The sequence below is a fragment of the Carex rostrata genome, chromosome 24, assembly GCF_964058835.1.
Source record: "Carex rostrata chromosome 24, lpCarRost1.2, whole genome shotgun sequence".
Lineage (NCBI taxonomy): Eukaryota > Viridiplantae > Streptophyta > Magnoliopsida > Poales > Cyperaceae > Carex > Carex rostrata.
The window spans coordinates 1,186,091-1,330,269 of NC_135941.1; the positions used below are offsets into that span (position 1 = coordinate 1,186,091).

At 32.8% G+C, this 144,179-nt stretch overlaps 7 protein-coding genes, 3 long non-coding RNA genes and 1 pseudogene across 11 annotated transcripts; 6 read left to right on the plus strand and 5 right to left on the minus strand.

Annotated features, from left to right (window-relative positions):
* Positions 1–16,984: 16,984 nt before the first annotated feature.
* Positions 16,985–20,413, plus strand: ANN5 (annexin 5). Its single transcript, XM_078325470.1, has 6 exons — positions 16,985–17,188; positions 17,842–17,987; positions 18,079–18,297; positions 18,729–18,944; positions 19,250–19,339; positions 19,956–20,413. The coding sequence occupies exons 1-6, from the start codon at positions 17,113–17,115 to the stop codon at positions 20,157–20,159; spliced, it is 951 nt and encodes a 316-aa protein (XP_078181596.1). The 5' UTR covers positions 16,985–17,112; the 3' UTR covers positions 20,160–20,413.
* A 29,232-nt stretch (positions 20,414–49,645) lies between these two features.
* LOC144575853 (uncharacterized) lies at positions 49,646–53,110 on the plus strand. The gene is made up of 3 exons (XR_013518540.1): positions 49,646–49,917; positions 51,642–51,750; positions 52,903–53,110. It is a non-coding gene; the product is annotated as an uncharacterized LOC144575853 (long non-coding RNA).
* A 6,427-nt stretch (positions 53,111–59,537) lies between these two features.
* LOC144575858 (uncharacterized) lies at positions 59,538–63,002 on the plus strand. Its single transcript, XR_013518541.1, has 3 exons — positions 59,538–59,809; positions 61,534–61,642; positions 62,795–63,002. It is a non-coding gene; the product is annotated as an uncharacterized LOC144575858 (long non-coding RNA).
* Positions 63,003–82,862: 19,860 nt separating this feature from the next.
* Positions 82,863–84,460, plus strand: LOC144575669 (CST complex subunit TEN1-like). 2 transcript variants are annotated; one of them, XM_078325883.1, is made up of 4 exons: positions 82,863–82,907; positions 83,042–83,157; positions 83,415–83,571; positions 84,178–84,460. In XM_078325883.1, exons 2-4 carry the CDS (start codon positions 83,054–83,056, stop codon positions 84,310–84,312), a joined length of 396 nt encoding a protein of 131 aa, XP_078182009.1. In that variant the 5' UTR covers positions 82,863–82,907; positions 83,042–83,053; the 3' UTR covers positions 84,313–84,460. The 2 variants fall into 2 exon arrangements, with proteins under 2 accessions (XP_078182009.1, XP_078182010.1); XM_078325884.1 differs by having other exon boundaries at positions 82,869–82,907; positions 83,048–83,157.
* Positions 84,461–92,623: 8,163 nt separating this feature from the next.
* On the minus strand, positions 92,624–107,005 carry LOC144575934 (uncharacterized). The gene is made up of 16 exons (XM_078326190.1): positions 106,713–107,005; positions 106,482–106,625; positions 106,257–106,334; positions 106,037–106,162; positions 105,858–105,947; positions 105,675–105,773; positions 104,851–104,907; positions 104,646–104,720; positions 104,272–104,346; positions 104,061–104,165; positions 103,879–103,968; positions 103,701–103,796; positions 103,494–103,580; positions 93,764–93,790; positions 93,600–93,656; positions 92,624–92,815 (listed from the first exon to the last, which is right to left on the minus strand). The coding sequence occupies exons 1-16, from the start codon at positions 106,824–106,826 to the stop codon at positions 92,684–92,686; spliced, it is 1,452 nt and encodes a 483-aa protein (XP_078182316.1). The 5' UTR covers positions 106,827–107,005; the 3' UTR covers positions 92,624–92,683.
* On the minus strand, positions 93,971–94,562 carry LOC144575936 (uncharacterized). The gene is made up of 3 exons (XR_013518566.1): positions 94,487–94,562; positions 94,305–94,394; positions 93,971–94,218 (listed from the first exon to the last, which is right to left on the minus strand). It is a non-coding gene; the product is annotated as an uncharacterized LOC144575936 (long non-coding RNA).
* On the minus strand, positions 95,077–96,204 carry LOC144575935 (uncharacterized). The gene is made up of 4 exons (XM_078326191.1): positions 95,829–96,204; positions 95,609–95,734; positions 95,438–95,527; positions 95,077–95,352 (listed from the first exon to the last, which is right to left on the minus strand). Exons 1-4 carry the CDS (start codon positions 95,910–95,912, stop codon positions 95,227–95,229), a joined length of 426 nt encoding a protein of 141 aa, XP_078182317.1. The 5' UTR covers positions 95,913–96,204; the 3' UTR covers positions 95,077–95,226.
* A 4,928-nt stretch (positions 107,006–111,933) lies between the features above and the next one.
* On the minus strand, positions 111,934–113,275 carry LOC144575725 (uncharacterized). The gene is made up of 2 exons (XM_078325963.1): positions 113,041–113,275; positions 111,934–112,585 (listed from the first exon to the last, which is right to left on the minus strand). Exons 1-2 carry the CDS (start codon positions 113,218–113,220, stop codon positions 111,977–111,979), a joined length of 789 nt encoding a protein of 262 aa, XP_078182089.1. The 5' UTR covers positions 113,221–113,275; the 3' UTR covers positions 111,934–111,976.
* Positions 113,276–116,456: 3,181 nt separating this feature from the next.
* Positions 116,457–119,961, plus strand: LOC144575592 (uncharacterized). The gene is made up of 13 exons (XM_078325788.1): positions 116,457–116,579; positions 116,667–116,765; positions 117,596–117,652; positions 117,782–117,853; positions 117,990–118,076; positions 118,173–118,250; positions 118,358–118,462; positions 118,555–118,644; positions 118,728–118,823; positions 118,993–119,079; positions 119,167–119,357; positions 119,454–119,522; positions 119,642–119,961. Exons 1-11 carry the CDS (start codon positions 116,484–116,486, stop codon positions 119,281–119,283), a joined length of 984 nt encoding a protein of 327 aa, XP_078181914.1. The 5' UTR covers positions 116,457–116,483; the 3' UTR covers positions 119,284–119,357; positions 119,454–119,522; positions 119,642–119,961.
* Positions 119,962–126,213: 6,252 nt separating this feature from the next.
* Positions 126,214–127,614, plus strand: LOC144576007 (uncharacterized). Its single transcript, XM_078326278.1, has 4 exons — positions 126,214–126,292; positions 126,593–127,014; positions 127,371–127,426; positions 127,530–127,614. The coding sequence occupies exons 1-4, from the start codon at positions 126,214–126,216 to the stop codon at positions 127,612–127,614; spliced, it is 642 nt and encodes a 213-aa protein (XP_078182404.1).
* Positions 127,615–138,508: 10,894 nt separating this feature from the next.
* LOC144576008 (expansin-A7 pseudogene) lies at positions 138,509–139,532 on the minus strand (annotated as a pseudogene).
* Positions 139,533–144,179: the final 4,647 nt, after the last annotated feature.

A 144,179-nucleotide genomic window follows, 5' to 3' on the forward strand; every position in this document is an offset into this window, starting at 1 on the left:
CGTCATGTTTGTTTATAATGATATTTCCATGTGGGAACAAATTGGGCCATGATCCCCTCTTTCAATTCTAAAAATAATGAATAAGTTGTCTTTTAGACCATATATTTGGGCTTTGAATGCACCCAATATCAATATCTCTAGTCCACGGTTTATTTCCTTTTTAGCACTTATTATTTTTAGGCCCCAATTTCAATCAAATACCATTTCGCCCGAGTTTTTTAAAAATACCCAAAGTTATTAATATTTTATTATAAATAACCAGAAGTTTGAAAAAATTATATTTTTACTCAAACCGTAAGGAAATCTTACGGTTTGGAATTTTTTTTTTTTTTTTTAATTTTTTTTGCCAAACCGTAAGATTTCCTTACGGTTTGGAATTTTTTTTTTTTTACTTTTTTTTTTTTGAAAACAGAATTTTTTTATTTTTTGTATTAAAATATTAGAAATATTGAATATATTTCTTTGAAAATAGATAGAATACAATATAATTTGATTTATTAGAAATACTGCAACAAATAACCCGGATCAATATTTTTCAGATCGGATTTTTCGCGGCTGTAAGAAAAATTAATATATTTCTTTATGTGTTATTGGAAAAAAATAAAAATAATTAGATTCTGAGTTATTGATCCCGGTTCAAAAGTCATTTCTAGGTAATCCAGAAAATATTGTGACCTTTCTACTACATTTAATTTATCAAAAGTTGTATCTATTTTGAGAATTCTTTTTGAAAAACAATAATTAAATAAATTAAAGTTTTTGATTTTTTTCAAAAATAGATACAACTTTTTATAAATTAAATGTACTAGAAGGATCACAATATTTTCTGAATTACCTAGAAGTGACTTTTGAACCGGGATCAATAACTCAGAATCTAATTATTTTTATTTTTTTCCAATAACACATAAAGAAATATATTAATTTTTCTTACAGCCGCGAAAAATCCGATCTGAAAAATATTGATCCGGGTTATTTGTTGCAGTCTTTCTAATAAATCAAATTATATTGTATTCTATCTATTTTCAAAGAAATATATTCAATATTTCTAATATTTTAATACAAAAAATAAAAAAATTCTGTTTTCAAAAAAAAAAAAGTAAAAAAAAAAAAATTCCATACCGTAAGGAAATCTTACGGTTTGGAAAAAAAAATTAAAAAAAAAAAAAAAATTCCAAACCGTAAGGAAATCTTACGGTTTGAATTTTTAATTCAAACCGTAAAATTTCCTTACGGTTTGGATAAAAATATAATTTTTTCAAACTTCTGATTATTTATAATAAAATATTAATAACTTTGGGTATTTTTAAAAAACTCGGCCATTTCGCTCTCTGCCATTCTCAATCGGCTGTTATTCCATTGGAATAGAATAACATGACGCTGTTATTCAAATGACAACCATTCATTTTTATTATTCTCGCCTTTTAAGCACAGCCCATCTATAAAAGTGGCTTGCCAGTTGCCAACACAACCTCACTAAATCACATATGAAAAACAACTTTCTCCTGCACTCAAATTAATGAAAATGACTTCTTATCTTTTTTTTGTACCTTTAAAGATAGTTACTGCAAAAACACCCCTTCAAAACAATCATATTAACCTTTTGGAATTATAACATCAAAATTTCGTTCATCCTGAGATTGGAATACTAATATTAACTTTTAAGCTAGCAATACTAATGTAGAGTGATTAAAAAATTATAACCTTGAAAAATGGAATATTATAGTTTATTATCTTTTCAGTAAAAAAAAATTATTTATAAAGAAAAATATATTTGTCAGTATCTAAGCTAACAAATATAATAAAAGCATATTCTTTTATCCATCACTTTGCCGGAAAAAAAAAACATATTTGTTAGTTCATATCTAAGCTATTCTACACATGCTAGGTCTTCTCTGGGCAGTTCATATCTAGATGGTTGCTACACGTGCATGGCTTAAAGCGATGGAAGGAGTAGGGACAAGAGTGGTCAGTGTAGGGGCCAGGCAAAGGGAGGCCGGGGCATGGGCGGCGACCTTACTTCTGAACAACCAAGTGAGATCAATAAAAGAAACTATCCTGCCCGCAATTAGGGTTGCATAACCTATTAGGATGATATCAAGTTGGCGGGTAAGTATGAGCTCTGTGATTATGCTAGTAAGTGTCATAACACAACTGAGTCAAAAAAGGGTCTTAGGATATACTAGATTAGTATAATGTCTCAGCTCTGACAATGTTGTAACTGCAGCAGTGGCCATAGTTACCAATGCAAGAAAATAAGAATCGTTGGTATCTGTTAAAAGTTGAAATGTTGAAAATAGATTTTAGTTTCCTCCAATATTTATAAAATATTTATTTAAAACTTCTTGTAATTTATTAAGTAAGAATTATGTTTTATGCATAACTTTAATTTGTACTTTCATTTAAACCAATTTAATTTATAATGCAAGCCTCACATTTTAAGTATGATTAAAGTATTAAGGTCATAAGATTTCCCTTTCATTCACAAATCTTTCATGAATACTAGCTAACTACAAATCTCTAGCTTAATAATTCATGTTATCATTTATTCGATTTGAAGCATTCGTAACAATATAAATTAATTTATTTATTTGCAACGGAAAATAAGGCAACATCATTCTTTTTTCATATCCAATGAAAAATTAAGCTATGTATCAGAAAAAAATTAATGATTTTAAATAACCTTGAAAAAATATACTTTCGACTACTAATTAAAGTAATAATAAAGTATCAATAACTAAAATAAAGTCATTAAACCTCAACCGAACACCCAAATCAACTCAAAACCTAAAAGAAAAACTTAATTTTTTTTTCTTCAAAAATACAGAGTGTTAAAATGACACTTATATGACTAATTTGGTTCTTGTTAATTATATTGTTTATTCTAAAAATGCGACACTTATTTTACTCCAAAAATATGACCAAATGACGACAGTGCAAAATGCAGCATAAGGAGATCATGACATTAATGATTTTTATTAGGGAGTCTTAAACTATTCTGGTAGTATTCAGTTGATGGTGAATGAGTGAAATAGTGGAAGAATGTTGATAAATGAGCCAATTCTATTTCTTGAAAAATGATAATTTCTTAGAGAAATAGATAATTAGCTCATAAAGGAATAAAGAAAAAAACAAAATGTAAAAAACAAATATTTGACTGCAAAAGTTCAAATTCAATTCCATTTTTTTGAAATTTTTAATTCTACTCATTTTTTTTCTTGTTCAACGTAAATAAAATCTCTTTTTCTACTCAATTCATCTATTCCACTCTTGCCAAACAGAATATTTCCTATGTTCTCATCGATAGCATAAAACAAAATTTTCATCCATACTATCTTTTTCAACAAATTTCGATTTGTACCTGATAGCTGAATTTTACAGCAGTTGAAATAATTGGTATATTTTTTTAAAATGATAACACATATTTCAATCGCTGAATTATTCAGCGGTTCTGGTATAAATTATAACTTGCTGAAAAAGATGAGATGGTATGGGGTACCATGGACCAACTTGGGCCAAGGTCTCCTCTTTCAATTCAAAAAATTATGAAGCCATTTATTTAGGCTTTGAATAGACCCCTATCAATATCTAGTCCACGGTTTATTCTCTTCTCATTATTTTCCATTTTTTTTTTCTTGTACAGCATCGGATTGAGTGCTTTCTTCAATTAGATATATTAATATTTCTTCAACTTTTGCTCATAATTAACTATCAAAATGCTTCAATGTACAGGAAAATTTGCAAATAACATTAATGTGGTGGTTTTTAGTAGAAATGTACACGAAGTTAAATTTGGAGATGCGTAATTATACAATTTTTCATGTTTTTTTGTGTAATTTATTTAATACCGTAGTATACAGGGTTGTTCATCGGGTCTGGTTTAATTGATTTTGAAATGATTCGAGAGATTTCGGACTAAACGATTTGGTTTTTTTCAGTTAAATGGATTTATTTGGTTTATTTTTTAAAATCGATAATTTATTGTTTGATTCGGTTTAGAATTTTTAAACCCGTCTTGTCCAAACCAAACATTTAAAAAAAAAAAATCAAAAATTACTACATATTGTATATTTGCTTTGCTTGGTTTAAAATCGGTTGATCGAATACAAAATTTTTAATCTATCTTATAAAAATTCAAAGAAACTAAGAATAATTATTTGTATGATTAACCATCTTATTTAGATCAACTGAGCAAATTAAAATTTTGTTTGGTTTGCTTTTAATTCGGTTGATAATTTCATTTCGGTCAGTTCGGTTGTATTTTTTAATACCCAATAAAATTTTAGTTTATCCATTTTTTCAGTTTTAACCGAATCGATCCGATAAATACCCCTAGTGAGGAAAGAATTTGAATCTGATGCTGTCCGTCTAATCCGTTTTAGAATTCATACGCGCTAGATCTACATTAATATTAAAACAAATATATACGAATTCTAAAACGTATATATCAGACTCAATAGATTTTTTGTAAAGCAAGGAACATGTAACACCTCTTTAAACAAAAGAGTGTAAGAAAGAAATTTTAATTGAGTAGAACAAATGTTACTAATCGCCATACCCGATCCATTACCGATATGTAGTGCATCAACTCAACATTTCATTCAACACATAAACAGTAGAGTTGTAATCATTCAAATATCAATGAAATTACATCCTTGAAAAACAGTCTCTCTCTCTCTCTCTCTCTCTCTCTGACTCTTTCCTTTATGATAGCAGCGTAAGGCAGCACGTGGCACATTTCATTCAACACATGCTACCCGATACGATCGCATTAAATGGCGCTTGCATCACAGATCAAGAGACCGAATTTTCTGGGTTAGAAAATTTCTGCCTCTATAATCACGGTTGGTGGACTCTCACTTTAAAAATTCAAAGTGACCGGTTCCACCCGACAGTGACTGAGACGGTAGAAAATTTCTGCATTTCAGAGAGCAGGTAATCTCATTTCACATATCAACACATAGAGACCAATTATTCCATATCTCACAATATAATACCTCGGAGTTTTGGCTGGATCACAACTACCTGTCGGGTTTGGATTTTTTGTTAATTTTTAAAAAAAAATTAAAGATAGATTTAAAATTTTTGTTTAATGATTGGTTTAACTAGTTTTAAAACGAATCAAACAATAAATATAATTTTGAATTTTTTGAATTTTTTAAATATTTGATTCGTCTGGTGATGGGTTTAACAATTTCGATTGGTTCGGTCTAACCGATTTTAAATTTATAAACCGAACTGAACTATATATTAAGCCGAAAAATAAACCGAACCGATCCATTTAAACGAAAAAATCAAACCGTTTAAAGCAAACTCTCTCAATTCAATTTAAAACAATTAAACCGAACCCGATGAACACTCCTACATCCCACTCCATTTTTTTGGACTTATTTCATGTTATCCTTCAAAAATATCAAAATTATGTATTTTCTTTTTAAAACTCTTAATGTAATATTTGTCCTTAAAATTTTCAGAAACTCTCACATTCACCCAATTTATTATCTTTTTATTAAAACTTGCTTTATATTTATTAATTTATTAATTTATCATTAATTCGAAAGTAAACAAAATTGCAGTTCATGTAAGAGAAAAAATTTAGCCTACTAATTGATCAATTTGTATGCATAAATAATTAATTCTACTCGATCGTGATATGCACACAAGTTGGTTAACATTGTTACCACAAAATGAACTTTTCCAACCCATTACTAGAATTATTTGAACTGATATGATATGATGAATGACCAAATAAAACAGTTTTAATTCTACATTTCTAATAGGTAGATTTATGTTATCGTGATATGATGAACTTTATATGGTTCTTACTTAGGTTGTAGTCTTGAAATGAAAATGTTGTGATATGTTATTTTTCAGTACCGAAGATGCATGCCAAAAGTACCAAGGCAAAATAAGCATGGCTAAATGAGTTCTCTGTGAGTGTAGAAAAGGAAATTCAAATTTCCTTTTATGTAGCAAGAAGTATCACCTTGATAATTAGATAATTATTTTGACATCTCCATGGACCAAAATTCAGGCATTTTTTTACCATCCAAATTAACAGTACTTGCTATTACTCTAAAAGTTTTTCTTTATATGTAAAGAATATTGAGTTTCAATTGTGTGTCAGAAGCATTCCTCTAACAAAATTTATAACAATTTATTTTTATGAATACTCTAGAGATGAAATTTGTATGATCTTTTAATCTTTCATATATATGTCATTAACTACATCTCCATAATATATTAGTCATCAAGTGCACAAAAAAAAAATAGAAGTTACTAAAAAAAAAGAATTGAGTTTCAACAATTTAGCTAAATTAATTTATAAAATAAAATATTGGAGGAAACCAACTTTAACTATTTAGACAAGCTTTTATCTTATTCTAACAACCATATTGGATTGGCTGATTTAATTGCATCAAATCAAGTAAATATTTGACATAGAATTAACAATACAAGTTTGCATTAGAATATGCTCCACAAATTTATACAGGAAGGAAAGGGAGAGGAGGGGAGAAGCTAGAAGGTAATGGGAGCAAAGTGAAAGAAAAATTAAATATAATCATCTTTTCGCAAGTGTACATACAAGTATTTTGCCCTTAGTTATATATAACTATTTTATGAATATCTGAGATGCACCACCAAAAATAGTAACTGTATCATTTTTAGTTTTTTTGTCATCTCATTTGTTCTATGCATAAAACATAATTGTTACAGCACATTAGAGTTGGTATATAGGTTTTCTATATTGTTTAATATTTATCTATAAATTGTTTCAGACTAGATAGTATATTTTGTTCAGAAATTAACTTGGTTCAATGTAGAACTATTAGCTATTTTAGAAATCAACAAATGAATTAATTAATTGATTGTTTTTATGTTTATTTCAACAGATTTGATTAAATTAAATATGTATCATCTGTATCTATTTCGTTTCCAAAAAAAATAAAAAATTAATGGGTTAAAATAGTTGGTCGATGGAGAGAGAATCAAGGGAGAATGTACAAATTGCCTTTTTATTTTCAAACCAACAAACAAAATATCCCTCTTCATAAATTATTAATAAAATGTCCTTGTGGGCTCCACTTTCTCTTCCCTTTTTCTCTCTCTCACTTCTCCCCATTTACTCTCCATTCTTTTTTATTTAAAATGGAGGGTTATGCAACATACCAACAAATATAAAACGCATTTCATTGTTGCATAATATGTTGTGTTTTATTTAAGAAACCAATCTCCTTATGCAACTTTTTATTTCAAATGGAAGATTATACAATAGACCATAAAATATAAAACGCATCAAGATTGGTTTATTATTTAATGTTAGTGATTAAATTGCTTTCAATGTAAAAATTGTAATAAAATTATTTATTATTATGTTATTAATATTTTCTACTAGATCCATGAAATCTGTAGCAAATATTATTTTCTTAATATTTTGTACTTTATCCATAAAGTTTGTATGATGTAGCATATATTTATTAATTTTTTTTGTTGCTGATTAAATTGCATTGAGATTGTTTCATGATGTGTTAAATTAGCTTCATGACATGAATTAAAATGAATGACACACCCATACATTCTTTGTACCAGTTTGAAATCTGCAGTAGGAAAAAAAAAAATTTACCAGAAACGATAATTGAAATTTAAATAGTTGAATTTAACATAAAAATAGTAGTTAAAAGGATTATTAAAATATTATAAATAATGATATAAAATGCATCTATTCCTGCTCTGTACGCAACCTTGAAAAATGATATAACAGAAATAATAAACTAATCTTGATGCGATGAAGTACAAAATATTTGCGACAAAAAAATTCATATTTGCTACAAAAATAATAAACTAATTTAACACATCATAAAACAATCTCAATGCAATTTAATCAACAACAAAAAAATTTAATAAATATCTGCTACATCCTACAAACTTTATGGATAAAGTACAAAATATTAAGAAAATAATATTCGCTACAGACTTTGTGAATCTAGTAGAAAATATTAATAACATAATAATAAATAATTTTATTACAATTTTTAAATTGAAAGCAATTTTTAAATAATATTGGCTGCACAAAACAGTAAAACCGTTGGATTAGCGATTTTCAAAGTGGCTTAATAAATAGTAAAAAAATTCAGAAAATTATAAAATTTGGTCTCCGAGCAGATATTAATATGGAGAATAAGATGAACGGTTCAGATCGACCGTTTGAATTTTGAAAACTCGAATATTGAGCCGTAGCATAGAGGCCACTATGCTATCCATAGCACCCCAGCCTAACTCTATATGAGTAAGGCTTGGGTGCTATGGATAGCATAGAGGCCTCTATGCTACGGCTCAATATTCGAGTTTTCAAAATTCAAACGGTCGATCCGAACCGTTCATCTTATTCTCCATATTAATATCTGCTTGGAGACCAAATTTTACATTTTTCTGAATTTTTTTACTATTTATTAAGTATTTTACAAAATTGTTGATCCAACGGTGGCTGCACAAAACAGTAAAACCGTTAGATTAGCGATTTTCAAAGTGGCTTAATAAATAGTAAAAAAATTCAGAAAATTATAAAATTTGGTCTCCAAGCAGATATTAATATGGAGAATAAGATGAACGGTTCGGATCGACCGTTTGAATTTTGAAAACTCGAATATTGAGCCGTAGCATAGAGGCCACTATGCTATTCATAGCACCCCAGCCTAACTCTATATATATATATATATAGAGAGAGAGAGAGAGTTATTTATCAAAAAAGAGAGAGAGAGTATTGCTTCCCTTGCCAGGGCCCAGGGGCTCGCATTTCAACAAACAGGTGTTGCTCACGCTCTCTGACCGCCTATCTTGGGAAATAAATCGGCTGTTATTTCATTGGAATAACAGGACCATATTATTCTAATGGCAGCCGTTTAATTTCATTGAAAATCGTGCAAACAAAAATATTTTGGTTGAGATTCGCGCACGAAAATATCTGAACGGCTGCTGAATAACAGCCGATATATTATGTTACTCATGCCACATTAAATAGAGTCAAAACTTTTTGTAACAAAGTCAAATATAAAAAATAAATACCTGTCGTGCGCAGAGTGGAAAAAAAATGATCGGTCATGTCACGCGATTGATCATGTCGCGTGAGTTACACTGTGTTTAAATATGTCGTGATTAAATATGTTTTGCGTGACTTTTTTGACTATTTGACCATAATTTAAATTATTTTATTCAAAATTTATTATTTGATCAAATATCTAATGATTCTAATTAGATAATATTATGAAATTTAGTATTTTTTTAATAATATTTTTATATTATTTTAATAAATATCCGATTTAATATGTATCCGAATTCAGAAAATAAAAAATAGACTATGCATATGATTTTACCACTGTTCACTCCGTATCCGCTATGTTTTCACCCCTATCTAGGATCTCTATATAGAGTTCTTACGTTTATCTTGAAATGAAAATGTTGTGACATGTTATTTTTCAGAAGATGCATGCCAAAAGTACCAAAACAAATAAAGCATGGTTAAATGAGTTCTATGTGAAACAAAATCCACACATTTTTTTGATAATTTGATCATTATTTCGACATCTTCATGGACCAAAATCCACACATTTTTTTTTACTATCAAGTACTTGCTATAACTCTTAAAAGTTTTTATTTATATGTAGAGAATATTGAATTTCAGTTGTATAATATTTTAATCTTTAATATAAGTCTTTAACTATATCTTCATAGTATATTAGCCATCAAGTGCATAAAGCAATAAAAGTTACTAAAAATAAAGATTGTTTTTCAGCAATTTTAGCTAAATTAATTTATAAAATAAAATATTGGAGAAAATCAATTTTATCCATAGGTTATTCGATTTTAGTACCATAAACCAATTCTTTAAATTAATCCCATTACCTGTCACCAAAGCTAAAGTGGCATTAAACTTGTTTATTTGAATATCCTTGTAAAACTGTAGCTTTCATTTTGCAAGTGCAGTATAATTTGGAAATTAGCAATTTTGAATTTAAATATTAATTAAAAAATCTTAGATGTAATGATCTAAGAAACTTGTATAAGGGTAGATTCATATTAAATAGATAAATTAATTTTAATGGGTAGACAAAAATCATAATTTGAATTTAATATATATTTGTTATTGAAAAATTAAAATAATTAATTTGTTTTGTAGTATTGCAAGTAATATTGAGAAATTAAATGATAATTGTTACTTTAATTATCACATTATACTAATTTATAAACAAATCGACATTTGTATCGAATAATAAATACAAAAATAATTGACATATTGTATTGTGCTATTTCCATAAGTAGCAATTATTTTCATCTGAATCCTAACTAGTTAATTCAACTAAAAAAAACAAATAAACAAATAAATTACTTTCTGCGAAATAATTCAAGTATAATTAGTATTCCTAAATTCAATAAACAATTTGGATATAAAATGATATATGCACTAAAGTTGGTGTCCGCCCTTTTATTTATTTATGGGAAAATTCAAGTTTTATCCTCATTTTTTAATGAACCAACTTCATTGGATTAATTGCATCTTATATTTTTTTTAGAAAAAGATCAAAGTAGTCTATTTATATTTTTCAAAGAAACTAGTTTAGTCATTTGAACATATTTTTCTATTGATGTGAATTATTTTTATTTGACACATGAATATCTAATTTGTCACCGGTATTTACATTCACCACATTGATATAAACTAAATCTATATGATATATACTGTGAATCCAATTCACTTTAATATATTCTGATCGAACTTTCTTGTACACTTGGTTTATATCCAATACATAAAAAAATTTACGATGACGAAAATTTGATAAAAAATATGACAAATTCAGTCTAAAATGCAAAGTAAAGGGACTACTTTAGTATCTTTTTAAAAGTTCATGACATTGCAAAAGAAATGTTTATGTACCAAATCGAATCTTTCGAAATAGATTAAAATATAAAATTTTCCTTTCTTTATTATCTATTATAAATAACAAGAGAAAGAATAAGGAAAAACAAGAAAACATTGAAAAATTCAAATTTTACAACGGTTCACGACATTTCAAAATCACCGGCATAAGGCATTTGACAGTTGGTGAACTGTTCAAAGTCATAGCCTCACATGTCCCAGGCTCATAGCTTTCAATTTTTGATTTTTGACCGTTGAGGCGCTAACAGCACCTGTGAATTCAAAAAAAAAAAATAATAATAATAATAATCCAATCATAACATTGCTACACGTGGAACCATGTCATTGGCTTGCTTCTGATGCCACTATTTATTGTGCTTCTTGGAATAAATCTCCATCCATTCGATATCAAACGACAGTATTTGAAATTAAAAATCTATGGATTATGAAATTTCATATTTCTAGGTCTATAATTCTTAACGGAGGGGAAATAAATAAATTTAATCTTGTTATTAAAATATTATTAGTATTAGCAATTAATTGTCTTATTGTATTATTATTATGGAAGCGTCTAATTGTCCACAGCTTTTGGTCCACCATTTGTCCACAGCTTTGACTTGCGCGAATGCTGTAAAATTATTTCTACATGCTGTATAATTATACAATATATCACATAAAATATATCAGTTAATCACAAAACATCCAGCAACTATTTGAAGTGGTCCCATGATAGTTAGAAAAAGATTGCAACTTGCACAACATGACAAAATAAATGTACTTTCAAACGGTACTTTCGGAAATTACAGTTATAGGAAGTTATTGGCAGTTAGAGTTAGTTATTAGCGGTTATTGGCAGTTAGAGTTAATTATTAGCGTCCGCACTGAGTTGAATCTTGTATACTGTAAAATTGAATCTTGTATACTGTAAATTTAAATCTTGTATACTGTAAATTTAAATCTTGTATACAGTAAAATTTTCAATTGAATCTTGTATACTGTAAAATTGAATCTTCTACACAGTAAAATTTACAATTGAATCTTGTATACTGTAAAATTGAATCTTATATACAGTAGAATTTTCAATTGAATCTTGTATACTGTAAAAATTAAATCTTGTATACAGTAGAATTTTCAATTAAATCTTGCATACTGTAAAATATATACTGTAAAATTGAATCTCGTATACTGTAAAAAGACAGTTAGATAGGAGTGGATAAGGTTATGAACAAATGGTTGACAAAACCTAGTGGACAGAAACATTTTTCTCTATTATTATAGCAATTAATGGAGTGTAGACTATAAAATATAAATTGAAGGGCTGAAAAATCAAATATAGTATAATTTCATTTTATAACTGGAGTTAAAAGATATTAATGCACATAATATATACAAAATTTAATGGACCAAATTATAAATTTTTATTTTTGATGGTGGCTTAACCATCGTAATTTATCCATCACTGTGTTTCGCCTCTGAGCACGTACATGTTTGATAAAGAGAAGGTTGAAGAGAGATTAACTGAAGTTATCAGACGGTGTTGCCGTTATCCATGTTTGTTCAATAATCCTAATTTTTAAAGGAATTTTCAATATTGCCTTTGTCCGTTTCTTTTAATTTTAAATTAATGAAACATTTTTTAAGGTTGGTTGAGAGTTACAGATGCTTTACAAGCCGACTGCTCGCCACCACGTAAAGAGACATATGACGAGAACATCATGGAGCTATCTAATTGTCGACTAACTACTAAAATCTGAAGAAAAGAAGAACAGGTTTTCAACCTTGACTTAATTCCAAGATTGTTGGTTTGTTATGAAATTATATAGAATGAGATTTGAGGGAAATAAGAATTAATTTTTGAAAAAAAATGAGAATCTATGGGTACAAATATGTACGAGATTGATTGTGAGAATTAACTTGTAAAAAAAAATGTGAATCCATGGATACAAATATGCACGAGATTGATTGTGAAAATGTGCTGAAATGAGTGTTCGATTGTACGTTTTCATATGTAAATTATATTAAAAGTTTCATATCAACTGTTATAACTTTGAAAATGGAGATTTTTTTTTATGAAACTTCGAAAAAAAATATTGAATCATATTACATACCAATATGCTTAATAAAATTAAATATCTAGTATATAAAAATTACGAAATAGTCCAATATCATTTTATTGAATTGAAACATTCTTTTACTGGAATTTTATAATTAGTATGATTTCTTTAAAAAAATTATTTTTTGAAATTTTATGTTAGCAAAATTACGAGTTATCATTCGTTAATTGTTAAATACTTATTTTATATTGAACTTTCAATTTATTTTCTGATACAATTTATAATTCTTAATTTATACCACGTAGAATTTAGATGCTCTGAGTTGGTTTCTATTATTTTGATTAAAAATGTTCTTGGACCTTGTCTCGCAAAGTAATTAGTTCGTACAATGCACAAACGTGCTATTTTGTAGCGATTTTATAAAATAATTATATAATTGTTATATTTTATTGCGATTTTGTAGCGACTTTGCTATAAAATTTGTCGTTATATACGCGTTTTCCCCGAAAATTGGGTGATGTGTTATATATATATATATATGACAACATCAGTGATCATTGTAGGGGTGTAAACGGATCGGATATTAATTTACGATCTGTATCTGTATTTGAAACTATTTGTATTTGTACTTGTACCTATAATAAAAAATTATTACGAATAAAGATATAATTTGATGATTGTCCGATTCATATCAACTATTTATATTCTTAGGGGCTGTTTGGCAATATCTCTTAATTTATATTAGAATTAAGTATTAAAGAGACTTAAGGAACTGATGTTCAATTGTCTTAATTCGTGATAATAACTAAGTAAATTAAAGGAAGTGATAGATGTGCCTTAAGACTCAGACAGAGAATTAAGATCCGGATAAAAGGATGTTAAATGAGGTGATCTTAATTCGTGCTAAAGAATCGGTATTCATCATAATTAAATAACTAAAAAAACTAAGTAAAGCTCCTTTAGTCTTAAGAAAACTTAAGGAAGTCTTGCCGAACAACATCCTAGTGATCAATCATTTATATATAAAGTAATTATTTTCTCGTAAAAAGTACGTCTACCCCACTTATGACCCTCCTAACTAGGGTGCTCTTAAGCCCGCTAAGTTCTTTGATGAACTTAACTTCAACATTTATTAAAATAATTTCAAATGACGATTATAAACTGTTGAAACCGATATACCTCATAAGTGATGCATTTATATGTTGAATTTATAAATTTTTGAATTAATTTAGTTTAAAGTCAAGCGGTCAAAAAATGATGAAAAATAAACGTATTAAAATTAACTTATAAACCTTTTTTTTTCACTGCTTGACTTTATACTAAATTAATTCCAAAATTTATAATTTGACATGTAAATGCATCACTTGTGAAGTAAATCAGTTTCAGTTTGAATTGGTTATTTGAAGTCATTCCAATATATTTTAAAATTAAGCTCACCAAAAAACATGGTGACCTTAAGAGCACTTTATATGATTATGAAGATAAACTAAATTTTTTTATTGTTAAATAATATAGTAAAAAACAAATCCACATATATGTGTGGTTTCATTCTACAATTATTAAACAAAAATAGTAAAAGTAATATGAAATTTATCAAAATTACGGTATCTACTTTGGACATTTTTTTTTTATTCTAATTTCTAATTCAATGGGGCAACCTTGTTATCTTGCAATTTTTGGGATGTATGAAAAATTTATTATTACAAAACTTTTTTTTTAAAAGAATTTACTTTTTACTTTTTATGTTGAAAAATTATGAATTCTCATTGGTAAATTGTTAATTACTAATTCTATATTGAATTTTTAGTTCTAATATCTAATCCAACGTCACAAATTCTAATTATATAATACGACTCAGAATATATCGTTTTATCCGCGGCCGATTATGACGTAATACAAGTATCTTATTCGACAACACGTTATACACGCGTTTTCCCCCAATAGGGTAATTATATTAACACAGCATACTTGTCTTCATACCGTGCACAAGTCATTTGTATTGCTGTTTTGAATTTATAGTCTGTGCGCTGAATGAAGGGGACACAGCTCTGTTAAAATCTTTACCCAAATTGGATGACTCCGCTGCTCTCTAAATAGGAGAGCAGGACTCTGTTATTCAAAATCAGATCGTTCAATTTTTTTATGTACGGATTTCAACACAAATGAACAGTTCGATTTAGAATAACAAAGTTCTGATCTCTTATTTGGAGAGCAGTGGCCGTCATTTTTATTTTTACCCAATTAAAAAATGATTTTAATAATAATAACCAAGTTTTCACAAAAATTTTAAAAATACCCAACCCGTGGAATTTTTCCACGGGTTGAAATTTGAATTCCCACCGTGGAAAAATTCCACGGGCCAGACCCATTTTTTTTTTTTTTTTTTTAAAACAGAAATTTGTATTTATTTTTTATTTTTTGTATTGAAATATTAGAAATATTGGATATATTTCTTTGAAAATAGATGGAATACAATATAATTTGATTTATTAGAAAGACTGCAACAAATAACCCGGATCAATATTTTTCAGATCGGATTTTTCGCGGCTGTAAGAAAAATTAATATATTTCTTTATGTGTTATTGGAAAAAAATAAAAATGCTTAGATTCCGAGTTATTGATCCCGGTTCAAAAGTCACTTCTATGTAATTTAGAAAATATTATGATCTTTCTAGTACATTTAATTTATTAAAAGTTTTATCTATTTTGAGAATTATTTTTGAATAATAATCATTAAATAAATTAAAGTTTTTGTTTTTTTTTTCAAAATAGATATAACTTTTAATAAATTAAATGTACTAGAAAGGTCATAATATTTTCTAGATTACATAGAAGTGACTTTTGAACCGGGATCAATAACTCGGAATCTAAGCATTTTTATTTTTTTCCAATAACACATAAAGAAATATATTAATTTTTCTTACAGCCGCGAAAAATTCGATCTGAAAAATATTGATCCGGGTTATTTGTTGCAGTCTTTCTAATAAATCAAATTATATTGTATTCCATCTATTTTCAAAGAAATATATCCAATATTTCTAATATTTCAATACAAAAAATAAAAAATAAATACAAATTTCTGTTTAAAAAAAAAAAAAAAAAAAAAATGGGTCTGGCCCGTGGAATTTTTCCATGGTGGGAATTCAAATTTCAACCCGTGGAAAAATTCCACGGGTTGGATATTTTTAAAATTTTTGATTAAACTTGGTTATTATTATTAAAATCATTTTTTAATTGGGTAAAAATAAAAATGACGGGAGCAGTGGAGTTGGTCCCTCAGCACAAGTCATACTATATTTGTCAATACCTATAAAAAGTACCACATTGTAAAAAGTACATGTACCCCACTTATCGCCATTATAAATTTGCGCGATATTTGAAAGCTCGTGAGCCGGTCGATTGGAATCTCTTTCCACGTATACATCTGATGTAGAACAAGTCAACAACACCGCGTGAAACGAGTAGATATCCTCTGAGATATCTTATGTTTTGCATGACCGACGTGTCCGGTTCCTATTCGGGAATAGCGCAGGGGGCCTATTATTAGAGCTTTGATATTCGTGTATAACTTATTTAAACGGTTGAGATTTTCCAGAAAGTCACTCAAAATATGAGATATCTCAGAGGATGAGAATTCGCATGAACCCAGCAGTGTGATAAATTTTCCTGCCAAAGCACAGTACGGTTTGTTGCAAACACCCATCTGTGTGTGTTGTGTGATAGAATTTGTAAATGTGAAACAGAGGGGTCCACCATTCGAGGGCAATCCAAAATCAAACAGGCTAGTACTGTACGGTTTGTTGCACAGGGTACGTTATAGAAAACAAAGGGACAAAAGATGTCGTTCTCCAGTGACCCTGATCCAACGGCCTACGATAGTTTCAGTATTGCAGTGATGGACAGGTGTCGGATGATCCGGCATCGGAGATCTTATTCTACAAGATTCAATAATTGTATTAATTAATTAGTAAAGTTTTATAAGTAGACGAAACATTTCTTTCGGATAAGTGCTTTTCCTACTTTTCGTAGAATTTGAGAGCGTCGGGACAACGCAGCAACGCTTCCCTCGCATATCTATACACGACCGTTTCTATCTAATTTTCGTTCAAGAAACAAGTCGGGTTGTAAGAGAAGGAGAGAAAGCAAGAGATGACGACGCTAACCGTACCACCGATGCCTACGTATGCTCGTCAGGACGCCATTGACCTTCACAAGGCCTTCAAAGGTTTCTTCTCCATTCTTTTTCCCTACTTTCTAGATGTGATTTAGTTCTGTGTGCTTCCTATTTTGAGACAATTGAAGCATGGAATAATAGAAGTAAAGGATAAGTTTATGCATGTGACCTGTTCTGGGTTTTTGGCAACTAATCAATTAGATTTGACAGAACTGTTAGCTCTTGGCTCCTGTACCAGTATCTCACTGGTACGGTGGTAACTTTTAGTTGACCGTTCTGTCAATGAAGCGTGAGTTGAATCTGAGGCCTGTTAACCTGTGCTGGGTTTTTGATAGGTGTTCTAGGGACATATTAGGATTTAACATAACTTAATAAATAATGTAATGGGCTTTCTTGCCTTTATTTTCAAAAATAAATAAATAAAGAGGCTGAATCTGATCAGTTGCCTCTCTACTCTGAATTTCCAAATTTAGGGTCTTTTAGGTCATTAATGAGTTTTGATGTTCATATATTTCAGGGGTATTTTGTAATTTCTAATTTATTTTCTTATGAATGGAAATCTGGATGCTTCCAAGCCTCCTGTTTTGTTGGAAAGAAAATACAAATAAAAATTGAAAAATGTGCTGATTGTTGGCTACAGCAAATCCGATTTTACCTATTACTACTATTCTGGTTTTACAATAACCCCTCTGAAAAAAACACAGGATTTGGGTGTGACAAATCAGCAGTGGTTCAAATATTAGCGCACAGAGATTCAACACAACGTGCTCAGATTCAACAAGAATATCGAACCATGTATTCTGAGGATCTCTCCCAGCGCATCTCATCTGAGCTTAGTGGGGACCTTGAGGTATATATGATACTTAATATTTAGCATTATACACAAACTCCACTGGATATATATATTTGTTACATTATATATGTGGAATAAATTGTTGTAGAAAGCAATACTGCTATGGCTCCCGGACCCAGCAACACGTGACGCAATGATTTTGAAACAATCGCTAAGTGGTAATCGCATAGATCTGACAGCTGCCACTGAAATAATATGCTCACGCACTCCCTCTCAGTTACAGACCATTAAGCAGATATACCAGAGCCGATTTGGTTCCTATCTCGAGCAAGATCTTAGCATTCAAACATCTGGTGACCACCAAAAGGTTCTCTTGCTCTTTCCTTTTTTCTCTCTGTATTTTGAGTGAGGTTATGGGGCTTTGCGTAGCGTGGATCGGCCCGTACTATGGATTCATATCTATGTTTTGGAAGTTCAAAAAGTCCATCTGAACCGCTCAACATGATCTCTCCAGAAATTTTAAAATAGGTGATTTTCTACTTATTTTAAAAAATAGTAAAAAAATTCTAAAAGATGTAAAAATTGATGTCCAAGTACATTTTCATATGAAGATCACGTTGAACGGTTCAGATTGACTGTTTGGACTTTGAAATCAAAGATATGGATCCATAGTATGGATCGATGTGCGCTTTGCAAAGTACCATAGCCTCACTCCTATACTTTATTGATTTCTTTCATTCTTATTCGGATTGGTAAATTTTGACTTGTTGACATAAATATTGTATAATATGTTTATAGCTCTTGCTTTCCTATATTGGGGTGCTTCGGTACGAGGGTCCAGAGTACGATCCTGGGATGGTTGCAAGAGATGCAAAGGACTTGTACAAAGCTGGAGAGAAAAGGATAGGCACAGATGAGAATGTATTCATCCATATTTTCACTGGAAGAAGCACGGCCCACTTGGCTGCTGTTTCTGCTTCCTACAAACAAGCTTATAAGAAATCTCTTACTAAGGTATCCCTACAAAGCTGTATTTTTTTTTTATAACAGTTGCATGTTTCATTAAAGAAACAACCACATGAATATTCTGGAAAGGAAACAAAGAAGCAAAACCACTACCACCTCACTGGTAACTATTAGTGGGTACCAGTATCAACTCCCTACTACTGGGCATACATAAGCTCTATTGGTATCAATTCTCAAATCGGTTCCAATTACCCAGAAGCTTGATATCTAGCCCTTACCAGTATTTTCCCATTTTATTACAAGTTTGACAAAGGGTTTGTTAAATTTTAAGTTCTATTTTTCTTTTACATTAGGCTGTGAAGAATGAAACATCAGGATATTTTGAGCATGGTCTTCTGACAATCTTGAGGTGTGCGGAGAACCCAGCCAAGTATTTTGCTAAAGTAAATACTTTTTCTTGCCCTTTTATTAGAATAATGACTGGTGTGCATTTTTTTTCTTGTGAGGCATCACGGCAACACCTTTTCTTTCATTAAATATTAAAGATTCAAATTTTTTTGGAAAAAAAGCCCACCCATGGGAAATCTCTTTAGTATAAAATTAAAAAATTTGGAGTTTATTTGGTGGAAGAATAACAAGCAATAAGATCAATGGACATAATTACTCCAGCCATTGATATTTCAATTTGATGATCATTTACAATGTGAAGTTAAAATTTTAATAATTTTTTCCCTACATATTCATTGTTGAGACATAGAACAATAATGTTTTGTCATTTGGAATTTTGAGAATTAAATTATTAATACAGCAAAATAGTGATGTCGTGATATGCCCACCTAAAGAGTTGAAATGGATACCTTCCCTTTTATAATGGGTTTGGCTCTTTAGTTTTATGTTCTAGTCTGTTTCTCAATTTGAGTTCGAATAACAGTACTGTCATGGATTTGGTGTTAGAACTTGACATAAGGCTCATATGCTCTTATTATATTCACTGAATAATCAGAGGGACAATTTGTAAAATTTTACAGGAAAACAACCTTAACAAAATGGCCTTTACAGGTACTTCACAAAGCGATGAAGGGAATGGGCACAAATGATTCGACACTAATTAGGGTTGTAGTAACACGAACTGAGATGGACATGCAGTATATAAAGGCTGCATATTACCAGCAATACCATAAAACATTGGTCGAGGCGATTCATTCCGAGATATCTGGCCATTACCGTACCTTTATCGAATCCCTTGTAGGTCACAACCATTAGTTTTATGGTTTGACTTTGCTTGTGTAGTTTGCACTTGTGTATTTGTGGAATGCAAGCTGTAAATACATCTGATTTACTTGTTTAGTTACTTGTTATTAGTATGGTATTTGATGTTTGCTGCTTGTGTTTGTTTGACTAAAATATGATGTTGATGTGTGCTAGGTGTTTGTTTGTGCTTAGTTATTCTATTTATGATTGTAAGGACAAATCTATTGATTTCCCTTTCATATTTGTGCAATGGTATAATTTCGATATGTTTTGTTTATTTTTTTTATTTTTCTGAAGGTTTGTATAAAAATTAAAATATTTGGACAACACCTCCGTCTATTAACTATTAACTATTTACAATTACTTAAAAGTAGACTAACCGTGAAGAAGTTTTATTTAATTTTTCTATTATGGAATCAAAGTCCCGATTCGTTGGCACACTTTTTTTAGCAATCCACTGTTCTCTTCTTGGATTATTTTGCCAGAAGATAAAAAACATTTGACTACAACGAGAAAACATTTCTTAATGAGGACCACAACGGCACGAATTCGTATCCTCTGCATTAACTCAAAAGGGAATCTTTCTTTTGAGTTAATGAATATTGACCATCCGATCTGCTTTAAGATTTGTACAGACTAAATCCGCATTAATATTAAAGGGCTCCCATATCATAAGCAGGAGCCAGATTGACTCTGTTCAATATCAAATGGTTGAGATTTATTAACTCAAAAGATTCATTTTTGAGTTAATGCAGAGGATATGCATTCCAAGGGCACTAGGTTTTATTTGTCATCTCTTGAAAGGTGAATTGTAATCAGCTTTGACTGAGGCCATGCTATACAACTTATTACGAAACATGATTTTCATACTGAAATGTACTTCTAGACCATATTTTACATTTTTTTTAGAATCTTTTTACTATTTTTTAAGAAAGGTAGAAAATCACTGTTTTTGGATGGTCCAGAATTTTCAAATAAAGTGATTTTTTATTTAGTAAAAAAACATAATTCTATAAAAATGTAAAATTTGGTCTCAAAGTATATTTTTATACGAAGAACATGTTTGATGGTTCAGAACTTCAGATTGACTATTTGGATTTCGGAAATAGAGATACGAGTCCATAGTGCGGGGCAGTGTGTAACATGCATATTACCATTGCCTCACTCATGAACTGTTGTCTTGCATGTTCTGATCCAGTGTATTGTACCCTGGATTGGAGTGCTATACTGGTAAGCTTTGTTGAGGTTCCAGCACAAGTCTTTTTCATGCAGTCGTACCGTACTGTACCTTGTTTGGTGCCTGCTTGTGAGAAGTGATTCCCTCTTTTTGTGTTCTTATAATTTCCTTAATTTGTGTACTCTGTTTTTATTTGCAATTTCTCAGTTCCTTATTTCTTCTGGATTGCTGGTAATTGGCCATTTTTTATCCTCTCTATTGCCTGACTATATTTGTTTAAGAGTATCTACATCAGTAAATTAAAAATAGCTCTCAAGCACTAAATAAAAATTAATTTACTAAAAAAAAACTAAATAAAAATTAAGTTAATTTTAATTTCTAATCCTCTACACTTGTGCAATTAATTTTTTTTAGTGGCCCTGTCATCAATTATTACTATGGAAGAAAGATTAGAATAGGAAATGCCACACTTGTTTTTAGAAATCGAAAATAAATTCCAATGTTTCTCTAAGATATCTCTTTGAATGGATCTCAAAATGGCTAAATTACTTGAAGGAGATTATAGGATATAGCGGGTCAATTATCTGACAATTACCCATTTGATCTATGCTGATGATCATATATGATATGTTAATATATTGTCAATTATACAAGCAACCGTTATTCTTTATATATATTTTTAATCTATCATGGAGAAATTGTTCTTGCAATCATGAAGAAAATTATTGCTTCACCATATTGTGATCCACAACAATCTCTGTACAAGAGATATGTATAGACCAAGGTAAATAAAATAATAAATAATGAAAATACCTCTTAATTTATACGGTAATATTTTCTGAGTGACGAATTTTTGGCTAAATAGATTGATTACATACATAGAAATAGTCAGTTATTTCTTTCTTAATAGTTCATCTTGAAATTTTTTATTTTCAGTTCTTGGGTTATTAAACTTGGTGCAAATGTTATAATATAATATAATATAATATAATATAATAATTTTAACATAAAAAATTTACACTTGCAATATTTTAACCATATTGTAATTATCCACTAAAGAGTAAATAAGCTAGGTATGAGGTATCCATGAGCAATAAGCTAACTGCTAACTTAATCAACAATTTTTTTTCATCAAGTGCATACTGAGTAATTAAATATTATAAGAAGACTTACAACATTAGAAAAAAAAATTACATGCTACAGTGTTAGCTCTTGCTAGCTAACAACACACCTTGCCTGGTAACTAGTTTCCATTAGTACTAGAACTCTAAGCAAGATTAAGAACCTAAACATTGTTACCACTAGTAGTTAGAAACTGCACCTGCATACACTAAGGCAACATGGAACTAATTAAGAGATCAATTTGCGAGACGAAATCATCTTCTTAAGCAAATCGAGGAAAGAGCGAGCAATCTGCACGGTTGGATCAATGCTAGCTGTCTCTCTAAACTTGGCATGGAGCTGCATTGCCACCTTTAGCTCAACACCAAGCCGGCTTTGCTCCTCTTTAATCGCCTCTGAGCACAAGCCGCAAACCCAAGCGCCACCAAATTGCTCTTCGACAGAATGTATATAATCGACAGTGCATTCTTCCCATATACCACAACACTCACACTTGGCAATTTTCACAATTTCATGATCATATTCCATCTCTCTCTTCTACAAGTTTCTAGCTCTTTCTCCCTTATCTTGTTAGGTATGTTTGATTTAGATATGAATGCATGATATGTAAAATATATAGGAGGGGTAACATGGGTCGTTGTTATTTTTAAAGAGGATAACCCAATCGTTAGGGGCATGCATGCAATGTATGCATGTTAGTGCAAAAGACCAAAGTTAGTTATTATTCTTTTTCTTTATATAAAAACAAATGTTGGTGAGAGATAGTAAGGATTTATTTATAGAAAAAGGATAAGAGTTACATATAAAGAGAGAGTTTGTGTATCGGTTTGTTGCTTTCTGCTCGTGAATCTGTTTCTCTTTTGTTTCTATGCATGGGGAAACCATGAATGGCCAACATATAATTGTCCTTGGTGAAATTCTTGTTTTGCCCCTATGATTAGAAAGATGCTCGATCGTCTAGATTACACTTAGAAGGTGCATGATCAGACTACTTTGTATGTACTATGTTTAATTAATTGCACTAATTGTAGAGTAGAACTAGGGTGTTCGATCTTAATTAATTAACTAATTACTCCAACGTTTATTAGATTGACTGCAAACAACGAATTCAATCTGTTAAAATCGATCTACATTACGAATTATGCATTTATATGTAAAATTTATAAAATTTTGAATTAATATAGTATAAAGTCAAGCTTTTTAAAAAATAAAGAAAAATAAATATATTAAACTTCTAAAGAGTTTGGCTAGTATAATATCAGTGTCATTTCAGCCTATATAATACCAACTCTAAAACTTATTAAATTGACTTCGAACGACTAATCCAAACCGTTCAAACCGATTTACATTATGAATGATGCGTTTACATACAAATTTTTTATATTTTCGAGTTATTTTAGTATCAAATCAAGTGGTAAAAATATTGAAAAATTAATGTATTAAAATTAACTTAAAAACTCACACATTTGACCGCTTGACTTAATACTAAATAAATTCGAAAAGTTATAAATTTTTCATGTAAACGCACAACTAATGAAGTAGATCGGTTTGAACGGTTTGGATTCACCGTTTGAAGTCGATTTGATAGGTTTTAGAGTTGGTGTTATATAGATTGAAATGACACCGATGTTATACTAGCCAAACTCACTTCTAAAATCTATACTTTCTTTTTTCTTTTACCACTTGATTTTACAGTGAATTAATTTTAAAATTTAGAAATTTTGCATTAATATATTTAACTCGAACGGTTTGAACTTGTCTATTAAAGTCAATCCGATAGATTTTGAAGTTCACAAAGATTCGATAAACTTCAATAATTTGTTTTAAAGGTGAGAATAAAATTACTTAGCAGCATCGGTACATTTGCTAATATTCTCGTCGATAATAACCATATTCTCGGAAATAACTACTTTCGTGATCCTAGTTCTACTTCTAATTGTAACCAAATTGTATAATAGTGATTTTTTTTATATGTATTTCATCAAAATCTCTCGCTCATCTGTGGGTAAGAAAATTTTATTAACATGATTCATCCGTTCATCCATTCATGATCTGGATGATCATAATTCAAATATTGAGAGTATTTGAATTTTGAGAAAATACACCATATATACTTCAATTATAACCGTCTAAATCATAAATGAATGGACCGATGGACTTTATTGGCAGAAATTTGAGGAGTAGAACTAGGGTGTTCTTAAGTTCATCAAGCCTCTTAGTGAACTCAAGTCTAAAATCCATCAAATCGATTTCAAATGATAAATCCGAACCGTTGAAACCCTATGTCTACATGTGAAAATTTTAAATATTCGAATTAATTTGGTATAAAGTCAAGTTGTTACGTTACGAAATTTTTACAATTAAATTGAAATGATTTAAAAGGAAGAACCGATAAATTGTGTTAATAAAATGGAAGTTTAAACCTTAATTAAGGTTTCCCTAAATAAGTAAGTTAATTGTGAATTGAAATCGCGTCGAAATTTCGAGATTTCGGAACCTTATGGGCTCAGTGCGGATTAGATTGACCGCAGTGCGGATCAACCTCATCCGCAGTGGCTCAGGATTTTTTCTGGAATTTTGACAAAAATATGACTAAGTAGTGAGTGCGGGTGAGGGATCCGCAGTGCGGATTAGTTTAGCCGCACTCATGAATTTCTGTATTGCACTGAATTTTCCTGAAATCGACTAAGTAGTGAGTGCGGGTGAGGGATCCGCAGTGCGGATTAGTTTAGCCGCACTCATGAATTTCTGTATTGCACTGAATTTTCCTGAAATCGGCTAAGTAGTGAGTGCGGATGAGGTTGAACCGCAGTGCGGATCAGGTTCATCCGCAGTAGGCTCGGACTTTTCCTGGATTCGGCTGACAACCGACTAAGTCTCGAGTGCGGATTAGGTAACCCGCAGTGCGGATTGGCTAATCCGCATTCAGGGTAATTTTAACCCTAAAACCCAAATTAAACCTTCTCTCTCTCTCTCTCTTCCACCATTCCCCATTTCTAAGTGAAATTCGTCCAAGAGAGAAGGAAAAGATCCCGTGAGTTTCCGTTTCGTTCAGACTCCCGATTGTTGTGAGAAATCGAGTTTGGAACCGAGAAAGCAGCCGAGGATCTCTCAGAACCCTTCTATTTGGTATTTCTTTCTCTCCTTTTTGCTTTCGAAACCTCGAATTTTCTCGATTTCTCGGATTCTCGTTTTAAACCCGAGATTTGTGTTCGAATTGCTCGAGGACTAGTTCCTCTACACTCCTTACTAGTTTGTTTGCCAATCTTTTTCCCGATTTCTTCCGATTTATGAAATCTGATTTCTAGGGTTTCGTTCCAAAATTGAAAGTTGGCATAATCGTGATTTGATTTGCTTAACCCGACCAATTAGACTTGTAATCGGTAGGGTTGCCTCCTGATCGTGAATTTTTAGAACATTTAACGGCTGATTTGAGGTTTTGACCAAATTAGGGTTAACCAAATGGTAAATTGAAATGAACCGAGAACCAAAGTAGTGAAACGGTGATTGATGGTCACCAAATGGAGAGTTGTATGGTCCAGAGGACCTAGATGAGATTTTGTGTAGTTTTAGAGGATTTTGGTAAGAAAGAAGGAACCGAAAAGAATTGATTTGGGACTGTACCAACCCTAAGTAAACGTATGGACCACTGAACCCGAATTAAACCAGGTAAACGTATAATATAGGTGTAGGCTCGGTCGAGCAAGAACTTGCTAGACAATACGAGACGTCCGATCCTTAAGCTAAGCGGTACGCTCGTCATAATAAGGTGCGGGATTCTTGGACTTGTTTGATACTTTATTTTCAGGAATTAAACTGTGTTTTCGTTTGTCATGTTGAATATCATTGATTGCATCACTGAATTGCGTAGAGCATTTGCATAGCCCAATCAAATTAAACTCGAATTGATCTGAATTGAATGATTTGCATACTGGTATGGTTATAGGTTATGTCGATCTATTGTGATCTGATTTTGATTTAAAGTCACCACGAGTGGAATTGATATGTGTGTGAATGGATTTACGAAGTTAAGCACTTGGATCCAATTAATTTGCCAAGTCGGGCTGTATGCTGACTTGGATTCCCAGGATCCTAAATGGCCTTAGGTGAACGGCCCTCGATATTCCCAGTACCGGTTGGGACGAGGGAGGGTGATTATGTTATGAGATGTGTGATTGGAAATCGTGGTTGACTTGTGTAACGTCTATGGCTCGGTAGCATTTTCCTACGTGTTAATGCATTTGAACGGTCGATTGAATATGACGAATATTGGAAACGATTCTAAAAAGGATTTTCTTTACATGATTTGAACCAGACCATAATAAACTGTTAAGCCAAGCGATTGCAGATGGGTGTCAGATAAAGGGTCCAGCGGTTGGCCATCTGTAGGTGTCAGTAACCCTACAGATGTGGGTTTGATAAAGGTTCAGCTCGAAAGAACATCTGTAATTGCTACAAGCCCTACTGAACTGAGTTAGGAATCGAGTTAAGCCAAAATATATGTTGTGTTTGAGATTCATCTTGGAAATTCCGTAAACTGTGTTTCAGGTTGATTAACTGTTGTCGAGTAGTGGCATTCTGTTATTTATGTTTTCTTATATAACTGTTTGCATTGTTGTTGTTTGGGTTTCATTATTGAATATAGAGTTTGATTGCAAGTCCAATAATTCAAATGTGGCAAATTCGCACTGAGAATTTATTCTCACCCCCACCTTCCCCGTTATTTTACAGGTATTGGTGCGACTGATTCCGGAGAGGCACGAGAGTAGTAGGCCTTAGTAGCTTACCAGTATATGACCCTAGATATCTTTTGTTGTATAGATTTAGGGTAGGCCTCGTGGTTGGTATCCGGATGAGATACTTTTGTTGTATTATATGCTGACCAGACTGTGTACTCTGATATATATATTAGAAACTTGTTTGAATTGCTTGTTGTTTGGTTTGAAATGTGAGTAGCCTTGTAAGCATACACGGCGTTGTATGCTTACGGCGGGGGACTGTTACGACCCGTGGCCGCGGGGTGTGACACAAGTGGTCAAAATTAGAAGATTAATAAATTAATTTTTATGCATTCATTTTTTGAACTTATTTTGACAGCTTGACTTTATACTAAATTAATTCTAATGTTTAAAATTTTCACATGTAGACGCATCACTCGTAAGGTATGCGAGTTTCAACGGTTCGGATTCATCATTTGAAGTTGATTTGATGAATTTTATAAACTTAAATTTATCAAAAAATTTGATGAACTTAAGAAAACTCTAGCTAGTTCTACTCAAAATTTGAGATTCGGTTCCATTCATCAAAGTACAAATTAAACATGAGAGACTATATCGACAGTGAATTGGAGGGGATGTCGGCATCTCTAACAGTTGGCAATTATAAATAGAATAGTTCGCAATCTACGAAATGATACTCTTATATATGATTGCAGCTAGCCTTGGCAGTTAATGCAGGAAATTTGGTTTGTGTAAACTCTTGATCATTTGTCGGATAGTGGCAATGATTGAAGTTGAAATTACCAACTACTACATTTTTCCTTTTAGATTGTGATAATACATTGGTCAATAGTTCAAATTCGTCACCTAGATAGTTATGGAAAATTTCCAGCACAGACCTAATTAATGGACAGAATTTTTTGTCTATAAAAATATTAAAAAAAAAGAGAGAAACAAAAAGAGTACCAATTAATATATTTTATGAGTAGAAAGAATATCGATAAGAAATATATTAATTTAAGGTTTGAATTAATTTGAATCGGTAGAATTCCTACATATTCAAACCAGTTGTTATGTTTTTTTTTCTCTATTAAATTATTAAAAAGTTTTTTAGGGAATAGATTGATTTCTTCTATTATAACTAAATCCTAAGCTACTCTATCCATTTTCCTAAAAAAATATTTAATAGAGAAAAAAATACTGATTTGGATTGGTAGGAATTCAAGTTTGGAGATTCCTACCAATTCTTCTATCCATGAAAATTTATTGGTACTGTGCTACTGTTATAAAAAGTACAGGGTATAATTTTAAGACACAATAATCAAACTCTAAATAAGTACGAAATTAGAAAAAAAAAATGATTCAAGACTCGAGAGTCATCATATGTTACTCATTCATTCTAGATTCCAAAATCCATATTTTTCATTTTTGAAAATCTAGAAAATAAAATTAGAATATTAAATTGGGTTGTGAATATATGATATTTAAATCATCTTGAATGTGTGGTTTAACATTTTAAATGATTTCTGAAAATCGACCTGAATTTAATTTAATTTGAAAGATAAAAAAAAAGAGTACCACTGAGAATGATTGTTTTCCTTTCTGCCAAATGTTGCCAGACAAAATACTAACAATACAAAACCAAAACCATGAAGAGGGATGCACCTTACTAGTGTTTGTATATTATGCATGTATGAAGAAACTGTTGATCAGATGAGAAGGAGACAACACTTCCAATCAAGAACAGATTGAGGGACAGATCTAGGATTTTCGTTGGGAGAGGAGTGGGCAAAAAAAAAATCGAATCAGGTTTAAATACTTAATTAGATTTAAATTAATCTATTAACTAGTTGGATACTCAATAACAGCAACAGGGCAATGGATCTACCACAAGAAGATCTACTGGATACGATCCCTTTGCGAGTGTGTGTGTGTATATATATATATATATATATAACAACAACAAAGTAGACACTATTCGCGAGGGAAAAAACACATTTATAACAGTACTTCCTCGCGAAAAGTATCATCGCGAATAGAAAAAATACATTTATAACGGTACTCCGTCGCAAATACTGTCTTATTTTTGTTATAGTGTAGTCAGAGGAAGAGGAGAGTGTTTCTTTCCACCTTGAAGACACTGGCTCAGCCAATGAAAGTTATTGACTATATTAGAGTAGCATAGCAGACATCTTAGCAAGTTGTTTTTTGATGTTGATTAAGATGTGTAACCTTTATATCCCAGAACATGTTGTTTAATTTGTTTTGGAGAATTGCACTTATGTAGAGTGTCAGTAATTAGTACTGGTAGGTGATTACAAACAAATATTTTGTGCAGGGGGAGTACTAGTATGCTCTCCAGGGAGATAAGCTCCCGTTTTTGTGACTGTGTTCCTGTTTCGTTTATAAATGAAACTGGCATTCGGCCTTTTAAATCAAAAATTGGATATTCGATAAAAAAAATAATACTTTGGACTCGTAATTTCTGATGTTTTAACTTATAATTTTAATTACCAATTATTATTTAAGAAATTTATTTTGATTTTAATTCTAAATTTAACTTGAATTACAAATCAAACATTTATAAGGGGAGCAAATTTTTTTTCAAAGGGGGACAAAATCGATCGGGATCAATAGATGACCACTAAAATTCAAAATCCAGAGAGAGTGACTCTCCTCCGGAACCATGTGATGTGGGTCCACCTCTGCTTCCAACTCTTGCTTTTTTTATTTATTTTTATTATTTCCACATGAAATTCTAGTGCTATTAAAAACACTTCATTATTTAGGTGTATCTTGTTTTTTGTCATCTTTATAATTTTTTTTTTTATCAATAGATAAACGAAATTACTCAGACCAATTTTTGTTAATAAAAATAAGCCGATAACCTTTTGTAGAACTAACTAAAAAGAAATCTAAGTATTTGTTTTCTTTTTTTTAACATATACAAGGAATACCGAAACAGCATTGCCATAATAATGGAGGCCAACGACAAATTTTTTTTGTCCTGTTAGAGCAATCCATGGTATCCACGGAACCAAACCCCATGTGCCCCATAAAATAAAAGGTAGTTGTTAAAATGAACTTTTTTTTTTTTTGTCCTCTGCAATTTCATTGATTCAGTTCACCACCGAAAATGAAAATTTGAAACGAGTATTGTTAAAATGCTTTATTGGTTTTCTGACCAATTATGCTCTCATGTTCTTGTTTTTATTTTTAAATTCTAAATAATCAATTCAAACAGTTTAACATGATCTCCATATTAAAATGTATTTGAAAATCAAATTTTATATTTTTTAGAATTTATTTACTAAATTTTATATTCTAACTTACTCCAACTTATTTAGGACTAAAGACTTGCTTTTTGTTGTTGTTTACTATAATACTAATATTAATATATTATAGATATGTACACAATCACTTTTTTTAATGGTCCGGAATTTTTTGAAATTAGTGATTTACAAACTAAAAAAAAATATATTTGATCTATAAGCACATTTTAACATAGAGACCATGTTCGAACATTTGAACATGAAGACCATATTTGAACATTATTTAGCACTATAATGGGTGACCTCTTAAGAAGTCAGTGTGTTGCATTTTTTTTAATGTATTGTCACACTCACACACAATTAATTACAAACATTAATAAATAAAGAATAAAACACATAATATTCATTAAATGTATTTCAGCCGATTTACTGACATAATATTGAGTGTTTTTCTTATTTAGTGAAAAAAAATTATGAGAATTTATATAATCATATTTAAGCGATAATATTTGATATATCATACTTAATAAAAATTACCAGCATGTAATTAAACTAAATTTTTTATAATATTTTTTTTGTTTTTCCGTTTCAACTAATTGTTTACGTAATATTTGATATATCATACTTAATAAAAATTACCAGCATGTAATTAAACTTATCAGGAGAATACAGAAATTAAGATCATACTAATTAATCGGTTCGGAGATTATGACCTGAAATAAAGTTCTCATTAGTTTAAACCGGGAATAAAAACAATATTAAAAAAAAGTTGTAAATTCATCCAAACAGTATTAATTGTGGTTGTAATATTAATTTTGTGTAAAATAATTTATGAGCCTGTACATTATTCGAGAAGATATATAAGACCATATTTGATATGCTTTTGATTGCATGGCCCCCACTGCTTCTTCCTATGCGTTTGTTTGTGTCTCTGCCTCTGGACAAGTATCCTTTCATGTACTGTAAAAAATTTCCTTCACTTTACGGTTTGAAATTTATTCTCAGCTGTTTGAAATTCGGGCTATCACAGCTGCACAGGGGCAGTACTACTAGGCTTTGAGATTCGTGCCAAGTTAAAAAATACGGTCCCAATCCACTAATTGTAAAAAGTTTTCTTTGCAGGTACCTGTGGGATACATATTCTCGGCCTGGAATCGAATCTCCTGCTCCTTGGGGTGCAGGAAATTTCTGCTTCCAGAATAACTGCGGGGTGGAACCGGTTACTGTTAAAGGGGTTAGTTACTGTTACTTTTTAAAATAAGGGCCCACCCTGTAGTGACTCTGGAAGCCGAAATTTCCTGCCCCCAGGGGGGCAGACGATTCGATTCCTTCTCGGCCTCTTGCCTACGAAATAAGTTGGCAAGGAGTAGATAATAAAAGAGTTTATGAAATTAAAGGATTGTGTCTCGGGAATTCAAATCTTGAAAGGTAAATCAAAATTTGAATTTAGATCCGATCCGTTTGTTGTATATTAGCACGTATTTTAAAAGGACCCTGTTCATTACATATGTGAGCTAGATTGATCCGGATTTTGATCGGACGGCCTGGAGCAAAACTAAAACAGTGCATCAATGCATATAATGCGAACTCCACATTAAATGGGTCCGTGAATTTTCCCTAGCCGGATTTGTCCGAATTCTAACATACGATCCGAATCCAAAATCACTGTAGGTTTGGTATTAAAAATATATGGGCCAGATGAAAAATTAAAGGGCCTCGGCCCATTACATAATTTACCAAGCAGGAACCCATTACAATAAAGAACGAGATTGCAATTGTGCGCGCAATCAAGTCAGAGGGAATTTATATCTCCTAATCTGAAATTTGGTGTTAAGATCCTAACCGTCAGATTTGTTTCCACACGAATATTAAAGGGCCTATGCATTTCATCTTTCTGATGCACGGTCTGGATCAAAACTCAAAATTTGAGTTACTTTAGAGTAACTGGACTCGGTCAGAGTTTGGGTTATGAGTAGGAGTGCCAATAGGTACAATATTACGGATAATATGGAAATATTTTCATAATCATACCCAGTGTTTTAATATTCAGTTTGTATACAGAATGTGGAAAGCCACTGCATACTGCATATGTAGATTTTTATGCGAACTTATATATGTAGATTTTAAATGAGAATTCATATATATATATATATATAAACAAGTATATATACGGTAATATGTGGTATAAACTACTGTTAATATATTTTAAACCGGTACTTTTATCACTGTTAATATACTCTAAACCAGTAATATCCTCTAAACCGCATATTCAGACTGAATATAGATTTTCTATTCGGATTGCAATTGAATAGGAATATTGGGCCGAATAGACCGAATATCACTACACTGCCCATACCATACCCTGCTCGATTTTCAGTATAAATTTCAGTTTGCATTTTTGTTTTATTTGCTCAAATTGATATTTGAATATTCTTGACTAGAACACTAATTGGAATTTGGTGGAATTTTAGGAAGCACTCGAATATAGTCACCTAATATGTTTGAGGTAGGTCTTAACTCAGGGAATATATCAAGATCAGAGTCCTCTGATCCCAATTAAGATTCACACTACTAACTTAATAACTTTATGATTTGTGCTGACCAAGTGTGTACAATTCTTGATGCGAATCGGACAGCTCCGACCGGGCATCGGGCCGCCCCCACTCCCCTAGTTCAACTCCAATGCTAATATGAATCTTTTTTTATTACTTTTTAATTTCTTCACCTTCTTAATACTGGCACATACCTTCTTAATACGGCTCAGAAAATTTGTCATGCTGGCCGCATTTATAATTTTATACTGAAAATAGAGCCTATACATCATGCAAAGGAGTAAGTTGAAATTTCTATATTACTGGTAAAGTTTTGGAGCTCCTCTTTATAATCTTATTCTGTCTTATCCACTGCTTTCACTTTTGGAGTTCAAAAATAGAGTACTGTATGTCCATTTGGAATAATTAATTTTATTTGTTTTCACAAATATATGTCAGGCAACACTAACTTTTCAATAAAACTTTTGCTACCTGCCATTAGGTATAGTGACTAGTCAAATGTAGTTTTTAATGTAGAAAATATTTATCCAAAAATAGCATTGAGGAATGGAACTTATGACCATGGTTTAAAAAATCGGCCGGAACAGTATCGACCGGACGCGATCCGATTTTTCCCGAGTTAACTCTGGTATTGACAAAATCGGTGCTAAATCGACACAATTAGCCGAATTTTCACTCATTTTCTTGCCTCTAGGGCAAAAGTATAATGTTTTGGTGATTCATTGAGTCAATTTTGTATGTTATGGAAGGCATCGAAAGAATTTGGAGGAGTTGCAGTCAGAAAGAGGAAGCCAAGATTCAGAACGAAGAAGAAGAAATCTTTAGTCATTATAAAATATTGAATAGACTTGGTTTATGTACGTATGGTGTACAGGGTTGTTTTAAAAATATAACATGGTTCATAGTGGACATGTCCAGACATGTTATGAAATATGGAGGAGCCGACAGGAACAAGTTATTAAGGAGTCTGACTAATATAACATCGATCGGTGTTATTTCAATCTATATAACATCAACTTCTTATCAAATCAACTTCAAATAGTGAATCCAAACCGTTCAAACCGATCAACATCATTAGTTGTGCGCTTCATGCGAAATTTATAATTTATCAAGATTTTTGTGTTCGCACCATTTTTTATTTTTTTAAAGAAAAAGCTGTCAACAACCATGAATTTGTTTGGTATGGTGTGCTAATGGTATTAATATGCAATTAATTAATTCAATGATTAACTTGTATGTGTACAAGTATGCAACAAATCTAATTTGTGAGACTAATCAATTTTGTTTCTCTTTGGATGTCTTCTTAATTAATGAAACAATTTATGGAATTAATTCATGGTTGATTTCATAAATTGAATCTTTGAGCATGTGTATCATGAGTTGGCTTAATTGTGAATTTAACGTTTACTTAATTTTACAAAATTTGTGTTTAATTTTGAGGGTCTTAGGGATCAATAATGTGGTTCAACAATTAAGGTTTTATTGTGGTTTGACTGGAAAAGTTCTTCTGATGAAAGTCGATCAATGTTTTCTAACATGAACAGTGCTTTTCAAGCTTTTTGTGTGCGTAGCGGGTTTTTTTATTCACTTTTTTGTTGCTGTAAACAACCCTAATCTGCTTCTACAATTTTTTTTAATAATTGCATTCCTTAATTACATCTTAGTTCATCTAATTGTTGCATTCCTTAATTACATCGTAGTTCATAGAATCATAGCAACAAGTGTTTTTCATAGCTGATAGTGGAAATATAGCGGATGACATTTTCTAACTAATGTTTTGTGATATGTATGACATAAATATTGAAAAAATATATCTAAAGTCAATCTCATATTAAAATATAAATTTGCCACATCCTAGATTGCTGTCTTTTTTGTAATAAGAGTGCTTACTGTGATGTTCAGTCTTGGTTGCTTTGTTTTAATGGGCTCCATGTTTTGTTCCAAACTCAAGTAAATGGGTTCCAGGTATGTTATCAGCATGTATGTTTTCTGCGGGTACGTTTGGATTGGATTGAGACTAAAGTTAGTGAGAATAGCGTGTTAATATAAAGTTGGAATAGTCGCTAATTCAACAAAATGTTGAGTTAGCGGAATAGCACACTAACTCAAGCTAATATTTGAATATTGAGAATAACTACTTTTTCATTCAAACATGAAATAATCGCTAATCCAACTAACCCTACTATTCGTTGGCACCCAAATGAACCCTGCATGAACTCTCAAGGATGTTGATGGTGCATGGTTTCTATGTGGGGGTAGTTGCAGAATCAGCATTAACTCAAAAGGGAATCTTTTTAGTTAATGCATCTTGACCATTCAATTTGTTTTAAAATTTGTGCGAATTAGATCCACGCTAATATTAAAGGGCTCCCTATATTTTAACAAAGAGTTGGATTGATTTTGTTTAAAATCAGACGGTTGAGATTTATTAACTCAAGAGTTAATGCAGAGGATACGCATTCGTAGTTACAGTGTAGTCAGAGCACGCTATAGTACAAAGGTCTTGATGATTAGTTGCATTTATCTAGTACAAAGACAGAGCACGACTTAATTTGCACATTTCAACCTATATAAAAAAGGAATTGGAGGCAGTCCCAAGGGCATCAGACAAAAAAAAAATTGGTCCAATGTCAGGTCACTACCGTCTGATCAGTATCAAAATTTGTATGGACAACTTAATTCATGTGGGTCTAGTATGCATGAATCTTAATGCTAATCTGACGGTTCCGACCAAGCATCAGACTATCTCCCACTCCGATAAAAAACCCTAGCAAGAGACCTCAGCAAGTTATATTCAAGGTATAGCCTGCGGTCCACAAGTTATATTCAAAAATATCAGCAAAGGCACTTCCCTAGTAGCTCTCGTAAAGTATTACACGTACCTTGAGCTTTGCATCATCACTTTCACGTTCAACCAGCTTGTCCCTCAATTTGTCAACCCACTCCTGCATAAAATGGGACAAGCTAGACAGACGTGAAAGTGATGACCTCAAGCTTGAGGTAAGTGTAATAGTTAACGAGGGATACTGTGGAAGTGACTTTGTTGAGGTCTCTATAGATAATTTGTGGGCTGCAGGCTATGCCTTGGATGACTTGATCTCGAAGGTATTAGAGAGGAAGTGAGCGGTGAGTCTTCCTCCACATGCTCCAATCGGAGTTGCGGTTGGTGCTGGTATCAGTAGATGAGTGGCTGTGGGACCTATTGCTGTACCAGCTACTGTTCCACCCAGAGCACCAACAACACCGACTATTGCAGAAGCAGGACCTTCTACTCAAGCAATTTGTGGCGGTGACGGTGGTGAGTTTTTTGTGGAAGAGATTTTGGGAGTAGCATGTGATGACATTGAAGACGACCGTGTTGATGAGTGATGCTATTATATGTTATGAGGATGTGAAGATTTTTTATGAAAATGATTTCTACAATTTATTGATTATTGATTCATAATTTAGAATGACCTAATACTATTCTATTTATACAAGTTCCAGGCCTATACCCGTTGGAATTGAATAAAGGAAAGATTTAATTACAAAAGATAAGGGAAGAAATTGAAACTGAGATCAACGACGTGATATGCATCTCCAGAAAGTGTATCTCCAACATTAATGACGTTATTTTATTTTCAACACTCCCGCTCAAATTGGATCGTATAATTCTATAGAAATTTTAAAAACTTGAGGTACCCAAGGCTTTAATGAAGTTATTTGCTAATTGATCCTTGCTACTTATGTATATATGGTGTTTCAATCTCTTTTGATTGCACTTTTTCTCGTATGAAGTGACAATCAATTTCAAAGTATTTTGTTCTCATGAAACACCGAATTAGATACAATGCATCTAGACGAGTTGTTATCATAATAAATCTTCATATGTTGATAACTTTATATCCCATGTCATGTAGTAATTATTTTAGCCAAACTAGTAGTATAGAATGCCAATTTTTATTAATACTTGTAGTATAGAATGTCATTTTTTACTATTTCTTATGGTTTTTGAAAGATGGAGTTTTTGGCAAAAAAATGTTGGTATATTTGTTTTTTTAGGCCAAAAAAGCCATTTTTTAAAATCATTAAAATTAGTTAGCAAATTATAAAAAGGGTAAAATTGGTATTCTACCAGTATAATATATAATCAATTTACTGAGTTACTTAGATTGATGTTTCGAATACGAAAATTTAAAATTTGACTATATGACATTTCGGCCATAGTACGTGCTACCTAAATAATATTAGTCAATCTCTCTCACTTAATTTGACTCTGACATTATTGCAATTCTCCTCCTTGCGAGCTTTCCGAATTAGTAAAGAACGTTAAAATCGAACACTCGAGCAAAATATTATGCTCGGTTGAAGTTTCTTTGTCTCCAATCCCCTTCTCGGTGAATATCGTCACCCTTATCTTATCCATCGCTCTAGCCTCGCCTGTTTAGAAGAGATGTCTTAGAGAAATACATATACAGGGAAGAGATGCTTTAAAAATGAGAGAAATGACTTGAAAAAAGTAGATAGAGATGCATGATAACATGAAAGCACAGGTTGATGACGTGGAAGTAATTGTATTTCTTTCATCATGTACACACATATCATACAATAAAACCGTGTATAATTGTTGAAGCATTCATATGTATACACACTTCGGAAAATGCACTCCAACATTGATACATAGTTTTTAATATAAAACAGTGTACAATTTGATTCAAATATTGCTCACGTTTTTTATTAAAAACCGTGTATGAATGTTAGAGTAAATTTTCAGAATAATGTTTTCTTACTTTGGATACAAGTGTATATTAATGGTTGGAGTGCAATGGACTTTCAAGAAATTTTCAGAATAACATTTCTTGAAAGCCACCTTTGAGCACTCGTATCTCCAGTTTTAAAAACATTAATATGCTGGACGTTTGATACGAGTGCTCAAAGGTGGCTTTCAAGAAATGTTTGATACTATTGTATATTAATGTTTTACATCTTGAAAATCATTGTTCTGAAATTATTGATTGTAACAATGGACTTAGTATCTCCATTCCAAGAACTCAATAGAAATTAAAAACAGTTATTTTGGAAATAGCATGATATTGCATGTAAACATTATTTTTTGACTTATATTTTATTCAAAACTGGTGCTCATAGCCTTTTATTTTCGATTTTTTTTTCCTTTTCTGAAAGGAAATATAGCCTCAATTTTTAATCTTTTTCACTACACGAAAACTTAGCATACCAAGTAATTTAAGATGTAACCCACAAGTATTTTGAATCTTGTATTCTTGTTGCGTCTTTTTCTTAATTTAGTGTCTCAGTATTAAATACATGCAATCTGTATTGACAATTGTTAGCTAAATCAAAGTGCCGACAAAAGAACGATATACTGATTTTGTTGGAAATATGATAAAGCAAAACACATAGATAATAAGAACTGCGGACTTAGCACAGTGGCATGAGTCTTGTCTCTCAATAGAGAAGCGCAGGTTCGATTCTCATAAAAAAACATCTAAAAAATACTAGGGGTTTACCAGAACTCTTTAATAAAAAAAAATAGAAAATACATCAAGCTCAATTCATAGAATGGATTGACATAAACTCAAGGGACTCAGTAAGACAGTATCCTCCACTGTATACAAAGAGGACTGCAAAGACAAAACTTCAACTGTCTTCCAAACCAGATCTACCTATTGAAAAAAAAAAAAAACTTTTAAATTGAAAAGGACAATAGAAACCATGAAACATGCATATCCAGAAACACCTAATCAACCCTCTATACCACCATAGAAATTACAAATCACTGCATCTCCCAAAATCTCCCAAAATCAAGTATCTCATCCGCAAAAAACTCACCACCGTCACCACCACGAATTGCTTGAGTAGAAGGTCCTGCTTCTGCAATAGTCGGTGCTGTTGGTGTTCCGGGTGCAACAACAGCTGGTGCTGCAACTGGTTCCACAGTCACTCCTCTACCCACACCAGCACCAACCTCACCTCCAATCGGAGCTTGTGGAGGAAGACTCATCACCGCACATTTCCTCTCGAATACCTTGGAGATCAAGTCATCCAAGGCATAGCCTGCGGCCCACAAATTAGCTGTAGATATTTCAGCAAAGTCACTTCTTTCCTGTATGGCCACCTTGTTCCGTAACTTGCCAACCCGTTCCTGCATAAATGCCAAGTGGTTGGTCATTTTGCAGGTGCGCTTGACCTCGTGCACGCTATTAAAAGTTAGGAGGGTTTGTCTCGCATCCTGTGGTTGCGGCCATACTTGTGGAGCGGCTTCTTCGGGGCTATAAATTATTCCGCATCCCTGGAATCCGCATAGCATGCTGAGCTCCTGGACCCTCTTTAATAGGTCACGACCCCTTTTCCTTAAGGTGGCCCGACGTAGACCATCATTGGAAATATATTGTATCTTGACCTTCTTTCTAATTCTAGCCATTATTGCGTTGTAGTTTTGTTTATTTATTTGCTTCTTTTTTTTTCCTCTAGAGGCTAGGCGTTTAGAGAAAGGTACGTGTGAGTTTCTAGGAGATGATAGTGACTTATTTATAGATAAATCATTAGGGTTTAGGGGAGAGAAAACAGGAAAAAAAAAAGGAAGAAGAAATTTATTTTCAAAACAACATAATCATAATCATAAAATTTCATAATTTGCACGGTTTTAAACTTGTTGGGCGACCCTGTTTCTTTTACTGAAAACTCTGTTCCAACATAATTATATTATGGATATGTACAATGTACGTATTAATTGAAAATGTTTACTGCATAATTGTGTGGCGATATGGATATTAATGTTATATGTAAACTTCCAAATTTATTTTTATCGTTAACATTTTAATTGGTTGGTTTAGCATTATTTAAAAAAAACTTATCTACAATTTATCTCATTATTCTTTGATAATGCACCCACATAGTTGTCTTGGTTTTTACATCGTAGTGTACTCGACTCGCAACTATGGCCATGAATTCTTTGATCATCATATAGTAATTAAGTCAATTGAAAACAACATTTAACGTATATATGATGATAGCAATAAGCATCTTATTATCTGTTATAATTTGTTTCGTTTAACTGTTAAAAGTATAATTGTGAGAAAGTACACTTGATTCAGTTGATTAGACAATACTCTCTATGTAAAAGATGTACGTTCGGAACTTACTATGTTGATCGAGTATTAACGCAAGCCTCAACTCTTTTGTTAACTCAACAGAAACATTTTTATAGAGTGTAGAACTGTAGATAATTGCATTGATGAATTTCGGTAATTTCCTAAATATGCGTGGTATATATATGTGATTCGATCATGTATAATATTTGAATCTTCTGTAATTTGTTACCTTTGATTGTAATATTTAGAGAAACCAGATTGAATCAGGGTGTCTAACCAGACGGGGGACGTACTGAGATGGTACATTGGTAACGTGCATATGTGGCATGTCAATTTGTGATAGCAATTCAAGTCATTTATTCCTATTTCATGCAAGCGTGGGATGCACTAAATTTTTTTTAATTAGTGTATATATCGGTTGGAAAACTATTACACCCAAAATAACTAGTGATTAATTAGCAGAAATCAATTTTCGATTTTGTTTATTGTTTTTATTTTTGCCAGAATAACGAGCATAAGTATGACAAAATTGAGTAAGAAATGAGAGCTTTAATATTACAAATCGCACCATCATTGAAAACGAAAACCTTGTCAATTTTTCCTGCAAGGGTGTGAGTTGAGAATATTGGCCTTTTTCAATAAAGAATATCGAAATATCAAAATGTGTCGTACTTAAATGAAACTAACAGCGGTCTGAACAAAATGTCCTAAGTCCTAACCTAGACTGTACTGTACTGGTTTAGTATTACCTAGCAACAGAACTAATAAAAAGTATATTTTAAAAATTTAATTAACAGTTGTCATATATATATATAGTGAGTAAATGCCAAAATACATTCATTGTCCCTAGTGAATTTAAAAAATGAAATTCATTGTACATTAGAGAATTATACAGCTAGCATACTTCTAATAATGATGAATATGATTCTGGTAATGTACTGAGTCCTGAATTCTGATTCATGCACAACACATGTACGTCCTATTATGGGAAACATTGTTTAGCAATCATTATATCATTATATACTTTTGAGATAGTCATCAATTAAGTACCTAATTTGCTTGCTTTTGGCAGCAGGATTCAACGTCGATACCATAAGATATGATTGTAATAATTCAATACTTGATTTATCAATTGGAATGATACTTTTTGTTAGTATTGTTGAATAAAATGTGAGAATAATAATTGTATAATACAAAAGTATAACTGTTAATGAAAACCTCAATACAAATAATGTGTTGTCCTCTGTTTAACATTACAATACAAAAATTAATATCATGCAAATAAATAACATCTTAAATTAAGTTTGTCACGTTGTATATGATGCTATGTTGCTCCTGCTCCTTTGGTTTCGTTTTGTACTAGCTAGATTTGTGAAAATTTGCTATTTTGTGTGGATGTAGATATTATGATATTTTTTTAGTTTTCTTATATCATTTTTGTTCATAAAAACAAGCCGATAACCTTTTGTAGAACTAATTAAAAAGAAATCTTTTTCCCCCTTTTTTAAAATATATAAGGAATACCAAACAGTATTGCCATAATTAATGGAGGCCAACGACAAACTTTTTTGTCCTCTGCAATTTCATTGATTCAGTTCACCATCGAAAATGGAAATTTGTAACGAGTATGGTTAAAATATCTTGTTTTGTGTTGTTTTTAAATTTTAAATATTTTATTCAAACCTCTTAATATGATCTTCATATTAAAATATATTTGGAAATCAAATGTTATATTTTAAAAATTTGCTTACTAATATTTTAGATACGTACGGAATCATCTTTTTGAATGATCCTGAATTTTTTTAAATTAGCGATTTTGTACTAGATAAAAAATAGTAAAAAAAATTCCAAACAATATATAAAATTTAGTCTCTAAGCACATTTTAATATAAACATCATATTGAACGGTTCAGATTGATTGTTTGCATTTTAAAAAATGAAAATAAAATTGTGAGAACAAGATTAGAATACAAAATCAATGGAACATTTAACCCTACTCATTTGTAACTGTACAAATCTATATTCCCATAATTTACTGTTAATACATGCCAACAGATTATATTTGAAATGTCCTTTCGATTAAGTGTAAAACATTTATCAGAATTGACATAATAATATTTAGATTACATCTTTCCGGTTTTGTTGATCTTATGACTGGAAGTATGACTAAGGCCACAATTGATTACAAACATTAATATTTAAATAAAGTGTAAAGCACATATAAAGCATATAATATGCTTTAAATGTGTTTCAGCCAATTTGAGAGAGGTGTCGTGGGGTCTCCTCTTGGGCGCTCGACAATGGTGAAGGAGGCGGAGGCGGCAAGGACAAGAGAGAAGCGAAGGGAGAGGAGCAGCAGACATAGATGGAGGGTAAAAAAAATAAAAGTACAAAATGCTTACACTGGCTAATAGTGACACATTAATCGTGTGTGTGTATATTTCAGAGCATGAATACATAATGACGAACTGCATGCAGTATGATATGAACTACATAAAGGTTTACTTTGTTTTTTATTTAAGAGTTTCAGATTTCTGATCTACACTATGAAAACTATAATAAATTGATTAATCATTTATTTGAAAGATTTGTGTGATAAAGCTGATAACTTGAATACTTGATGTCAGGAAACTAATTTTTAACTATTTCAACGAGCAAGTACGTACCAGCTTAATTAGTGGATTCATTAGCAGCAAATTTATTGCCTGACATAACTCTAGTCTGTGAATAAAAATTCTGATTAAATTCTGAATGTTAACTTTTCATTGCTTACCCTCAAAAAAAACTTTTCATTGCTACTAATTAAATTATCTTTTTTTTTTTTTTTTGGCATTTCAAGGGAAAAAATGCATAGATAATAGTCCAACTTTCAACTTTTGTCGAATATAGAACAAGAGATCATGCTCAAGCTGATGATGGCCGCTAATTTTCTAGATACATAAATCCGTATTCATGCGATTCATTGGATGAACTTGTAAAAATTTCTATTACTTTGGAGATGGTTACTTTTTATTCGTATGAACTTTTGTACCAATTTCTATTACACTCCGTATTCTTTTGTGTATGGTTTAGTATTTTTTTTAATCAACTATATATATATAATAAGCTTTTTTTGCTCTTTTAATTTAATGTGTGAATTGTTATGTGATCAAGATAATCTTTTTTTGAAGTGCCACGCAATTCAGCAAGTTTTTAGGAAAAATTGCTATATTTGTTGTGGTATGCATTCTTAGTCTTTAAAATGCAAACATATCTGTTTTTGAGGAGTTGTGTGATCATTTTTTTTAGAAAAAGAAAAAAAAAACCATATGTTGATATAGTCGAAGAGTTGCTATTGATCTCATGAGACCCTGATCATGTATTATTCAACCCTTCAGGTGGCAAAAATTTCATGAGGATCTGATCATGCATTGTTCATGTCTCATATAATTTTGATTTTTAGCACTTTGTTAGTTCTTTGTCATTAATTCGATTAAAATTGCAAATCTGATATATTATTCTTCTTTTTTTCTGAATATATGATATCACACATCAAAATTCCAAAAAACTGCATTCAAATTTTTTTATTTTATTTTCCATGCTCTTTTCTTTTTATGACAATTGGAGTTAATTAATTTAACCTGTCATCTTAATATACAATTAGAATGACCTCTATTAATGTATATTTACAATTATTGATAAATGAAAATCGCAAAACCAAAATAAGGCAAGCAAAAACAAATATAATAAGATTAATTGCATGTAAAATACTTAGTTAATAATAACACAACAACACAACAAATATTACACGTCAAAGTCACGAAAAAGAAGCTACAAGCCTACCATAACTCAAAACAAAATAAATCTAACATAAATGAGTTTCATGTCTTATGAGCTAATTAAAAAAAAAATCATCTATCGGACTTCAGTTACTTTGGTGGAACCTTTTTTTGCCTCTTAAATTAACTGCAAGTGAAAAACAAGTGCCTAAATTAGAACATAATTTTATTTCTAATAAATATGGTATTTAAAAGGACAAAAAGAAAAAAAGAAAAAGAGGACTAACCATAGCCTGGCCCGGAAGGAAGTTTAATTTATCGGATAATAAAAAGTGTATAAGCAAACAAAGCATTCATATAATATCCGATTGGCAAACGAATTCTACTAATTGCAAATATATGTATATACGTTAATATTACAATTGAATGGGCTAATGCATGGGGCAATTTATATTAAGAGAATAAAAATAAATGCATGCATGTAGTAAGCATATGACTCACAGACTCAGAATAGCTACTCTTCTAAAGTTTCAGTACATCCCACCAAGATAGAAGCTTCTAATTCGGTTTCAAATCATTGTGTTAATAGAATAATAACCCTTTTCTTCATTTCAATTAAATTAATATTAGACAGAGTTAATAGAGAATTATAAATACCTTGACATTTTGGTTGTTGTTTTGTTTTTTTGAAAAAAAATGGATAGTTGTATTTCTCCAAAATCGAGCAAATCCGCTCATGCTATTATGAAAGAAGTTATTGTGATATGGAAAAGGCACTTTGATCCGCCAATTATCGAAACTACCATCAAAATAGATAATTTGTTTTTCAACATTAATCAATTTTGAACTTTCCGTTTTGTGTAATATGTTTAACCTTTCTTTCAAGTCTTCTAATACTGAATATATTAAATTCTTCATATCTTGAAATTATCACATAGATGGATGCATCCATCTATGTGGCAAATTCAAGATATGAAGAATTTGATGTGGCATAAAACACAACTTAAATTTCTGCAATTTAAAATATAATTATACTGTTGACATCAATATCGTGAAAAATAAATTAGAAATTAGTAAACAAAATCTATTATGTACAATTTAGAAGAAAAAAAAAATCAATGCAGAAATAAGACTAAAAAAAATCTCATTTTCCTCCATGTCATGAATGATCCGATTTAGAAAGGTTTAAAAAAATTAATAAAATATGTAATAAAAAAAATGTAACCTGGTTATGGCTGTATTTGTTAATATATTATATATACAAGTCATCTAGCTCCCCACTTTTTGAATGAATGTATACTAACAGAGTCTGTACAACTTTTAAAAGTTTTCAAATAGTTATCTCTTCTTATCAATAGATACCTTTCCTGAGAAGAAGGTAAGAGAACTATCTCTGATAAATATTTAAAAACATTCAAAAAGTTTGTAGAGACTCTGTTAGTATACACTCAAAAAGTATGTTCTTGGTTATTTTCAACCAATTAACTTGGTAATTTTCTTAATTTCTTTAAAATGCTGAGATGTAGTAGTCTTTGTTTCTAACTTGAGTGAGGGAGGAAGTTAGAATTTAAGATATATATATATATATATATATATATATATATATTATTGTTAGGAGCTTAGAGTCATGCATTATTTGCCTTTAGTGGCAAAAGTTTGATGAGTTGGAAATGTGAAATTAATATTTCACGAAGCCTTTGTTGTCCTATTGAATATATATCAAAAATTATTATTTTGTTTTATTGTATTGATATATCATTTAATTATTCTATATCTTGAAACATCTTCTAACTGTGTGATTCTAATTGGACTGTACTATGACAACATTAATAATACACAATTCGAATTTTGTTTCTCATAAATAAAACATGTTGTATATATGTAGTTTAATATCAATTAATGTTTAAGTAATTAAAGAATTGTTATATTTATAACGATTTTTGTCTGGATGTTCTATATTAAAAAAAATACTAGAACAAATGTGGTCAATTGTATGATGCTTATAAAACAGTACACAAAAATATTTCCACACAGTGATAATCAAGTGGTATACGGAAAATTTTGTTATGTGGGCTTTCATTTCTCAACATTTTCAAATTTTAAGACATAAAAAGTTTTATATTTTGTTTGTTTGTTGTGATTTAAAGATGCTAAAAAGAATATATATATTTTTAAAGGGCATTTTATATATATATTTTTATGTATAGATCATGTAACTAATTGTTTGCTGTCTCCCTTAATCTCAATCACTTTCATTACGTGTGCTATGCTGCTTACCTCGAATTCTAAATTACTTTTCTATTTAAATTACTTTTTTTATCAAAATATTCTTAAATACTTTTATATTTACAAAATATATTACTTTTCTATTTAAATTACTTTTTTATCAAAACATTCTAAATTACTTTTTTTTTTATCAAACTATTCTTATTTCCACATTTTAAATTAAAATACTTTTCTATTTTCCTATCAAAAAACTCAAATCTCTTATTTTTCACATTTTAAATTACTGGTGTACATATCAGTGGTGGTTTAACATATTCTTCTTTTCTCCTTCTCTGTGTGTGTACTGTTAGAACCATCAAAATACCAGAATCAGCAATGTGCCAAAACCAGTCCAACAAAGTGCTGGACTTATATCTGAAACTGAACCAAATATTGTTAGGTTTAAACATTTGTTGTTAAGAGATGATTTTCTAGACGGGTATAAGGTTTATTATTTGAAATAAATAATCAAAATTTATTATTTTCTTAATATTGCAGCAATACAAGTTTTGAAACATATCTTGAGTAATATTTAACAAGAAAGTGAAGAAACATATCTTGAGTATTGAATGTCATATAAGTTATCATGTAAATTATTCCTTGTATGATTTATAAAAATTAAATGTTGTATATATATAGGCATGAATAAGAGTGGTAATGGTGTAATATTAACTTTAAAGGAGATTATATCCGAAGTTCTTTTTTTGTTCGGATTCTTGGGGTTTTGATCCAAAACTTAAATCCTTCATGCAATGTTTTATTATGTAAATTATAAAATATGCATTAAAGGAAGTTTAGATAAATTTAATAAGCATATTAAACGTTAATTAATTATCCCCAAGTTATAATAGATTGGTACAAATGGACAACAGCCCTTCATACATATGATTTATCAGAAGTTATAATAAATTTTTAAACTAACACGAATCTTGAAGCATATCTCGATAATGACTTTTGCTGGAATTACGTACTCACCCGAAGTTCTGTATGTTTCGTGAACTTGATGGGCCCATTGCCAGTGACACATCGGAGATTAGCTTATTTATTTAGAAAACAAGAAATGAATTTAAACGAAACAAGCACTTTGGGTGCTGAAAATTTGAAAAACAGCTCCACCGAGGCAGTGGAGGCACTACCTCGGTGGATGGTAAGAAGATAGTATGATTCATGAACCTAAATCTGAACTCTCCACTCTCCACTGAAGGTGAAACTGTTTTTCAAAATTCTATCATCCAAGATACTTGTTTTGTTGATATACATTTGTTTATTTCTAAATGAATAAAATAAAGCAGACGCTACAACATGAAGAAAAAAGAAAAATAAACGAATAATTATAGAAACTCAGATAAAACGGACATGGGCTTGCTTTATTATATTATATACAATATAGATGGAGAATGTGAAAGGCTCAATTTTAAGTTTCTCAGCCCATTGGTCAAATTTTATCTCGCATTGTTTAGACCATGAAATTGGGACAAATAAGAACAGACCAATTAATTCTTGGGAGAATTGTTGGAATACCATTAAAACATTATAAATTACTTGTTTTTTTTATCAAAATATTCTTATTTCCACATTTTAAGTTAAAATACTTTTCTATTTTCCTATCAAAACACTCAAATCTCTTATCAGGATACTGGCACTTTTGTTTTAAGAAAACACTCGGCTTGGTAATTAGTGTTCTTATCATGCATTAATTGTTCATTTTCCGAACAGCGGGCCCCACGAGGCTTTGTCATGTATTATTCGGCTTCAGGTGGCTAAATTTCATGAGACCCTGATCATGCATTGTTCATGTCTCCTATAATTTTGATTTTTATCACTTTGTTAGTTCTTTGTCATTAATTCTATTAAAATTGCAAATATGATATATTATTCTTCTTCTTTTCTGAATATATGATATCACGCATTAAATGAGTCGTACACATCAAAATTCCAAAAAACCCCATTCAAATTTTTATTTATTTTCCATGCTCTTTTCTTTTTATGACAATTGGAGTTAATTAATTTAATCAGTTATCGTAATATACAATGAGAATGACCTCTATTAATATATATTTACAATTATTGATAAATGAAAATCACAAAACCAAAATAAGACAAGCAAAAACAAACATAATAAGATTAATTGCATGTAAAATACTTAGTTGTTAATAACACAAAAACACAACAAATATTACACGTTAAAGTCACGAAAAAGAGGTTACAAGTCTACTATAACTATAAAACAAAATAAATCTAACATAAATGAGCTTCATTACATTTGCCTTTGCATACAAATATATTGTATCTATCCAATTTCAAAGGATACTGAACTGATGTATTCATATTTATCTCGTTAACTGCTAGAGCTAAATTTCTGTTCAAAATACAAATTAAATATAAGCTACTGCAGTTTATTAGGTCTATAAACATAGACACATATGTTATATCCCATAAATTTAAAACATGATTAATTATACTAATCTAAAAGTTTTACTCAAATAATTTATTTTATTCTATTTTATTTATCAAATTAAAATATAAACTAGAAACCTTGAGATATATACATATATATAATTTATGAAACTTTGAAAATAAACAACAAGATTGTGTAAATAGATAAATCAATCAGGATTTAATTAAATGTACAAGGATATGAGTTTTCACGCAAACAAAACTTTAAAAGCTACAAATCTCGTTCATAATAAATTATATAGCCAAATTAGATTTTTATATGCATAAATGAGTATTATAACAAATTTTCCCAAACCAATTTTCATTAGAATCCAATTATTATATCCAATCATATTCATTAGAAACCCCATTTTATTGTTAGATTGTTGTAACCCTTGGATCTCTTCATAGCACTGCATTTGAAGTTATCTAAACCCTTGATGTTGAATTAAATAAATTCATATTGAAATTCTGAATTCGTTTGGACCTTTGGATTAAATCTAGCACGAATCTTGACTTAATCCCATGCCTTGTTTTTGAATCCAATTGAAACTAAGATTTAATCAAATTGAATAAAAATTTCGGATCCATGCACATATCACTCCTGCCTCCGTTTCTCTCCTTTTCTTCTTTCTTCCACCGACAACGGACCCCACCCCCACAGACCTTTCTCTTTCTCTCTTTCTCCCCTCCCGTTCCCCTTCTTCTCCCTTTCGCGCAAGACAGAGGCGCCCCTGCCTCTTCCTCTTTGTTTCACTAAAACCCTAGGCCCACCCATCTCCTCTTCCGCTGACTTACGGGCCCCCTCCCGTTGCTCTCTCTCTTTCCATTTCGTTTCATGGAGACGAAAAAGAGGAGGGAAAAATCCCGCCTTTGGTTCGAGTGGTCGCGATTTTCTTCATTCTCCACCTGCTCCCATCGTTTCACCCTCGTGGGCGATGACCTCGGCAGCACGGCTGTCAGATGGTTGTCCCTGCAAGACTGACCCGTCCCCTCGTGTACGAAATGGTGTGAGTTGCTATAAATTCCCCTCTCAGCTCTCTCTCTGGTTTTTTCCCTTTGTTTTTTTTGCCATTGATAGTGATGCCCCTGTGCCTTGTCTCATGTGTTGAGAAAAACTTGCATCTCCCTCTATAAATTTCTGTTTTCCCTCTGAATTGGTTGTTCTAGTGTGAAAATTTCGGTGCTAAGTAGTGACTGTCTTGGTGCTCGCTGATTCCATTGTCTCGGTGTGCTCTGATTTCCTTTGCTTGGTGATTGTTGTGACTGTTCTGACTGGCGCTTGCTTGGTGCCGTGCTGGTGTTGGCCCGGTGCTGTTCTGGTATTCGCTTGGAGCCGGCTGTTCTTTTCCCAATCCATCTCGTGCTAGCTCAATCGGGTAAACGCTAAAACACTCGTTTATGTGATCGAATTTTTGGCCCTTTGCTCGAGTTGTTGATTTTCTCGGCAAAGTTTTGACCTGGGGGCTGTGTTAATTTACGCCTTGCTGCTGCCTTGTCAGTGTGTTATGTTGCTTGGCTTGTGCTTTGCTACTACCCTTGTGAATTGTTGTATGATGCACTTACCCCCCCTGCATTGTTGTATTGATTGGTAACTGGTACTGAATCGTACCAGTTCTGTTTTTTTTCCTATCTGCTGTGATGCTGGTTGCTTGTTGTTTTCCCTATCTGGTGCTGTTTGACCTCTGTTCCGTGCAGCCTGGTTGTGCTATTTTGCTTGAGTTCTGGTACTGGTACCAGTCGGTACAGACCTAGTGCAATTACTGGTAACCAATATTGATCTGACAGGGACCCCTTTCGTGATGTTCTGAATTGTGGGGGTTGTTTACGCATAATGTAGGTCCTTGTGATAATTGAAATTTAAGAAGGGATTGTTTTGAAAATATGTATGAAATTGGAATTGGGCCCTTGTAAAACAAATAATAAAAGGGGGCCTTATGGGCCTATGGTTTCTGCTGGGCCGAAATCAAGTTATTAATAAATTGAGGAAAGCTTGGGCTTTCTTTATGGGCCTATGCAGAAATTAAATAAAAGAATGTGGGCTTGGCTTTATTAATAATTATGGTATTTGGAATTTTTCCAAAAAGCGTAATTGTCGGATTTAAAACGTGGCTTTTTAAGTTTAAGTTTTATGAGGAATCGAATTAAAATCGAATGCTTACGTAAACTTGAACTAGCTCGGGAAATGATTATACCGTCCAGGGTCTGATGCCTCGATGATGACTCATAACATAATTTGAGCAGATACTATAATAACCCGATTGGACACCTGTATGATCCCGAAACAAACCCAACTAAAACACCCAACACATTAAAATAAAAATAAAAGTTTCATAAGAGGTTTTTAAAATTAAAACATTCCTTTTAAACATTTTCAAACTTGTACGAAAACTCATTGCTAATTAATAAATGACGATTAATTAGTAACAGAAAAATATTATGTCTGACTTAGATTCGAAACGACTAATTATACGTAGAATTAGATTAGTTATAAAATAACGAACTGCTCGACTTAGAAATAATTAGCAAAACACGTAAAGTAGGTAAACATTTCTTTTCTAAAATTTTCGTAAAACAAGTTTACGTATCTAAATTTTACTATAACTAAAGACATATTATAATACTTATTAGTTTAGTAATAATTACATAAGTTATGCACTTTTATAAGAATAGTAATATTAGGAATTTTTAATAATAAATTAATTCTTCGAAAATGCAATTCAATTGGTTAGAATAATTATAGTTAAGTTAGAATAAAGCAAATAGCTAAGTAATTAGGATATACTAATTAGGTAAGAACATGTAAAAGATTTATGTAACTCACGAATAATAATTTTACGAATATTTCGACTTTAGAATTTTTTTTTTATAAGCAACTTATCTTCAAATTAAATTATTAAAACTATAAATTATTTAGAATTAAAATTTGGATAATTTAAATCAAAGTAAATAATTAATATCCGACTAACTGGTTCAGTCGGGCTGACTGAATCGATAACCTTTATAAAATCGAAATAATTGATAATTTAATTTACATATTAACTGGGGCGAGGGTTAGAATAATTTAGCGTAGATTTTAATTAGTGTAATTTCGTGATTTCAGATCAGTCGACTCCGTACGAGTCTGATCCGTGGATCGATCCGACTGACCCGCAGTTCGGAGCATACGCGGAGCACGTTGATTATTAGCGACAGAGACTCCAGCCCTACAGGTGTGGGATATCTGAATTATTCTTTTCGTGGGCGTACTCTTACCAGTCGATCCATCTGACCTGACATCCGCACTTTATTTTTAAGTAGTTGCCTTAAAACTGTAGAGCATGTTTATCCTTTCTGCACTGTAGGTAGAATTGCATGAACCCTGAAAAACTCGAATTTACTGTATTTTAAGAGTAGAGTAATTAAATAATATTATATATGTATCTTATTAGAATATTAGGCTATTAGCTGTCTTCTTCTCGTAAAAGACTATATTATTATTACGTGCATACGCATGCGAGTTCTGTGGCACGATACGATTCGGGATTTGTTCCCTCCCTACATTAGGAGCTACTTTGCCTAGAACAGGATTCCAAGGTCGAGCTACGGGAGCCTACGGGAGCTACGGGAGTCTACGGGAGTCAACGGGGGTCAACGGGAGCCTACGGTTGTGCCGGGCTCAAGCCGGACCCAATGACCGGACTCATAGCCGGACTCATAGCCGGACTCAGCCGGTCTCAGCCGGTCTCGAGCCTTGTGGAATCATGCGTGGTGTACCTATTGGACTAGCCAGACGGTAGAGTTCTCTTCTGCTCATGAGGAAGGAGATTAACTTTTTACGACCTGCATTGTATGATTTCTCCTATTGGATATGTTTGGGTGACGAATCGTTAGGCGAGATGACACATTGGATTTGATATAACCATCGGCTAGTGTGCTATTATCTTGTGGAGCAATGCTCGATGTCACTAGGCAACGTGTATCATTGCACTCTGATCACAGTCCTTGGATTATATTGTTTGGATCTTTTTGATCCTATTGGCACGGCACGGGGTGATTTCTTTATCCATATTATTATTATTGTATTTGGGCACACAGTGCAAGGAGTACTGGATTCCGACTTGATTTATATCCGATATTACACCTTGATTTTATTTTGGGTTTATTTCGCATGTTGGCATAATAGAATAATCGCATCATGGCATCATTCAAAAGTATTGCAAATTCTATTAGCTATTAATATAAGTTCACACATGTGCATATTTTTAATTGCATTCATTTTATAAATAAAAGTGCTTTGACCGTAGAGGATCCCTGAGGGGATAATTCTGGGTCACATACTGGGCGATTCGTCGCTCACCCACAAGTTGTTTCGTGGGTTTTAGGTACAGCATCTGGCGATCCGCAGCAGGAGTTGTCAAGAGTTGTCCCCGATGGCCCCACCGTTTGATTAGCTAGAGTTAGACTTTTGATCAGGTTTACGAGTCTCGTATTTCCTGTGTTATATATACGAGCTCGATAGATCATGTATCCCCTTCTATAGATGGTGTTATTTGGATCCGAGATGGATCGAATTATATGTTATGTATGTGTATGTTTATTTATTTGCTGTGTGACTGATGCTTGATATTTATATTATTTTTGCTTCCGCTGCTGTTTGATTTATTATTTATGGTTAGCCTTGCGTGCTTAATGATTAATTAAGCACGAGGCGAGGTTGATCACATCTTAATCCAGAATTCTTGGTTTGGGGTGTGACATCCTTAGGGTGGTATCAGAGCTCAGCTTACCGTTATCCTTATGGGCTGAGCTGGGTATCACTCGAAGAAACCAAAAATCAAGCATAGTCACATGCCAATGATGAATATATCCATATGAATATATATATCCATATGTACATATATATATTTATATATATGTATATAAGTACATGAGTCAAAGCACTTCGAGCAATACCTTTCAAACGAGAAACTTGCATATAGATAATTATGATCGAAATTCCCTATAGTCATACGTCCCATCTCACACGTAGCATGGATCTTATATTTTTGTTACTGTTGATTTACAGATACGCCATGGACGATCGTCGCGATCCCCATCTGCGGCGCCGTAGAGCTGCATCTCAGCCACTTGAACCCCACTCGGAGCTCTCGGTAGGTAGCGCAGGTAGCCGAGCTGGCTCATCGCAGGCTGCTGGCCGTATGGTATACCAGCCACCACCACCACCCCCGCCTCCTTCCCCACCCCGCAGGGGTGGACATTTCCCTTCACCCTCTCGCTCTCCACCACGTAGGCGTGGACCGCGTGGACCACCGTCACCACCCCGTGGTGGCATGGACGCTGCACAGCTCATGCAGCAGTTCTTCGAGGGTCTGGCCCAGTTTGCGGGTCAGGGAGCTGTTGCGGGTCGCGACCAGCGCGATCCTTTCACCCTAGCCCATCGAGATTTCATCCGTATTCACACGCCCCGGTTTGACGGGCGTGGCGCTTATACCGTGGCTGAGGAGTGGCTCGCCGCGGTACAGGAGACACTTCGTCTTGCTCGATCTCCTGTGGGCTATCATACTGAGCTCGCCGCTACACTCCTTGACGGAGATGCCCGTCATTGGTGGGCCTCACGGCAGCCCCAGTACGAGCACGAGGGCCACGAGGGCCCTATACCTTGGACATGGTTTACCACTGCTTTTCGCGCCCGCTTCATGGGTCAGGCACGTCTACGGACCCTTAGGCAGAGCTTTGAGTCTCTCACTCAGGGCAGCTCGACTGTGCGCCACTACGGGTCCCAGTTCATCAGCTTGTCTCGCTATGCCCCCGACTTAGTGGCAGATCCGCAGGATCGCCGCCTACGTTTCATTGAGGGATTGCAGCCCTCACTGGCATTGCACACGACCGCCTGTTCGAGCACGACCATCGACACCTTGATAGACCACGCGGAGTCGATAGAGAGACTCCAGCACCAGCATCGGAGTGTCCGACCGAGGACCGATTTCACTGCCTCCCAGGGACGAGGTAGGGCCGTCCCCTCCCAGCAGATGGTGAGGCAGCCCCAGTTTCAGCCATTCCGTGGTCCGTCAGGATCAGCAGCTCCTCGCGTACGCTCAGGCGCCTGTTTTATCTGCCAGTCTCCCGACCATTGGGCATCCGCATGCCCACAGCGTTCAGGAGCTGGCCAGACGTCTGCCCGAGCTCCCCCTGAGAGATACAGAGGTCGCGGACAGTCCGGCTTTGGTCGGGGTCAGACTACGATTCTTCCCCGCAGCAGCGGTGGCAGCACTCCACAGCGAGGCGGTAGGTTTGGACCTGGCGGTGGCCGCGACTCTGCACGCATCCATGCTACATTAGGGGAGGAGATTCCGGCCGCCGAGACATTTGGCGGGGAGGTACTACCAGACCCCCCTACCTCGGACGAGCAGATGTATGAGGGCGCGGATCTCATCACAGGTACGTTACTTATATCTAGTTGTCCGGCATACGTACTTATCGATACAGGCGCTAGTCACTCTTTCGTATCAGTTAGTTTCGTTCGTACGCATGAGTGGACTACCGAGCTTAGGGCCTGTGCCATGGAGGTACAGACGCCCCTCGGGAAGCGAGTCCTGGTAGACAGGATTTGCAAGGACCGCAAGATCCGAATCGCCGATAGGGACCTAGCAGTAGACCTTACGGTATTGGACATGTGTGATTTTGACGTACTGCTGGGTCTAGACTGGTTGGCCACGCATCACGCTGTAGTTGACTGTGAGAGACACGTCGTACGGTTCGGTCGACCGAACGAGGTTTCGTTCGTCTTCAAGGGCCGAAAGCCAGGGATAGGGATTCCTGTCATATCTGCACTTCGAGCGACTCACTTACTCACGTCTGGATGCAGCGCGTTTCTCGCATCCGTAGTCATGGCTGAGGGCGAGGATGGAGATGGAGATTTAGATAGCGTACCGATAGTGAGGGAGTTTTCTGACATATTTCCGGAGGAGCTACCTGGGATGCCCCCAGACCGCGAGGTTGAGTTCTGCATAGAGCTACAGCCCGGGACTACACCAGTTGCGCGAGCCCCCTATCGCATGGCACCGGCCGAGCTCAGGGAGCTCAAGACGCAACTCGAGGACCTTCTCGAGAAGGGCTTCATCCGACCGAGTACATCTCCATGGGGAGCTCCTGTCCTCTTCGTGAGGAAGAAGGATGGATCCCTTCGTCTCTGCATCGACTATCGAGAGTTGAACAAGTGTACGGTGCCCAACCGGTATCCTCTACCGCGCATCGATGACTTGTTCGATCAGCTACAGGGTTCACAGGTGTATTCGAAGATCGATCTGCGGTCCGGATATCACCAGATGCGCATTCGGGCGACCGACGTTCCGAAGACCGCATTCCGCACCCGATACGGACACTACGAGTTCCGAGTCATGTCCTTCGGACTGACGAACGCTCCCGCCTACTTCATGAGTCTCATGCACTCAGTTTTTGCAGATTATCTAGACTCGTTCGTGGTAGTATTTATCGATGACATTTTGGTCTACTCCAAGAGTCAGGAGGAGCATGCCATGCACTTACGGATGGTGCTACTGCGACTTCGAGAGCATCGGCTATATGCTAAGTTCTCGAAGTGCGCCTTCTGGATCGAGCGAGTTGACTTCCTTGGACACGTAATATCTAGAGATGGATTAGCAGTTGATCCACATAAGATATCGGCTATCACTGATTGGCAGGCACCCACGAGCGTCACGGAGGTACGGAGTTTCTTGGGGTTAGCGGGCTACTACCGCCGCTTCGTCAAGGACTTCTCACGACTTTCTCTACCGTTGACTCAGCTGCTGCAGAAAGGAGTCAAGTATGAGTGGACTCCTGAGCGCGAGAGCAGCTTCAAGGAGCTCAAGAGTCGGCTCGTTACAGCACCGGTCCTAGCTATGCCTATCTCTGGTATGGAGTATACCGTCTACACTGACGCTTCTCATTGCGGACTAGGATGCGTCCTGATGCAGGATGGTCATGTCATTGCCTACGCCTCGAGGCAGCTGCGCACCCACGAGAGGAACTACCCCACCCACGACTTAGAGCTTGCAGCCGTGATCTTCGCTTTGAAGATCTGGCGTCACTATCTCTACGGTGACAAGTGCAAGATCTATACGGACCACAAGAGCCTTAAGTACGTCTTCACGCAGAAGGAGCTCAACCTTAGACAGCGGAGGTGGCTCGAGTTGATGAAGGACTACCAGCTGGAGATACATTATCATCCAGGGAAGGCAAATGTAGTGGCAGACGCCCTGAGTCGCAAGAGTCGAGGCAACATGGCGGCAATGATCACGCAGCAGCATCATCTGCTCGAGGACATGAGGCGACTGGATCTGTGGGTAGCTCCATCCGAGGAGCCAGTATGCGAGGCTAGCAGTAGCCGCGAGATAGTGGTAGCTTCATTAGTGGTACAGCCGACCTTGATGGATGAGATACGACAGGCTCAGAGTAGTGACTACCGGCTCGAGAGGATTCGTGCCACTGTCACATCCGGTCGGAGCACCCCATTTAGGGTAGACGAGGAGGGTGCTTTGAGATTCCGTGACAGACTATGCGTTTCGGACACAGCTTCGCTTAAGGACAAGATCCTTAAGGAAGCACACGACTCAGTATACGCTATCCATCCTGGCGAGACGAAGATGTATCAAGATCTGAAGAGATACTACTGGTGGAGGAACATGCGCCGAGAGATTGCACTCTTTGTGGCGAAGTGCTTAACCTGTCAGAAGGTTAAAGCTGATCGTCAGAGACCTCCAGGACTCATTCAGCCACTTAAGAAATCAGAGCAAAAGTTCGACATCATCACCATGGACTTCGTGACTGGTCTGCCGAAGACCAAGTCGAAGGATGACGCGATATGGGTCATAGTTGACACTTTGACCAAGGCGGCTCACTTCATCGCCTTTCGATATGGTTTGACTGGAGAGCAGATGGCCATGTTATACATGGTACATCAGCACCGATTACACGGCGTTCCGACCACGATTATCTCTGACCGCGACCCTCGGTTTACGGCTCGGTTCTGGAAGAGCTTTCATGAGGCTCTCGGGACCGAGGTAGTTTTTAGCACCGCCCATCATCCGCAGACCGACGGTCAGTCAGAGCGTACGATCCAGACGTTAGAGGATATGCTTCGCGCATGTGCGTTGACGATGCGAGGCGACTGGACGGATCATCTGCACATGGCAGAGTTCTCGTATAACAGTAGCTACCACACGAGCATCGGCATGTCACCGTTCGAGGCTATGTATGGACACCGAGTTCGTACTCCTGTTTGTTGGGGGCCTACTAGCGCGATTCGCCCTACCGTACCTCAGTTGATCGAGGAGTGTGCGGATAAGGTGCGAATTATTCAAGATCGGCTGAAGGCGGCTCAGGACCGTCAGAGGAAGTACGCAGATCCGAAGCGTCGAGACTTCAGCATGGAGGTAGGCGAGCACGCCCTTTTACGAGTGTCTCCCCGCAAGGGAGTCATGAGGTTCGGAGTTAAGGGCAAGCTAGCACCACGTTACATAGGCCCGTTTATGATTCTTGAGCGAGTAGGTAGCACCGCGTACCGACTTGCATTACCTCCGTCTCTTGCTGGTGTACACGATGTCTTTCATGTATCTCAGCTACGACGCTACATGAGAGGCGAGTCACATGTTTTAGAGTACGAGCCGTTACAGGTAGCTCATGATTTGACCTACGAGGCCCGTCCGATACGCATTCTGGATGCACAGGATACACAGCTACGGAGACGGGCTATTCGCCGAGTACTAGTGCAGTGGGAGTATCACACTCCACGAGAGGCGACTTGGGAGCTCGAGGATGACATGCGAGAGCGATACCCACAGTTATTCGCATCGACTTAGTTCTAGACGTTCGGGACGAACTTTTTATTTGGGGGGGAGGTTGTTATATCCCATAAATTTAAAACATGATTAATTATACTAATCTAAAAGTTTTACTCAAATAATTTATTTTATTCTATTTTATTTATCAAATTAAAATATAAACTAGAAACCTTGAGATATATACATATATATAATTTATGAAACTTTGAAAATAAACAACAAGATTGTGTAAATAGATAAATCAATCAGGATTTAATTAAATGTACAAGGATATGAGTTTTCACGCAAACAAAACTTTAAAAGCTACAAATCTCGTTCATAATAAATTATATAGCCAAATTAGATTTTTATATGCATAAATGAGTATTATAACAAATTTTCCCAAACCAATTTTCATTAGAATCCAATTATTATATCCAATCATATTCATTAGAAACCCCATTTTATTGTTAGATTGTTGTAACCCTTGGATCTCTTCATAGCACTGCATTTGAAGTTATCTAAACCCTTGATGTTGAATTAAATAAATTCATATTGAAATTCTGAATTCGTTTGGACCTTTGGATTAAATCTAGCACGAATCTTGACTTAATCCCATGCCTTGTTTTTGAATCCAATTGAAACTAAGATTTAATCAAATTGAATAAAAATTTCGGATCCATGCACATATCACTCCTGCCTCCGTTTCTCTCCTTTTCTTCTTTCTTCCACCGACAACGGACCCCACCCCCACAGACCTTTCTCTTTCTCTCTTTCTCCCCTCCCGTTCCCCTTCTTCTCCCTTTCGCGCAAGACAGAGGCGCCCCTGCCTCTTCCTCTTTGTTTCACTAAAACCCTAGGCCCACCCATCTCCTCTTCCGCTGACTTACGGGCCCCCTCCCGTTGCTCTCTCTCTTTCCATTTCGTTTCATGGAGACGAAAAAGAGGAGGGAAAAATCCCGCCTTTGGTTCGAGTGGTCGCGATTTTCTTCATTCTCCACCTGCTCCCATCGTTTCACCCTCGTGGGCGATGACCTCGGCAGCACGGCTGTCAGATGGTTGTCCCTGCAAGACTGACCCGTCCCCTCGTGTACGAAATGGTGTGAGTTGCTATAAATTCCCCTCTCAGCTCTCTCTCTGGTTTTTTCCCTTTGTTTTTTTTGCCATTGATAGTGATGCCCCTGTGCCTTGTCTCATGTGTTGAGAAAAACTTGCATCTCCCTCTATAAATTTCTGTTTTCCCTCTGAATTGGTTGTTCTAGTGTGAAAATTTCGGTGCTAAGTAGTGACTGTCTTGGTGCTCGCTGATTCCATTGTCTCGGTGTGCTCTGATTTCCTTTGCTTGGTGATTGTTGTGACTGTTCTGACTGGCGCTTGCTTGGTGCCGTGCTGGTGTTGGCCCGGTGCTGTTCTGGTATTCGCTTGGAGCCGGCTGTTCTTTTCCCAATCCATCTCGTGCTAGCTCAATCGGGTAAACGCTAAAACACTCGTTTATGTGATCGAATTTTTGGCCCTTTGCTCGAGTTGTTGATTTTCTCGGCAAAGTTTTGACCTGGGGGCTGTGTTAATTTACGCCTTGCTGCTGCCTTGTCAGTGTGTTATGTTGCTTGGCTTGTGCTTTGCTACTACCCTTGTGAATTGTTGTATGATGCACTTACCCCCCCTGCATTGTTGTATTGATTGGTAACTGGTACTGAATCGTACCAGTTCTGTTTTTTTTCCTATCTGCTGTGATGCTGGTTGCTTGTTGTTTTCCCTATCTGGTGCTGTTTGACCTCTGTTCCGTGCAGCCTGGTTGTGCTATTTTGCTTGAGTTCTGGTACTGGTACCAGTCGGTACAGACCTAGTGCAATTACTGGTAACCAATATTGATCTGACAGGGACCCCTTTCGTGATGTTCTGAATTGTGGGGGTTGTTTACGCATAATGTAGGTCCTTGTGATAATTGAAATTTAAGAAGGGATTGTTTTGAAAATATGTATGAAATTGGAATTGGGCCCTTGTAAAACAAATAATAAAAGGGGGCCTTATGGGCCTATGGTTTCTGCTGGGCCGAAATCAAGTTATTAATAAATTGAGGAAAGCTTGGGCTTTCTTTATGGGCCTATGCAGAAATTAAATAAAAGAATGTGGGCTTGGCTTTATTAATAATTATGGTATTTGGAATTTTTCCAAAAAGCGTAATTGTCGGATTTAAAACGTGGCTTTTTAAGTTTAAGTTTTATGAGGAATCGAATTAAAATCGAATGCTTACGTAAACTTGAACTAGCTCGGGAAATGATTATACCGTCCAGGGTCTGATGCCTCGATGATGACTCATAACATAATTTGAGCAGATACTATAATAACCCGATTGGACACCTGTATGATCCCGAAACAAACCCAACTAAAACACCCAACACATTAAAATAAAAATAAAAGTTTCATAAGAGGTTTTTAAAATTAAAACATTCCTTTTAAACATTTTCAAACTTGTACGAAAACTCATTGCTAATTAATAAATGACGATTAATTAGTAACAGAAAAATATTATGTCTGACTTAGATTCGAAACGACTAATTATACGTAGAATTAGATTAGTTATAAAATAACGAACTGCTCGACTTAGAAATAATTAGCAAAACACGTAAAGTAGGTAAACATTTCTTTTCTAAAATTTTCGTAAAACAAGTTTACGTATCTAAATTTTACTATAACTAAAGACATATTATAATACTTATTAGTTTAGTAATAATTACATAAGTTATGCACTTTTATAAGAATAGTAATATTAGGAATTTTTAATAATAAATTAATTCTTCGAAAATGCAATTCAATTGGTTAGAATAATTATAGTTAAGTTAGAATAAAGCAAATAGCTAAGTAATTAGGATATACTAATTAGGTAAGAACATGTAAAAGATTTATGTAACTCACGAATAATAATTTTACGAATATTTCGACTTTAGAATTTTTTTTTTATAAGCAACTTATCTTCAAATTAAATTATTAAAACTATAAATTATTTAGAATTAAAATTTGGATAATTTAAATCAAAGTAAATAATTAATATCCGACTAACTGGTTCAGTCGGGCTGACTGAATCGATAACCTTTATAAAATCGAAATAATTGATAATTTAATTTACATATTAACTGGGGCGAGGGTTAGAATAATTTAGCGTAGATTTTAATTAGTGTAATTTCGTGATTTCAGATCAGTCGACTCCGTACGAGTCTGATCCGTGGATCGATCCGACTGACCCGCAGTTCGGAGCATACGCGGAGCACGTTGATTATTAGCGACAGAGACTCCAGCCCTACAGGTGTGGGATATCTGAATTATTCTTTTCGTGGGCGTACTCTTACCAGTCGATCCATCTGACCTGACATCCGCACTTTATTTTTAAGTAGTTGCCTTAAAACTGTAGAGCATGTTTATCCTTTCTGCACTGTAGGTAGAATTGCATGAACCCTGAAAAACTCGAATTTACTGTATTTTAAGAGTAGAGTAATTAAATAATATTATATATGTATCTTATTAGAATATTAGGCTATTAGCTGTCTTCTTCTCGTAAAAGACTATATTATTATTACGTGCATACGCATGCGAGTTCTGTGGCACGATACGATTCGGGATTTGTTCCCTCCCTACATTAGGAGCTACTTTGCCTAGAACAGGATTCCAAGGTCGAGCTACGGGAGCCTACGGGAGCTACGGGAGTCTACGGGAGTCAACGGGGGTCAACGGGAGCCTACGGTTGTGCCGGGCTCAAGCCGGACCCAATGACCGGACTCATAGCCGGACTCATAGCCGGACTCAGCCGGTCTCAGCCGGTCTCGAGCCTTGTGGAATCATGCGTGGTGTACCTATTGGACTAGCCAGACGGTAGAGTTCTCTTCTGCTCATGAGGAAGGAGATTAACTTTTTACGACCTGCATTGTATGATTTCTCCTATTGGATATGTTTGGGTGACGAATCGTTAGGCGAGATGACACATTGGATTTGATATAACCATCGGCTAGTGTGCTATTATCTTGTGGAGCAATGCTCGATGTCACTAGGCAACGTGTATCATTGCACTCTGATCACAGTCCTTGGATTATATTGTTTGGATCTTTTTGATCCTATTGGCACGGCACGGGGTGATTTCTTTATCCATATTATTATTATTGTATTTGGGCACACAGTGCAAGGAGTACTGGATTCCGACTTGATTTATATCCGATATTACACCTTGATTTTATTTTGGGTTTATTTCGCATGTTGGCATAATAGAATAATCGCATCATGGCATCATTCAAAAGTATTGCAAATTCTATTAGCTATTAATATAAGTTCACACATGTGCATATTTTTAATTGCATTCATTTTATAAATAAAAGTGCTTTGACCGTAGAGGATCCCTGAGGGGATAATTCTGGGTCACATACTGGGCGATTCGTCGCTCACCCACAAGTTGTTTCGTGGGTTTTAGGTACAGCATCTGGCGATCCGCAGCAGGAGTTGTCAAGAGTTGTCCCCGATGGCCCCACCGTTTGATTAGCTAGAGTTAGACTTTTGATCAGGTTTACGAGTCTCGTATTTCCTGTGTTATATATACGAGCTCGATAGATCATGTATCCCCTTCTATAGATGGTGTTATTTGGATCCGAGATGGATCGAATTATATGTTATGTATGTGTATGTTTATTTATTTGCTGTGTGACTGATGCTTGATATTTATATTATTTTTGCTTCCGCTGCTGTTTGATTTATTATTTATGGTTAGCCTTGCGTGCTTAATGATTAATTAAGCACGAGGCGAGGTTGATCACATCTTAATCCAGAATTCTTGGTTTGGGGTGTGACAACATATATATTCATAACAGTGTTAGTTGTGAATAACAAACTAAGTGTACAGTTTATACTGGAATCTATATCTCAAAATGCAACATAATGATTATTATGTATTTTTGTTTGTTCAGAAACATATGCAATTTGCAAAATGTATACATTTTTAAATTTATTTAAAATTTTACTTAATGTACTAATATTTTTTATGTTGTATTTAATGCATAACATTTGCATATTGTCAATTTAGCAATTTAATAAAAAAATATGTTCTTGGTTATTTTCAACCAACTTGGTAATTTTCTTAATTTCTTTAAAATTTTGAGATGTGATCATTGTTTCTAACTTGAGTGAGAGAGGAAGTCAGAAATATTTAAGATATATATATTATTGTTGGGAGTTTAGAGTCACGCAATATTTGTTTTTAGTGACAAAAGTTTGATAAGTTGGAAATGTGAAATTAATGTTTCACGAAGTCTTTGTTGTTCTATTGAATATATTTCACCAATTATTATTTTGTTTTATTGTACTGATAGACCATTTAATTATTCTATATCTTGAAACATATTCTAACTATATGTGATTCTAACAATTATAATGATTTATGATAAGTTTAAAAAGCAATAAAAAAGAATTAAAGTTGTTTTCAATTAATAAAAAGGCGTTTCCAGGGTTCAGATTTCATTTTTGTTCAGCCCCGAGGCATACGGCCCGTAGGGGACCCCGAGTTAATGCTGCAGCTACTGTTTTCTGTGTTGATACTAATGTTTAGGGTTTCTATCGACCAGATCTAGATACCTAACCTCAACTTTCGCATTTTGGCCTGTACCCGATTACCGGACTCAAATACTTCCCTCTTAGATGCGTTAAACCTCAACTTTCGCATTTTGGCCTAATTTATCTAAGTTACTTATTGGTTTACTAAAAGTATCCAAAGACTTTCGCCTCAAGGAAAGTTTCACCTTTCGGGTACTCCTTGGTTTAACCCTACTTCATATACTTTATTCGGTTGGATTAAATGTCATAGACTTGGCTCCTAACACTTAGATGTGCGCATTCATCTAACGGGATGACTAATCAATTCAAGCAAGCACAAATAAAGCAATCAAAATACTACTCAACAAAGTAAAAACAAAGCATTCAACACAAAATCCAAGTAGCATGCAAACAAAACCAAACTAGAAACTACATCTTAGCCCTACAAACAAAGTAAATTAGCTACTCATGTTCATAAGATAACACAAATAACAGAAAATAAAAGAGTTCATGACAAAACAGTGGAGAAATCCGAAGATCCGTTGCAAACTCGCGTTTTTCACTTCTCTTCCCCTTCTCCTCCTTGTCTTTTGCTCCAAGAAAGCTTGTCCAAGTTCCAGTGGTGAATCCCCTTTTTTTTGGTGAGGAAATATCTCATTTAATGCCCTGGATCGCCTGTGTAGAGGCTTCCTTTTCGGCCTCCTTAAATCAAGCTCAAATCAGATCCTGCTGGATTTTTCCGATTTAGCACCCTACGGCCCGTAGGGCTGTGTTTTGTCTTGGAGACTCTGTGCCTCTGTTGTGGAACCTTCTGTGTGGTTGGGCAGATCCTGTACGGCCCGTAGGGTATGTCATACAGGCCGTATGAAAAATTGTCAGATCCAGTTTTTCGCCCTTTTTCCTGCAAAATACCAAACAAAACATAGCAGTACCACATTTCTTCGAAATATAAGTAAAAAGTCCACATTTATAGGCTTTAAAACACAGGTTTAAGTACGAATTAGGGCTGCAAATTAGACATAATATGGAGATATCAAGTGGTGTACGGAAAATTTTGTTATGTGAGCTTTCATTTCTCAAAAAATTTAAATTTTAAGACGTAAAAAGTTTTATATTTTGTTTGTTTGTTGTGGTTTAAAGATGTTGAAAAGAATATATATTTTTAATGGGCATTTTATATATATTTTTTTATATATGTATGGGTTATGTAACTAATTGTTTGGTAATGAGAACATAGTTTATATAAAATTATGTTACATTTCGAAAAATAAATATACAAAATTCATAATTAAAGTTGATATATATATGAACCGTCTTTAAGAAACTTTTCTAAAGAAAAACGTACATATCATCTGAATTATAAAAATGAATTTAATTTTATGAACATATTAGTTATGTAATCAAATTTGACTGAATATATATAGTAATTTAAAATATTTGAAATTTTATGAAACCTATAAATTGCGAAAGGTAAATTTAAATTAGTATACTATGGTTAGGCAAGAATTTGTGATTAGAATGGTTAGAAAATTAGAAATATAATTTAAATAAACATACTTGACACGTGTGTCACATATATAGGCCCTTCGCTCTCCAAAATGTAAATCCTATGTTGCATGGATACGGGTACGGGTATCGTGTCAGATACGATACGGGTACGGCGACACGGCAATTTTAAAAAATCTAGGATACGACACGTTTATTATATATATTATTTTTTATTAATTTATATATTGTATTTACATAATTATAACTTAAATTAAATTTGTTTAGAAAATAAAGACTTAATATAAGTATATTAAATATTATACTTACTAAAACATAACATATATGAATGTTTGGTGTAGTGGTTAAAGGTTTTGACTCCCATTTGAGAGGTCCAAGGTTCGAATCCTACCGCCAGCAAGTTATTTTCTTCGGCCCACAGTCGCGGTCCACAGGGGCGGGTGGGTGTCCACGGGCGCGGCTCGCGGTACACAGACGCGTGTCCAGTCTGTATTAGACGTTTCGGGCCGTATCGGCAGGGGTCAATCAAGTGTCGGAGACCGTATCAGACGGGTAGAGACACACCAGCTCACTTGACACGCCAGATTGGCGTGTCAGATACGTATCGTATGCGTGTCGGTGTTGGATACGTGGCTTCCTAGGAGTGTGAGGGTAACATAGTGCAAAATCCCTTAATCTCATTCTGCGATCACTTTCTTTACATGTCGTTCTCAATGCCCCAAGTGACCAAGTCCCCAACGCTTCTAAGCAGCTAGGATGCTATGCTACTTCGAATTCTTATTCTCTCAGGTTATATATAGAATTGAATCCTACGGTCGAAAATGAAATTTTTAACTTGGCACATATCTCAAAGAACGAATAATACTGCCCCCTACTGTCATTCCGATCACCCACCGACTGAAATTAAATCTGGGCCGTCCATTTCAATTGTGTTGAGTCAGGTACCTGGGATGCATGATACGGATCTGCTTACTTCCCCCACCATACTTAATTCCTCTTCATGTTGTTGTTTCTCTTAAACCGATTTTGGAATTTAGTTATTTAATATTTAAGCTTTGTTGAACATATATATATATATAGAGAGAGAGAGAGTAGAACTAGGGTGTTCTTAAGCTCGTCAAAGTGTTTGGTGAGCTTAACTTCAAAATCCATCAAATCGGTTTCAAATGACGAATCTCAACCGTTGGAATCCACCTACCTTACGAGTGATGCATCTAAATGTGAAAATTTTAAACATTTGAATTAATTTATTATAAAGTCAATCGGTCAAAATTAGAAGGTTAATAAATTAATTTTAGTGCATTCATTTTTTGAACGTTTTTTGACCGCTTGACTTTATACTAAATTAATTCGAATGTTTAAAATTTTCACATGTGGACGTACACATCACTCGTAAGGTAGGCGGATTTCAACGGTTCAATTCGTCATTTGATAATGGAAAGTGGAAATTTATTGTCTCTGCTTTTGGACAAATATCTTTCTTTGTTCCGTAAATGATTTATCACTTAATTCCTAGATCTTCATATGTTATTGTTTCTCTTAAATCGATTTAGGAATTTAGTTATTTAATATTTAAGCTTTGTTGAACCTATATATATATAGAGTATCGTATCCGTACATTACAACAGAAACATATTATAAAATGAAGCAGATCAAAATTTTGATTTACAATTTGAATTTCAAATTTTGATCAAATAAAGAGACTTGATAAAAAAAATGGCTTATAGAAATATATACATTTTATAGGCAAACAATTTACATCCTCACTAATACTGTACAAGGAAATCTTTTACAATTAATGAATCTGGACCGTTCTAATAAGGTATTTTAACCATACTCATTATAAAATTCCATTTTCTGCGGTTAAAATGAAATTTTATAATGGAAAGTGGAAATTTATTGTCTCTGCTTTTGGACAAATATCTTTCTTTGTTCCGTAAAAGATTTATCACTTTACAGTTTGAGATTTACTCTGAGCTGTTTGAAATTCGGAATAGCACAGGGGACAATGTTAATGGGATTTGAGATTCGTGCTAAGTTAATAAAAGACGGTCCGGGTCCACTAATTGTAAAAGCTTTTTCTTTTAGGTACCTCTGAGGATACGGATTATAATGGGTTGTGTATTAGCACGTATTTTAAAAGGACCCTATGCATTACATATGTGAGCTAGATTGATCCGGATTTTGATTGGTCGGCCTGGAGCAAAACTAAAACAGTGCATTAATGCATAGAATGCGAACTCCACATTAAAGGGATCCGTGAATTTTTCCAAGCAGGATTAGCCCGAATTCTAATCATACGATCCCAATCCAAAATTACTGTAGATTTGGTATTGAAAATATATGGGCCAGATGAAAAGTTAAAGGGCCTCGGCCCATTACATAATTGACCTAGAAGGAACCCATTACAATAAAGAACGAGATTGCAATTGTGCCCGCAACCAAGTCGGAAGGAATTTATATCACCTAACTGAAATTTGGTGTTAAAATCCAAACCGTCGGATCTATTTTGGCACGAAAATTACAGGGTCCCATGCATTCGATCTTTCTAATGAACGGTCTGGATCAAAACTCAAAATTTGAGTTACTTTAGAGTAACCGAACTCGGTTGGAATTTGAGTTATGACTAGGAGTGTCAATGGGTACAATACATATGGCATGATTTTGAGCATAAACCTGATTCTGTTTGGTAATTTGATTTCTTTGATTAAATCTTGCTTCGTGCAATATTAATTTATAAACGTGTGTACAGCTCAAAGAGGATGCTTGAGAGTACATATTCATGAATTTAGCATGATTTTGGACTAAACAGATTCTTAGAAATAAGAAACTCAAATTGAATCTGAAAATTTGACAAACTTCTTAGAAATCATGTTCATGTCTTCCATAATTAACACAACAATGCACATTCAACAAGAAATTCATGCGCAGTTTAATCTCACAAAGCATCAAATTACATAAAGCATCAAAATACTAATAATATCATCAACTGGCACTCTTTTGTTGTTCTTTTCCTATAGTAATTTTAAGTTTGTTGTGCACCATTATTAAATTGCCAAATTGACAATAAACATATACTTAAAGACAACATAGTATATGTCTATTATCAATTTGCAATTTAATAATAATCAGTGTTCTAAATAGCGCGCTATAGCGTTTTTGGACCCAAAATGCTAAGCTATACAATTAAAACACGCTATTTGAGCTACAGACGCTATAGCGGTAATAGCGGTCCGCTATAGCGCATAGCGTGTAGCGCAAATAGCGCCCGCTATGCAACATGCTGTTTTTTTTTTTTTCAATTTATATGGGCTTTAAATAAAGGCTCAGATTGGATTTTAACCGTGATTTTTTTTTATAATTGACATACTAAGCTTTATATTAAATTATTAATTATTATTTTAATAAAAAAATTATTAATTATTAAATGAGATCAAATAAGGAAGCTACAGCGCGCTATGCAATATGAGCTGTTTTTTTTTTCTTTTTTTAATTTATATGAGCTTTAAATAAAGGCTCAAATTAAATATATTAAGATATTTCTTGAAGTAACAAAATGATACTTACTATATGGTAGTTTGAATATTTTGAATAGATTAAGATAATTAATTATGTCATGATGTCTAGGTTATTTTGAAATTTAAATAGAAAAAAGATAGATTATGTCATGATGCTAAATATATTTTGAATAGAAAAAGATCGATAGTTTATGATATTAGTAATACTATGGATATTTTGAGTCGCAATTTGGACTTTGTATTGGTTCAATATGAATACTATAATTTTTTAATCAATTTGATGTTATTTATTATTCTATGAGACTTATATAATGTTGATATTTAGTACAAATATATGATATAATTTTTATAAAAATAAAAAAACGCTATGTGGCATAGCTTTCGCTATAGCGACGCTATTCGCTATAGCTTTTTTTTTCGGCTTCCCGCTATGACGCGATAAACGCTATTTAGAACCTTGATAATAATACACAACAATTTATTAAATTGGGATGTCTATTGCCATTTTCAACCAAGTTGGTAATTATTATTATTATTATTTTAATATTTTGAGATGTAGTCATTGTTTCTAATTTGAGTGAGTTAGGAAGTTAGAATTTAAGAGATATATATATTATTGTTGGGAGCCTAGGGCCTGGGGTCACGCATTATTTACCTTCTGGCTTCTGTGGCAAAAGTTTGATGAGTTGAAAATGTGAAATTAATGTTTCATGATAAAGCTATTGTTGTCCTTATTGAATATATATATAGGAATATGCTAGCATACTATGCATAGCATAGAATCCCTCCATGCAACGGCTCGGATTTCGAGTTTTCAAAATCCTAACAGTCGATCCGAACCGTTCATCTTGTTCTCCATATTAATATGTGTTTGGAGACCAAATTTTATATTTTTTGGAATTTGTTTACTATTTCTTTAGATTTATTGAAAATCGCTGTTTTTTTATGGTCCAGATTTGCTGAAAACAGCGATTTTCAATAAATCTAAAGAAATAGTAAAAAAATTCTAAAAAATATAAAATTTGGTCTCCAAACACATATTAATATGGAGAACAAGATGAACGGTTCGGATCGACTGTTAAGATTTTGAAAACTCGAAATCCGAGCCGTTGCATGGAGGGATTCTATGCTATGCATAGCATGCTAGCATATTCCTATATATATATATATATATATATATATATATTCAATAAGGACAACAATAGCTTTAAAAACTATTATTATATTTTGTTTGTTTGTTTGTTGTGGTTCAACGATGTTAAAAATAATATAGTTTTCTAAAAGATATTTTGTATTTTTTTATGTATGAATTCCGTAACTAATTATTTGATAATGAGAAAATTTATATGAAATAATATGTTACGTTTCGCAAATTAAATATACAAAATTCATAATTGAAGCTGATATATGAATCGTCTTTAAGAAACTTTTCTTTAAAAAAAAACGTTCAAATCATCTGAATTATAAATAGGAATTTTTATGAACATATTAGTAATGTAATCAAGTTAATTTCATAATTATACAAATATGCTTGCTCTTGTTAGACGTTGTGGCCGGGTGTACGTATCAGTGGTGGTTTAACATATTCTTCTTTTCTCCTTCTCTGTGTGTGTACTGTTAGAACCATCAAAATACCAGAATCAGCAATGTGCCAAAACCAGTCCAACAAAGTGCTGGACTTATATCTGAAACTGAACCAAATATTGTTAGGTTTAAACATTTGTTATTAAGAGATGAGGGTATAAGGTTAATTATTTGAAATAAATAATCGAAATCTATTATTTTCTTAATATTGCAGCAATACAAGTTTTGAAACATATCTTGAGTATTATTTAACAAGAAAGTGAAGAAACATATTGGTTTCAAACATGCATGTATTGATAGACCATTTATCTAAATTTGTACCAGCAATCTCTCCACCTCAGTAGGAAACTCGAATCCTATATATCAAGTACAAGTAGATCTAAAAGAAATTTGGGGTAATTCTAGTTAATTTTGATTGTTTTTTAACAGGCAGAGGCTTAATTAACGTAGTAATTAAAATTGTCTAATGAATGAGCTTTTACTATTGAAATATATTATGAAACATAATCAACTCTAAATTTAAGGGTTAATTTCTTGTTTGCCCTTCAAAACTTTATCAGTTTTTTATTTACCCTTGAAGTCTTTATTATAATTTATATCTAATAAATCCCTCAACTCTGTTTATTTTTTTCTATTTACCCATAGAGTTAGTTAGGCATTGTCAGAATTTATCTTTTCCATTTATACTCTTATTCTATTAAAAAGAAACAAATACATTCTCCACTCCCAAACTGTTTTTTTTTTTTTTACTTGAGTTATACATTTTAGAGTAAGCTTATCATCTCGCTTTTTCTCGATTCTTGTTAAGAACCAGTCTTGAAGAGAATTAATTAGTAAAAATGAATAAGTTGGGAAATGAGACAGTCTTTCATTCACTATTTTTATAAGCAGATCTTTCTCTCCACAAAATGACGATTTTTTTCTTTCTTCCTCTTGTATATCCCACTGTACCCTTTGTTCTAATTATGAAAAGTTTTCATAATTAGAACAGTAACTATATGACTTGTACCTTTGAGCAAGGGCAGTATCAGTTATTCCTTTTAATCCTTCACTTCCAGGTGGATTTGACTTTTACTGGTACCATATGATAGCTAACATTCGTATATTCTTTAATATTGGAAGATTAACCTTCGTATATACTTTTCTCTTTAGAGCAAGATGTGATTCTTTAATATTGGAAGATTAACCTTCTACTTGTCAGACCTACATTTATTTTTAGATAAAGAAACAATAAATAGAAACGTAGACTGCTGCTTTCATCATGTTTTTATGGGTTCAGGATCTCTGCTTCTTCTCTTCCTGATTGAATCACAACATATATTCAATTTCATATTTCTTCTTCATCTTCTGAAAGTCAGATTGGAGGTGACATAAATCTGGTAATGCCAGATTTGAGCTAAGCAATAACGGTCTGTGGGCATACTTTATGCTTTCATGGTGTTCCATCTCATTTCTGTTTCATAATTCGTTGAAATGGATCTTGCCAATAACCAAGGCTGAATTTATCTTTTTATAATAATTTGTCATTCAGTAGAAGTTTTAGATTTTGTTTTGGAATGCATTGAGAAAGGTATTTGGCAGCTTGTGGATTTTAAAGCGATTGACGAGTCAATACCGACTGGTACGATATCTGGTGGGTAGATGGTCTCCCTTCATATCTTGTGAGAAATGTTGTGAGAAAGGTATTTTGCTCACTGATCTCCCTTCATGATTCTTCCAAAATTCTCTGTACTGACAGTTCCTGTACTGAACTCCCCGTCCGTACCAGTCTCTTTGTCAGTTTCGTTTGCCCCATCAAATTCTGAGCCCACCCACCTACACCCGAATTAATACAAATGTCAGTCGGCAATTGCCAATTGACCATAAAAAAAAGATCTCATAGAGCAGCTGTAAATAAATTTGTGCTTTTTATCTTTAAGAAATAACATCTCAGTACAGCTGTAAATAAAAGCTCGCACATTCTATTTATTTTCTTGTCAGAGGCACACACTTTCATCATCATTTTTTTGCCGCTAGGGAATTGAATCTTTTTTCGTCTTTTTCTTAATTTAGTTTCTCAGTAATAAATACTTGCAATCTGTTTTGACAATTGTCAGCTAAATCAAAGTGGCAAAACGGAGAGACGCAGATTTTATTCTTGCAAAAGTATCTAAACTATGCTGCTGAAATGTACCGGAACCTTTAAATTAAAAAAAAAATACAAAAAAAAATACAACAAGCTTAGACGAAACCAACAATCTGAAATTTAAAACTATCAATGCTGCTGAAATGTACCGGAACCTTTAAATTAAAAAAAAAAATACAAAAAAAATTCAAGCTTAGACGAATACAACAATCTGAAATTTAAAACTATCAACCCTCAATATAGGAAATGTTGACATAAACTCAAGAGACTCAATAAGATAGTATCCTCTGTCTAGGGGTGTTCATCGGTTCGGTTTCAACCGATGAAACCAAACCGAACTTGGCAAACCAAAGTTATAATTCGGTTTTAAAAATAGAACCGAATCGAACCGAATTAGCATTGCAACCGAACCGAACCGAACCGAACCGAACCAAAGTTTTATTTCGGTTTGTTCGGTTCAAACCGAAATATATTATTTTTTTATTTAAAAAAATTGATTTATAATAAACCGGAGTATTAAGAAATAAACTAAGATATTTAGAAATAAATCAAGTATTTAAAGCAATTGATTAAGAAATAAACCTGAGTATTAAAAAATAAACCGGGATGGTTCCGATCAAATTCATATTATATGAAAGTTCGATCGGTTAGGTTATTTCGGTTTTGAAAATTTTCAAACCGAACCGAACCGAAGTTATAATTCGGTTTTGAAAAGCCAACCGAACAGATTCAATAAACCGAAATAACCGAACCGTTTAAACCGAACTAATTCAGTTCGGTCCAAAACCGATTAAACCGAACCGTTTGAACACCCCTACCTCTGTCTTCAAAATCGTTTGGAAATACAAACTTTAACTGTCTTCCAACCAAATCTACCTATTGAAATACAAAAAAAATATTCAAAACAACTTTTAAATTGAAAAAGACAACAACAGAAACCATGAAGCACATCCAGGACCTGATCATGCATTGTTCATGTCTCATATAATTTTGATTTTTATCACTTTGGTAGTTCTTTGTCATTAATTCAATTAAAATTGCAAATATGATATATTCTTCTTCTTCTTTTCTGAATATATGATATCACACATTAAATGAGTCATACACATCAAAATTCCAAAAAACTCCATTCAAATTTTTATTTATTTTTCATCCTCTTTTCTTTTTATGACAATTGGAGTTAATTAATTTAATCCGTTATCGTAATATACAATCATAATGACCTCTATTAATATATATTTACAATTATTGATAAATGAAAATCACAAAACCAAAATAAGGCAAGCAAAAACAAACATAATAAGATTAATTGCATGTAAAATACTTAGTTGTTAATAACACAACAACACAACAAATATTACACGTCAAAGTCACGAAAAAGAGGTTACAAGCCTACCAAAACTCTAAACCAAAATAAACCTAACATAAATGAGCTTCATTACCTTTGCCTTTGCATACAAATATATTGTATCTATCCAATTTCAAAGGATACTGAACTGATGTATTCATATTTATCTCGTTAACTGCTAGAGCTAAATTTCTGTTCAAAACACAAATTAAATATAAGTTACTGCAGTTTATTAGGTCTATAAACATAGACACATATATATTCATAATAAAGAGGATTACTTGAAAAAAAAAATTTCATTGCTGCTTAGCTGAATCGTATTCATAGCAATGTTAGTTGTGAATAACAAATTAAATATACAGTTCATATTGAAATCTATATCTCAAAATGCTACCTAATGATTATTATGTATTTTTGTTTGTTCAGAAACATATGAAATTTGCAAAATGTATATATTTTTAAATTTATTTAAAATTATACTTAATGTACTAATATTTTTTATGTTGTCTTTAATGCATAACATTTGCATATTGTCAATTTAGCAATTTAATAAAAAAATATGTTCTTGGTTATTTTCAACCAACTTGGTAATTTTCTTAATTTCTTTAAAATTTTGAGATGTAGTCATTGTTTCTAACTTGAGTGAGAGAGGAAGTCAGAATTTAATATATATATATTATTGTTGGGAGCTTAGAGTCACGCAATATTTGCCTTTAGTGACAAAAGTTTGATGACCTGGAAATGTGAAATTAATGTTTCACCAAGCCTTTGTTGTCCTATTGAATATATATCAACAATTATTATTTTGTTTTATTGTATTGATAGACCATTTAATTATTCTATATCTTGAAACATATTCTAACTATGTGATTCTAATTAATTGGACTGTACTATGACAATATTAATAATACACAATTTGAATTTTGTTTTTCGTAAACAAAATATGTTGCATATATATAGTTTAATATCAATTAATTTAAGTAATTAAATAATTGCTATATTTAGAATGATTTTTGTCTGGATGTTCTATAGTATAAATGTGTTCCTTATTTTTACTAGAACAAATATGCTCAATTGTATAATGTTCATAAAACAGTACATAAAAATATTTCCATACAGTGATGATCAAGTGGTGTACGGAAAATTTTGTTATGTGGGCTTTCATTTCTCAAAAATTTTAAATTTTCAGACGTAAAAAGTTTTATATGAAATGATGTTACGTTTTGAAAAATAAATATACAAAATTCATAATTGATGTTGATATATGAACCGTCTTTAAGAAACTTTTCTAAAGAAAAACGTACAAACTATCTAAATTATAAATATGAATTTAATTTTACGAATATATTAGTTATGTAATCAAATTTGACTGAATATGTATAGTAATTTAAAATATTTGAAATTTTAAGAAACCTATATATTGCAAAAGGTAAATTAAAATTAATATACTATGGTTATGCAAAAATTAGTGATTTAGAATGGTTAGAAAATTAGAAATATAATTTAAATAAACCATACTTGACACGTGTGTCACATATATAGGCCCTTCGCTCTAAAATGCAAATCTAATTTTGCTCTCCCTTAATCTCATTCTCTGATCACTTTCATTACGTGTCGTTCTCCTAATGCCCCAAGTGACCAAGTCCCCAACGCTTCTAAGCAGCTAGGATGCTATGCTACTTCGAATTCTTATTCTCTCAGGTTATATATAGAATTGAATCCGACCGTCGAAAATGGAACTTTTTACTTGGCACACATCTCAAAGAACGAATAATAATACTGCCCCCTACTGTCATTCTGATCACCCACAGACTGAAATTAAATCTGGGCCGTCCATTTCAATTGTGTTGAGTCAGGTACCTGGGATGCATGATACGGATCTGCTTACTTCCCCCACCATACTTAATTCCTCTTCATGTTGTTGTTTCTCTGAAACCGATTTTCAAAGTGGCTTAATAAATAGTAAAAAAAATTTCAAAAAATGTAAAATTTGGTCTCCAAGCACATTTTAATATGGAGAACACATCTAACGGTTTAGATTTATCATTGGACTTTAAAAATCAGAAACTGACTCGGTTGCACGGGAGGGTTGGTGCAAACGTTTTGATATTAGCCACTCTCTCTCTCTCTCTCTCTCTCTCTGTATATATATATATATAGTAGAACTAGGGTGTTCTTAAGTTCACCAAAGTGTTTGGTGAGCTTAACTCCAAATTAAAATTCATCAAATCGGTTTCAAATGACGAATCTGAACTGTTGGAACACGCATACCTTACGAGTGATGGATCTAAATGTGAAAATTTTAAACATTTGAATTAATTTATTATAAAGTCAATCAGTCAAAATTAGAAGGTTAATAAATTAATTTTAGTGCATTCATTTTTTGAACGTTTTTTTGACCACTTGACTTTATACTAAATTAATTTGAATGTTTAAAATTTTCACATGTAGACGTACACATCACTCGTAAAGTAGGCGGGTTTCAACGTTCAGATTCGTCATTTGAAATCGATTTAATAAGTTTTGGAATTAAGCTCACCAAACACTTTGGTAAGCTTAAGAACACCCTAGTGCTACTCATATATATATATAGAATATCGTACATGTACATTGCAACGGAAACATATTATAAAATGAAGAAATCAAAATTTTGATTTATAATTTGAATTTCAAACTTTGATCAAGTAAGAGATTTGATAAAGAAAAAAAACAAACAAATAACTTGTAAAAATATACATTAATTTCGGCCATTTTTATTAATATCGCTAAAAAACATCAAAATTTTAAAAATGCTCCTGTCTCCCATTTTTTTTTAAACATGCCCTGACCGCCAGAATTACGGGCGGCCCATTCCTCTAGTGAGGCGCCAGCCCCTGGAGCGCCCCACTAGGCCCGTGAGGCGCCAGCCCCCCAGGCGCCCCATGGTATTTTTTTTTTTTAGAGATCTTAGTATTTTGATTTGAATAATTTTGTGAAAAAAAAGTTTTCTTATTTAGAGTGTATGCCAAAAAATAAAATATTTGATATATTTACGAAGTGATGTCGTAAATTTGTATAACTTTAATTTTTTTTTTTTTTTTAGTGAACTTTTATTTTATTTGTCTATCACAAGTCTAAATATAACACTAATTAAGGACTTGGGCTTTATTATGGTTTTTATAATATATGTATAATATATACATATACATACACATACACATTGACACACACACACACATATACACATATACATATACATATACTAGTATTTTGATTTAAATAATTTTGATCTAAACAAGATTAGAGTGTATGCCAAAAAATAAAACATTTGGATATATTTATGAAGTGATGTCGTAAATTCATATAATATGCAATAATTTTTTTTTTACGAAATTGATTTTCATTGGTTCGTATAAAAGTTATACAAATTCAATTAATTTTATGTATAAATATTTTCTTATAATTTTGAACGAAAATTTTAACTGAGAATTTTTATTTTTTATTATGTATGCATGTATATGTTGATGAATGTCATTTGGAGATGCAATATGTTGGAGATTTTTAACCAAGAGACATCATGTCATGGATCACATGCATACTTTTTTTTTGATATGTTGGATCTAATATTGGGCCAAACCTTGATCACATGGTTAATAAGTGGTAAGGACATAACTTTTATACAAACATTGTATTAGATCCAGAGGAGTATATGTTATGTTTTATCACATGGGATTGCATGTGTACAAAAGGCAATATGTATATATGTTACATGAATTGTAATCTTCTACCTTTTTTTGTTACTAACTAATATTAAATTATAATTGTATTATGCGCCAAAGCAAAAGTGTATGTGTATGTGTATGTGTATGTGTATACTAATATTATTTGTTAGTTGGATATCACAAGTTTAAATATAACACTAATTAAGGACTTGGCCTATATTCAAAATAGTAGTTTAGAGCTACTAAAATAGTATGTGTATATATGTAGCTTTGTATATGTATATGTATATATGTGTATGTGTATGTTTATGTGTATATTATACATATATTATAAAAATCTTAATTAGTGTTATATTTAGACTTGTGATATTTAACTGACAAATAAAATCAAAGTTCACTGAAAAAATAAAAAATAAAAAATCATAGTTATAAAGAGTTACGACATCACTTCATAAATATATCAAATGTTTTATTTTTTGGCATACACTCTAAAGAAGAAAACTTTTTATTCACAAAATTATTTAAATCAAAATACTAGTATATGTATATGTATATGTATATGTATATGTGTATGTGTATATGTGTATATTATACATATATTATAAAAACCATAATAAAGGCCAAGTCCTTATTAGTGTTATATTTAGACTTGTGATATCCAATTGACAAATAAAATCAAAGTTCACAAAAAAAATAAAAATAAAAAAATTAAAGTTATAAAAATTTACGACATCACTTCGTAAATATATCAAATATTTTATTTTTTGGCATACACTTTAAATAAGAAAAATTTTTTTCACAAAATTATTCAAATCAAAATACTAAGATCTCTAAAAAAAAAAAAAAAAAAATACCATGGGGCGCCTGGGGGGGTGGCGCCTCACAGGCCTAGTGGGGCGCCCCAGGGGCTAGCGCCTCACTAGAGGAATGGGCCGCGCATAATTCTGGCGGTCAGGGCATGTTAAAAAAAAAATGAGAGACATGGGCATTTTTAAAATTTTGATTTTTTTTAGGAATATTAATAAAAATGGCCGCAGTAATTTCATAGGCAAACAATTCACATCCTCTCTCCAATACTGTACAAGGGAATCTTTTACAATTAATGAATCTGGACCGTTCTAATAAGTTTTTTTGTCTCTTCTTTTGGACAAATATCTTTCTTTGTTCCGTAAAAGATTTATCACTTTACAGTTTGAGATTTACTCTAAGCTGTTTGAAATTCGGAATAACACAGGGGACAATGTTATTGGGGTTTGAGATTCGTGCTAAGTTAATAAAAGACGATCCGGATCCACTAATTGTAAAAGCTTTTCTTTTAGGTACCTCTGAGGATACGGATTATAATGGGTTTGTGTTCGAAATTCAAATCTTGAAAGGCATATTAGCACGTATTTTAAAAGGACCCGATGCATTACATATGTGAGCTAGATTGATCCGAATTTTGATCGGTCGGCCTGGAGCAAAACTAAAACAGTGCATTAATGCAAGAATGCGAACTCCACATTAAAGGGGTCTGTGAATTTTTCCAAGCAGGATTGGCCCGAATTCTAATCATACGATCCGAATCCAAAATCACTATAGGTTTGGTATTGAAAATATATGGGCCAGATGAAAAATTAAAGGGCCTCGGCCCATTACATAATTTACCAAGGAGGAACCCATTACAATAAAAAACGAGATTGCAAATTAATTGTGCGCAACCAAGTCGGAGGGAATTCATATAACCTAAAATAACTGAAATTTGGTGTTAAGATCCAATTCCGTCAGATCTGTTTTGGCACGAATATTAAAAGGTCCCATGCATTCCATCTTTCTGATGCACGGTCTGGATCAAAACTCAAAATTTGAGTTACTTTAGAGTAACTCGACACGGTTGGAATTTGGGTTATGACTAGGAGTGTTAATGGGTACAATACATATGGCATGATTTTGAGCATAAACCAGATTCTGTTTGGTAATTTGATTTCTTTGATTAAATCATGCTTCGTGCAATGTTTATAAACGTGTGTACAGCTCAAAGAGGATGCTTGAGAGTACATATTCATGAATTTAGCATGATTTTGGATTAAACAGATTCTTAGAATAAGAAACCCAAATTGAATCTGAAAATTTGACAGACTTCTTAGAAATCATGCTCATGTCTTCCATAATTAACACAACAATGCACATTCAACAAGAAATTCATGCGCAGTTTAATCTCACAAAGCATCAAAATACTAATAATATCATAAAGTGGCACGCCTTAATTGTGATCTGGCTAGCTTCTTAATTCATATAAATGTGATTCATCGACCACATCTTAATTTTAATTACGTCTGAGAAAAAATTAATTAGTCAACAGAGTAACTTGAAACCTCGCTCTACAATAAATTAGTTAAGCTAGAATGGTGCTGGGCTGAGGGGAGGAAATATAATAAAAAGATAAGCCAATACAAATTTATAATCTACACTGAAAACATGATCATATATTGGATGCTCATGAACAAATATTGTCCAAAGACCTGTTTGACACGAGGAACAAATTAAAGGATGCACTTTAACTTTATTATCATAATAAGAACAAACAAAACCAAATATAAGTGAAAACACAGCCTACCCAAGGAAACAGCTCTCCTATCCATTAGAGAGACATATATAGATAGATAGATAGATAGATAGATAGATAGATGTTGACTAATATTAAAATATTTTTTTAATAAAATAGATAAAATAATAAAAACATAACTAATATTTACAAGAGAAAAATAAAAAATTTTAATTTCTATTTTATTTTTAAAAACAATCAAATTTATAACATAGTAATTCCATACTCCCATCCTTTCGTCAAATAATAAAAATAAAAAAATATCGAGTGTCCATAACTGTACACTATCGTTTATTTAGTAAAACATTACAACAATTCGTCCCGGTCAATTTAATTATCTGTATAATAGCTTGTATGAACATGATCTACCATGAAACAATTTATATTTTCAAAACAAAACAATACACCTTACATAGACCAAGTCTACTTAGTATTTTATAATGTTTAAAGCTTCCTCTCTAGTCTCTTCTCTTTGTCGCGGGCATCTATTTCCCCAAATCACTTCGACGGTCATGGTAAAATACGAAATTGATTTGATTAAATTATCAAACAATTTAATTTTGCTCTCATTGCAAGAGAATTAGAGGGAATTTGGCCGATTGTTTAGATTCACCGTTGATTTAAATTATAAGTTTTCTACAAGTAACTTGCACAACCGAGTTAACTCGTGAAAAATCGGCTCACCTTCGGCCGATTCCGAGATCAATATATATATATACACACACACTCTTTTGCTGTGCTTTTCCTTTAGTAATTTTAAGTTTGTTGTGCACCATTATTAAATTGCCAAATTGACAATAAACATATACTTAAAGACAACATAGTGTATGTCTATTATCAATTTGAAATTTAATAATAATACACAACAATTTATTAAATTGGGATGTCTATTGCCATTTTCAACCAAGTTGGTAATTATCTTTCTTTTTTTTTTAATATTTTGAGATGTAGTCATTGTTTCTAATTTGAGTGAGGAAGTTAGAATTTAAGAGATATATATATTATTGTTGGAAGCCTAGGGCCTAGGGTCACGCATTATTTGCCTTCTGCCTTCTGTGGCAAAAGTTTGATGAGTTGAAAATGTGAAACTAATGTTTCATGATAAAGCTATTGTTGTCCTTATTGAATATATATATAAACTATTATTATATTTTTTTTGTTTGTTTGTTGTAGTTCAACGATGTTAAAAATAATATAGTTTTCTAGAAGATATTTTATATTTTTTTTTATGTATGGATTCCGTAACTAATTATTTGATAATGAGAAAGTTTATATGAAATAATATGTTACGTTTCCCAAATTAAATATACAAAATTCATAATTGAAGCTGATATATGAATCGTCTTTAAGAAACTTTTCTTTTAAAAAAAAACGTTCAAATCATCTGAATTATAAATAGGAATTTTTATGAACATATTAGTAATGTAATCAAGTTAATTTAATAATTATACAAATATGCTTGCTCTTGTTAGACGTTGTGGCCGGGTGTACGTATCAGTGGTGGTTTAAATATATTCTTTTTTTCTCCTTCTCTGTGTGTGTACTGTTAGAACCATCAAAATACCAGAATCAGCAATGTGCCAAAACCAGTAATAATACCAGTCCAACAAAGTGCAGGACTTATATCTGAAACTGAACCAAATATTGTTAGGTTTAAACATTTGTTGTTAAGAGATGATTTTCTAGACGGGTACAAGGTTAATTATTTGAAATAAATAATCAAAATCTATTATTTTCTTAATATTGCAGCAATACAAGTTTTGAAACATATCTTGAGTATTATTTAACAAGAAAGTGAAGAAACATATTGGTTTCAAACATGCATGTATTGAATGTCATATAAGTTATCTTGTAAATTATTCCTTGTATGATTTATAAAAATTAAATGTTGTATATATATAGGCATGAATAAGAGTGGTAATGGTGTAATATTAACTTTAAAGGAGATTATATCAGAAATTCTTTTTTTTTGTTCGGATTCTTGGGGTTTAATTTGATCCAAAACTTAAATCCTTCATGCAATGTTTTATTTTGTGAATTCTAAAATATGCATAAAAGGAATTTTAGATAAATTTAATAAGCATATTAAAGGTTAATTAATTATCCCCAAGTTATAATAGATTGGTACAAATGGACAACAGCCCTTCATACATATGATTTATCAGAAGTTATAATAAATTTTTAAACTGACACGAATATCAAAACGCTCAAATCTCTTATTTTTCACATTTTAAATTAAAATGATTAATTATATTAAAATTTTCAGATTTAATGAACATAAGAAGAAATCGGAAAATATTTAAATTTAAAATGTGGAGAAAAAATATTTGAGTATTTTGATGGAACAAAAATATACTTTGAAATAGGAATTTTTTTTTAATATTTTGATAAAAAAATAGAATGTTTCAATAAATATACCAATAATTATTTCTTAATTTATCCGTCATCCTCTCCGGTTGCCTTAGACTTGATAGTTTCTTACAGATATTAACTGTCCATTACAGATCGGACGGTTAGTGGTTGATTCTATCCGATCGAATGGTAAGACGCCAAACTCGATCTCGGCCGTGTACTACTGGAGGGGAGTGAATCCCTCTCTCTCTCTACATTCGCACTCGCAAAATTGCAACCACAAGTCTTCATTTCTAAATCGCACTTACAGATGATATTTATTTAGCACCATCAAGTATTCAACTTCAATTTTAAAAACCAACTCCAGTGAAATTTGTCCTAAATTAACGAAATTTCTTCTTAATTTTCACCCCATAGCAATAGCATCGCATGGCTGTTTCTGGAATCAAGCCTGGTGTTCCTGTAATTTTGCGAGAATTGGAACCTTCTTCTCCATTTTTCAAGCATGGTCAATCCCTTAGAGTTATAGGAAGGTGAGTTAGAACACTTATCCCAGTTAATCTTTCTTCATTTCATTTCCCTTTTCAAGTATCAAGCATGGTACCGTTTGATTCCTTTTGTTCCATCCTCAGTCCGATTGGAAATTTGGGCAAATCCGGCCCTTGATGAAATGGGGGCCAAGATCCAAACTCAAAATTTGGATTACTGTAGGGGATCCGAGGCATTGATGCACCAATGTTGGTATATTAAGGTAATAATACTGTTAATTGTTTTTTATTATTTTGTCTAGGCTTGAAGCTTATCAAGCTGAGACTGGAATTGCTGAGATCAGCGATGGAAATGTCAGTTTGAAAATCGGCACCCAGCATTTGATCAACCTCATTTTCTGTGCTGGTTCTTTGTACCAGTTCATTGGTGAACTGGTTATTGACTTTGATACCCAAGATGTATGTATCTTTTATCAATTAAGCTTCTAATTAACTTGTTTTTTCTCTCCACATAGTAACTAGGTTTATTGGGTTCAACTCCAACAATGTATGTATCTACGGGTTCTGAACCAAAAGTGGTCGATTTTGCACAAGCTGGTTGTAATGGCATGCTTAAAGTATTTTTTGAGTGAGGCTACGGTACTATGCATAGCGCATATTGATCTGTACTATGGATCAATATCTCCATTTTCAAAGTCCTAAAAATTGTTCTGAGCCGTTCAACATGATCTCCATATGAGAATGTACTTGTAGATCAAATGTTATACTTTTTAGAATTTTTTTACTATTTTTTTAGATAGGTAGAAAATCACTTGATCTAAAGATTCTAGACCATTGAAAAGTAGGGATTTTCTACCTATATAACAAAATAGTAAACAAATTCTAAAAAATGTAAAATTAAATATGCAACTTTTCATATGGAGATCATGTTGAACGGTTCAGATTGAATAAATGGACTTTGAAAATGAAAATATTGAGTCGTAGTACGGACCAATCTATGCTATGCATAGTATCATTTATTTATTTATTTACTAAACTATTTTTTTCAATTTATATTTTTTGTAGGTGCTATTGCAAGCTCGGGTGGGGAGGATGGTAGATGGGCTAGATCTAAATTTGTACCAGCAATCTCTCCACCTCAGTAGGAAACTCGAATCCTATATATCAAGTACAAGTAGATCTAAAAGAAATTTGGGGTAATTCTAGTTAAATTTGATTGTTTTTTAACAGGTAGAGGCTTAACGTAGTAATTAAAATTGTCTAACGAATGAGCTTTTACTATTGAAATATATTATGAAACACAATCAACTCTTAATTTAAGCGTTAATTTCTTGTTTGCCCTTCAAAACTTCATCAGTTTTTTATTTACCCTTGAAGTCTTTATTATATCTAATAAATCCCTCAACTCTGTTTATTTTTTTCTATTTACCCATAGAGTTAGTTAGGCATTGTCAGAATTTATCTTTTCCATTTATACTCTTATTCTATTAAAAAGAAACAAATACATTCTCCACTCCCAAACTGTTTTTTTTTTTTTTACTTGAGTTATACATTTTAGAGTAAGCTTATCATCTCGCTTTTTCTCGATTCTTGTTAAGAACCAGTCTTGAAGAGAATTAATTAGTAAAAATGAATAAGTTGGGAAATGAGACAGTCTTTCATTCACTATTTTTATAAGCAGATCTTTCTCTCCACAAAATGACGATTTTTTTCTTTCTTCCTCTTGTATATCCCACTGTACCCTTTGTTCTAATTATGAAAAGTTTTCATAATTAGAACAGTAACTATATGACTTGTACCTTTGAGCAAGGGCAGTATCAGTTATTCCTTTTAATCCTTCACTTCCAGGTGGATTTGACTTTTACTGGTACCATATGATAGCTAACATTCGTATATTCTTTAATATTGGAAGATTAACCTTCGTATATACTTTTCTCTTTAGAGCAAGATGTGATTCTTTAATATTGGAAGATTAACCTTCTACTTGTCAGACCTACATTTATTTTTAGATAAAGAAACAATAAATAGAAACGTAGACTGCTGCTTTCATCATGTTTTTATGGGTTCAGGATCTCTGCTTCTTCTCTTCCTGATTGAATCACAACATATATTCAATTTCATATTTCTTCTTCATCTTCTGAAAGTCAGATTGGAGGTGACATAAATCTGGTAATGCCAGATTTGAGCTAAGCAATAACGGTCTGTGGGCATACTTTATGCTTTCATGGTGTTCCATCTCATTTCTGTTTCATAATTCGTTGAAATGGATCTTGCCAATAACCAAGGCTGAATTTATCTTTTTATAATAATTTGTCATTCAGTAGAAGTTTTAGATTTTGTTTTGGAATGCATTGAGAAATGTATTTGGCAGCTTGTGGATTTTAAAGCGATTGACGAGTCAATACCGACTGGTACGATATCTGGTGGGTAGATGGTCTCCCTTCATATCTTGTGAGAAATGTTGTGAGAAAGGTATTTTGCTCACTGATCTCCCTTCATGATTCTTCCAAAATTCTCTGTACTGACAGTTCCTGTACTGAACTCCCCGTCCGTACCAGTCTCTTTGTCAGTTTCGTTTGCCCCATCAAATTCTGAGCCCACCCACCTACACCCGAATTAATACAAATGTCTTTTTTTTTTTTTTTTTTGAAATACCATGACAGAAGCTGTCAGGTGTTGTTGCATTAAACAAAATGCACAAAGGCACTCATACAATGTACATCTTACAAGAACATAGAGCAGCAAAATTAATACAAATGTCAGTCGGCAATTGCCAATTGACCATAAAAAAAAGATCTCATAGAGCAGCTGTAAATAAATTTTTGCTTTTTATCTTTAAGAAATAACATCTCAGTACAGCTGTAAATAAAAGCTCGCACATTGTATTTATTTTCTTGTCAGAGGCACACACTTTCATCATCATTTTTTTGCCCCTAGGGAATTGAATCTTGTTTCGTCTTTTTCTTAATTTGGTTTCTCAGTAATAAATACTTGCAATCTGTTTTGACAATTGTCAGCTAAATCAAAGTGGTAAAACGGAGACGCAGATTTGATTCTTTCAAAAGTATCTAAACTATGCTGCTGAAATGTACCGGAACCTTTAAATTAAAAAAAGAAATAAAAAATACAACAAGCTTAGACGATTACAACAATCTGAAATTTAAAACTATCAACCCTCAATATAGGAAATGTTGACATAAACTCGAGAGACTCAATAAGATAGTATCCTCTGTCTAGGGGTGTTCATCGATTCGGTTGAAAAACGAACCGAACTTGGCAAACCAAAGTTATAATTCGGTTTTAAAAATAGAACCGAACCGAACCGAATTAGCATTGCAACCGAACCGAACCGAACCAAAGTTTTATTTTGGTTTGTTCGGTTCAAACCGAAATATATTATTTTTTTTATTTAAAACAATTGATTTATAATAAACCGAAGTATATTAAGAAATAAACCGGAGTATTAAGAAATAAACCAAGTATTTAAAGCAATTGATTAAGAAATAAACCTGAGTATTAAAAAATAAGCCGGGGTGGTTCCGATCAAATTCATATTATATGAAAGTTCGGTCGGTTCGGTTATAATTTGGTTTTGAAAAGCCAACCAAACCGATTCAATAAACCGAAATAACCGAACCGTTTAAACTGAACTAATTCAGTTTGGTCCAAAACCGATTAAACTGAACCGTTTGAACACCCCTACCTCTGTCTTCAAAATGGTTTGGAAATACAAACTTTAACTGTCTTCCAACCAAATCTACCTATTGAAATACAAAAAAATATTCAAAACAACTTTTAAATTGAAAAAGACAACAACAGAAACCATGAAGCACATCCAGGACCTGATCATGCATTGTTCATGTATCCTATAATTTTGATTTTTATCACTTTGTTAGTTCTTTGTCATTAATTCGATTAAAATTGCAAATATGTTATATTCTTCTTCTTCTTTTCTGAATATATGATATCACACATTAAATGAGTCATACACATCAAAATTCCAAAAAACTCCATTCAAATTTTTATTTATTTTTCATGCTCTTTTCTTTTTATGACAATTAGAGTTAATTAATTTAATCCGTTATCGTAATATACAATCATAATGACCTCTATTAATATATATTTACAATTATTGATAAATGAAAATCACAAAACCAAAATAAGGCAAGCAAAAACAAACATAATAAGATTAATTGCATGTAAAATACTTAATTGTTAATAACACAACAACACAACAAATATTACACGTCCAAGTCACGAAAAAGAGGTTACAAGTCTACCATAACTCTAAAACAAAATAAACCTAACATAAATGAGCTTCATTACCTTTGCCTTTGCATACAAATATATTGTATCTATCCAATTTCAAAGGATACTGAACTGATATATTCATATTTATCTCGTTAACTGCTAGAGCTAAATTTTTGTTCAAAACACAAATTAAATATAAGTTACTGCAGTTTATTAGGTCTATAAACATAGACACATATATATTCATAATAAAGAGGATTACTTGAAAATAAAAATTCCATTATTGTTTAGCTGAATCATATTAATAGCAGTGTCGTTAGTTGTGAATAACAAATTAAGTGTACAGTTCATATTGAAATCTATATCTCAAAATGCAACATAATGATTATTATGTATTTTTGTTTGTTCAGAAACATATGCAATTTGCAAAATGTATACATTTTTAAATTTATTTAAAATTTTACTTATTGTACTAATATTTTTTATGTTGTCTTTAATGCATAACATTTGCATATTGTCAATTTAGCAATTTAAATAGAAAGGGTGTTCTTGGTTATTTTCAACCAACTTGGTAGTTTTCTTAATTTGTTTAAAATTTTGAGATGTAGTCTTTGTCTATAACTTGAGTGGTCTATAACTTGAGTGAGGGAGGAAGTCAGAATTTAAGATATATATATTATTGTTGGGAGCTTAGAGTCACACAATATTTGCCTTTAGTGACAAAAGTTTGATGAGTTGGAAATGTGAAATTAATGTTTCACGAAGTCTTTGTTGTCCTATTGAATATATTTGAACAATTATTATTTTGTTTTATTGTATTGATAGACCATTTAATTATTCTATATCTTGAAACATATTCTAACTTTGTGATTCTAATTAGACTGTACTATAACAAATATTAATAATACACAATTTGAATTTTGTTTTTCATAAACAAAATATGTTGCATATATATAGTTTAATATCAATTAATTTAAGTAATTAAAGAATTGCTATATTTAGAATGATTTTTGTCTGGATGTTCTATAGTATAAATGTGTTCCTTAATTTTACTAGAACAAATGTGCTCAATTGTATAATGTTCATAAAACAGTACATAAAAATATTTCCACACAGTGATGATCAAGTGGTGTACGGAAAATTTTGTTATGTGGGCTTTCATTTCTCAAAAATTTTAAATTTTAAGACGTAAAAAGTTTTATATTATGTTTGTTTGTTGTGGTTCAAAGATGCTAAAAAGAATATGTTTTTTTAAAGGGCATTTTTTATATATTTTTTATGTATGGATTATGTAACTAATTATTTGGTAATGAGAACATAGTTTATATGAAATGATGTTACGTTTTGAAAAATAAATATACAAAATTCATAATTGAAGTTGATATATGAACCGTCTTTAAGAAACTTTTCTAAAGAAAAACGTACAAACTATATCTAAATTATAAATATGAATTTAATTTTACGAATATATTAGTTATGTAATCAAATTTGACTGAATACGTATAATAATATAAAATATTTGAAATTTTAAGAAACCTATAAATTGCAAAAGGTAAACTAAAATTAATATACTATGGTTATGCAAAAATTAGTGATTTAGAATGGTTAGAAAATTATAAATATAATTTAAATAAACCATACTTGACACGTGTGTCACATGTATAGCCCCTTCGCTCTAAAATGTAAATCTAATTTTGCTGTCTCCCTTAATCTCATTCTCTGATCACTTTCATTACGTGTCGTTCTCCTAATGCCCCAAGTCCCCAACGCTTCTAAGCAGCTAGGATGCTATGCTGCTTGCTTCGAATTCGCATCCCCTCAGGTTACTTGACTGAGTAGAATTGAATTCGATGGTCGAAAGTGGAATTTTTAACTTGGCACCCATCTTAAAGCACAAAAAATACTGCCCCCTACTGTCATCCCGATTACCCACCGATTGAAATTATATATCTGGACTGTCTATTTCAGTTGTGTTGAGTCAGGTACCTGGGAGGATACGGATCCGCTTACTTCCCCAACCTTACTTAATTTCTCTTCATGTTGTTGTTTCTCTTAAACCGATTTCGGAATTTAGTAATTTAATAATATTTATGCTTTGTTGAACATATATATATAGATATCATAAGCAACGGAAACATATAAAATAAAAAAGATCAAAATTTTAATTTATAATTTGAATTTCAAACTTTGATCAAGTAAAGAGATTTGATAAATAAAAAAAACAAATGACTTGTAGAAAAATATACATTAATTCCATAGGCAAACAATTCACATCCTCTCCAATAATACAAGGAAATATTTTACAATTAGTGGATCTGGACCGTTCTAATAAGGTATTTTAACCATACTCATTATATAATTCCATTTTCTGCGGTTTAAATGAAATTTTATAATGGAAAGTGGAAATTTATTGTCTCTGCTTTTGGACAAATATCTTTCTTAATTTGTTCCGTAAAATATTTATCACTTTACAGTTTGGGATTTACTCTGAGCTGTTTGAAATTCGGAATAGCACAGGGGACAATGTTATTGGGATTTGAGATTCGTGCTAAGTTAATAAAAGACGGTCCGGGTCCACTAATTGTAAAAGCTTTTCTTTTAGGTACCTCTGAAGATACGGATTATAATGGGTTGTGTTCGGAATTCAAATCTTGAATGGTAAATCAAAATTTGAATTTAGCTCCGATTCTATTGCATATATATTGGCAAACCAGATCTAAACAAAAATGGCTTGAGGAAGGCGACTCTAACACCAAGTATTTTCACACCTTAGCAACACATAGAGATAAGAAAAATAAGATCCCGGCTCTAGACATAAATGGGATACATACCACTACTTCCTCTAAAATTCAGACTCATGTTCTCGATTTCTATAAGATCCTTGATTTTTGGGATTCCAATGACATACTTATTGTAGAGGAACGGACTAGGTTAGAGAAACCTTTTACTATGGACGAAGTCAAAAATGCTATTTTTGCAAGTGACTCTCACGGAGCATCAGGGCCAGATGACTTTACTTTTAAATTGTATCAAGTATTTTGGAAAGTTATCAAATCAGATTCTTCCAATTATGCTTATATTTTTATAATCATCAAACTAAACTGAATAGTCTGAACAAATTCATTATTTGTCTCATCTCGAAAGAGAAAGAAGCCAAACTCATCACCAAGTTCAGACCAATCAGTTTAGTTAATTGTAGTTTCAAAATATTCTCTAAGATGTTAACCTTTCGACTTGAATCAATCATGCATAGGATTATTGATACTAGTCAAGCAGCTTTTATTAAAAATAGATATATTATCGATAATTTCATACTTAGTCAAGAGATACTCCATCATTGCCATAGTTCTAAAGAACAAGAATAGTGATTAAGGTAGATTTCGAGAAAGCGTATGATAAAATTAATTGGCAATACCTATTAGATATCTTAAAAGGTAGGGGTTTTGGATCTCGATGGATTTTGTGGATTAAAGAATGGCTTTTTAGTTCCCAATCTTGTGTCAATATAAATGGCACACTCACAAATTATTTTTTCTGCAAACAAGGTGTTAGGCAAGGGAATCTCCTATCTCCTTACCTATACATTCTTACAGCAGACACTTTGAGTAAGATCTTTCAAAAAGGCAGACATACACATTCTTTACTTGGCATAGATCCCAATGCACTAGATAATCATTCTTATACAAACTGTCACTATGCGGACGACACAATCCTATTTCTTAAAGCCAATAATACTAATATAGAAAATGCATGGTGGGCCTTATTAGCGTTTGAAGCATTGTCAGGCATAAAAGTGAATTATGCCAAAACTTCCATGTACTCCATTAATATTCTACATATAACCCCATATGCCCTTATATTTCAATGTAATCCATCATCCTTCCCCATGCAATACTTAGATTTGCCTTTGCATACTCAAAAATTGAAAAAGAAAGATTGGTTTTTTCTTATTGATAAAATTGAGAAAAAACTACAGAATTGGAAGGGGAGCCTTTTATCCATTGGAGGAAGGATCACCCTTCTTAATTCAGTTTTATCTTACCCAAATGAATATTTATCTTTAGTTGAAATGGTGGTAGAAACTCAAAGACCCATCATACTCTAGTGCTTGGAAAGATATGCTTTTATCTAAATATAATTCCACAACTTCATCTCCACCCATGTCTGAATTTTGGACTACCATTAGACATACAAATGTTATGTTTTGGATAGATATTTGATACCAGCAATATACTATGGCAACCCGGTTCCCCTACCTCTATGAAATTTGTACCAATTCAGCAATTACATTACAACAGGTTATTAATTCACAAAGGGGTGCCATTAAGTTTCGTAGATCTTTATTTGAAATACTCCATACTGAATGGCTAGAGGTATTAGAAATCATTAGTCATATGTCTTTTACTCATTCAGAGGACCAGCTTAGCTGGAGGTGGGATGCTCAAGGGAAATTTACCATTAGGTCCTTATACAAATTTCTCAATTATAGAGGTATTACACCTAAAAATGCTAAAGATGGTGGAAAATTCCTATCCCCCTTAAAATTAGAATTTTCATGTGGTTAACACACAAAAAAAGAATCCTGACTACTAATAATCTACTAAAAAAGGGATGGCAGGAACAAAATAAATGTCAATTTTGTCATCATCTCGAGTCTATCAATCATCTCTTTGTTACATGTACTTTTGCTAGACAAATATGGTTTTTTATGGGGGCTTCTCAACATATTAATGTACATTGGACCAAAATTTCATATATCATTCATTTTGCGCATCAATTACCCACTGCACAGTGATCTGCCTTCTTACTGGTGTATAGTGTCATTTGCTGGACCATTTGGAAACATCGCAACGAACTGTGTTTCAATTCAGGTAAGGTAAAATATGTTAGACAAATGATATTGCTAATCATCTCCCTTGATACATATTGGACAGGCCAAATCAGCCAGCAAGTCAAAGCTTCCACTACAATTTAGCATGATTTTGGATTAAACATATTCTTAGAAATAAGAAACTCAAATTGAATCTGAAAATTTGACAGACTTCTTAGAAATCATGCTCATGTCTTCCATAATTAACACAACAATGCACATTCAACAAGAAATTTTTTTACATTCATTCGCAGTTTACTCTCACAAAGCATCAAATTACATAAAACATCAAAATACTAATAATATCATCAACTGGCACGCCTTAATTGTGATCTGGCTAGCTTCTTAATTCATATAAATGTTATTCATCGACCACATCTTAATTTTAATTACGCCTGAGAAAAAATTAATTAGTCAACAGAGTAACTTGGAATCTCACTCTACAATAAATTAGTTAAGCTGGGATGGTGCTGGGCTGAGGGGAGGAAATATAATAAAAAAATAAGCACATACCAATTTATAATCTACACTGAAAACATGATCATATATTGGATGCTCATGAGCAAATCTTGTCCCAAAGACCTGTTTGACATGAGGGACAAATTAAAGGATGCACTTTAACTCATAGAAGGAAATATCGGCCGATACCAATCCGGATCGGTTGATACGTATCGGTATTGGCTGGGACCGATCTGATATTGGTTTGATATTCGCGAATTTTGTGTTTTTCGTCCAATTTCTGTCATTCTGTTCCGATTCTGATCATTATTCGTCTGAAAACTTGAACCCATGATTGATTAAATAGACTATATACTATGCACATGCTGAAAACTCGTCACAATTATTGATTAAATAGAGTATGAACCCGTGATTGGTTAAATAGTGTATCAACTATATATGCATATGGATATGAAGATGTTAACAATCCTTCATTTGGATCTACAATGTCTTTTTTTTTGGTTCCGGGTAACAATATCCCAATTTTTATCATAATACAGATGACGATGAAGTAATCCAGCCAGCATGACATAGTTTCTGGCAGTGAAAGAGTGTGTTTATAGTTTTAATGCTTGTATTATATTGTATTAATGGATTATTTGATTGTAATCATTTATCTAAATATAAATTATTGACAAATTATTTTTTTTATCAATTTTTTCCTATTTTTTTTAGTGTAAAACAAGCTTCTGATCAAAAAGTCCGATTTTCCGATCCGAAACGGTTGATACCGACCGATACACCGATCCAAGATCGATATCGGCTGGGACCAATCCTGATCCTGATACCGATATTTCCTTCTATGCTTTAACTTTAGTATCATAATAAGAACAAACAAAACCCAAAGATATGTTAAAGCACAGCCTACCAAAGATATCGGCCTTCCTTCAAAAACATACAGCCAAGATGGCTTCCTCCCACCATCCTGTCATCACATATTTATTAGAAGCATATATATATAAATATATACATATAGAGAGAGAGATTGGCTAATATCAAAACGTTTTGATATAAAAAATATATAGCATGTACCTCCAATTTAATACTCTGCATGTACAGCTGCAAATAAGGTTAATATATATTAGATATCTAAATTCAAGCAGAAGAGGCAAGCACATGAAAACCAATGACAAATAAGACACTTACAAGGGTTGCTTCTATCACAAAATGATCTGCTATACCTACAAACCAATTCTTTTTCATCTCATCAATTATTTCGTTGAAACGCTCCTCCTGCAATTGATTATATCTTTAGAACTACAACATGCATGTTGGTTTTCCATACTCTTGACATCCATTCAGATGAAAGCGAAATGCCACATTAATGGTTGTTATCCATGTGTGTATGTATACAGAAGTGAAAATTATAGTATCAGGAAAGACACAAGTACCGTTGCACTGTCGAATTGTTCATCCAAGGAGAAGTCGAAGATGCGCGGGTAGTTCTTGCAAAATTTATTCAGCTTATCGTCAAGTTCACGAGTTTCCTTTGAATCATAATCAGTCAATCTTCAAAGCATTACGAATAAGAAGCATTAAGAGATAAAGAGATCAGATCAAGAGAGAGATATACTCTATTGTTGTGCTTCTCCACTAGTAATTTAAAGCTTGTTGCGTAGCATTTTGTATCCATCTCATGCCACTGATGAACTTTAATACTTGCCTGCACCACAAAATTTAATTTTTGAACAATCAGGCTACTAAACAAAAATATGTACGTACAAATTAATTAATTGATATCTATTTCTATGCCACCTTCAAAGAGAGCTCAACAAGTTCATTGTTCAACTGCTTAAATTTTTCTGGAACAACATCAACATCATTAATCAACTCCCGGATACATCTCTAATAATATTGCATTCCTTTTTAAGCTAAAACCTTTTCATACAATAAGAATGTTTTCAATTTCCTTATAAAGCAAAAATTGTATCGAATCAATTTCCTTATAAAGCAAAAATTGTATCGAATCAATTTCCTTATAGTACAAGTATCTTTTCTACTATTCTTAGTCTGAATAGCAAATAAAATAATATTTGGATTGTCAATATAAGAAAAATCACTTTTATATTTGAGTCATTCTCTTTGCTATCGTATAATTAAAATCATTTGCTTCTAGTTTATTTTGAATTTGCTCAGTTACAAATAAAGTGATATTTAACAAATTATGATATTAAAGTAATAAAAATGTTTAAATTAAAAGTAGAAGAAAAAGAACACCGACAAAAACAAGCTTTAATCATTAATATATATTCCAAATATATTTTATAGAAAGTACAATTTAAGTATCTAATTTACAATTTAAAAAAAAAATCTTTCTCATTTTTTTTTTTTTTGAAATGAAGAAATTTTTCGCATTTTAATTTGATATAATATTGAATAAACAAAATCTACACATTAATGAAGAGAGGTGGTGTTATTTGAGAAACAACTATATATATAAGCAGTAGGGGTATATCGTCCATCAACGAAAAAGTTTGATTAATGTTGTGTGAATATTAGCTCCCTGAAGAAGAGGTACAAACCTCGACTACTTTATGAAAGCTGCCATACTTACTGACGTAGGAGAAAGGTGTGTCATTAAGGTCAATCTTTTTCCTAATTTGTTCTTCGCTATCACGGCGCTGCATAAAAAAAGGGGTTAAAATCCTCTTTAAGGAGAGCGCATCAGAAATCATTTTTTTATTGAAAATGCTATATAGTTCCTACCATGACATAAGGAATATGTTCATAAAGACGTTTCACTGCTTCGAATGTCTCATGCTCTATTTTAAGGGATATCTCTAACAATACTTGTCCCTGCATACAAATCAAACAACACCTAGTTAATTATAGAAAGGGATGGAGGTGTGGGGGTGGAAGAGAGAGAGAGAGAGACACCACTATGACGCTAAGGTCATGGGGTTCAGGAAGTGGATTTCCGATCAATTCAGGGAATTTTGCGACGATCCCATGAACATAACTTTCTACATCTTCTATTGTATTAATATTCTCAATATTCTCAGGCTGTGTTAAAAATTAAGATTGTTACAATTAAGAAAAAAGTATGATCCAATTAAGGTGAAAAAAAGTTAAAACTAAAAGGAATTATCATATTGACCTGGATCTGAATGAGGGGGTTTTTATAAAAACGTTCCTGAAGCTGGAATTTATAATGGAGGCGCTTCTTCATAAATTCCTGCATTAGAAAAGCACAAAATGTACATGAGAATGGATTTTATAAAGATAACTTAGATGGTGATGCTTTTAAGCATGCTTTATATATATATTGGCAACGTTTTGTTTTGTTTTGTTTTGTTTTGTGAAATAAATAAATAAAGAAAGAGAGAAAGATAAGACATGGTATTCTTTATCCTCGTCATCTAACTCCATTGCAGAGCTACGTTCATCACCATCAGATTTGCTACTAGAGGAGGTACTATAAGCAGCGAAGAAATCATCCTCCTCCAGCTTCGCCTTCTTATAATTAGGTTCAAAATTTTCCTGCATCGATAATCAGCAAGACACAGACTCAGACTCACTCTTGGATCAATTCAACAAAGAAAATATATAAAAGTTGATAACCATTTAAAAGAATTTTTTTTTTTTCTGCTTCAAATGACCCTTAGGTCTCTTTCATTTCAACAAACCTCAATCTTACATGTGATTCTGCCAGAGATATAATTGTAAAATAACCACAAATAAGGCACCCCCTAGTTAGTTCCAGACACCCTTACCTATACAGATATATCAAACATAGGTAAAGTAAACCCCCTGTAATCCCATCCCTGAGCACGCCCCACCTTTGCTAGGTAGTCAGCCATTTCATTCTGGCTTCGTGGTATGTGAGAACACGCAAAGTTTTTGGAATCTTGGAATTGCTTCCACGGAAACAAATCTGCTGTGATTCTTGAGAATCACAGGATTCTGCTTTTCGAAATCTGCCCATTCATTTGTTTTGAGATTTGTGTATATAAAACAACAGATTTTGAGATTTGTGCATTTAAAAAAATAGAGGGGTGGATTTGAAAAAATAGAACCCTGTGATTCTTTTGAGAATCACAGCAGATTTATTTCCTTGTTTCGGAATATATAAGAAATATTCTATCACTATATAAAATAACAAAATCATACATAGCTAAAGTAAAAATAATATTTTTAACATTTTTTAGGGTTGCTTATGAAAATATCCCCAAAATTCAAATAATTTTGAATTTCGTAGATGTTGACACGTGATAGAAAAGGTAACTTTCTCCTGGGCTCCTGGCCACTAGCCACGTGCAGGCCTCCTTCCATTCGAAAAAGAAGAATTTCATTAGCCGAAAATAGAAGAATATATATTATCCCACGATCAAAACTAAAATCAAGCTTAGATAGATATAAGGTACCTCCCATCGGAAGCGTTAAAGACTGCAGTTGGATCTGAAACTGGGAACGAAAATATTAAATGAGAATCTGAATATATGCGGATATTCACTCTTTTTACACTGTCAAAAACTATCCATATTCGGGTCATATTTCTCTCTAATAATTTATCCGGATAGTCTCTCTGCATAATTTAATTTATCCGGAACTATCCGTATTTGAATTTTATAATTTTTAATAAAATTCGAATACGGATTAAAAATTTTATTAAAAATTCAAACACGGATTAAAAGTGGATTCGGAGCCAGATTATCCGGACTACACCCCTGGTAAAAGAGCCTTTCAGAGCATCTCCAATCCAGCAATTGAAATTAATTGCTAAATAATAATTATAAAAAATTTAGAAATTAAACAATCAACTCCTATATTGGTACAATCAATCAAACAATTGAGAATTAAACACTCGATTAATAAGAATTAAACATTTGGCCAACTCATCTTTAAAAAAGAATTTCTTATTAAGCAATTATTGAAAATAACTGCTAAATAAGCAATAGCCATACAACTCAGTAATTACAAAAACAATTGACATAAGCAATCCATAAGCAATCACTGTTAGAGATGCTCTTAAGAGATGCTCTTAGATGTGAATATTCTTTTTTTTATGATCATTACATGTCAATTTTAAAAAATAATCGGAAGAATGAAATGCACCTCCCACTCTTCTTGGCTGCTCATTTTATTATCAAGAAAGGTTTCGCTGTTTCCGATGCCTCCTCTAAGGGACTTAAACCCAGGCCTAAAAACTTTGCCTCAAATCAAACTTATTGTGCCAATTGCCTGCACAAAACAATAAACTTGCATTCCTGCTAGATAAAAATATAGGACTGGAGTTCCCCTGCCAGTGTGAAGCAGAATCCTGAGACATGTCTGTAAGCGCCATACACAACTCTTGACTCCATAAACCCTAGTGACAACACACACAGACCAAAGAACGGAAAAGAGAGAAAAAGTGTACCATATTATTAGTGTGCACTGCATCTTGATAGACATTCTCTAAGAAGCAAAAGAAGCACAAACATGGGTCCCACTCGAGACCTGCTTTAGCCGCCCTCTCCCTCTGATGAGAGGGTCTTGTGTGTATGCGAAAGAGACCGATGAGAGGATACAGAGCATTATGGATCCTGATGGTACATGAAATCTGGTACTTTAATCTCATATAACGCCCCCTCCCTTTTCTGTACTTTGATAGGGATCACTCTAGATTGCTAATAGTAATGTCAATATACTCATTCAGAAAGATAAACTGCTAATGTTATGAAAAAAATTCTCAATTTGTGCTTTTTTCTTGATTTTCATATATGATTATTTTGTGAATTGTCAAAGTTTATTAACAAAAGATATGCTGGATTGCTATGGATTGAAATATCTCTTTTTCTAATAAGAAGTCAATTTGGTTATAATGTGTGCAATGGAAATTGGTAATTCTGAAATAGGTGCAAATTGAAGGAAATTAATTGATTAGGTTTGTTTATGATATATGCAATAAATATGTGCAATTGACCTTTTTTTTTGGCTGCTTCATATTTGTTGCTAACTATTGAAACTTCGAACTTATATAAAAGGTAAACAAAAGATGTATGATGACTGTGGCAGTCAAGAAGATGAATTAAAGATGCTAGCGACGAGGACAGTGAATTAAGAAGATGAACTGCACTTAAGCAACCTCACTTGTTAGCGAATTGGGCAAGAAGTAATGGAAACAGTCTTACCACATCTGGAAACAAACTTTGGGGAAGAGCTAACATTAGATAGGCAAATGGAGGGCATTAAGGGAAATATCAAAATTGTATTAGAGGAGACAGTAGGACTTAGAGATGCAGGCAGACAGTGTCTCCCTTTCATCAGCATCATCATCAGCATCATCATCATCATCATCATCATCATTATTATTTTTATTTTTATTTTTTTGCGATTGTAATTTGCTTAATATTTGATGAAGCCAGCTTACAGATTATTCTCAAAAAAAGAAAGAAGATGAAATGAGTGTTGACATCTTTTTAATGTATCATGTTCTTTGTTATATAATGCACTAGAAGTCTAGAACAATGAAATTGTTGGGTCAAAAAGCCAAAAAAAAAAAATTGATTCGTTTTTAGTCCTTATAATAAAAAGAAAACGGATTCTTGAACATCTTTCACCCTCATGTCACGTCGAGGTCCTGCAAAAAAAACTGCGACATTCGATCCATTTTGTCGTAGTTGAGTCGTTAATATATATGGCCAATCTACCGAGTAATTGCTTGTCTATTATTAATGATTCTGGGAACTCGATCACTTGTCCAAACTAGTAATATTAAAAGAGTAATGCTTCTATGGACTGCAACTACAGTGGAATTTTAGACGGAATCAACTACAAGCGTAAGTGATTTCGAAATTGAAATGTAAGTCTCATCTGTTATAGGTGAGTAGCTTTCAACAAATGTTGCCAAGACTTCTAAGCACTTTACTGGAAAATTTAGATGAAAAAAATAGAAATTAGTTATAAAGTTAAGATTTGCTACAACTAGGAAAAATTAGAGTAGGTTATCTTTGCAAGTTATCAGTACTGACAACAATTAAAAGGGTACTGAAAAAGTAGGGCTATCTTTGCAAATTATTAGACATTGTGTTTTTCCAAAAGTGGTTCAACGCTAAAGAGAGAGAAAAGATGGATTACCTGCCTAAAGAAGATTTTTCAAATCTGGTCAACTCTCGGTTGACTCTTTCTATTTATTTTTCATATCCAAGTTATTTTATTTGTTTTTTTCAATCTGTTAATTTAAAAAATATGTAAAAATTATAGAAAAATACTTCTAGCCATAATCTATATATGTATTGTTTAATTTTTGAAAAAAAAATTCAAAAGGGATAAAGAGATAAACCGTTCTGTATCCAACTGTTTATACTATCCAATCTGTATCCAACCGTTTGCACCCTTAGTTATGACTGAGAGTGTCAATACATACAATACGAATAGGATGAAAATATTTTTATATCCATATCTATTAAGAATTGACCGTACTCATATCTTATCCTTACCAATTAAAAATTGATCTTATCTCACTTACCCTGAACCCTAAACCTTAAACCCGCGCGGCTTCTTCCACCGGAAAATCTCTCCACAGCTCCACCAACGCCTCGCTGCATTGCCAAGGGCCTTCAGAAGAAGCAAAATCTCAATTGGAGTTCGCTCTATCTTTAGAGGCTATCTGTCGAAAGGGAAGGCAGGCTGGCAGGGTATTTGATACGTGAGAAACTCTAGAGAGGAGGCTGTCAAGTGGGAGCTTTTTTGTTCGCCAAAGAACTAAGTTTGGTCATTCCAAGGTAGCCCTTGAGATAATTTCCAGTGCTTCATACACTTCGAGAACCTCCTACTCCTAAATGCAGAGAGCGCACTGCTCGTCATTGGAAGGGGGTACTGTTGAGGTCAAATTACTTCAAATGGCAAACAACTGAGGCTGTTTACTTTAACTAGAATCTTAATTGCACAACTAAGTTTTATGGTGCATGAATCACAGAGGTTTGATTAAGGACACTGAGGTTACTGTAGCTGACATGTCGATTCAACAATTCTCAGGGCATCAATGACATACTAGTAATAGCATGATAGCAGTTGTTCCATGGTAGATTCCCTAAATGATTGCAAATGATGATTCCCTATCTGGATCATTTGTTGATGTTGTATCTGATTGAGCTGAGCTGAGCTGCTTTTTCAGTTAACAAATTAGTTATTCACATCAAGGTTCCATTTATTTTGTTTCATTTGGTCAAATTGATATTTGAATATTCTTTGACTATAACACTAAATTGTAATTTGTTGGAATTGTAGTAAGCATAGGAATATAGTCACCTCCATGGTTCCAGAAATCGGCTGATTTTTACCCGAGTCTCACGCCTGTGCGAGTTTCTCAGCAAAACTCGGATGAACAGTGTTTGACTCGGCCGAGTTTTCCGATTTGCCGGCCGAGTCAACCGAGTTACACCGAGTTTTGTCCGAGTTGAGCCGATTCCAAGAAAAAACTTCCGACTCTCACTAACCTGGACTATGCTGTGCTCTGTCGTAGGAGGTGTCATTCGAGTTTCTAGGGAGAGTCTTAATCGACGCAGAAATTCAACTGGCTGAGGAGAAGAGAAGAGATCAGCTAAGGAGAAGAGATTGGTCGATTTTCAGAACTCTCCATTGGCGCAGGAAAAGGTGGAGCTCAGAAGTCAAAACTTCAGAAGTCGGAAATCTCCAATGGCAAAGCTAGAAAGAAGAAGAGTCGGGACTTGGGAGTAGAAAGAAATGAGATGGGAATAAAATGAAAATTTACAGCCAGCCCCTCTCGTTTTACTATATTACTCTTTCTTTGATTTTAGTATTTTACTAGGAATTAGAAATGCAGTCGACCCCTCTTTTTTTTTTTAAATTTACAGTGCAGAACTGCAGATTTTGTTTTTGCAAATTATTTTACTCATTGGCACATGCTTTTGTTTTTTCTTGTACAGTGCAGATTTTCATTTTATTCATGTAAAATAATTTAAATAAATCATGTGACTCTACAGATTTTATTATGATCCAGCCAGTTCGGCATAGCTTCTGGCAATAAAAGTGTGTTCTATTTGTAATGTTTGTAATACATTATATAATTAGTGAATTATGTGAGTGTAATATTGTCTTAATTAATATAGTTTTTTTTTAAAATTATTTTTATCAATTTTTTCCTATTTTTTGGCTACAAAACAAGACTTCTGCCAAAAATACCCGAGTTACCGATCCGATTCTTCCGATTCCAGCCGATTCATGCGATTCTGACTCAGCGGTCAAAAGTCCGATTCCGATTCCGATTCCGATTTCTGGAACCATGGTCACCTCATATGAATGAGGTAGGTCTGAACTCAGGAAATCTAGATCAGAATCGTCTGATCCACATTAAGTTTCACACTGATAACTTTATGATTCATGCAGACCAAGTACGCACAATTCTTGATGCGGATCAAACGGCTTCGACCGGGCATTGGGCCGCTCCCACTCCCCTCAACTCAGATTCTAATATGAATTTTTGTTATTCCTATTTAATTTTTACAGCTTTTTTCTGTTACAATACTGGTACAAGCAATACTGGCACATACCTAATTTGACTGGCCAATTACTGTCAACAATGTATGCACATTAAGTTTGATTCTTGCAAGTTTCCTTATTATCATAAATAATCTAAAAACTAGATCATTTTCATACTGAAAATAGAGCCTATATATACATCATGCAAAGGAGTAAGGTCTTAACAAATACAATCCCCAATCTATTCAGACCTCACCGAGCATAAGAAAAGGGTTCTTCTTTGCTCTTAATTTTTTTTTCATCTTAAACAACAAAAAAAGAAATATATTTGATTTCATGTATTTACATTTTTCCAGAAATGATGTTATACTACCTAACTCTTAGCAAAAAGATAAAGAAGTTTATTTTTGGGCATTTCATTGCTTTTAATTAAACTGAAGAATTGAAAATTTTATTGGAAGGAAGAGTCATTTTAGAAGTGACGATTGTTTGATCTACTCTTTTAACTTTTTTCTTTAAGTGTGAAATTGAGCAGGAATATACTACTTCAAGTTGATGTAAAGTGCTTACAAACTCTATTCTTCTATAATTAACACAACAGTGCACAGTCAACAAGAATTGATTACATTCATACGCAGTTTACTCCCACAAAGCATCAAATTACATAAAGCATTAAAATACTAATAATATCATCAACTGGCCTGCCTTAATTGTTATCGAACTAGCTTCTTAATTCATATGCATGCATCGACCATCCTTTACTTACGCCTGAGAAAAAAAATTAATTAGTCAACAAAGTTAACTTGGAACCTCACTCTACAATAAATTAGTTAAGCTGGCATGGTGCTGGGCTGAGGGGAGGAAATATAATAAAAAAATAAGCACATACCAATTTATAATCTACACTGAAAACATGATCATGTATTGGATGCTCATGAGCAAACCTTGTCCCAAAGACCTGTTTGACATGAGGGACAAATTAAAGCATGCACTTTAACTTTAGTATCATAATAAGAACAAACAAAACCCAAAGATATGTGAAAGCACAGCCTACCAAATTTAACGGCCTTGCTTCAAAAGCATGCAGCCAAAATAGCTTATTCCCAGCCTCCTGTCATCACATATCTATTAGCATATATATATATATATATATAGAGAGAGAGAGAGAGAGAGAGAGATTGGCTAATATCAAAACGTTTTGATATAAAAAATATATAGCATGTACCTCCCATTTAATACTCTGCATGTACATCTGCAAATAAGGTTAATATATATTAGATATCTAAATTCAAGCAGAAGAGGCAAGCACATGAAAACGAATGACAAATAAGACACTTACAAGAGTTGCTTCTATCAAAAAATGATCTGCAATACCTACAAACCAATTCTTTTTCATCTCATCAATTATTTCCTTGAAACGCTCCTCCTGCAATTGATTATATCTTTAGAAGTACAACATGCATGTTGGTTTTCCATACTCTTGACATCCATTCAGATGAAAGCGAAATGCCACATTAATGGTTGTTATCAGGAAAGAAACAAGTACCGTGGCACTGTCGAATTGTTCATCCAAGGAGAAGTCGAAGATGCGCGGGTAGTTCTTGCAAAATTTATTCAGCTTATCGTCAAGTTCACGAGTTTCCTTTGAATCATAATCAGTCAGTTTCAAAGCATTACGAATAAGAAGCATAAAGAGATAAAGAGAGATCAAGAGAGAGATATACTCTATTGTTGTGCTTCTCCACTAGTAATTTAAAGTTTGTTGCGTAGCATTTTGTATCCATCTCGTGCCACTGATGAGCTTTAATACTTGCCTGCACCACAAAATTTAATTTTTGAACAATCAGGCTACTAAACAAAAATATGTACGTACAAATTAATTAATTGATATCTATTTCTATGCCACCTTCAAAGAGAGCTCAACAAGTTCATTGTTCAACTGCTTAAATTTTTCTGGAACAACATCAACATCATTAATCAACTCCCGGATACATCCAACAGACTGCAATAACTACAAATAATACCATAGACACATCATTATTCTCTGCACAACAGTCACTATATACATATATTTAATGAGGGTTATGACGAATTGACAATTAAGAACAAATAACTACCTTGGTTTTCTGATTAAAAAGATGCATGTCAAACTCCTCCTGCAACTCAATTTGTTTGCAACAGTACTCGTAATACTGCAATGCACATTGCATTTCACATTATAACTAGAATCTCAAAGAACTGTACCTAAAAAACCAAATACTATTGAAAATAATGGCACAGGTTAGTACCTCATCCCTAAGACCTTTAGCCCGAGATATTTCTTGGTAGTATTTTGCATGCGGTTCATAAAATCGTAAAGCATTTTCCCTGCATGACTGTTGGGACCAAAAGGTAAGTTGAGAGTATGTATGTCTGTACGTACGTGTATGTATGTATCTACGTGTGTGTGTGTGCAAATGGACAGAAATTTATGCAAGGAGAGAAAATTAACCTCCTTGAGTAAATCACGTATTGCTAACTTTCTGTCCTCATCAACAAGTTTAAAGAACTCACTTTTACAATAACTCTGTATTCGACAAAGTACTGGCTTAGTATTACTTGATTAGGATGATCCAATTAGAATTTGCATCTTTATTGCGATTTATATAATCGAAGTACATCTCTTTCAACATTTCCTATATTAAAAATGGATGTACCTTGCGTATCAATGGATGAAATAGTCTCTCTTTGCGTCTTAGAAGATATTCAAATATCTGCTTTTTAGACAGGTAAGTCAGTTATTAAAAATTAAAACGAATTTATATATGGAATCTGTATCAAAGAAAAGGTGCTGATACTAATACCAAAGTTTTTGTTACTCCCAGAACTATCTCTGAAATTTTATTTATTTAGTGACTGATTTGTCCTGCACAAGTTAAGTGCTTTCTCTAATAATATTGCATTCCTTTTTAAGCTAAAACCTTTTCATACAGTAAGAATGTTTTCAATTTCCTTATAAAGCAAAAATTGTATCGAATCAATTTCCTTATAGTACAAGTATCTTTTCTACTATTCTTAGTCTGAATAGCAAATAAAATAATATTTGGATTGTCAATATAAGAAAAATCACTTTTATATTTGAGTCATTCTCTTTGCTATCGTATAATTAAAATCATTTGCTTCTAGTTTATTTTGAATTTGCTCAGTTACAAATAAAGTGATATTTAATAAACTATGATATTAAAGTAATAAAAATGTTTAAATTAAAAGTAGAAGAAAAAGAACACTGACAAAAACAAGCTTTAATCATTAATATATATTCCAAATATATTTTATAGAAAGTACAATTTAAGTATCTAATTTACAATTTAAAAAAAATAATAATCTCTGCCAAGAAATCTTTCTCATTTTTTTTTTTGAAATGAAGAAATTTTTCGCATTTTAATTTGATATATATAAGCAGTAGGGGTATATCGTCCATCAATGAAAAAATTTGATTAATGTTGTGTGAATATTAGCTCCCTGAAGAAGAGGTACAAACCTCGACTACTTTATGAAAGATGCTATCCTTACTGACGTAGGAGAAAAGTTTGTCATTAAGGTCAATCTTTTTCCTAATTTGTTCTTCGCTATCACGGCGCTGCATAAAAAAGGGGTTAAAATCCTCCTTGAGGAGAGAGCATCAGAAATAATTTTTTTATTGAAAATGCTATATAGTTCCTACCATGACATAAGGAATATGTTCATAAAGACGTTTCACTGCTTCGAATATCTCATGCTCTATTTTAAGGGATATCTCTAACAATACTTGTCCCTGCATACAAATCAAACAACACCTAGTTAATTATAGAAAGGGATGGAGGTGTGGGGGTGGAAGAGAGAGAGAGAGAGAGAGAGAGAGACCACTACGACGCTAAGGACATGGGGTTCAGGAAGTGGATTTCCGATCAATTCAGGGAAATTTGCGACGATCCCTTGAGCATAACTTTCTATATCTTCTATTGTATTAATATTCTCAATATTCTCAGGCTGTGTTAAAAATTAAGATTGTTACAATTAAGAAAAAAGTATGATCCGATTAAGGTGAAAAAAAGTTAAAACTAAAAGGAATTATCATATTGACCTGGATCTGAATGAGGGGGGCTTCAGAAAAAAATTCCCGAAGCTGAAATTTATAATGGAGGTGCTTCTTCATAAGTTCCTGCATTCAAAAAGCACAAAATGTACATGAGAATGGATTTTATAAAGATAACTTAGCTGGTGATGCTTTTAAGCATGCTTTATATATTGGCAACGTTTAGTTTTGTTTTGTGAAATAAATAAATAAATAAAGAGAGAAAGATAAGACATGGTATTCTTTATCCTCATCATCTAACTCCATTGCAGAGCTACGTTCATCACCATCAGATTTGCTACTAGAGGAGGTACTATAAGCAGCGAAGAAATCATCCTCCTCCAGCTTCGCCTTCTTATAATTAGGTTCAAAATTTTCCTGCATCGATAATCAGCAAGATTCAGACTCAGACTCTCTTGGATCAATTTAACAAAGAAAATATATAGAAGATGCAATCAAATTTACATTAGACTCCTCTTTTTCCTTTCGCTTTTGCGGCGATGAAGATGCTTCCTCTTTCTCCACGGAACCGAAATCCGTTACATCCATAGATACATGCTCCGGTGATTCCGATTTCATGGCGAGAGAAGCGATTGAATTACAGAACAGATTTACAGCCTATTCTGACGAAATGTTCGAGCAATTCACATTTATTTATTTCACATAGTAGAAAAAAGAAAGAAAGACGACAAACATTTATTATTATTTTATTTCTGCGAGAGGATCAGAGAGAGGTACGAATTAAGAGATACCTTTCTTCTAGGAGAACGTAACCAAGAAAACACCGGTTTCTAAAAAATTTGACCTAATTAACTCTCAAATCTTTCCGAAGATTTAGGGTTTCTGCCTAAAAATGAAGCAAATTAAAGAAAGAAGGAACGTGCTATATTGAGGTCATAATTTATAATATTAAGAGCTATTATTTTTAATAATAGTTTTACCCTTAATAATTCTTTCTTATTTTTGCCTCCAATTAAATCTTTACTATAAATTGAGAAAGTTAACAGATTTACTAAATCTCGCATTACAATAGAAACTTTTAGGACATTTCACTGGTGACTTCATTTACTTAGATTTTATGTGTCTAAACTCAAAATTTTAATTTGTCTATTTTTAAACAATAATGTTTTCATTGAATTCCCTCTGTTAATTAATCATAACAAGTATTAAGATTAACAAAGCATAATTGACACAAAAATCATATCACACATTCACAAATAAGATGAATGCACATTATTTTTATCTTATGGTTTTACAGTACCACTACAAGTTTTGTCCATAATTACATTGATCAACAATACCATTGCTCTACAAATTTATATATGTTGTTATTTTTTTCCTTTCCAATGAATTCCAACATTATAAAATATTTACTAGTTAAACTAGTATACATCTAATATTAAAATTCACACATGAAATTAATGCACATTATTTTATCTTATGATTTTACAGAAGCACCACAAGTTTGTTAGTAATGAGTTTAGTTAATATAACATCAGTGTCATTTTAGCCTATATAACACCAACTCTAAAATCTATCAAATCGACTTCAAACGACCAATCCAAACCATTCAAACCGATTTACATTATGAGTGATGCGTTTACATACAATTTTTTTAATATTTCGAGTTATTTTAGTATCAAATCAAGCGGTAAAAATATTGAAAAATGAATGTATTAAAATTAACTTAAAACTCACACATTTGACGGCTTGACTTAATAGTAAATAAATTAAAAATTTTATAAATTTTGCATGTAAACGCACAACTAATGAAGTAGATCGGTTTGAATGGTTTGGATTAGTCGTTCAAAGTCGATTTGATAGGTTTTAGAGTTTGTGTTATATAGGTTGAAATGACACTAATGTTATACTAGCCAAACTCGTTAGTAATACATTGATCAATTGTACCAGTGCTCATACAAATTTATATGTTGTAGTAAACTTCAACATGACAAAATACTTACTAGTTAAACCACTGTAAATGAAACAAAGTTCCACACATAACAAATAAAAATGTAACAAAAAATATAATTACAAAAAATTATATATATTGTTGGAAGTGCATATAATTTTTTATTATTGTTATGCTCAAAAGGCATACAAAAATAATTTAAAATCAAGAATAAAATTAGAATAAATCTTTGGTATTGGAGCTAATATTTTAGTTGTAGTTACGAACTATCTTAAAGGTGCATAATAAATAGTTGTTATTCGTTATAGTCACAACTCGACATAATTAATCAAAACAAACCTTTTGTTATGAATAAAATATTAATGTGATATTCATAACTTTCAACATTCATTCTCCACTACTCTACTACTATTGGAATTAATTTTCCCATTTATTATTGTAATTAATTTACATGGTTTTTCATTCACAATTTGTGCCTATAAATAGAGCCTTTGTAATCTTGTATTGTACATTCTCTCCTTCTTGTTTATTTTTATTTATGCTTGTTTATCTTTATTTTATAACATGTTATCAGCACAAGAGCTCTACTATTTGAAAATTCAAAGTAATATTTTTATTATTTAATTATGTTACCTTTTATATTATATTATGATAATATGAGTAGAACTAGGGTGCTCTTAAGCTCACCAAAGTTTTGGTGAGCTTAACTCTAAAACTCATCAAATCGATTTCAAATGCCGAATCCGAACCGTTGAAACCCGCCTACCTTACGTGTGATGCATCTATATGTGAAATTTTTAAACATTCGAATTAATTTAGTATAAAGTCAAGCGGTCAAAATTAGAAGGTTAATAAATTAATTTTAGTGCATTCATTTTTTAAATGTTTTTTGACCACTTGACTTTATACTAAATTAATTCGAATGTTTATGCATCACACGTAAGGCAGGCGGGTTTCAACGGTTCGGATTCGTCATTTCAAATCGATTTGATGAGTTTTAGAGTTAAGCTCACCAAAAGTTTGGTGAGCTTAAGAGCACCCTAGTTCTACTCTGATAATATTATGTTATCTTTTTACAATATTTGGTGTTAAACATAAATTATGTTAATGAAATGGCCCGAAGCCATCTAATTATATTATTATGCTAATTAATGGCTTGAAGTCATATGAATATAAATTATGTTAATGAAATTGGCCCGAAGCCATTTCAACAATTTTATCAATTACCCGAAGTTCAATTATAAAATTAAAATATTAAAGCCACATATTAATCATAAATTTATAATGTGCACCGATTTTATTTATCTTTATTATCATTATTATATTTTTAAAAGTCCAGTATAGCAATTTTTTTGAAAGTTTTGAATATATCCTGCAAGTGCTCCTCTCTCCAGAAACGTATCCCTTAAAAAAAAAGATTCGTATAAAAACAGAGGGTGAAACGTAACATTCAGAAAAAAAAATTAGACCCATTCTATATTAATGTTTTTGTTTTTTGTGCAATATATTTTTTAATAATTTTGTTTTTATAGTATTGAATATTATTTAACTTATTTAATATTTTTGTGATAGTATAATTTTTATCTTCCGGAAGAAGATTTATATGATGTACAAATTTTATATGATGTTCATATTTTTATTTAATCTTTTTAAAGAAGATTTCAAGAGATATTAAGAAAAAAAAATTAATTTTGTAAAATGGACCAAAGTCATATATATATATATATATATTTTTTTTTTTTTTCAATTTTATCAATAGTCCGAAGCTATTGTAGCCATTATCAAATATAAAGTCAATTTGTATAATGGCACGAAGCCAATTCACCTCTAATCAATATTGATTAATGAGGAATTCAATTTTAATTGATGTCATAATAGTGGCATATACTTAATGGCATAGTTTTGGTTCAAAGCTAATTCAATTGAAAATTGGCCCGAAGCCTATTGAAATTCACATTAATATTTTTATTAACATTCAATTGGCCGGAAGCCATATCTCTCTCTCTCTCTCTCTCTCTCTCTCTCTCTCTATATATATATATATATATATATATATATGGGCTATAGTGAGTTGCATATAATATAATCATTTAAGTGAATATCTAGTGAAACATGGATATAAGAATGATATGATCTGTCGATGTATTTTCAGGAAAAGATATAGAAATGATTTTGTTATGATTGCAGTTTATGTTGACTATCTAAGTATCATTGGAACTTCTGAAGAGCTTCCAAATTCAATAAATTATTTAAAGAAAGAATTTGAGATGAAAGATCTAGGGAGAACAAAATTTTGCATTGGATTGCAAATCAAATATTTAAAAATGATATTTTTATGTATCAAGAAAATTATGTTGCAAGAGTGCTGAAATAATTTTATATGGATAAACAACATCCATTAGGCACTCCGATGGTTGTAAGATCATTAGATGTGAATAAAGATCATTTTAGACCTCGAGAAAAGAATGAAGAACTATTTGGTCCTGAAGTACCATGCCTTAGTGCAATATGAGCACTTATGTATCTTAATGGACATACAATACATGATATATCATTTGTTGTAAAATTATTAGCAAGATATAGTTATTCTCCCACGTGAAGATATTGACATATAATTAAACATATACTTCGCTACCTATGAGAAAATTTAGCAATACACAAAAGCAAGCCTAGTATGTGTTTGGTTATGATCTATGATTCAACACATTTGACAGACATGTAGTTTGTCTTTTAGATAAATGATCCCGATGATCATATATGAATATAATATTGTATGTATTGCTCAACGAAAGGAATGATAATTAAAGGAGATAGAACAAAACATATTTCACCAAAATTCCTTTTCACACATGATCTTCAAAAGAATAATATTATTAATATTCAGCAAATCCGTTCAAGTGAAAAATCCAGCAGATTTATTCACTAAGGCGCTCCCTACTGCAATATTCGAAAAGCTAGTTCGTAATATTGGAATTCACCGAATTAAAGATCTTGACTGATGCTGTCATGAGGGGGAGTTAATATGCACTATATTTTCCTTAACCATGGTTTTTCCCACTGGATTTTTCTGGTAAGGCTGTAGTTGCATATTTAGAAGAATATTGTACTCTTTTTCTTTCACTTAGTTTTTATCCCATAGGAGGCATTTGGTTTGCGCTATAGGTCATTCAAGGGAATAGAAGGATTCCAGGGAATGTAATGCCATATTTGGTTCGCGCTTGGCTATTGCTTCAACATTCCTTGGAATGAGTCATTCCCATATTTGATTTGCGCATAGCTATTGCAATAGCTATCAAAACATGACTCCACTGTTGTCAGCCGTACCTGTACCAATTTCACCCCGTACCAGTAAGAAAATTATTGTGCACCTGTACCAAAAGAAAATTATTGTGCTAGTACTTTATGTGGGCATAATTTAAAAAGTAGAATTTTATGTGGGGCATAAATACTGGCCAGTTGCTAGATGCATAATTGCATACTGACAATTCAAAATATTTTAATGTACCGATATATCTCCCAGTAGGACGTTGAAAGGTGTTGCCAGATATTTTTTATACAAGTAGATCACATGTTACTACTATAAATTCATTAAAATAATATAAAGTTTGGAGAAAATACAGAAATCTAGTGACCATAACATGCCTACATAAAAAAAAATAACAGTACATAACAGATCTTCTAAAAACATAATAAAACTAACTATTTTTCCTTAATTACCCATGAGCATGAAACCATAACATGCCTACCAATACCAAAAGAAAATTAGATATTAAACATAAATTATGCACCATCTGCCAAAGAAAACCCTACAAAATTGCTACATCTTGCAACCACCTAAGACCCAATTCACATACTCTAGCTTAGCATCATCTGCTAAAGAAAAAAAATAATTGGTCTTGTCAGTGTCTCCTGAGATGACAGCCCCGGCTTTTATATGATCTAACATAGATAAGCCTTGTAATTTTTCAATCTCTTTAGACACTCCATCTTTTCTATTTGCATCATCAGCCATGAATTGAAAACAACCAGCTAGTTCTGCAATGTTATCGCTAGTTGTTCCAAACATACCCCCCATAGAGCATATTGATTGAGCAATTGACTCATTAAGCTCTTCTGCACTTGACATTTTTCTTTTTCTAGATTTTTTAGACGCGCTACCGTCAGTTCTCTGTATTGGTGAAATGTTTGCCTGGCTTCCATGAATAGGACTATCAACCAACTCCTCATCACCTAAGTTATCATTCATGTCTACTTCAACATTTTTTGCCCTATCTTCATTAGTTGCTTCATCTCGATCAATATCTTCTACTGCATCAGCCAGGGACTCTGCTCCTAATCCATTAGCACGATCCTGGCCAAAGACAACAGACCACTCCTCCAAATAAGAAAATGACTTTCTTCTCAATCCTGTAGCAGTTGGATGGCTCTGTACATATCGTTTCAAACATAAATATAAACATAAACATGAACATAAGATGCTATTAATTTCACATCATTTGAAATGTCATGATTCTGACAAATTATTTCTGGTGTCAGAGCATCACAACTTTTGAGTTTGCATTGGATGAATTCTTTAATATTTACCGGATAATAGAATACTAATTTATAGTTAGATATGACATTATTCTCAGGCTAATCTTTAGCACAGTTGAGTTTTTTGCCTTTTTTTGTTTTATGCTTATTATTTTCTGAACACTTCTATGGAGCTTCATTTTCTAACTCTTTTTTTACCCCTTGCAGACTATTGATGTACTACTCAGCAAAAGGTTCTTCTTACTGGTTCTGACCCTTTTTGTTTTTCAGACAAAGTTTTTTGTATGCTCACACAACATCAAAAAAGAGATACATTTGCAGAAATAACTATTGAACAGGTGTTTTTACCTTAATCCAATTATCAAATACACTTTTCTCGCAACATATGGATTTTTCATTGTCATTCCTTCCAAATCCGCTTGCACTCAGCATTTCGGAAAGTGCATAGTATTGTTTCTTCCATAGCTTCACTCGAGAGCTAATGTGAGGGGTAGCTCTTATTTGACAATTTGGAATTTTTTCATGCATCTATTTCTCTAGTTGCTGCAGAAAGCCACTTCGAAATGTGCCATATATTATCACCTCTCCAATTTCCAGATTTTAAGCAAACACTCGATCAACTTCTTATCTTCCTCCTTATCCCACATATCTTCCTTTTGTTGTTACTCTGATCGATTGGATGTCCATCCATGTCTATGAAAGAAAAACAAGTTGATCATCAACACAAGTTGAGATGATAAAAAACAGACAGAAATTTATTTCTATTCTAAGAAGGCTAGATGATCATCAACACAAGTTGAGATTGATTGGTTTATTGTAGTTAATTTATTAAAATAAAAATAATAAATCTATTCTAAATGCAGATGCTAACAGATCTTTAATTAGAGGTTTGGTGTTTTTTTTTCTTGTGCCCGTAGGGTTTCATTTATCAATCAAACATAAGTTTGGTGTTGATCAAAACTAAAATAATAAAGAAACCCCAAATTGACCACTTGATCGAATCAGTAGGTAGACTTTATCGAAGGTACAAAATTGTCACGATTATGCTGTCCGATTACTTTAATAGATGATTGGCGGAGGTTTATTTTGATCAGTGGGCTCACATAAAGATTCTACCATGAAGTAAATAGCTAAAACGAAAGAGAGAAGTGCGGAGAAACCTTGCAATAAGGATTGGCGGAGGTGTATTCTGATCGGAGATTCTCTTTCGGCCAAAAAAGATAAAAATGAAAAAGATTTGGCGCCTATCGGGAATGGAATTGATTACTGTGCAATGGTAATAGAAAAAATCCACGTCTCGCGTGGCTAGCGATATAGCCATGAACTACGGCATTAGGATTGCAAGGAAATCGGTGATTCCTGTGTCTATTCCCTTACTGTTTTAACCAAACGTGGTAATAACTAAAATGACATTGAGATGCCAGGGAATCAGCCTTCGATAGAGCGAACCAAACGCTCACATAGGGTTTTTTCTTAGTAAGGTTTTAATAAGATATATTCTTATGTAATGGACATTCAAAGAAGAATGTTATGAATAAAATATTAATGTGAATGTCCATAACTCCTAACATTCATTCTCCACTACCCTACTACTATTGGAATTAATTTTCTCATTTATTCTTGTAATTAATTTAGATTATTTTTTATTCACAATTTGTGACAAATAAATAGAGTCCTTGTAATCTTGTATTGTACATATATGAGAAATATATGAATAAGAGATAACCATTATTTACATTCTCTCCTTCTTGTTTATTTTTATTTATGCTTGTTTATCTCTATTTTATAACACCTTTGATATTAAAACTAGTAATATATTTTTCTAATATTTCATTCTTTTGCAAAGATAATATTAATATACCATTCTTAAATAAATCGTAATACCATATCGAAAATTAACATATTTGTAAATGATTTGTTTGTTATGAAGATTTCTGAATTATTTAATACTACTATATTAGTTTTCACCATATATTATAGTTAATACTATATGAATGTCAGCCATAGAAAATCAAATTTGAAAAACGCAATTTACTTGTTTCCATAAAATAAATGGGCCTACCAGCTTGATAGCTATTCCTTCGATCTTAGTAGATAGTTTTCTTTGGAAATAATTAATTAAGTTTAGAATATATAAGAAAATCAGAAAAAAAAAATATTAATTAGGGGCAAATGTGGTATAACAGTAAAAAAATTGAATTGTGCCCTGAATATTTGAAAGTAAGCCCTGAAAATAGCGTTTCCCAGAAAGGAACAACGTGGCAATGATGATGACAATTAATATCAAAATAAAGACAAAACAAAATATTGCTTTCTTGTGTGCAAAGCATTGTTGGTATGGAAAAAAAAAATCTAGGGTTTCAGAAACGTGGTAATCAAGATAAATTTCATTTTTTAACGGTTCAGATTTATTCATTCCTTCTCACTCAGTTAAGTAGTGCTCGCTTTGTATAATGACAAACACACCAAACAGCAGAAAGGCAGAAAGGTTATTTTTAGAATTTTTTTTTTCCATACAAACAATGCTTTGCACACAAGAAAGCAATATTTTGCCTTTATTTTGACATTAATCGTCATCATCATGGTCATGTTTTCTTTAATTTGCTTCATTTTGTACCAAAAACCCTAGAAAAGACTCGAGAGTCGAGAGGCAAGAAGGCGATTAGTTGAAATTTTTTAGAAACCGGTGTTTTCTTGGTTGCGTTCTCTTAGAAGAAAGGTATATCGTGAAACCGTAGAAAAATATCTCCTAATTCGTACCTCTCTGATCCTCTCACAGAAATAAAAAAATAATAAATGTTTGTCTTCTTTCTTTCATTTTTCTACTATGTGAAATAAATAAATGCGAATTGCTGGAACATTTCGTCAGAATATATAGGCTGTAAATCTGTTCGGTAATTTGATCGCTTCTCTCGCCATGAAATCAGAATCGCCGGAGCATGTATCTATGTATGTAACGGATTTCGGTTCCGTGGAGAAAGAGGAAGCATCTTCATTGCCGCAAAAGCGAAAGGAAAAAGAGGAGTCTAATGTAAATTTGATTGTATCTTCTATATATTTTCTTTGTCGAATTAATCCAAGAGTGAGTCTGAGTCTGTGTCTTGCTGATTATCGATGCAGGAAAATTTTGAACCTAATTATAAGAAGGCGAAACTGGAGGAGGATGATTTCTTCGCTGCTTATAGTACCTCCTCTAGTAGCAAATCTGATGGTGATGAACGTAGCTCTGCAATGGAGTTAGATGATGAGGATAAAGAATACCATGTCTTATCTTTCTCTCTTTCTTTATTTATTTATTTCACAAAACAAAACGTTGCCAATATATAAAGCATGCTTAAAAGCATCACCAGCTAAGTTATCTTTATAAAATCCATTCTCATGTACATTAATTTTGTGCTTTTCTAATGCAGGAATTTATGAAGAAGCACCTCCATTATAAATTCCAGCTTCAGGAACGTTTTTATAAAAACCCCCTCATTCAGATCCAGGTCAATATGATAATTCCTTTTAGTTTTAACTTTTTTTCACCTTAATTGGATCATACTTTTTTCTTAATTGTAACAATCTTAATTTTTAACACAGCCTGAGAATATTGAGAATATTAATACAATAGAAGATGTAGAAAGTTATGTTCACGGGATCGTAGCAAAATTCCCTGAATTGATCGGAAATCCACTTCGTGAACCCCATGACCTTAGCATAGTGGTCTCTCTCTCTCTCTCTCTCTCTCTCTCTCTCTTCCATCCCCACACCATCCCTTTCTATAATTAATTAGGTGTTGTTTGATTTGTATGCAGGCACTAGTATTGTTAGATATACACCTTAAAAAAGAGCATCAGACATTCGAAGCAGTGAAACGTCTTTATGAACATATTCCTTATGTCACGGTAGGAACTATATAGCATTTTCAATAAAAAAAATTATTTCTGATGCTCCGTCCTTAAAGAGGATTTTAACCCCCTTTATTTATGCAGCGCTGTGATAGCGAAGAACAAATTAGGAAAAAGATTGACCTTAATGACAAACCTTTCTCCTACGTCAGTAAGGATGGCAGCTTTCATAAAGTAGTCGAGGTTTGTACCTCTTCTTCAGGGAGCTAATATTCACACAACATTAATCAAATTTTTTCGTTGATGGACGATATACCCCTACTGCTTATATATATAGTTGTTTCTCAAATAACACCACCTCTCTTCATTAATGTGTAGATTTTGTTTATTCAATATTATATCAAATTAAAATGCGAAAAATTTCTTCATTTCAAAAAAAAAAAAATGAGAAAGATTTCTTGGTAGAGATTATTTTTTTTAAATTGTAAATTAGATAATTAAATTGTACTTTCTATAAAATATATTTGGAATATATATTAATGATTAAAGCTTGTTTTTGTCAGTATTCTTTTTCTTCTACTTTTAATTTAAACATTTTTATTACTTTAATATCATAGTTTGTTAAATATCACTTTATTTGTAACTGAGCAAATTCAAAATAAACTAGAAGCAAATGATTTTAATTATACGATAGCAAAGAGAATGACTCAAATATAAAAGTGATTTTTCTTATATTGACAATCCAAATATTATTTTATTTGCTATTCAGACTAAGAATAATATAAAAGATACTTGTACTATAAGGAAATTGATTCGATACAATTTTTGCTTTATAAGGAAATTGAAAACATTCTTACTGTAAGAAAAGGTTTTAGCTTGAAAAGGAATGCAATATTAGGAGAAAGCACTTAACTTTTGTGGGACAAATCAGTCACTAAATAAATAAAATTTCAGAGATAGTTCTGTGAGTAACAAAAACTTTGGTATTAATATCAGCAGCTCTTCTTCGATACAGATTCCATATATAAATTTGTTTTAATTTTTAATAATTGACTTACCTGTCTAAAAAACAGATATTTAAATATCTTCTAAGACGCAGAGAGATGCTATTTCATCAATTGATACGCAAGGTACATCCATTTTTAATATAGGAAATGTTGAAAGAGATATACTTCGGTTATATAAATTGCAATAAAATGCAAATTTTAATTGGACCATCCTAATCAAGTCATACTAAGCCAGTACTTTGTCGAATGCAGAGTTGTAAAAGTGAGTTCTTTAAACTTGTTGATGAGGACAGAAAGTTAGAAATACGTGATTTTCTCAAGGAGGTTAATTTTCTCTCCTTGCATAAATTTCTGTCTATTTGCACACACACACGTAGATACATACATATATATATGTACATACGTACATACATGTACCTACAGACATACATACTCTCAAGTTACCTTTTGGTCCCAACAGTCATGCAGGCAAAGTGCTCTTCAATTTTATAAAAAGCACGCGAGGTACTACCAAGAAATATCTCGGGCTGAAGGTCTTAGGGATGAGGTACTAACCTGTGCCATTATTTTCAATAGTATCTGGTTTTTTAGGTACAGTTCTTTGTGATTCTAGTTATAATGCGAAATGTAATGTGCATTGCAGTATTACGAGCACTGTTGCAAACAAATTGAGTTGCAGGAGGAGTTTGACACGCATCTTCTTTTTAATCAGAAAATCAAGGTAGTTATTGTTCTTAATTGTCAATTCATCATAATCCTCATCAAATATATGTATATAGTGACTGTTGTGCAGAGAATAATGATGTGTGTCTATGGTATTATTTGTAGTTATTGCAGTCTGGTGGATGTATCGAGAAGTTGATTAATGATGTTGATGTTGTTCCAGAAAAATTTAAGCAGTTGAAGAATGAACTTGTTGAGCTCTCTTTGAAGGTGGCATAGAAATAGATATCAATTAATTAATTTGTACGTACATATTTTTGTTTAGTAGCCTGATTGTTCAAAAATTAAACTTTGTGGTGTAGGCAAGTATTGAAGCTCATCAGTGGTATGAGATGGATACACAATGCTACACAACACACTTCAAATTACTAGTGGAGAAGCACAACAATGGAGTATATCTCTCTCTTGATCTCTCTTGATCTCTTTATGCTTCTTATTCGTAATGCTTTGAAGACTGACTGATTATGATTCAAAGGAAACTCATGAACTTGACGATAAGCTGAATAAATTTTGCAATAACTACCCGAGCATCTTCAACTTCAAGTTGGACGAAGCATTCGACAGTGCCACAGTACTTGTTTCTTTCCTGATACTATTAATTTCACTTCTTTATACATTCAAATAAAAAAAAAAAAAAACAACCACCATTGATGTAGCATTTCGCTTTCATCTGAATGGATGTGAAGAGTATGGAAAACCAACATGCATGTTGTAGTTACTAAAGATATAATAAATTGCAGGAGGAGCATTTCCAGGGTATAATTGATGAGATGAAAAAGAATTGGTTTGTAGGTATTGCAGATCATTTTGTGATAGAAGCAACTCTTGTAAGTATCTTGTTTGTCATTTGTTTTCATGTGCTTGCCTCTTCTTCTTGAATTTAGATATCTAATATATATTAACCTTATTTGCAGCTGCACATGAAGATTATTAAATTGGAGGTACATGCTATATATTTTTTATATCAAAATGTTTTGATATTAGCCAATCTCTCTCTCTATATATATATTTTTATATATATATGCTTCTAATAGATATGTGATGACAGGAGGGTGGGAGTAAGCCATTTTGGCCGTATCTTTGTGAAGGAAGACAGTTACCTTTGGTAGGCTGTGCTTTCACATGTGTTTGGGTTTTGTTTGGTCTTATTATGATACTAAAGTTAAAGTGCATCCTTTAATTTGTTCCTCATGTCAAACAGGTCTTTGGGACAAGATTTGCTCATGAGCATCCAATATATGATCATGTTTCCAGTGTAAATTATAAATTTGTATGTGCTTATCTTTTCATTATATTTCCTCCCCTGAGCCCAACACCATTCCAGCTTAACTAATTTATTGTAGAGCGTGGTTTCAAGTTACTCTGTTGACTAATTAATTTATTTCTCAGGCGTATTAAAGGATGTCGATGTATGGAGAAGCTAGGTAGATCACAATTAAGGCGTGCCAGTTGATGATATTTTTAGTATTTTGATGCTTGATGTAATTTGATGCTTTGCGGGAGTAAACTGCGTATGAATGTAATCAAATTTTCTTGTTGAGTGTGCACTGCTGTGTTAATTATAGAAGACATGAGCATGATTTCTAAGAAGTCTGTTTATAAGCAAATTTTCAGATTCATGCTCGTGTCAACTAATACAAGGATTAGATCCATAAAGTATACATGTTCAAAAATCGAATACTAATTTACAATGTTTGCAACATGTTAGCAATTATGAGTAAAACTACGGTGTTTTTAAGTTCATCAAGCCCCTTGGTGAACTCAAATCTAAAACCCATCGAATCGGTTTCAAATAATGAATCCGAACCGTTAAAACCTGCCTATCTTACAAGTGATGTGTTTGCACGTAAAAAATTTTAATTTAAAAATTAATTTTGCATAGATTCAATTGGCCAAAAAAGATTCAAAAAATGAATGTATTAAAATTAATTTATGAACTTTCTAATTTTGATCGCTTGATTTTATACTAAATTAATTTGAATGTTTAAATTTTTCACATGTAGATGCACTACTCATAAGGTATGCGGATTTCAACGATTCAGATTTGTCATTTGAAACCTATTTGATGGGTTGTAGAATTGAGTTAACCAAGAAGCTTGATGAACTTAAGAACACTCTAGTTTTACTCAGCAATTATTACACCCAGTTTACTTCAGTATGAGCTTAGTTGATATTCTGGCTAACGACTTATTTCATATTCTGCAAACAATATTTAAATCCTAATGCTTATTTCTTTACTGTTTCACAACTGCTTTTACTGAATTGGAGAGATCATCCAGCACCCTTGTATGTCTATTGTAAACTATGAGATGAAATAACCCTTGCCATATAATATTTTGATCAATCTACCAGTATACCAGAACATAGAAGTTACAGATGAGAACATAGAAGAAACTTAGAAAATACATATTTCATTAAAAAGTAAAGTTACAATGATGAATTGAATGTGAGTTTACACATAATCTTTGTGTTTCCTTCTCTTCACATGGAAAATGTGCCTGTTCAATGCAACATCAGTTCTGAGTTCTGACATTGGTATTTTAATATTACTAGTTTGGACAAGTAAGTTCCCAGAAGCATTAATAATAGACAAGCAATTCTCAAAGCAATTACCTGGTAGATTGACCATTGGAGTTCCATGTAATATGCATATCACTTCTACTAAATAGTTATAATACATACATCATCATAAAAACTCAAAACATTCATACAGTTCATAAATATTGCTTCACACAATTTATAAACAATTTCATTCTTTCAGTGCATTACATAACAAATAACATGATACATAAAAAAGATGTCAACACCCAGTTCATCTTCTTCTTTTTTTTGAGAATAATCTGTAAAGTTGCTTCATTAAATATTAAGCAAATTACAATCACCAAAAATAAAACTAAAAATATCAATTTGAAGTAATATTTATGAACAATTTTGCCCCTTGGGTTTGTAAGCACTTTACATCAACTTGAAGTAGTATATTCCTGCCCAATTTCACACTTAAAAGTCCCTTGGTGAACTCAAGTCTAAAACCCATCAAATCAGCTTCAAATGACGAATCTGAACCATTAAAACTCACCTACCTTACAAGTGATGCATCTACATGTGAAAATTTGAAACATTCGAATTAATAGTAAAAAAATTCAGAAAATTATAAAATTTGGTCTCCAAGCAGATATTAATATGGAGAATAAGATGAACTGTTCGGATCGACCGTTTGGATTTTGAAAACTCGAATATTGAGCCGTAGCATAGAAGCCTCTATGCTATCCATAGCACCCCAGTCTAACTCTATATATATATAGAGAGAGAGAGAGAGAGATGGGCTATGGTGCATTGCAATGCATAGGCCATGGTGTGCATTGGACCATAAATCACCGATTCAAAGTCCAAATAACCGATCCAAACCGTTCATCTTGTTCTCCATATTAATATGTGCTTGGAGACCAAATTTTATATTTTTTGGAATTTTTTTACTATTTATTAAGCCACTTTGAAAATCGCTGATCCAACGGTGGCTTCTGATTTTACTGTTCCAAACAGTCACCGTTGGATCAGCGATTTTCAAAGTGGCTTAATAAATAGTAAAAAAAATTCCAAAAAATATAAAATTTAGTCTCCAAGCACATATTAATATGGAGAACAAGATGAACGGTTTGGATCGGTCATTTGGACTTTGAATCGGTGATTTATGGTCCAATGCACACCATGGCCTATGCATTGCAATGCACCATAACCCATCTCATATATATATATATATATATATATATATATATAGGATTTGGCTAATATGCTATGGGTAGCTAAGAGGCCTCCCGTGCTACGGCTCAATATTTGACTTTTCAAAATCCTAACGGTTGATCCGAACCGTTCATTTTGTTCTCCATATTAATATGTGTTTGGAGACCAAATTTTATATTTTTTGGAAATTTTTTACTATTTTTTTAGATTTATTGAATATCGCTGTTTTTTATGGTCCAGATTTGTCTGAAAAACAGCGATTTTCAATAAATCTAAAAAAATAGTAAAAAATTTCCAAAAAATGTAAAATTTGGTCTCCAAGCACATATTAATATGGAGAACAAGATGAACGGTTCGGATCGACCGTTAGAATTTTGAAAAGTCCAATATTGAGCCGTAGCACGGGAGGCCTCTTAGCTACCCATAGCACCGTAGCCAAGTCCTATATATATATATATATATATATATATTTTTTTTTTTTGTTGTGGTTCAACAATGCTAAAAAGAATATGGTTTTCTAAAAGACATTTTCCATATTTTTTATGTAGGATGCCATATTTTTTTAAAATGCTACAGATTAAAAGGTCAATACGGATATAATTTGCAGAAAGATCCAACTTTCTCTTCTTATTTTCTCAAACTATAAAAAAATTATGAAAGTGTGCAACTATTATTCAACGGAGCTGTAGTACTTTCATGATTTTTTTACAGTACTTTATGACTTTCCCAATTTTGCTTCAAGGAAATTTTCGTCTGTGATTTTAAATCTAATTTAATTTTGTGAAAGCATATCAGTATAACCCAAGATTAGGTGTGTTTATTGGATCCAATTTATTTGGTTTTCATCCGGATAGTCAGATTATGAATTAATTGGTTTGGTTTTTGGGTTAAAATACTATGGTTCTGTTGAATTTTTTTATTTACTTATTCTTTTTATATTTAATTTGATTTAATATCTCTTATTTATTTAATCAGTTCAACCAAACAAATTGAAACTTACTTAATATTTACTTGAATTAATCATTTTTTTATATTTAGTTTGGTTTAATTTATCTCATTTCAGTTCGATTGATATATCTTGATATTTATAGTAATGATTATTAAATATATTTATGTATGTATATTAAGTTTTGAATTTTTGAAATTAAAATTTTCTTATTTCAGTTTAATCAAATAAATTATAGTTTTTTTGTTCAATTTTTATTTAGTTGATAAGTTTAATTATATTGATTTGGCTAGATTTTTAAAAATATTAACTATAATAATTTAGTTTCAACCGAATAGACTAGGGGTGCACAAAAAATTCGAGATTCGTGATTCGATTCGAGTTCGATTCGAAAAAGTTCGAAAAAAAATTCGATTCGAAAGTAGTTCGGTTCGAAATTAATTCAAACCAGTTCGATTCGAAATTAATTCAATTCGAATTCGAACCATGGCAGGTTCGAATTGGTTCGGTTCGAAAAAAATTTAGGTTCGAAATGTTCTGCTCCCACGACCAACTCTGCGGAACCGAAAATCCTCTACACTAGTTGATTCTCGATTCGCGTCCGGACCAGATCCGCCCAATGTTGGTGTAGAACAAAGTTTCCAGAAAATCAACTTCACGTACGCTCCATTTCTAATCAGGGACACGTGTTACTCCTGAAAGCGCCCTATTATTGTGTTGCTTGTTCGTAACCAAACTCGAGCTCATAGAGAACTGATTTGCTCATGACGTCTATTAATTAAATAATGAAGCATGAGTCGCTATCATTGGCATAAAGCCCAAAACGGAGGCCCAAAACGGAAATAAATGAGTTAATACTCGGCGTGGGGCGCCTCAATACTTAGAAACCGGAATTTAGTCCCACATCTATGAAAGAATAGTCAGTAGGCGCTGGAGTGCCTATAAAAGAAGATGGAAAGCAGTTGGTTTAGTCACATGCACTTTTGAACTCAAATAATGGGTTTGGATTTAAATATTTTTTGGAACCGAACTCAAATAATGGTTTGGATCCGACTCAATTTCGAATTAATTTCGAATCAAATCGAATTAGTTCGAATTATATCGAACCGAATTCGAATTGGCTGGTTAGGTTCGAAATCTATATCAATTTCGAACTAGATTCGGTTCGAAATAATTTCAAATTCGAATTCGAACTAGGCCTAATTCGATTTGGTTCGGTTCGTTTGCAGCCCTAGAATAGACTGTTTGGAAGCCGACGTAATGCTTTTCTTCTTATTGATTTAAATGGACCGTGGCGAGTGGGCTTAAGAAGGCCGTGAGGCCCAAAACCAGTTGAGCCCCTCTCTCTCTCTCTCCATTTCTTTGATTGGGATCTCCGCAGTCCGGAGTCCGGACCCATTCCAACTTCTCTAACCTAACCCGGTAACCCCCAGCAGCCATTAGACTACCCGATGCGCTGCGACTCGTGTCCGTATCCGTGTCAGTTTCTCCGACCTCCGCCTCCGTGGTCCTAACCTTCCATCCTCCGTGTCCGTGTCCGTATCCGTGTCAGTCGACTTCTCCCTTGCGCAGGCTACCACTTGGACAGTTGGACTTCTCCGTCGCTCTCACTTCGGGTAAACCCCTCCCTCTGTGCATCAGCATCATGGTCGTAATCTTAGAGAATAACATTATTTTTGGTAGTTCAATTATTATTAAAATAAGCCTTGATGTTGATTGGTTAAATTCAGTCTTTCAGTCCTCTCTCGTCTTTCCTTGCCTTGTTTGCTATTTCTTTATTGGAACTCAGTATCTGTTCTTAATGGTTTGGTTAGGTACTGTTTTTTTTGTACTGATTCTTCACTTCTTTGTTAGTTCTGGTTTTTTATTTTATTTTCCAAATACTGATTCTTTCTTTGTCAGTCCCTCTCTCTTGCGTTGCTCGTTTTTTGGTATATAGTGAGCATAATTAGTTTTATCTGCAATAGATTGGAATATTATTTTTCAAAGACTTGATTTTTCTTTCCTTGTGTTGTCTGTCTGATAAGTTTATTATTTGCTTTATAGTTTAGGTTGGCGGATTTGAACACTTCTTTTTCACTGGATGTGAATTAGCTCATGAGTTGGTTTTTCAGCTCAGATGAACTGTCAACTCGACTCGTTAAGTTCGCTCTGCCATGGTGAGGGTGAGAGCGAATGAGTCCACTAGGCTTGCCGTAACGAAATGGATAAATACACAAAACAAAGGAAGAGAGACTTCAAATCCTCCGACTCAGAGAAAAATTGGGGGAGGAGAGACTCCGAATCCTCTGTCTCCAAGAGAAATCGGGGGAGGAGAGACTCCGAATGCTCTGTCTCAAAATGAAATCGTGGGCAGAGAGACTCCGAATCCTCCGTTTCCAAGAGTCTCCGAATCCTCCGTCTCCAATGCGAAGGCGAATACGAAGCGGAGAAAGACTCAGAATGGAGGAAAGACTTTGAATCCTCCTCCTCATAAAGAGATTGGAGGAGAAGAGACTTTGAATCCTCCCTCTCAAAGAGAAATGGTGGGAAGAGAGACTTCTAATTCTTCTCCTTCTTGAGAAGAGACTGGAGGAGGAAGAGAGACAGTCACAATCGACACCGAGTTACTGGACTGCTCCATTTGCACAAATCCCTTGTGCCCTCCACTTTATCAGGTTTATTTTTCAATATTATTCTCTGGAAATTTATATCCTTGTGCCCTCCACTTTTTTTTTTTTTTTTTTTAATCCCAATTTTGTGCGGATTATGCCTAAATTTATCCTAAATTTATCATCTGATAAGGCAGTCAACTATTTGAAAATAATAACCTTTATAAGATATTTATGAGAGATTCCTTTGGGAGTTGCATGTTCTATTAGATGGTAATACTATTGTTACCATCCTATTGTAAGTTATCTTAACGTACTTACGATCAGGATTATATTAATCTAATTTGTATTCTTGGTTCTAAGTTTTGATGCACTGGTAAGAATGTAAGATAGCTACTGGGGACAATATTGTTACTTTTTAATTCAATTCGGTACAACTTGAAGCATTTTTTGTTTTTACCTTATCTATCAAATACAAAAACTGAAACAAATTCACATTCTTTTGGCAGTGTATGAATGGGCATGTGGCGTGTCCCTCCTGCTGGTCTAAAGTACAACACAAGTGTCACTTCTGCAATACTCCTGTAGTGACCCGCAACATCGCACTTGAGGCTGTGTTGGAATCAGTACATCTCCCTTGCCCTAATGCCAATTTTGGTTGCCGCCAGTCTGTTTCATACTCACAAATGCAACTGAACACAGATACGTGTGAGTTCGGCCCGTTTTTATGCCCAATTCCAGGCTGTAGTCATAAGGCCCATTCAGGTGCACATTTGCTTGTCGATACTTTTTTTTTTCCTGGTATTTGTACAACTAATTTACTAAGATAACAATAACCATAAGCACAAAAATGCATGGATTAGTATTACGGAATGGTGGTGGTACCATGTTTTTGTTGGTACCACACAGTTGTACTTTTCTTGACTGAAATTTAAACTGCGTATAGTACAGCTTACTAAAATCATTTGTCGTATGCAAGCCTTGATAGGCAAATCTTGATTTTTTAAATTTTCTAACGAGAAGTTAGTATTTTGGTTGTTTATTTGTTTATGCACAATGTTGTAGGAGAATGGCGGGAACATTTTATCAAAGACCATTGGGACACCGTCCATCACTGCTACGACTTTGATGGTCGCTACAACTTTGATGGTCCCTACGATTATGGTGTATCCTGGCCTATAATATTTCATGATGAGGATCTTGAAGAGGATCGTTATTGTTCCTTTCTTGGACCTGGTAAAGATGTGTTCCTGCTTGTGAAGGAAGCCATTCGCAATGGTCATGCTCTCTCTTTTTATTACATTGATCTGCCTGATCTGGGTCCGAATTATTTCGAATGTAAGCTTAGGGTGCAGGGTGGACCTTATCTTTCAAGATTGTTGCCATTGGAATTGCGATCTTATCTTTCAAGATCATTGCAATCGGAATTGCGAGTCGTCTCAATCAAGGAATGGAAGAGAGGCAAAGTGCATGGTTCTTCCCTTTTGGTACAATCGCAGTTTTTGTGGGAGATATATATGAGGATCAATATTTTATTAGATATAAAGAAGTTGTACTCTCGTTAGACTGAAGATGTCAGTAATCTCTTTATTTTGGAATTCAAAATTTGCTATCTTAGTAACCATTGTTGTCTTTAAATGAAGTTGTCTGTTTTGAGTCTTTTAAAGAATTTTCTTTGTTTGCCATGGCCCATCAGTATTGGCACGTACTTAATGGTGAACTGGTGTTATGAATTGTGATATGCTGTTTGCATTGAAGTCGTCTAACTCTAAATAAAGGTCTTTAATTTGAAACTTAAAAAAGGTTCAGTTTAGTTTATATGATGAGATGCTGTGTCTGTCAGATTTGCTTTTGCTACTGTCGGGACAACGACATTGTTGCTGTTGCTGAGATGGGAGTGTACATATCTGAATATCACCATGTCCATGGCGTGACAAAAAGAAGTATACATGAGAATTACGACTATAATATTTCAGAACATAGAATTTTTTTTTTTTTACAGAATTAAAATACAACTGCTGTGTTCCAGTGATGATAAGCTCCAGCTCCAGCTCCAGAGATGGACAGTAGTTTATGTTTACAATTGACAAACACTTTGTGGGGATCATATAAATAGCAATCTGATGGTCAACCCTGAAATGATTTCAACAAAAGTACCTTGAATGTTCCAAAACTAAAGCCTATTGCTTATTTTGTTACTTAAATTCCAACATTTGACAAACATTAAGCAATTGAGACCCAATAGTTTGCTGAAATGTAACTGCAAGATAATTTTCAAGGATGCTTATTTATTGATTCACTGAGTTCATATCTACCTGGTTACTCTTGTGTGCCTCATGTTCATCGTTGAATCAAAAGCAATAAAGAGATTCTCATCTCTTCGGGGCAGAGCAGAGGATCTGATGGATGTCGGCCGGTCACTCACATTCCGCTGATATGATATGATCTGGCACGTAAGATGCTAATTGGACAGTCTAGATTGCATGATATATTGAATGTTTTAGTCCCTCAATCCCACCGGTAGGCACGGGACTCAATCCCATTAACTGATTAGATTAGCATAACGAATTCCAATTTGATAAGTGTGATTTTTTTTTTCCAACCATAAAACTGTCAGGCTCAATACATAAATCAAAATTATTAATTAGTACTCTAAGGTGTTGGATGATGTCCGGTTGGAGTCTGTCACACCCCGGGACAGGGGGTCGCGCAGTTTCATTTTAAAATGCGGTTTTGTTCATGCATATATATATATATATATATTGATATATGTTTATGTGGGTGGGCCTGATTCTATTAGTATGCGGGGGGTGGCAGGGGGGCGGCAGCCCCCTGCGAGCGTTGTCTGAGGTTACGAAGCACCGCTCAATAGAGCACGGAAAATTTTATTTTGGAGAAGTCAAATTGCATGAAAATCCTTTAACCGACGGTCCAGATTAGTCAAATTATCATATGATTTGATTTAAAACAAGTTTGGTTCAAATCCGATTTAATTTGGCTAAGTTATACTCAAAACAGCATTTTTCAGAATCCCCATTGCGGCCCGCAATAGGGCTGTTGCGGCCCGCAACGCTTCCCAAAATTTCCAGCCTTTGAAATTTTCCTCTGTCTCCATTCATTGCGGCCCGCAATGAATTTATTGCGGCCCGCAACAATTTTCAAAATTCCCAGCCTCTGCACAGCACTTCTGCCTCCATTCATTGCGGCCCGCAATAAAGTTATTGCGGCCCGCAATGACCTGGTTGGAAGTCAGCCTGCGAACTTCCCTCTGTCTGCTCTCATTGCGGCCCGCAATAGGGTTATTGCGGCCCGCAATAAGAGTACTGTTTTTCATTCCTTTGCCCATTTTCGTGGAATTTCACCCCGTTTTCAAACCCGATCAAATCCCCGTATACTTAAACAATTACTCCCCATTCACTGGACCTTTTAATGACATTAAAAATGCAATTTCAACATTTAAATCATAACAACTATTTAAAACATACCGTTAGGGTTTTATAACATAATACGGTTCGATAATAACCTATACATCAAAATAACCGACTACGGGTTCAACTACACATTCAAAATGGACATAAAAGGGTTTGGCATAACCTATTAGCCCGGCCTAAACTCACGTGTCGAGCCCGAGTCCCACTTCACTCGCGTTTACCTGCACATATCAATTCAAAGGGAAAAATTCCCCGAGGGGAGGGGGTGAGAAAACCTGTCATCCGTTTTCTCAGTGCGGAATTTAAAGGGCTACTGGATTTGTGCGAAATCCATCACCAGAACTAAATACACTAGCAATAGGGCATCTATTTATTCATTTACCAGTAATAATAAATGCACATGTACCGGGAATAGATTCAAACGGATTTCAATTCACATCTCATCAACATCAATCAACGAATTTTCCAGAAAGATTTGGTTTCACAGATATAATATATATAAGTCTGGTTATGAGGTACAGATATCAACTATCGATCACCTCCGGCTTAACAGTTCTATTTTCTGGTTTCAAGTCATACAATCTCATCAATTCATCACTTAAAATAAACACGGGCATATTCCGCGAATATGCAACAGAATATCACTTTTCTCAAAAAGAAATCACTGACACTTTCACTGAGTCACTGAACCACTGAACCACTGAACCACAGTTCTACCTAAAATTACACTGCACTTCCCTTACCCAACCGGTACTGGGTTCACTAGGGCCATTCTCCAGATGCGCATAAGGGTCCTGGATGAAAGTCTAGTAGCTAGCTAGACTTTCCACTATGATACACTGTTCACTTCACACAATCAATCCAAGTCATACTGTGGTTCTACTCACTTATTCAAAACGACAGATCAACAATCGATAAACCGTACCAACATGAGAATCATAACAGTTATACAATTCAATTACACTAATATCACAATTAATGCAATGCGGCAACAAATGCTTTCAATCAGAGATTCAACATGCTATGCACAGTTTATTTAAATCAAGCAATCAACATAAATATAATAATATGCACCGTTATTTAGTTCTACGAATAAACCCCAAAACAGATCCCGTGAACCCCCGCACCTGGTTATGTAGGGCACGTAGAGGGTCCGCGATCTCGCGACTCGGTAAGCTCGTCAATCCCGCTAGCCGTGCTCGTTAGGATCTATACATAGGTCAATTTATTAAATTCCGGCATTTTTACAATTTAAACCCTCAAATCAATTTTTTTTGGGAAAAATCCGTAAATTGGAATTTGGTTGCACTTTGGAACACGGAATCAGTCAATTTACACTATATAAACAACAAAGGCACGGAATAATCAATTTGGTACGATTCTACGGGTTTTCACCGAAACCCTAAAAACACGGAATCGAGAAATGAGAGAGAAATAGAAACGGGAATTACCAATGGAACGGATGGATGTGCGAGATTTGAGCTCCTCTTCTTAAATCTCGGTTTTCGGGCAAAACGGTCACCGGGGTGTCTCTCTCTCACTCTCTCTCTCTCTCGTTCTTTCTCTCTTGGCGGAAACGAAGGAAAAGAAGAAGAAAAGGAAAGGGTGGGGGCGCAGGAAAGGAAAGGAAGGAGGGGAAGAGGAGGGAATGACAAGGGGCCCCCACTTGTAAGTGGTATTTTTGCAAAATAAACCCTCCACTTGTTCGATATTGTTTAAATGATTTATATAACCCCAATTGCTCCTCTCTCTTAACACAATTAATCGTATAATTATTTTTCACCATCCACGTCACTAATTTCGTATATACGTATATATATATTATTTGATTTAACCACTTATTATTTTAATTAAATCTGAATTTTAAAAGTTCACGGTGTTACAGAGTCGTCCGATCAACGTTAAGATTCATATGCACATGATCAGAGTGAATCTTGATATTGTCAGCACAAATCTTAATAGGAATCGGATGACTCCGATCGGACATCAAACCGTCCCCGAGATTAGGATATAGGTTGCTATCAAACTGGTATGATCCTTTTTTTCAAATATGCATTTATAGCAAATTAGCACCGCACAGACATATAAACACATACAATAAATACCGCTATTAATTTTATATGCTATATGAACATTGGACCGGTGCCATGTGGAAAACATTTTTTTTTTAAATAAAGGAGAGTGCCTCAGGAGATAATCTTGCTCTTGAAATGAATTCGTCTCTAAGTAATATCTTAGGAGAAAAAATTGAACACGAGCTTTATGTAATTACCAGAAGAACAAAAGGTAAACATGTTTCAAGTAAAAATTGAACACGAGCTTTACACAGTTCCTTTTTCTATTCTCTCAAGTTTGAGCAATATCATCTTTCCTTAAACTTATTCGTTTTTTTCCATTTAGGACAAAATATCTTATATAGCACTATTGATTGCTCATCGCAACTCACCAGTGTAATTTTTTAATTTTTTGTATTTAAAACCCGATCTATCATAAAATAAAACAAATTGATGGTCTTTTTTCTTTCCAAAAATAATAAAAAACAAACCAATGATTGGTCCGTCACCCCTAAATTACATGCACGTTACTGATAATATAAATAGCAAAAGACGGAGGAGGGGAGGGCATTGATTTGATCACGTAGACAATTTTTTTTTAAAAAGAAAACAGGGGTTTGGATTTGAAAATTCAGTTGAGAGGATGACCGAACCAATTAATTCAGTCACCCCTCTGGACCAAATTTTGAAATAAGAAACAAGGAAAGGAGGTTCTAAATTTTGAAAATTTGATCCAGTGTTTACACGAATAAATGATTTGGTCACTCTACTTTCGATTATCTATGTTGCAATTCGTGTAAAGTGCATGATAATGTATCATAAAATAAAACTGCATCATGGATTCGGTTCAAGTGAAGGTGAGCAAACCATGCATTCGATCCTTACTATTTTTAAAGAAAAAAAAAAACTATTAATTTGTTTACTAACAAATCAAATTTTCAATTTCCCAAAAATATATATATATATATATATATTTGTCACCAGTGTATAAGAAATTGGACATGTTCCTTTTGTTTCTTTGATCTATAAGAAATTGGATTTTCACAACATACAGAAAATTTTGATGCAGTAAAGAAATTGGATTTGCAAAATTTTATCCAGTAGCGACTATATACCAATTTTTTTATTTATATCCAAAATAAAATATAAATTTAAAAAACTAACCAACTCGCCAATGAAATTGCAAAACTACCCAAACCGGTTAACCATTAACCGGACTCAAATCAAATTTCCGGTTATTGGTTTCCCGGATCCATTGAAATAGTTCGGTTAACCATTAACCGGAAATTTGATTTGAGTCCGGTTAATAGTTAACCGGATTTTTGCATTTTCCTTCTTCTTTTTTTTAAAACAGAAATTTTTTATTTTTTTTATTTTTTGTATTAAAATATTAGAAATGTTGAATATATTTATTTGAAAATAGATGGAATACAATATAATTTGTTTTATTAGAAAGACTGCAACAAATAACCCGGATCAATATTTTTCAGATCGGATTTTTCACGGCTGTAAGAAAAATTAATATATTTCTTTATGTGTTATTGGAAAAAAATAAAAATGCTTAGATTCCGAGTTATTGATCCCGGTTCAAAAGTCACTTCTAGGTAATCTAGAAAATATTATGATCTTTCTAGTATATTTAATTTATTAAAAGTTGTATCTATTTTGAGAATTATTTTTGAATAACAATCATTAAATAAATTAAAGTTTATATTTTTTTTTTCAAAATAGATACAACTTTTAATAAATTAAATCTATTAGAAAGATCATAATATTTTCTAGATTACTTAGAAGTGACTTTTGAACCGGGATCAATAACTCGGAATCTAAGCATTTTTATTTTTTTCCAATAACACATAAAGAAATATATTAATTTTTCTTACAGCCGCGAAAAATCCGATCTGAAAAATATTGATCCGGATATTTGTTGCAGTCTTTCTAATAAATCAAATTATATTGTATTTCATCTATTTTCAAAGAAATATATTCAACATTTCTAATATTTTAATACAAAAAATAAAAAAATTTTGTTTTCAAAAAAAAAAAAAGGAAAAGAAAGTGTTGTGCCGAGTTCTCAATTTGGCTCAAAGCAAAAATATTTTATATGTATATGTTCGGTTAATGGTGCAGCGGTTTTTTTTTTTTTAAACAGAATTATTTTTTTTTTTTTGTATTAAAATATTAGAAATTTTGAATATATTTATTTGAAAATAGATGGAATACAATATAATTTGTTTTATTAGAAAGACTGCAACAAATATCCGGATCAATATTTTTCAGATCGGATTTTTCGCGGCTGTAAGAAAAATTAATATATTTCTTTATATGTTATTGGAAAAAAAATAAAAATGCTTAGATTCCGAGTTATTGATCCCGGTTCAAAAGTCACTTCTAAGTAATCTAGAAAATATTATGATCTTTCTAATAGATTTAATTTATTAAAAGTTGTATCTATTTTGAAAAAAAAATAAAAACTTTAATTTATTTAATGATTGTTATTCAAAAATAATTCTCAAAATAGATACAACTTTTAATAAATTAAATATACTAGAAAGATCATAATATTTTCTAGATTACCTAGAAGTGACTTTTGAACCGGGATCAATAACTCGGAATCTAAGCATTTTTATTTTTTTCCAATAACACATAAAGAAATATATTAATTTTTCTTACAGCCGCGAAAAATCCGATCTGAAAAATATTGATCCGGGTTATTTGTTGCAGTCTTTCTAATAAAACAAATTATATTGTATTCCATCTATTTTCAAATAAATATATTCAACATTTCTAATATTTTAATACAAAAAATAAAAAAAATAAAAAATTTCTGTTTTCAAAAAAAAAAAAAAGGAAAATGCACAAATCCGGTTAACTATTAACCGGACTCAAATCAAATTTCCGGTTAATGGTTAACCGGACTATTTCAATGGATCCGGGAAACCAATAACCGGAAATTTGATTTGAGTCCGGTTAATGGTTAACCGGTTTGGGTAGTTTTGCAATTTCATTGGCTAGTTGGTTAGTTTTTTAAATTTATATTTTATTTTGGATATAAATAAAAAAATCGGGACTATATATATATATTTTTAAATGATATTCACAAGGGTAAGTTAGGGTGGATCGAGAGAAGCTTATTTTCGCATGTAACCATCGGTCTCGTATATTTCTTTACTTTTCTTTTCGATATTTTTCTTTCATGCATTGTACTGTATAACAATAACCATTTCACAGAAAATTAAAGAGAACAAAAAAGGATAAGAAAAAATAAAGATGTGAGTCTGTCTGTGTCTTTGTCACCATGTACCTGCCCACACACAGGTAATTCTTTTCTAAAGAAACATTACTTTCTTTATTTTCTTTCTTTTATAAATAAAGCAAATTAAAAAAATTGAAGACAAAATAAGTTGGCCCTGATCATGTATTAATCGGCTTCAGGTGACAAAAAATTCATGAGGCCCTCGTCATGGATTTTTCATGTCACATATATTTTGATTTTTATCACTTTGTTAGTTCTTTGTCATTAATTCGATTAAAATTGCAAATCTGACATATTCTTCTTCTTTTCTTTTCTGACTATATGGTATCACACATTAAATGAGTCGTACACAACAAATTCCAAAAAACTCCATTCAATTTTCATTTATTTTTCATGCTCTTTTCTTTTTATGACAATTAGAGTTAATTCATTTAATCTGTCCTCTTAATATACAATTAGAATGACCTCTATAATGCGTATTTACAATTATTGTTAAATAAATACCACAAAACTAAAATAAGACAACTAAAAAAACATAATAAGATTAATTGCATGTAAAAAACTTAGTTAATAATAACACAACATAACAAATATTACATGTCAAAATTACAAAAAGGAGGTTACAAATTAAAACAAAATAAACATAAAATAAAAACAAGTCTCATGGCTTATTAGCTAATTAAAAAAATCATCCGTCGGATTTTAGTTATTTTCCTTAAACCATTTAGCTCGCCACTATTTGGATATATTCTTTCCAAAATCTCAAATATTGTGCTTATCCATAGATACTTTTCTTGAGAGAATGATTAATTTCAGAAACAAAAAATATATAATTTATTTATCATAAATAAGCTATACTAATTAATAAGAAATATTTTCAAAAAAAAATTTACCATCTAAATCGAAACATCCAATTTTCGGTATCCAATCCTCATTCTCTTTAATTTGCATACAAAGACATTAATTTTATCCAACTTCAAAGGATACTGAGATAATATATTGTTGATCTCATTTACTGCCAGGACTAAATTTCTGTTCAAAACACAAATCAAATATAAGCTACTGCAATTTATTCAAACTGTTTCTAACTTGAGTGAGGGAGGAAATCAGAATTTAAGATATATATATTATTGTTTGGAGCCTAGGGTCACACATTATTTGCCTTCAGTGGCAAAAGTTTGATGAGTTGGAAATGTAAAATAAATGTTTCATGAAGCTATTGTTGTCTTTATTGAATAATATCAACAATTGTTATTTTATTTTATTGTATTCATGATAACTTAGTATTTATCATTTAATTATTCTATATTTTGAAACATATTCTAACTATGTGATTCTAATTGAACTGTACTATGACAACATTAATAATACACAATTTGAATTTTATTTCTCATAAATAAAATATGTTGCATAAATGTAGTTTAATATCAATTAATGTTCAAGTAATTAAAGAATTGGTATATTTATAACAGTTTTTGTCTGGATATTTTATAGTAAAAAAAATGTTCCTTATTTTTACTAGGAAAGATGTTGTCAATTGTATGATGTTTATTAAGCAGTACACAAAAATATTTTCGCACAGTAATTAACTAATTATCAAGCAGTGCACAGATAATTTTGTTATGTGTGTTTTCATTTCTCAAAATTTTCTATGTAAAAAGTTTTGTTTTTTGTTTGTTTGTTGTTTGTGGTTCAACGATGCCAAAAAGAATATAGTTGTGTAAAAGATATTTTCTATATTTTTGTATATATGGATTATGTAACTAATTGTTTGTTAATGAGAACATAGTTTATATGAAATGATGTTACATTTCATAAAATAAATATACAAAATTCATAATTGAAGCTGATATATGAATCGTCTATAAGAAATTTTTCTCTAAAAAGAAAAACGTACAAATCATCTGAATTATAAATAGGAATTTTTTATGAGCATATTAGTAATGTAATCAAATTAATATAATTATTATACAAAGGTAAAACAAAAAAGTATATGACTGAATACGTATAATAATTTAAAATATTTCATATTTTAAGAAACCTATAAATTATGAAAAGTAAATTAAAATTAATATACTATACCGTACTTATTCGATTATCTCTTCTCTTCATGCTGTTGCCGAGATTTTTAAAAATATCCAAAAAAAAATTTATTTTATTAAAAATAACCATGTTCCAGCCAGAATTTTAAAAATACCGAGAATGCAGAAAAAATCCGCGCCCCAGATTTTTATTTTTTTTAGAGTTTGGAGAAAGAAAATATCCATGATTTGTTTTTTTTTTTATAAACTCATTTTTTTTAATAATATATGTATATGTATATGTGTGTATATATAGAGATAGGCTAATGTGCTTTCGGTAGCATATGGGCCGAAATCCACACGGTCAAAATTTGAAATTTTAAAATTCAAAAAGTCGATCTGAACCGTTCATCTTGTTCTCCATATTAATATGTGCTTGGAGACCAAATTTTACCTTTTTCTGAATTTTTTTACTATTTATTAAGCCACTTTGAAAATCGTTGATCTAATGGTTTTACTGTTTTGAACATCGTTGATATAATATATCTATATATATACATATATATACACACACATATACATATACATATATTACACATATATTATTAAAAAAAACGAGTTTATAAAAAAAAAAACCAAACTATGGATATTTTCTTTCTCTAAAAATAAAAATAAAAAAAATCCGGGGTGCGGATTTTTTCTGCGTTCTGGGTAATTTTAAAATTCTGTCTGCCTGGTTATTTTTAATAAAATAAATTTTTTTTTTAGGTATTTTTAAAAATCTCGGATGCTGTTGTGAACTTTTAAGATTTAAGATTAAAATAAAATACTTTACTAGATGTAGGTGTTGACTATATAATATAGTAAAGATATTTTTCATTCAGTCCAGAAAAATAAAATAAATTATTCAATGGTGTAGCTTTTTTTTTCTATAGAAAAAAGATTTAGAATTTGCAGCATATCCCCATGCAAGTCACTTCACTTAGTTAATTTAATTATTAAATAATAATGTTTCTTGACAAAAGTATATCACATAGAACAAAAATAGAATATGTATTTTTGATATTTTAAATAGAATATGTATTTAAATTTACAGTTTATTTTATCCACACTTAATCACTGACTAAAGAGTTTTCAAATTACACCAAATTTCATGCATAATATATCTAAACTATAAAGAATATATGTAAATACTTATTTTGCATTTGATAATGTTTGTTTATTGCCATTGTTATTAAAGATATACAGTTGTCAACATATCGTTTCCATTATAAAACATAAATTGCACTTCCATACATTAGTTCTTTTGAAACTATAATTTTCTTTTAGAAATAGTAAAGCTAACTGGCAAATATTAATTTTTTTGAAAAAGTTTGAAATACAGCATGTCTTCTCTCTCAACTGTATCCTATTTTTACTGAGAGTAAACCTAATTGGCAAATATATTTAACAAGAAAAATTAGAAAATCCTAATTGGCTGAAAGAGCTGAAATCCTAACAACTTTATTGTCTAGTTTTGCTTCAGTTCCTTCTCTTTCGTATGATCCATTTATCATGCTAATTCCCCCTCCAGTACTGTCTCAATGGAGAGATAGCATCGGTGCGTCAGGTGGTCCCTGTCTTCAGCCTCTTACTACTGCCTTTTATTTTTTCTCCGAGTACTGTCCCACACTTCAGTGGAAGCGTTTTAGTTTTGTAATTAACAGGGTAAAGCCCATCAAGCCCAAGCCCAAGCCCGCTTTATACTCTGATCGGAATAAAAACCTAACAACAGACTTCAATTCAATTGAAAAGAGAAGAAAATATTTGATTTGAAACTGAATTTTAGTTATAATTGGGACATAGGATATTTTAGATTTTCAATTGCAGTAGAATAAAATATATTATAGAAAAATAACTGTTCCTCAAATCAAGAAACAAACTAAGTTTCCTCTTTAAATCCACAACAGATTTATGGGAACCATCTATGAACAGGCTAAAAATATACATCAAGAAGCAAACCAAGCTTTATACAAACACTTTCCTCTTTAAATCTTCAACAGATTTAACTCATTTAAGGGAATCAGATATATATATGGACGAAAGCAAAAAAATTATATACCTCAAAACCTAAAGAGAAATGACCCAAAAATTAACACCAAAGGTGCACATAATCTTATTATTTTGCGCCAATTTAACTCTTTAAATTTACTATTCCAACCGCCATAATTCCCATCGGTTCAGAAGTTGTTGTATGCCTGGTAAGTATAGCCGACACCCCAGTAGTCGTCAGCCACAACGTTGCAAATGATTGTGTCTGACGAGCTGCCGGCCCGTATTTGAAATGAGAGCGCCTGACCGCCCAAATTGGAGAAGGCTTGCCACATGACGCCCCAGTTTTGGCTCATTTGGATCCAGCACGTTTTGCTACCCTTAACCGACATGGCACCAATATCCCCCGCCCCGGCTACATTCAACGGGGTCACCAGCAGCCAGTATGCATTCCCTCAGAACTTGAATTTGATACCGCCGGTCCTCTTGCACGGAACCCTATGTTTTCAAGTGTATAAGTCATTCTTAGTTGTGGTTGATTACATTTCACAAGCTTTGGAAATATGAAAGAGGACATGCATGATATATATTTCTTTTCTGATTGCTACATTCTCACAAGCTTTTGGTTACAATTGTCAGCCATGTAAACTAATAATAATTACTTGCGGTACATGACTGGTACGATTCCACCCTCGTACTGACCGAATGATAACCACGCAGGCATGGCCATGTCAAAGTGTTTTCTTGGTGGATTGCACCATCCACCATTGTTTGAATCTTGTTCCCAGTTGGGTGGGCACAGGTTCGTACCAGTAACAACAATTGATGAAACACCAGGGAGACAAAATCGGGACCCATAGCAACGGATTTCATAACAACCACCGCAACCGTTGCCATTATTAAACAGGGGAGTGCTCAGTGCAGCGGTTTTGGTACCAAATCCAATTCCATACATGTTTGTGTACCCACAAGCTCCACCTACACAGCATATTCAAATATTTTGAATCCAATTCCATATGAAGATCAGAAAGAAAACATGATTGATAGAGACATACCCATATCATCACCCGCACCGGACTCATCTCCATAAAAGGTTGAATGTGCCGGCATCCACGCAGACGGTTGAAAATATGCTTCAGCTGTAGCTATTATTAGTGACACAACCGCTACCACCAATACCATAGCATGATGACAAGGCGAGAAAGAAGCCATGGCAACCATATATCCTTCAAAATCCTAGAGGTTGAGGTATCCAAGTTTGATCTTAAGAAATACACCTTAGAGTACCTTTTTATATAGTCTGGTTGCATGTCATGTACGTTTGTACTATAAGTTAATTGGCGCCACGATTATATTCTGTGAGGCAATGTACGGAAATGCCTTTAGCTCTGAAACATAAATATCAGCAGCTGAACTGTGTAGCAAATTACTGAACCTGATACCCGACTGTCATTGTCTCACAACTGATATGTGGATTCTGGAATTTAAAATAGAATCAAATGACTCGCTACACAATATATCCATGTATATATAGGCCACAGTGATAAATCAGGCATACTGAAACTTAATTTAGTGTGAAGGGTCGGAATGACCAGCTGGTTCATTGGAGTTGAGGCCCCAATTAACTTAATATTAATAAATGAAATTAACTATTTAATTATATATTGGACTCCAGGGATCAGATTATATAATTGGACTCTAAACTTTTTCTAAGGAACATGATTGTAGCCCTTTTTTTTTTAAAAAAAAATTGTTTTCAAAGTACAAAGAGGCCGTCCTTTTAGGAGCCTTCCATCTTTTTTATTATAGGGAAAATTTCCAGTGTGCCCATCTAAAACTTTGAAATAGCCAATTTTCCCATCAAAACACCAAAATATCTAATATCCCCATACAAATCTAATTTTATTTCTTCTATCCCCTTTTAACTATTAAACATTTTATTTAATTATTTTAAAAATTAAATTGACAAATATACCCTCTAATTTTAATGAACATGTCCATTATTTTTTAATGTCATCTTCCTCTCTTCTTTCATGGAATCCATCTCTCCTCCTCACCATCTTCCCACTATGTTTCTCTTCTTGTTCCATGTTAATATCACATCTCCCAATTCTAGCGATCTTTTACTAAAATTAGATGATTTCACATGGTTCCAAATATGTTAAAGAAATACCAGTATCAGTTTGTTCCTCTTTGCTCATACTAAGTTGTTACAATTTCAATACTAACAAGGCACTAATTCCTATATAATTTCAACTTGTCGGTCTCTTATTATGTACACTTGAATTCATTTTGAAAAAAACGAATAGGAAATAAGAACAGAGTTCAACGAGTAATTTTATAACAGCGCTTTTTTTTCTTGCTCCAAATTTCACCATAATTCAAATGTTGTTGAATAAATCAGAAACAATACAAAATATGAATACTAGATGCCCGGGTACCCAGTACCAACACTTGTCGATTTTCTAATGGAAAGAAAAGTAAATCGATTAAGCTCGGACCTATAGCAGAAGCAGTCCGAAGCATGTTAATGCAGTTGAAAAATCAGAACTATACGAGATCTGTTTCAATTTTTTCACAATGAAACGAAGAACAAAAGAGGGAAAAATATTAGTATATACAAATATCTGTCGTGAATACTGCCAACTCTAAGGTTTCAATTTCTTTGCTCCAGTCCAAGCCAACTGGTAATTGGCTGCATCCTCTTGTTAGCGATGCTATTGATTTCCAAATGGTAATCGTATCTTTCTCCAAAAAGAGTAGTACCCCTCTTAATTGTTTTTATCAGTTGTTATTAATAAGTTCTGGAACATGTTTGTTGGGAGACGTTGAATATCGGTAGAATTGGAAGAAAATGTGATATTAACATGAAATAAAAAGAGAAACAGAGTATAGAGATGGATTCTATGGAGGGAGGAAGAGGATATTAAAAAATAATGGACATGTCCATTAAATTTAGAGGGTATATTAGTCAATTTAATTTTTAAAATAATTAAATAAAATGTTAAATAGTTCAAAGGGGATAGAAGAAATAAAATTAGATTTGTAATATAAAATGGCTATTTCAAAGTTTTAGATGGGCACATTGGAAATTTTCCCATTATTATAACTTACACTTTGAAATATAAAATGGTAAGAAAGGTTTATTTTATAGCCATAGCAAGAATGTCAAATAATTTATAGTTGAAGTACCAATTGACTTAATGCATTTTCATCTCTAAATTAATTGAAATTATTTATAATTTTACGGTTTACTTGCTACAAAAATATGTCACTATTTTCGAGTGTACAAAGTAACGTATTATTACCGAGGGTAAACTGACCGAAAATACTAATTTCAATAGATCACTATTACCCACAGTTGTGCCTATGCGGAAATAGGATCTGGAATTAAAGGAAGCCCAGAATGCAAAATTTGAATTTATATTTGATTTGTTTGTTGCACATTAGCACGTATAGGCATGGATCAGATTGGGTAGGATTCTGATCGACAGTCCGGAGCTAAACTAAAATGGTGCATTAATGCAGAGAATGGAACTCCAGTCCGAATGCAAAATCACAGTAGGTTTGGTATTGAAAACTTATGGGCCAGATGAAGAATTAAAGGGCCTAGGCCCAGTACATACGTAACGAAGCAGGATGAAAAAATGTCATGGCCCTCTAGAGAACAAGATTGCAATTGTACGTACAACAAGTCGGAGTGAATTCATATCACCTAAAGTAACTGAAATTTGGAGTTTAGATCCAAATCGTCAGATCTGTTTTGGCACGATTATTAAAGGCCCCATGCATTCCATCTTTCTAATTTCACGGTCTGGTTCAAAACTTAAATTTTGAGCTACTTTAGAGTAACCGGACCAATCGGAGTTTGGGTTATGATTTGTGAGAGACCCGATAGGCGATAGAAGCAAACTTATTGGCCAGATACTTCATCTTCTCGAAATAATCGGAACAGGTGAAAGAACTGATTCTGAGATTAGGACACAGTCAATCGAGGATTAATTGATCTTGACGATGCCATTGGAGAAATTTTGGGTTGGCCTCGGTTGTACCATGGGCAATGACCACGGTTGAAGAAAGTGGATGAAGGATGTAGCCATTGGTGATCGAGTCCAGGTGAGATTTTCTTGTAAGAAAGTTTTGTCAATCTAATTTGGGGATACGAGAAGCATTATTTGAACCATTGGGTCGCCTCTATGGTAATTTAATGAATGTTTACTGCAACAGAAATATTGATAAGAAACCTGGTACGAGCCAATGTGAAAAGAAAAAAAATATATCTTGCCTGTTTTCTTCCGAACAAGAATTACCTTTTCAGTTTAGAATTAATTTTTAATGAGAATTTACAGAACAATCCCAAAAAAAGGTAGAGACTATGGGTGCTAGATTAGAATTTACCTATCCGGTGGTTCAAACAACGCTTCCTCTATCCCCAAATTAGATTGACAAAACTTTCTTACATGGAAAATCTCAGCTGGATTCGATCACAAATGATTACATCCACTAATGAATTTCATCCACTTTCTCCAACCGTGGTCATTGCCCATGGTACAACCGAGGCCAACCCGAAATTTCTTCAATGGCACTGTCAAGATCAGTTAATCCTCGATTGGCTGTCCTTGAAGCTCAAAATTAGTTCTTGAACATTTTGCCGCTAACCACCATGCGAGTTAGGTTGATATATAGAACCACCATGCGTGGCTCTTCCACGGTGGATTCAGAAACCATTTATTAGCCTTGGTGCTGCAATTACTATAATGTAATGTACATGTTCTACTCTCGATTGGACAGATTTTTTTTATTAATAGAAATTACTCAAAAATAATATATAATAATAGATAAATTGTTTTAAGATTTTTATTCCATAAAAATCATTGTTTTAAGATTTTTATTCCATAGAAAAGATTTATTGTTGGTGCATAAACGCACCCTTAAACCTGCTCTAGAACTATCCTATGTAGAAATAAAAGAAACAAAATCAAGGCAGTGGAATTATGACGCAATTCGTCACTTTGTCGAAGGATGCGATTCGTCACAATTGACATTTTCCAAATATGACGCAAGATATGAGGTATGTCGAAGGATGCGATTCGTCACTTTGTGCAGTGGTGAAACAAAAATAACAGAAGGATGTGATTCGTCAGCGGCGAAACAAAAAGAACAGGAGCGGCAGCGAGTTAAGCGCCAATGCTACTACTTCTCTGACCGTCATCTACCTCCAGTTTTCCTTCGACCATCATCTACCTTAGTCACATTCCAAAATGGAGCAAGAAAACACAATACCAATTGTACTTTATATCACCCCTTTAAATTTATATTAGCAGCTAGATATGAAATATTATTTTGATTTAGATTTAATTTCCTTTTACAATTGTTTCTATTTTTTTTTTATAACTTGACTGATGCAGTCAAGGAAAATTTTATTAGAACTTAAATAGAGAAATAAACAACGGTACAGCAGATACCGGTATGTCCCAGTACATGGTGTGTTCTACATCAATTAAAACCTCGTCTAGGCAGTCCAAAGTATTGTGCACAGCCAGAAACCAAACAAAACCAAAAAAACAACTCATAAACTCCAAATTAGATTAGCAGACTCTTGAGTCTGTTGGTACCACTTGCAGTACCCATCTTTCTTTATCTCTTGGCAAGAGTGCCTTAATGGATCGGATCTTGAAATTATTGGATTCGCGCCCGTTAACAAAATTTTAACCACAATGCACTTTCTTCTATAATTCTTCCAGCAAGTACATGTGGTGCTATGTGCTCATCTCTGAAGATTATATTATTCCTGTGCTTCCATATATGCCAACAGGAACATATGAATTTAGCCGCCCATTGCATTTTATAAAATTTCCC

What these genes read in the sequence shown, in the direction of transcription:
- LOC144575935 (XM_078326191.1), bottom strand. Translation starts at nt 95,912, where the DNA reads ATGCAGGAATTTATGAAGAAGCGCCTCCATTATAAATTCCAGCTTCAG. An exon ending in ACCCCCTCATTCAGATCCAG is followed by an intron (nt 95,735 to 95,828) that starts GTCAATATGATA and finishes TTTTTAACACAG; the next exon opens with CCTGAGAATATTGAGAATAT. An exon ending in ATGACCTTAGCGTCATAGTG is followed by an intron (nt 95,528 to 95,608) that starts GTGTCTCTCTCT and finishes ATTTGTATGCAG; the next exon opens with GGACAAGTATTGTTAGAGAT.
- LOC144575669 (XM_078325883.1), top strand. Translation starts at nt 83,054, where the DNA reads ATGGCTGTTTCTGGAATCAAGCCTGGTGTTCCTGTAATTTTGCGAGAA. An exon ending in TCCCTTAGAGTTATAGGAAG is followed by an intron (nt 83,158 to 83,414) that starts GTGAGTTAGAAC and finishes TATTTTGTCTAG; the next exon opens with GCTTGAAGCTTATCAAGCTG. An exon ending in TTGACTTTGATACCCAAGAT is followed by an intron (nt 83,572 to 84,177) that starts GTATGTATCTTT and finishes TATTTTTTGTAG; the next exon opens with GTGCTATTGCAAGCTCGGGT.
- LOC144576007 (XM_078326278.1), top strand. Translation starts at nt 126,214, where the DNA reads ATGCAACTGAACACAGATACGTGTGAGTTCGGCCCGTTTTTATGCCCA. An exon ending in TGCATGGTTCTTCCCTTTTG is followed by an intron (nt 127,015 to 127,370) that starts GTACAATCGCAG and finishes TGTGTCTGTCAG; the next exon opens with ATTTGCTTTTGCTACTGTCG. An exon ending in GCTGTTGCTGAGATGGGAGT is followed by an intron (nt 127,427 to 127,529) that starts GTACATATCTGA and finishes TTTTTTTTACAG; the next exon opens with AATTAAAATACAACTGCTGT.
- LOC144575725 (XM_078325963.1), bottom strand. Translation starts at nt 113,220, where the DNA reads ATGCATGAAAAAATTCCAAATTGTCAAATAAGAGCTACCCCTCACATT. An exon ending in TATTTGATAATTGGATTAAG is followed by an intron (nt 112,586 to 113,040) that starts GTAAAAACACCT and finishes CGATATGTACAG; the next exon opens with AGCCATCCAACTGCTACAGG.
- LOC144575934 (XM_078326190.1), bottom strand. Translation starts at nt 106,826, where the DNA reads ATGAAATCGGAATCACCGGAGCATGTATCTATGGATGTAACGGATTTC. An exon ending in AGGAAAAAGAGGAGTCTAAT is followed by an intron (nt 106,626 to 106,712) that starts GTAAATTTGATT and finishes TTATCGATGCAG; the next exon opens with GAAAATTTTGAACCTAATTA. An exon ending in AACATATTCCTTATGTCATG is followed by an intron (nt 105,774 to 105,857) that starts GTAGGAACTATA and finishes TTTTTTATGCAG; the next exon opens with CGCCGTGATAGCGAAGAACA.
- LOC144575592 (XM_078325788.1), top strand. Translation starts at nt 116,484, where the DNA reads ATGCAGGCACTAGTATTGTTAGATATACACCTTAAAAAAGAGCATCAG. An exon ending in AACATATTCCTTATGTCACG is followed by an intron (nt 116,580 to 116,666) that starts GTAGGAACTATA and finishes TTATTTATGCAG; the next exon opens with CGCTGTGATAGCGAAGAACA. An exon ending in TTGTGATAGAAGCAACTCTT is followed by an intron (nt 119,080 to 119,166) that starts GTAAGTATCTTG and finishes CCTTATTTGCAG; the next exon opens with CTGCACATGAAGATTATTAA.
- ANN5 (XM_078325470.1), top strand. Translation starts at nt 17,113, where the DNA reads ATGACGACGCTAACCGTACCACCGATGCCTACGTATGCTCGTCAGGAC. An exon ending in CATCTGGTGACCACCAAAAG is followed by an intron (nt 18,298 to 18,728) that starts GTTCTCTTGCTC and finishes ATATGTTTATAG; the next exon opens with CTCTTGCTTTCCTATATTGG. An exon ending in ATAAGAAATCTCTTACTAAG is followed by an intron (nt 18,945 to 19,249) that starts GTATCCCTACAA and finishes CTTTTACATTAG; the next exon opens with GCTGTGAAGAATGAAACATC.